The following is a 130,107-nucleotide window of genomic DNA, read 5'->3' on the forward strand; positions in this document are numbered from 1 at the left end:
CCCTAATGAGCCGCATCAGCAAAAGCCCAGCACAATGACATCCACTTGCGCAATGGGGCTTTCCCTCCTCTTCTCCCCCATGCACCCCCATGACCCCCAGAATTGGCTCTGGGGGGATTGAGAGAACCCCCAAAACAGCACACAGAGGCTGGAGAAGGGGGGAATCATTCCATATGACAAGCTCCAGTGACTGCAGAGATGAAACATTTGTCAGAGCACAATTCCACCCGATATATTGTGCTTCTGCATAATAAAGCTTCCTTCTTCAACACAAAATACTTGGAAAAGAGAGTAGGTGCTTTCATAGGAAGATACATATTCCAGATATGCTCAAAAACACGAACACTTCTAACACATGCCAAAATGTTTTCTTCCATTGTAGAAACCAGCTGTGAAAGTATCAGTATGAAACAGTCTTTTTTAAAAAAATCCATTTATCATCTGAATTTTGCGATGTTGCTTTATCAGCCTGTTTGCCAAGCTTACTTGTGTATGAATGGCTTGCTGCTCCAAGGTTAGCTCCAATATTCGTTCTGTTTTAATATTATTATTTTTCACTTGTTGAAACGGTTAAAATTCACTTGTTGAAATTGCATTTCCAGTCCTCAATTTTTTATTTTAAAAAATGGAGAAAGTAAGTGGACAGTGATAAGAAAAGGGTATGTCTGCTGACACAGATTCAAGAAGATTAGATACTTTTATGCATTCAATTTCGATTTGAGGGAAATAATAGCTCAATCACACTTAGGGGGAAAGGAAGGCGTTCCAATGAGGAAATCCTATATGGTCAATTCTGCTCTGGATAATGTGAAAAAGATGAGAGCTGAAAATACTAAAGATTATATCTTCCGACGACATCAACATGGCGAATGAAAAGCTATAAGACATGGGATGGCAGGCTGGATCTCACCAGCAAGCTCTACCAAGCATAGATATTCTAGACACAAAATGTGCAGTTCAGAAACTTCTCATGTCCAGTCAGAAAAATGTAGAGATGGGAAAGAAGGCACATTATTATGTATGTGTTTATTGATTTTTATTTATTTATTGCAGTTATACCCCACATTTTTCCTCCAAAGAGCTCTAGGTCGCATGCACTGTTCTGCCCCTCCTCATTTAATTCCCGCCACAAACCTGTGAGGTAAGGACAGGCTGAGGGGCAGCAAATGATCCACAACCACCCAGTGAGCTGAATGGGCAATTGGGGTTTGAAACCTGGTTTCCTAGGTCCTAGTCCAGCGCTCTAACCAGGATAAAATGGAGATAAGGTGCCATCTACATGGTTCTCCCTAAACTTTCTGGGATATAAATGTAATCGGTTTATTTACTAATGCAGCCTTAAAAACAGTTTAAAACAAATTGCAATCACAACCACAGTGGGTTCAAGAAATTTATATCTCAAGTGTCAAAGGTAAAGAGGTGCATCTTTAACATATAACCCAAGCTGTACAATGAAGATGTCAAAGTTGTGACATAATAGGTACAGAGTAAAAGACCCCAGCAAAGCTTTGAGCTTCATAACCTCAACAACTTCAAACTGCTGACTGAGGGGGTTTTTCAGTCTTTTTAAAAAAAAGTTCGGTTGTTGCTACTTGAAAGTGTTAGCATACTGTTAAATATGAAATTCACTCCATTAACTCAGTTTATAAAATATGCAGTACACTGTGGCTTTGAATAACTGGGAAACCTACGACGGCCTTCAAGAGTTCTAGCTTACAGATCATTCAGGTTTCAAGTCTGAGGGGTTGCATGGGTGTACAACATCTACATAGCTATTTAATAATAACAATAATAATAATTTCCTAGCTAGGTTTCCAGTGGAGCAAGTGCTGCCAGCAGTTTAAAAAGCCAATATTTCAGTTAAAGCAAAGCAAAGCAAAATGTTACCTACTATAAATACAATCTCAACTGAGAAATTTCCAGCATTTAAACAGCCTCCTACACAGTGTTCGCTGACCCGCAGTGGGTCTCCAGGGTTTCATACACGAGTCTTTTCCAGCCCTACCTAAGGATGCCAAGAATTGAACCCAAGACCTCAGGTGCTCTGCTACTGAGCTTCCCCTAAGCCATAGCCCTTTCCCTACTCTAACAACATCTGGAGACCATCACGTGTGCTACCTCTGCTCAATGACATAATGAGAATTTGAGCAAAACATGTAACTTAATGAAGCTCATTATACACACCACCAGTGTTTTCTCATGCAAACATCTGCATTGTTATTCTAGAGCATGATTTTATTTGGGTATCTGCTACCTTTAGTAGTTCACTGCCTAAGGAATGCAAGTTGGGGAAATAAACAGGGTGAGGAGACCAAATGGGGGCAAGAAGAGAGGGCAAGCAGAGGTGATGAGACAAACATTCAGCGTCTAGTTTCATTATAACTGTCTGAGGTGTCTGCCTGCTCCATAAATAGAAGAAAGCAGACCTCTCATTTCATTTCATTCATGTGGTTTAAGAGACAACAGGCCTCACCAGCTGCAACACAAGATATCACACACACACACACCATGAAACAGGATTCTTTTATCTCCCTCTTAGGAAATGAAAATATGGACAAGTTTGCTTTTCGAGGGTGCAGAAAGCCACAGAAATGTGAAAGGCACTTACATAAATAATACTCACATTTATTTCCCGCCATGTCTATATTTACTTTTACTTGCCACTTTCAGTAGCATAAAACGGAGCATTTCTAGTTTGTCACAAACGGGCCTTTTATTAAAGGCCAGGGTTGAAATACCTTTGTAACAATTCTTCCTATCAATAAACAAGCAAGCTTTGCACTATACAATCCAGACTTTGTCACATCTAGGGTTAGCAAGCTCGTAACCTCATGTTTGGGCCAGATGGTTTGCATTAGAATGGGCACCTTAGGAATAAACACTGCTCTCTGCCTGGAAACTCATTTGATCCATCTTGCCAGACAATGTACAGAAAGAGCAATGGCATGTAGGCTGCTCAGGAAAATTAAATTTGCTAAGACTTAAAGGGCCTTCTTTGTCCTTCGGTTAAAGCTATTGTTTTCTTGTTGGGCCAGTCCAATTAATCTGTGGCTATATCCAGCACTCACTATGCAGATTGACAATGGCAAAAACTGAGTATCCCAACACACGCTGGGTAAAAGTATGTTAAAAACTGCACCACTGATTGAAATGCCCTGAGAAATAGCTACAAATCATGAGCACTCTTATAGCTGCTGGCTGAACTTCTGTCATTAGGCAGATTCCTGACTAATTCCCCAGGATATTTGGTTGATGGCCGATCAATGGGTTGGGATTTGGTCCTCTGAGAACCTGAGATTCCTCTTTGGTGTTTTAAATGGGACATGCAGTACTGTTGCCTAAACATTTGAGTCCCCCTCTTCATAACCACACCTGATTTGTAAAAATAAAATGCTTTACCTTTTTTTATTATTATTCTGTCCACTAATGAACTTTGACTTGAGCCTGAAAACGATTTGATAGTCAATGCAGTCATGCCAGAATAGGTGTTATATGTTTGGACTATCCTGTCCCAGTCAACAATCTGGCTGCCATAGTCTGCACCAGCTGCAGTTTGGAAACTTCACATGTATAACAGATTGCAGAAATCCAGCCTAGAGGTTCCCAGAGCATAGACAACGGAGGTTAGTCTGTTCACGGATATTCTGCCTTTCATCCATGAATCTCAAGGCACCATTCATGTGGTTTCAAGACCGCCTTCCATCTAGGCACCAGCCAGACACAGGCAGTGTAACTTCATCAAAGTTCCTGGGATAAGGTCTCTAACATATAGAACAACTTATCAAATAGATCACCATTGTTTTATGGGCTCATCCCACCCTCCTGTCAGTTTCCACCAAGAACATCCAGCAAGGATATGGAGAAGTTCCATGTGATAATGATCCACATAGCGACCAACTCCCATTGTACTCTGACTGCATACACTCTTATCGTTTACATGGCATCCAGCATCTATCCTGTTGTTTCTTATAAAATACTGCATTTTGATGCCTTTCCCCCCAAACCAGCTTCAATATTAATTGAGAAAAAGAACGACCTAGCTGCGATTTAAGCTGGTAATGTGTACACAGTCTCAGTGTAGAGCACTTGGCAGAAGGAGGCTGGTTTGAGAAGCATCTGTCATGGCAATAACAACATGGGTCAGTCTAGGGGGAGAGAAAAGCCATTCAGTCTACTTAACACAAGCCAAAAGTCAATCTAGGGGAGAGAAACCATCTAATCTACTTAACACGGGCCTCTGGTTTGAGAACATTAGGAAAACGGACACTTTCTCCTTGCAGAAACTGCCTGCATTACCCAGTGAATGTATTGCCCATTTCTACTGAACATGTGCAAACAACATGAAAAAGTCAGAAGACAGAGTGAAAGAATCACAAATCGCAGACCGCATGAGCATGAGCATGGAGCTCTCTCCCCCGCGCCTCCTGCTCCTTGCTTTTCTCTGGAGTTCCTGCAGTTTCATATGAGTGAATACATGACAGCTAGATTTGACAAGTACCTATGCACTGTGTGAAATGAATATCTGCTTCAAACAGAACAGGAAGAGGACGAATAACTTCCCAGGGGTCTGACAATATTCACTCTATTTTGAAAGGTTAAATTACAAAATACACTAGGATTTCTACCTTAGGGCCAGTGCTGATTTAATACAGCTATTCTGCTAACCATGGTTAAGGGTTCAGGACTGGGTGGTATTGGGCTTTCTCTTCCCCCAGTATCTCCTCTCTCAAACCGATCTTTTCCCTGCTTTCTCTCACCAGCTTTAACTACAGTTTGAGTTTACATTGGCAGCAACCTTAGTCTTAGCTAATGCACACAGCATGGGGGGGGGGGCAGACAGGGTTTGAAGCTAGTAACAACATTAACATTAACCATGGTTCAGATCAGTACATAACCATGGTGAAGGTGTCAGGGGGAATACAAGCCAAATGAGATGTTCTAGGGAGAACTTCTACAGCCTAGTCGCATATACTTAAGCACAGTTCAGTGTTCAGTTTTTGTTGAATATATATCTGCTGCTATTAATGCATTTCCTTGTCATAGGCCTCTGTATAAAAGGTATTACTGATGGCAACTTCCACTCGGATGGTACAGAATACATATTTGGGGGGACGGACGGACATAGCATCAGTTCCTTATTGTTTTCTATATCCATTGGCTATTTTTGATGATGTCTTGAGTCCAAACAAGCATTGGGTTGGATATGTGTCTATTTCACTCGGAGAGGACACTCTCCTGGATGTGTTGGTATATGACTAGGGGTGGCACATAGTTTGTTGTGTGCACAGCCTTATTCATTTTTACATATTTTGACGTTTGTTGTATGCACATAGTAGGTTGAGTCAGGTCATATAATGGAATCACAGTTTGGGCATGTCTTCGGAATCTTCAGAACCTACTGAGAAGCCACAGTACTCCAACAACATGTAAACAGTAGCTGTTTATATTAGACTTCAGTCCCATTCATTGTAGTGGAACTTTCTTCCATACAAGTGGCATAGATCTGTCAACTATTAGCATTTCCATATGTCATTTTCAGTGCAGCTCAAATATAGCAACTCTGATTTGTGTCTTATTTGCCTGTGACTCTGATTGAGACTCAAAAGAAGACAGCTGGCATTGCACAAGTACAGCAGAAGGTTATAGCCATGGAGACTTGTGTTTTAAATTTGTAACACAAGAGTGGGGATTTTTACAGAGAGGAAGAAACATATTGAGGCCTTTCATGTTCTTTGAATTCGCTCAGCTTGGAAGTCAGATAAATTGTGCAATCCCATTGTGTTTATAATTGAGGCTAGTCATTAGTCAAAGCTAAATAAGCCTGAATCTACATCTGTGCTGCATCACATATCTATCTTTATTCCAAAGTTATCCAAGTAAACAAATCAATAGAAGGTACTGGTATGCTGAATTTCCCTCTCTGAATTTAAAGAACATATCTTGTTAAATGTGTATATTATATAGTACACTTGTGACTTAAATTACATTCCTTTATATATCTTTTTCTTACCAGTCTCATTCACCATCCCCACCCCACCAGAACATACAAGGTTCTATATATGAATCTTGTAAATATCTACTGGTTTCAGGTAGCCATCCCTGGTACATAAAAGCCCTGTTTTCTTGTGAGGATGAAACTATTTCAGTCATTACTAAAGCTTACTGGGGCTCCCTTGTAGTTAATCATACAGCACAAAGGAGCATAAACATCCCTGAGGAGCACATGAGTAGGTGGTGTAACTTCTCAAAGACTAGACAGGGTAAATAGAAATGTTGGCTGATAAACTGAAAACAGAAAAGCAAGGCTTTCAGAGTGAAAGGGACCTGAAGAAATAGGCAAAGTAGGTCAACAGATAAACAAGATCCCCCTTTTCCCTTTCCCAAATATTATGGGCACTCCCAATATTGAAGGGAATCCAGATCATTTACAATTCTGAAATTTTCCACGGATGCCCTCCCTTTTTAACATTTCTTTGCTGGGTTCACAACTAGGCCACAAGTCAGGTTTCAAAAAACGTTTCTGTGGTTTGGAAATTAAACCAAGAAAACTTGTCCTCCAAAGAACCCTGAAGAGACACTGTGCATCATCTTTGAGCAGTTTTGCACTCAAATTTACTGTAGTCACTATTTAATTTAACTATTTAATTTTTCACCATGCAAAGATTTACACATGTAGACAAGTTACTATATGTTGCTGTAATAACATGCAACTACATACCATGATAATATGAAAACTACCTTGGTCCCTTTTTGCTAAGTCAAGCAGAGTGGTAGAAGGCATGCAAAAGATTTTCATTTCATTTCTCAACATCTCCAGGTAGGGCTGGGACAGACTCCTATCGAGACCAGCTGCTGGTCCCTGCAAACAATGATAGTACAATAGTCTGACACGGTATAAGACAGTGCCAGTTCCCTATGTTTCTATCCCTAATTAATTTTAAATCCAGGAGTTTGTCCTTTAGCCTTTGCAAAATGGTGCAGTCAATGGCAGCAAGTAGATTAGCAAATAAATGGATGGGAAGGACAATTCCAACTCTGTTATTTTCAATTGCACAATACAAGATGAGGATGCTTCTCCATCTCATTTCTGAAACAATTCTGCCTTTGTAACCACTAAACACTGTGGTGATCACCAGACAAATGGAATTTTCTGAGATATTAACTGCATTCATTTAGCTGTATTAACTTAACAATGAGCAATGAAGGCTGGTGGTGCAGTCCTTTCTGAAACTTGATAGACCTAGTAGTTAGACTGGTGAAAGAAACAGCTGCATCTCTTTGGCAATATTAAGAACTCTCCACAATACTTCAGAGAGCCTGTTTAACTGCATCAACTATCCAACTGCATCAAGTACCCATTTAAAGGATCATTTAATAAGCAGTGCAATTATCTGCATTTCACATCAATTCACACACACACACACACACACACCTGACATCTTGATAGAATTGTCAGTTTTTTTAAAAGTCTGAGTTCATCATCCCATTGCACAGATTAGTTTCAGGCCCACCTGTTTAGCCATGAGCCATATGTACCATGCATACCAATGCAGACTTCCTTGTGGTCCTCACTAGCTGGATGAGGAATCATGCAATCTTTGTCCATTCATGATTCCCCAGCCTGATTTGGCAGCCAGGCCTGAGAGTTCAGAGCTGCATCAAGCAATCAATGCTAGGCTGATCAGCTGTTCAGGGTGAAAAACAACAGATGAATGAAATGCCCCTGATCCCCTTAAATTTCTAATCCACATGATTGATGATTGTTCGACCGGGGATATGCACTCATGACCTCACTTCCTGTGGATAGGGCCAGTGGCTACAAATGGCAAATGTTCTTCATTGCTTCTTATTAAAAGCACATCCTCTCCTGCAACTTATCATTCTAGGACTACAGTCCTTTCCAAATATATTGTCACATTCTCCTTTCTTCTGGAAGCCCTGGAATGTCGCACCACTCAGAAATTGGGATGGTGTGCAACACTGTTTTCAATATGGGCAAGAGTCTCCACTATTTCTATCCTTGGTCATCCATCCCTTCTGACTCTGCTGTAGGAAAACCTTGCTGCACTCTCTAAAACATCTGTGGCCACAGTCAGTGATACATATATTGTAGTGGGAATTATGATAGCCAAAGGACATAATCTTGGGTCCTGTTTCCAAGCTAGTGAGAACATTTATTGACTTCCTTACATCCCTTAAAGTTATGAGTGATAATCAATATGGTTAGAAATCCAATCTGAGCAAATATAATGAGCTGTGAATGGAATAATATTCTTCTTCACGAGCTTTATGATATTGTGCTGCTCAGTCGATTCTCCTGCCTTAAAATACCCACTTCCTAGATCCACTTATCATGGGGTTTTTGTTGCTAAATTACATGGGCTGCACATCACCCATGATGTACGCCTGTATTTTTCAACCCATTGGAATTTAAAGCACATGTAAGTAGTGACTGGATCTGCTCAGGCCCCTACTCAAGGTGTAATACACTAGAACAACTCACTAGAAATTTATGTTCTACAGCCCCAATTTAGTATATTGTCTATTTAAATATAGCTTAATGCAAACACAGGTTGTTGTTGTTTTGTTTTGTTTTGTTTTTAAGTTGTTTTATGCTCTGGAAAGGTGTGAACTATTAAGAGCAGGTTATAAAGAGAAGCTGAGGGTGGCCTACTTGGCCCTTCTTCCCATCTCCTGTTTTATCTTCACAACGATCCTGTGAGGTAGTTTAGGCTAAAGTCACCTAGTAAGATTCAAAGCTGAACTAGATTTGATCTTCCTAGTCATGGTCCATCATTTCTAACCAGTGTGCCTACTTTATGGGAAAACTTTCATCTTCGTACTCATGTATCTATGAAAAAAACCCTGCACAAAGGGTTCCTCGCTGGCCTCTTCTTTATATTCTTCTATTTGTTCTATTGATTTCCATTCTAATATTTTAAAAAAGCTCAAAGTGAAAACGGTTGAGACAGGATACATAACTGTGAGGAATCATACTGGGGATGTATTTTTAGCCCATTGTGGCTTCTTCTGATCTATGAACTTCATGATTAACACAGGAATAAAAGGCATGTTCAGAGTCCTGTTGATACCCAGCATGCACTGTGATCACAGAAACATAGGAAACTGCTTTTTACCTTTAGTCCATCAGGATCATCGTCTATACTAACCACCAACAGCTCTCAAGAGTTTCAGACAGGTGTCTTATCCCAGCCCTACCTGAAGATGCCAAGGAGTGAATCTGGACTCTTTTGCGCACAAAACATTTTCCCATCCAGTGCACTCTTGTCCTTCCCCTCACTCCTCTTCTCCTCTCAGGATATGGCACATTGTAGACAAGATAATATGGGTTAATATCCCCATAAGGTAGTGAGGTTCAGCAGATCCTGCTGTTCTTCATTTAACATTCTGCTATCCTATGACTATGTTTCTGTATGGATTATGGGATGTCCGAGATATACTGGAAATGATCCCTCAGCGTTTTACTCATAATTATTAGGTTATTAAGTAAATGAGGCGTGCATTCATTTCAGAATAGCATGGAAGAAATGCTCTGCTTGCGAGCTTGTGCTGTAGATGATAACAGCCAAAGAACTCTGCATTTGCCATATGCTATTGCAGCCAAAATCCTAGAGGGCAATAGGAAGCAGCAGGCTCATCTGAATGGCCACTGGTTTCAGCAGCAGTGAAAAGAACAAAGCTGAGAAACATTACATTCGGTTTTAGCTCCATGAGCATCATGGGTTTAGAAGGGGAGCTGATATAATACCTCCAGGGTACCAAGTGAAACTGAACGAGCATCACATTTCAAACACCCAGAGCAAACTGGGGCAGTGGATCAGGAATCAAAATTCTTATGTGTAATGTAACTTCAGACGTTTTCATCAATGGCCTCAGGAATTTGTGTAGTTGCACCACTACAGCCAACCATCTCGTTGTTACAAAATACGTTTTTAAAACCTAGTAGTGGCATAGTGCAGCTATGACATTAGAAGCTTAAGAAGCCACCTTATCTAAATACACAGCTGATTGGATATGCTCTGGTTTAATGACAAAATTAAATGAATATGACTCATAAAGGCTTGTTAGATAGAGCTGGTGGGAAAATATTCACTCAGGGTTTGCTGTATGATAATTTTTTCAGACTGTGATCGAATCATGAAATCCTTAAAAGAACACCTGGAGTGTGAAAGGTTTAAGTCTAATAGCTTTGTAAAATCTTGCCCAGCAGGCAAGGATAATAGCTTAATGTTATTTGCATTTAAGACCAGAGATTTGGGATTCTCTGCAATAAAACAGTAACAGTAAAGAATCTTTTTAAGAATAGGAAGAATGCTGTAATAAACGGTATCTTTTTTTATAAACATTAGTGTGATTTTATAATGTGCTTTGTGTGAAGTTTTAATTTTTTAGCACTGACAACAAAAATAATGTGTAGCAGAATTTTGCTAGCATTTCATAACCATGCTATATCACATAATGCATAACAAAAAAACACATTTCTAAAATACAGTATACATATTCCTTTCATAACAAGTTCTATACACCGAAATGTTTTTAAGTTCAATACAACTAAAAAATAGCATTTAACATATGAATCAGTAAAGTTGTCTTTGCAGTATTTAATACAAAGTTCCAGTTAACTTTGACACTATCCTAACTCTCTCTTTTCTTCTTGAATCATAGAATCATAGAGTTGGAAGAGACCACAAGGGCCATCGAGTCCAAGGTCCAAGGGCCATCGAGTCCAAGCAGGAAACACCATCAGAGCACTCCTGACATATGGTTGTCAAGCCTCTGCTTAAAGACCTCCAAAGAAGGAGACTCCACCACACTCCTTGGCAGTAAATTCCACTGTCGGTTCTTTGGTTCTTGGTTCTTTGGTAATGAGTTACTTTGGCAATAATTGCAAAATACTGTATTTTATCCAGTGACTTTTTCAGTGCATGTTAGTTTTGAGAGCACCCAAGTTTTTGTATGCTTCTGTTTTCTTGGCTATATTAAAAGCTGACATCCCAAACACAGCTGTAACCTGCTAGAGAGGTCTATCTTTCTGAGATAAGCCTTGTTGTAGATGGCAATGCTTTAGATGATTTTATATATCATTTAAAATAAATCCATAATATACTTAGTAAGACACTATTCATCAGTATTAGGGAAATACCAAAGGTAGTTTTCAAAATCTGACTTTGTAATAAGTACTGAAGGGGACACATGAAACTTCCACAAAAGAGACCCTAAGTCTCTAGACTTGTTCCATTAGGCCCAAATAGTATCAACAGTAATATTAAATTATATTCTTCCATACTTTAATGCAAATAATGCATCTCTTTTGCTGCATCTACACCACCACATGTCAGTTTTTCTAATCAAACTCTACTTGATTTCCTGTTGGAAAATGCAGTCATGATTTTGAAACGTTTAAGCCCTGACTACAGTGGCTCATTAGCTGCACATCATCCATTCAGGAAAAGCTCTGATGAACAACAATGATCCATTCAGTTCCACGGTTGCTCCTACATAATAATAAAAAGCACTGTGCTATAAAATATTAACAAACGTGGCCTTATGAAAGCAATAGGATTGTACTTAGTCAAATGCCCTTCTGCTAATGGCACCATTGCAATAATGCTGCAGTAAAAGCAATCTGAGAGAAACTTCCCAAGATGTTTTTGGAATGTGGCAAAGAACAGGAAGTACAAGCCTCACATTTTGCCTTTGAAAAGTAGGCACAACTGAAAGCAATGCTGAGTAGCTTTGGATAGATAAAACCAGTTTTATCCTTCCAAATAGTTTTAGAGTTTTTCAATGCACATCCAGTAAACCCTCAATCTGGGATGCTTGGTAAAAAAGGTAAAGGTAAAGGTACCCCTGCCCGTATGGGCCAGTCTTGACAGACTCTAGGGTTGTGCGCTCATCCCACTCTATAGGCCGGGAGCCAGCGCTGTCCGCAGACACTTCCGGGTCACGTGGCCAGCGTGACAAGCTGCATCTGGCGAGCCAGCGCAGCACACGGAATGCTGTTTACCTTCCCGCTGGTAAGTGGTCCCTATTTATCTACTTGCACCCAGGGGTGCTTTCAAACTGCTAGGTTGGCAGGTGCTGGGACCGAACGACAGGAGCGCACCCCGCCGCGGGGATTCAAACCGCCGACCATGCGATCGGCAAGTCCTAGGCGCTGAGGTTTTACCCACAGCGCCACCCGCGTCCCTTGGTAGTCCCTAGTAAAGGTAAAGGTAAAGGGACCCCTGACTATTAGGTTCAGTCGTGACCGACTCTGGGGTTGTGGTGCTCATCTCGCTTTACTGGCTGAGGGAGCTGCCGTACAGCTTCCGGGTCATGTGGCCAGCATGACTAAGCTGCTTCTGGCAAACCAGAGCAGCGCACGGAAACGCCATTTACCTTCCCGCCGGAGCAGTACCTATTTAGCTACTTGCACTTTGACATGCTTTCGAACTGCTAGGTTGGCAGGAGCAGGGACCGAACAACGGGAGCTCACCCCGTTGTGTGGATTTGAACCGCCGACCTTCTGATCGGCAAGTCCTAGGCTCTGTGGTTTAACCCACAGCGCCACCCGCGTTCTGCACAGAGCAGCAATATCTCCTAACAGAACAAATATCAGCCAGGGGAAGGGTGTTATCTGAAAATGACATGAGGAAAGGGTTAAAGTCACACACACACCCAAATCTAAAGTAGTCTTCCTTCCTTCTGGCAGCTGTTTACTTAAATGTGAAGGGTCAGCAGATCCAGTCAAAAGATCCCCATCATCTTATCTAGGTTCTGATATGTGACACACAGCTGTATTGTACAAGTGGGGTTTGTTTGTTTTCCATAAGCCTGTCAAGTATTTAGAGCCATAGCAAACATGATAGAATATGAACACAAAAACAGATGACGTTTGGCACCGATGGGAACCTTTTCCTAAGGCTTCCAGCCCTGCACAGCAGCCAACTCCATGTTGATCTTGGTGGAGGAGTTGAAGTGACAAGTCTGCCCTTCCCACGTGCTGCCTTAACAATGAGAACTGAGCTTCCTGCCCCTCTAATTCATTAAGGAAAACCAGATACATAGCTGCCTGCTACATATTAAGCAGTGTCTAGGCAAGTTCTAAGAAAGAATGCATTTTAATTTGCCAAGGATAGCACATGAATAAGTCCAACTGTTTTATTACCAATTTTATTGCTAACCATAGCATCTCATTAGGGTTGGCATTCTTTGCTATGGTTGATTTTGCCTTTAAAAGAATCCAGAAGAAGAGCCTTGCTGGATCAAGCCATCTAGTCCAGCGTCCTGTTCTCACAGTGGCCAACCAGATGCCCATGGAAAGCCCACAGGCAAAACATGGGCACAAGAGCACTCTAGCCACGGGCATTCAGAGGCACACTGGCTCTATTACTGGTAGTCATACTCAGCCATTATGACCTTGACAATCTCCTCCTCCATGAATTTTTCTAACCCCCTTTTAAAGCTAGCCAACTTAGTAACCATCACTTTGTCTTGTGGTAGTGAATTACATTTTGTCTCTCCTGGATCTTCAAGTATTCGACTTCAATGATTGACCTTGGGTTCTAGTATTATGAGACGGGAAAACCTCTCTCTATCCCAGGGATAGAGAGATGGCCCTCCAGATGTTGCTGGACCAGAACTTCCATCATCCCTGAACATTGACCATCATAGCTGTCAACCGTCCCTTATTTGGCGGGACAGTCCCTTATGCCAGCGCTGTGTCCCGCTGCTGTCCCTTATTGATGATGTCCCTTAAATTTCCCGGGTTTCAAAGGAAGCAACTCCTCTCCCTCCCTCCCTCCCTGCCGGCCAGGGAGGAGGGAGGCTCCAACTGTGTTGCTTGGCTGCGTTGCTCACCCAATAAGGAGTCTAAGAACGACTGGGGGGTGGAGCTTGTATGCCTTGTGCCTGGCCGCCTTGCCTGGGGACTTGCCTTTGCTCAGCGCCTCCCAGCGGAGAGGTGACGGTGGTTTTCCTTGCTGTATCCCCTTTGCCGGGTTGCTGCGCTGTGGGAACCACCGCTTGAGGCTTCGTTTGGCTGCTGGCTGGGATTTCTGCCTTTGGCTCGGAGGGGCTCAGAAGCTGAACATACCTGTGCCTGGAAAATCCCTTATTTTGGCTGCTGATCCCTTATTTTCGGGGCTGCTGGTCCCTTATTTTCAAATCTGTAAAGTTGACAGCTATGTTGACCATGCTTGCTGATGGAAGTTGTAGTTAAGGAACATCTGAAGAGTCAAAGGTTCTCCACCCCTGCTTTCTCCACACCAAGAAGTTTAATGTCCCTTCTTACTCATATTTTTTCTAAGCTAAAAAGTCCCAAATGTTGCAACCTCTCCTTGTAGAAAAGCAGTTCCAAACCCTTTGATCATTTTGGCTATTTCTGAACCTTTTCCAGCTCTACAATATTGGCGGGGGGGGGGCAGTAAAGTGACCAGAACTGTATGCAATATTCCAAGTATTGACAGCTTCGTTTTCAATCCCTTTTCTCCTCAAGACAGAATTTGTCTTTTTTTACAGCTGCCACATGTGGAGTCAAAATTTCACTGAGCTATCCATCACAACCGCAAAATCTCATTCCTGGTCAGTCAATGCTAGTTCAAACACCATTCGCAAATATGTGAAGTTACCAAAAAAATTGCCTCCGTGTGCAGGTGGCATGATCAGAAAGGTATTCTGATCACATCTTTTGAAAGCCTATTTGCAAGCAGAGAAAACCCTGTCAATGGTCACATTCACACCATACATTTAAAGTGTTAACATGCCATTTTCAACAGTCTTGACCTCTCCCAAAGAATTTTGGGAGCTGTAATTTGTTAAGGATGCTAAGAGTTGTTACAGGAGCCTATAATCCCCCTTACAGAGCTACAATTCTCAGTATTTTTTGCGAAGACAGATTTATTGTTAAATCAGTCTGATAATTGTAGCTTGGGAGGATATAGGGGTCTTCTCTGAAATTTCTTTCCTCAGTCAGCTTTTAAATGTATAGAAGGGTAGGGGATGTCCATAACCTTACATCTCTTGCAAACAAACCTTACTTCAACAGTCTGCAGTTGCCTAAAGAAAACAGTTATAAAAAGGTAAAAACCTTACAGATGTCTTTTTAAGACTTGTTTTGCAGCCCTTGAGATGCATAAAAATAAATCTTCCTCTTCCAAATCTTTCTGCCTAGAGAGAGAGAGATGATTTTACCCCCTACCAGCTGGATCACAGGCAAGTAATACATGCTGCCTATAAAGTCCTGCAAGAACAACCACTTGAACGCCACCAGCAAAACAGCATTCCCAGATTAAAATGCAATAAAAGAGAAATATGTGATAATGAAACCTCAAAAGCTCGCCACAAGATGCTTACCAAAACGTTATCCTTCTGAAGGATTCCAGCCTCTTGTCTTCTTTTTCTTTTTTACACCAGATGGTCAAGGGACTCGATGTCTCAGTTTATATAATGTTCAAACTTTGCTATCATGAGGCCTGTCTCAGATTCAATTTTCACCTAAGCTAGTTCTTTTCGATGTTATGAAAAACGCAATAACTAATATGTCTGTGGGAGTTTTGCTATCACCATAGGCTTTGCAGGGAGAAAACAAAAATGTGCCTGTTCTGAGGGTTTATTTGGGGACCACAGAAAACATTTGCTAGGAACATTTTAACATATGTCATGTCTTTATTTTATGCCTCAGAAATATCAGCTCATCCTTTTATCCTTATTTCCACAAGCATTGTTTTCAAATTAACACTTCCATTGGACGTATCAACTGAAAGTGTAAGTATTTAAAGATTATTGTTTCCATTGTTCTGAGAAAAGTCTATCATTTTCATTAGGGGCTTTCCTCTTTAAACTAATGGTTTTCTATTCAAGAGTAAGGCATAACATATTTCAGGCATAGGCAAACTCGGTCCTCCAGATATTTTTGGACTACAATTCCCATCATCACTGACCACTAGGGATGATGGGAGTTGTAGTCCCAAAACATCTGGAGGGCAGAGTTTGCCTATGCCTGACATATTTCTATTTTTGAGGAGGGGTGTTTGTTTTGATTGGCCACTTCCTCTGTACAGTATTAGCCATTAAACAGCCTCAGCCCAGTATACCTGAAGGAGCGTCTCCACCCGTATCGTTCAGCCCGGACACTGAGGTCCAGCGCCGAGGGCCTTCTGGCGGTTCCCTTACTGCAAGAAGTGAGGTTACAGGGAACCAGGCAGAGCGCCTTCTTGGTGGTGGCGCCCGCCCTGTGGAACGCCCTCCCAACAGAAGTCAAGGAAATAAACAACTATCTGACTTTTAGAAGACATCTGAAGGCAGCCCTGTTTAGGGAAGTTTTTAATGTTTTATTGTGCTTTTAATATCCTATTGAAAGTCACCCAGAGTGGCTGGGGAGGCCCAGCCAGATGGGTGGGGTATAAGGAATAAATTATCATCATCCTCATACATTTTGAAATAGTCTCCTATGTGCTCTGAAGCCCCACACTTTAAGCTCTCTGCAGTACCTGAAGTACCACTTTAGCTAATGGGACCTTCCACTGCCGTCCAGTGATTTCTTTTCTCATCCTGAAGCAAAGTTCTTAACCCAAGGTACTATTTCTGGGTTAGCGGAGTCTGTAACCTGAAGCGCCTCTAACCTGAAGCATCTGTAACCCGAGGTACCACTGTACTGTAAGCTAGTTTCTACACATACTCATATATCCCTCTCCACCCTGGCATGACTAGAGTCATGACCAGGGTTCAAGGACACATTCCAGCAAAGGCAAAAACACTCAAGGGAAATGTGCAGCAATGCCAGTGAGTGCATGGTCTAGGGAGAAAGTGTAGCCTGAAAAAAATCCCAAGAGCCAGACAGAGAGGACCACATTTGGCCCGTGGGTCTGAGGTTCCCCATCTCTGGCATAGTCACTTGGAGATCTAGGGAAGAGCTACAAAGCTAGAAGCCTGCATGTACCGCTCTTCATGCTACTATGAACATGTGTGGAACATTTTGCTACAATGTGGGTTTTTTAATGTTTATGTTTATTAAACATCATAGAAAATAATAAAATGGTCAACAAAATTAACAGCAAACACGCATGCCTTCCCCGGGTAATTAATGTACGTCTCTTCTGAACAAAATGGTCAAATGGACCAATGTTCACATTCTTTATGCTCTTGTCCTAACAGGTCAGCCCAAATTTACCATGTGTTAACAATAAAGGCCTCTCAGCCACCTCATACAGTAAAATAAGGTAAGTGCAGCCTCCTGTCCTTCAAAAAATTTATTTGATATCAAGACTTTAGCTGCTGCCCATGACATAGTTGGGCTAGGACCTGGGAGAGCAGGGTTCAAATCATCACAATTTTTAGTTACTGTATTTACTCAAATCTCATGCTCACCTTTTGGGGTCAAATTACATTGCAAAAATTAAGGTGCGCATTAGATTCAATGGTGCATTAGACTCGAGTAAATACGATATACTTCACCCATCTGGTGGTTGCCCCAGCCACTTTAGGTACCTTCCTACACACATAAAAATAATCATAAAACATCAAACATGAATAGTAACCATCAGATCCTATATTAAAAACTCACAATAACTTTAAAATAAACAACTTATATCAAATAAAGCAATATTCAATTATTCATTAGAATCCCATAGTAAACAATAGAATTAAACATCAGCGAATAATAAATGTTTACACTTACCAGTTACAATAAAGAATTACTAATCTGTAATCAATGAAATAACAGCAAACCACAATGCATGAAATACCACAAAACATACAAAACCATGTAAAAGGGTCAAATTGAGAAACAGGATCAAATGGAGAATCCCCACTCGGCCATGAAGCTCACTGGGTGACCTTGGGCCAGTCATCACCTCTTAGCCTAACCTACCTCACAGGGTTGTTGTGAGGTTAAAATGGGGAGAAGGAGAACCACGTACATCACCTTAATGTCCTTGGAAGATAAATGTAATTAATAAGCAAATAAACAAATATTTCCTAATATTTGGAATGTCTTCTTCTTCGATACTGGCCAAAGTACCACTATTTGGATGCATTTTCACAAGAGGACAATAAATAATCATCTGGCTACCTTTCCCCCCTCCAAGAGAGCAGGATGTACTGGGAGCAGTGAATGTTAGTCATGTGTGATATTGAGGATCTCTCTGTCCTGACATAACGAGACATCAGATGGTGGTTCTGATGCAGCTATACAAATTGGACAACAAAATTCAATATCAGATATAAAACACGCCAGTAACATATCTAATTTCACGTAAACTGGAGCAGTAAACAAGGGTCATTGGGCAGTTTTCTAGATGCAGTGCTTCATTTCTGTAAACTACTTTATTTACTTGTGTTTAGTCTACACGATGTTCCAATTTAATGAAGGATCTGGCATAAATCATAGTTAAAGACATGCCAAAGATATCAAAGATTTATTTTTATTTTTTATTGGCTGGCAGGTAGACCATGAATCCCATGCTAACTCAAGAACTTTTGCTACTGCTGCAGTAAATAGTACATTTGAACCAGATTGTTGTCCTGCCTGTTTATGTGCCGTGAATAAACAGGGCCTTCCTCTGAACGTCTTCCATTACCAGTTTCTGCTTAATACCAAACTTTCAGTGACCATATTATAATCCTTGCAGACCTCATAATTACTACATAGCACAGTAGCAGTAAACAATCTCATTGTATTTACTTCATCACTCTTACAAAAGATTCTTAAACTACATCTGCCAAAATCATTGCCACAAATAGAAGTTTTCTTTCCAAACCTCAAATCCACCTTTCCCTCCACCCGTAACATAGACAACCCCTTTCCACTGTTGCTCTATGTTGGTCTTTTTCTCCTCCTTTCACTCTTACTCTCTCTCTCTCTTTCTACATCTTTTTCTTTCATCGCCATCGTTCAGCTTTCTAACATCTCCTCCCCATATTTCTGAAATGATATCTAAATCAAATAAAGGAGAAAATGGTGGCTCTAACACTAGTTTTGACCCACCAGTTGAAGGCCAAGGTATGTATAATAGAGAAAAGCCATTGGGTTGAACATTTAATTCACTGGTGGATATATAGATAGAGAATATTGTAGAATCCAGAACTATATTCTGGGATCCATAACAGCTTGCTGTAAATTGGTAATGGTAATAATCCTGCATTACATTTGCCTCAAAGCAGCTGTAGACACTATAAGGGAAAATGTAACATATAGAATCACTATAAGGCTCATATAAATCAATTTAAGGTCCAACAGGCATAATTCTTTATAAATATGTCAACTGATAAATCCTGTTGCTTACCATAGCCAAGTAACTTTTGCACATGTATATTCCGCTTCCATGTATGTTTTAAATTGAATCCATCATGGCTAACTTGTAAATGAACTGGGTTAAGCCAGTTTTCAATACAGTAGGGCAAAAACATTAATATAGAATTCCAGTTTCAGAAATGTGCATTAGTCCTATAAGTATGTTATGAATTTTAGCCTTTGAAGTAGCCTTGGCACCCAACTGTCAGTAATCCATCAGCGAGCCATAAAAATGCCATAGGTCTGCAGATCTGTTGTAAAATGAGATAGGAACATCTGTCTGTTCTCACTTTATTATTCCTACACTGTGAAATATGACACAATATATGAACAGTTTTGAATTTTATAGATACGAAAAAGACAAAGTAAGCAATCAAACTGATCAAGATGTGGTTAGGAATTGTAAAAAGAAAGGAAAAAGAATTGGTACACGATGTACAAAGTCAACACCTGCTTTTACAGTGAGAGATGGCCAGTTTGATTTCAAATCACAGAGACAGGCAGGCATGTTTCAGCCCTTCTGTAAATAAGGGTTTAATTGGAGCCACAGTGAGAGCCTAGATGGGATGCAACATTAAAGCCAGTAGCTTTAATTCTAGACGAAGGGTGGAAATGGGAGGTGAAATTGAATGGAATAAACTAATGGAAAGAAATGATGCAAAGAATAAAAGACTAACATTCAAGTAGGCCCTGAGGTCATGGGATTCATTAGGCATCACAGACCCTAGGGGAGAAAGTGAAGAATATGGATGTACAATGAGATGAAGAAAGTAATCATAGATACAGAAAAGAGAGATAAAATATAAAAGCAGGATGAGCTCACAGAATTCTGTTAGAATACTCTGGCAAATTACAGGAGAAGCAATGGCAAAGGACGAAGTGAAATTTTTAGCAGAAGATGAGCAGTAAAAAACTGTTCTGAGTGCAAAAAAAGAGGAAAGGTCAAGAGATAAAGTACAATGAGAGCTGATATAAGAGCAATAATTTATTGACAATAGCTTCAGACTTGGCTAATGGGGAAAAGGAAGAAAGGAAGGAATGGATTGTCCTTCTCAGCACTCAAGAAAAAAGTATGCAGGAAAGATGCCAATATCCATTGCACATTCTTTTTAAAGGACAAAGAAAAAATATATATGGCAGAAAATTATTATTACTCCAATAGCACATGAAGAAATTAAACAATTGCAAATGTCCAGATTTAGACCACTCCAGACTGTGAAAGGAAGGTCATAACAAAGCACAAGGCTCCACAGACTATAAAATTATTATCATATCGTTTATTCATGAAAACCTAGTGAAGAAAACCTAGTGCTCATCTTTCAGATTTCAGTGAGTTGTGGATTACAGCTAGTCTACTATCCTTTCCCCGCCCCCTCAGTTTAAGGAACGGAGCTGGTGATATTTGATCACCTGTGAAGAACATCAAGACTGAAGATTCCACTGTCGGAAAATGTGAATCATTAAATGTGAAACTAAAACAACAAATTAGCTTTGCTGGGAGGGGGTGTCACAGAAATTCTGGGTCTTTGAGAATGTTCTAGCACTCTGATATATTGTCGCAACACCTCCATTTTGTCCCTACACCTTCATATTGTCTTTCTTTAGCTGCCAAGCTGGCAATGGCTAGTAGCAAAGAGCAATAGTGCTTGGCTATCCAACTCACTATCCACATTCCACTGAAATGAAGATCAGAGATAGTCCAAGCTCACACGGTTCCCAGATGTCCCAATCACCCCTTCACCACAGGGCAATCAGGACAAGACCTAGACACTCATAAATGGACAGTAGTGAGAGCCCTGTGTGCCTTTGCAACTTTCCCATCTAGTTCCTGCTCAACCAAGAAGCCCCCTGCAACCCTTTCTCAGAACCATCTCTGGTACCTCCAGCCCTTTTGATTCTCATGGAACTTATTATTCCTATTATTAGCATCCTAGCCTTTTGTTTTCTTCAAAGTATAGTTGTCTTTGGAATCTGGTGTTTGGTCTGCTCTCAGATGTGGTAAAGCAGGCAGACACTCTGCCTGGCCAATTCTTCGAACTCCCATCTTTGAGAAACGTCATGATATGTTCTTGGCCAGTTGGAACCCTTCCTTTGCTTGGGAATACCTGCTCTCCTGATCAGCATCCTGAATGAACGGCTTTATTCTAACCTGTCACCCATGTGGAGATCCTATTTCTAAGAGCAAATGATGTACTTTAGGACTAACAGCAGAGCTGCTCTCTGAAGTGTATTCTGGTTGCAAAGGGATTTTTTTAAAAAAAATGTTTTTCTTTTAAATAGATCACAGATGAACCATCATCATTTTAAATATTTGTAGGCTGGGGGGGGGGGGGGAATGACCATGTAAATCATCTTGCAGTCAAAACTAAGAGAAAGCACAGTAATACAAAATTATAAAACTTCATCATATTAGATGATAACAGTTTGAGCTATGCAGTGGTAAATTATGAACCTTTCCCTATTTAAAAGGTAAATATTTGGGAGAAAGGTCAGTGTCTCCGGAAAAAAATGATTCTTTTTCAATCAGCCATGCATTTATAGATTCCCTAAATACTCTTTTGCTTAGCATGGGAAACATTTTGATGTTCCTAGGAAGACAAACAAATATTAAGAAGGAATTGCCAAGATGATCTTCAAAGAAAGAAGCTATTTACATGAGCTATTTTAAAGTAACAAACAAATGTTGCCTATCATTTGTGCACAGATATTATCTTACTTCTGCAGTTTGAACTCAAGCATATTTTTAAAAAGTCTGCTTTCACTCTAAGCCAATAATATACCACATCAACAATGCACATTTCACTCTTCTCTGAACTGCTATCATCTACCAGCATTAAGTGCATATATTTTCCATGCTTCTTACAATCACTAAATCAAAGATACTGGGCTGATTAAAATGCTTTTCTAAGTAATTTTTTCCCCAATCTGGATCTTACTTGCTTACCCCAATCATAAAAAATGTTATCATCTAACAGCACCAGGTACTTATTTTCCTTAGTTGTTATTATTTATCACTAAATCAAAGATACTTGGCTGATTAAAATACTTTTCTAAGTTTTATTTCAAACTGAAACATATTTACCAACTCTAGTCTTAAACAAGAATCTTTGTTCTGCATTTTGTGGAGACAAACATTTCTGCAATATTATGCTGCCATCACCTATATAATTGTGAAATGGCCTCAGTCATCAGGAAAAACCATTTTGGACCACTTGGCAAGCTCCATCACAGTCATTTGCTAAGCCATTATACCAGGACCAAAACCAGGAGAAACTCATATCCAATATTCAGCTCCACAACTTTCCCTTCCACCCCTCTCCACAGAGCACAAAATGCCCAGGCATAAATAACCAAGGAAGGAATAGTGAGGGTGTCCTTTTCTTAATATAGAATGCTGTAAGTCAGGCATGGAAAGTGGATTGCATATTTATTGCTGAAATAGATCCCCATCATTTTAAAGATGACCAAAAAAATCAAACATAGATGTAGATGACAGGTTACTAACCCCCACTTTGGGGGGCCGCAGCTTATATGGGAAAGAAAGAAGTTCAGAAGATCTACTGTGTTGTCCCAATACAGTACCCTATACACACATCCCAACTTGAGTCACACACTGTGGTTGTGGGACTCCTGTGGCCCTCTAGGTGTCATTGACTACAATGTCCATCATCCCTGACCATTGACCATGTTTTCTGAGGCTGATGGGAGCTGGAGTCCAACAACAACTGGAAGCCCATGTGTATTAAATTGCTGCTGAGCCATATAATTTTTGTTCTTTGGATTAGTTAAAAGGCAATATAAGAAAAGAACAAGAGCGATGCTCCTTGGAAACTAGAGCTGATCAAAATTGGCTCCCCAATTTCTCTACCTGATTTGCAGGTAGCAAGTAGCAAAATGGAGGAATGTCTACAGAAATATAGATGCAGAATTTTTGAACAGTGTGTCTTTTCTGAGTTCAGCTGAACTAATAATGAATGAAACTATATTGAATGAAACTATGTTGTTAGCTCTTACTGGAGGGTGAAGGATAAAATGGGCAGGAGTGTCTTACCCATAGAGGCTAGTGGTGCAGGGTGCCAGGGCCCCAAGTTCTGGAGGGTGCCAGGGAAGAGATGGAGGCTGGACGCAGCACCTCCTGGCATCAGCTCGCCACCCTCACCAGCCTCCACCATGCCACACCGAAGCAGCGCTGCGCCCGGAGCCTCCGTCTGCCATGGCCACCACGGCATGAAGTGGCCAGCTGAGCTGGGAGGCACCGCATCCAGCCTCTGCCTCTTCCTCACCGGAGAAACTGCCCTCCAGCCGCTCCCTGCCGGCAGCACCATCCTCCCTAAAAAAACTCTGGGAAATGTGGGGGGGTGCCGGAGAGAGCTTTGCACCACGGCGCCGGATATGCTTAAGACGGCCCTGAAAATGGGTTGAGAGAGGAGGAAAAAGTAGAGGCCGATGCCCATTGCTTCCTTTGGCAATATTAAAATAATTTTAAATAATAAAGCTGGATCTACCACTGTGTCCTCTTTGCAAGCTGTCAGATTGCTGGAGGAGATGTTGTTAAATAAGCTCCAGGGGGGGTGAAATTCTCCAACTGTTCAGGAGAGCCCAAAAAAAGAAAATTATCGCAAAGGTTATCATAAAATTATTTTCTAAGGAATTTCACCCCAGGTCTAGTACTAATGAGAATATAACTCAGGTGGCAAGCCTAGATAGATGTGAAGCTAGGTGGTGAACTGAGCTCTCACAGAGATAGCTGCTGTGGTACAAGCAGCTTTTGAATTTCGGAAGCAAGAATAGCAGGTTAAACAAATAAAGAAAAAAGCACCCAGCCTGCCTGAGGTCTCAGCTTTATTTATAAAATGTCAACCAAAGGACCGCAAACTGGTGGGATTTCAAGCTACTCTCTCTTCATGCCACTTCACAGTCAGTAAATTCTAGACAAACAGTATCAAACCAGACAAAACAAGCCAGAAGCAGGACAGGGAAGCTTGGCTGTCTCCAGGGCATCCTGTCCTGGCTTCTGGGCAGCGAACCTCCTCTCACCTTTACAAATGAAGCATTTCATAGATATTTAAAAAAACAAAGAACAAGACTCTTTTCCCCTTGGTGCTGCATGAAGCTCAAAACACTTAAGCTTGAATTGGAGCACATGTTCCAGAAAGTGATAGCCAGCCTTCATTTCTAAAACCCAAACAACCAGTTTTCCCTTTCAAGTTCTCAGCCTCCAGTATGTTTACTCTTACCTCTCCTCCCCACTTACACACAAACACACCATGGAATTTGTTTATCTCTGCCTGGGATAACTGTTCTCTGCTTGCTTCCACATGCCATCGCTGTTCTCTTTCTGCAAGGGTGTCTCTTTGCCCATAAAGTAGCCAAGGCTTGCAGATAGGGATCTGGGAAGTCGGGACACCCAGTTGCATAGCATCCCAACTGGATGAAGTCCCTGTTGAGAATTAACTGCTTATCCATAGGGGTTTCTTTTCAGACACCTACACTCAACATGCAACTGTCGCGGATGGAGCTACTCTGGGCATGGGATATCATGAGTGGGCCCAGTCAGTGGAGAGTAGACATGCATCGGAAAAACCCTGCTGGATCAAACCAATGGTACCATCTAGTCCAGCATCTTGTTTCCTACTCTGGAAAACCATGTGCATTTCAAACAGGAAGGCAGCAGTACTTCCCCATGGTTGTTCTAAAGCAGGGGTCAGCAAACTTTTTCAGCAGAGAGACCTTGTGGGGGGGGGGGAGGACTATATTTTGAAAAAAAAGAATGAATGAATTCCTATGTCCCACAAATAACCCAGAGATGCATTTTAAATAAAAGGGTACATTCTACTCATGTAAAAACACGCTGATTCCTGGACTGTCCGCAGGCCGGATTTAGAAGGCGATTGGGACAGATCCAGCCCCCGGGCCTTAGTTTGCCTACCCATGTTCTAAAGCAGCTGGACCTGGTGGCTGCATAGAGTCATCGTGACTAGCCACCATTTCCATAGACTTTTCCTCCATGGATTAGCCTGTCCCCCTGTTGAAGTCATCCAAGTGGGCAGCTGTCATTGCATCATGTGCTTGTGATTTCCATCATTTAACTACACACTGCATGAAGGACTTCCTTTTGCCTGTCCTGAATCTCCCATCATTCAGCATCATTGGATGATCCCAGTTCTAGTATTATGAGGTAGAGGAGTTTATGCCTCACCATGCATAATTGTGTAGTAAAAATCTTATCATGCACACAGACAACCACCCTTTTCTGAAACTAAACATAGCCTGTCATAGTCTTTCATTGTATGACGGGTGCTCCTTCTCAGTTATACACAGGATTCCAAATGTGGCCGCATAACGGACTGTCGTATTTTCCAATCCTTTCAAAATAATCTCTGGCATAGAATTTACCCTTCAGGAAAACTTTGGAATTTCAACCTTAAGCTTTGCAGAGCCTTCCTTATAAACAACAATAGCTTATTTTCCCAGAATGGCTGCTGAAGAGTCTCTGTTGCCTCTTATGATTGAATTGATGGTGCATCTTGAATGTACATCTTCATAAATTAACAGACTTTAAATCAGTTCCACTTATTAGGCATGCATTCTAACTGGAAGAAATGTGATTGCAGATAGAAAATAAGAGTAAAACAAACAATGGAAGGGATAATGGCATCCATGTGGAGAGCTATGGAAAGAGTACTAAACTAGCCAGCATTTTATCAGACCACTTCTTATCTGCGCTACACACCGTGTTATGATTCAGCATGATGGCAGCAAGCAATGACATTGCAACTGAAAAGTGTACACAATCCTGAAAAATTCGTAAGTCTCAAGCTATGTTGCTACTACCCTGCCACCTGTCGAGGTTGAAATCCTATGCACACTTACGAGAGAGTACAGTCCATTGAATATAGTGGGACTTACATCCAAGGAAACATACACAACGTTGCATTGCACATCTCAAACAGGCATCAGTCACATTGTACATTGTACAGGATGCATTACAGTTTGATGAGCAGTAGCCTTTAGAGCAGCTGTGAAGGATCAGCAAGGTGAAAACTTCCTAAAGATGGAAGGGAACAAAGAAAGCCCAGGAAATGCAGGTCATGATAGCCTAATTGGCCTTTTCCTACTAGAGTGTTTTGACTGTTTTTATTTTAGAATTCTTGTACTATTAATTAATCTGATCATCACCCACTCTGAGCTGTCCAAGGGTAAGACCTGCTAACTACTAGGACTATAAACCATATGTCCTATTTCTTTTCCCAGCAGTCTTACAATGCGTGCCATACTTAACATCACATGTGGCAGCACTTATGTAAAATTGCATGTTTAAAAAATAGTTCAGCAAGCTACAACAACAATACTAACCTAAAATGCACTGAGATGAGGATGACCCCTTTTGCTTCAGGAAATCGCTGGCACAGTCCCAAAGCTTTGTAAGCAAAAGCCTGAGGTTTTACTGGTGTTTTCACACCCTTCCAGCACTGGACACAATCCAGCCCAAGTCAAGCACTTTGTGTCCGCTGAGTTCACTGGGAGAGAGTTAAGCACACATTTAACTCTTCCCTTAAAAGCAGAACCAAAAAGAATATGCCTAAATTAGGCTGGATTTTGGCCTTTGATTCTTTCAAGGCATCACAAGACCTAAGGATTCTTGTGCTGTCAGGCCAGTCCATGGCTTGTTTGTATAAAATGTATGTGATAAAGATGAAGGGAAAACATGCTCATCTTAGCAACCACCAACATTATATCAAAATGAAAGCTAAATGCAAGCTAATTACCCCTATGGGCTCAGCACCTGTTTTATGAGGCTTTGATCCTACATTTGTAATATTACTAATTTCTCTTTCTGATACTTTGACAACATGTTTGCTTAATCTGTAGATGCTATTCATTCTCAAATACAGTGGTACCTCGGGTTAAGTACTTAATTCGTTCTGGAGGTCCGTTCTTAACCTGAAACTGTTCTTAACCTGAAGCACCACTTTAGCTAATGGGGCCTCCTGCTGCCACCGCGCTGCCGCTGCACGATTTCTGTTCTCATCCTGAAGCAAAGTTCTTAACCCGAGGTACTATTTCTGGATTAGCGGAGTCTGTAACCTGAAGCGTATGTAACCTGAACCGTATGTAACCCGAGGTACCACTGTATAGGTAAATGATGACCTCATTACATACGTCCCATGATTTACTAAACAATTCTTTTAGCTGTTTATCTTTGCTAAAGCAGCAGCTGCGGAATCAGGGTTCTCAAGCCACAAGTAGTCCTTGTCAAGAAATCCCTTAGAAATCTCCTTGGTCCTTTACCTGGTTTCTTGGCTCTTATGCTGCCCAGTGCAGATTTAGTTCAAAGTGAACACCTGGGCTTAGAAACACCCTGCAAAGCCAGAGAAGGGCTTACAGGAGTTCAGATTTGCAGGAATTCCAAAGGAAGATGCCCAAACCTCCAGAGTGATCAGGTCTAATGATTTATCAAAGAAGGGTATAAACTTACAGCAAAGGTCCGAAGGCTTCCTCCTCTACCTGGCTCACAGCATTCCGTGGGGCAGACTCCACAGCAAGGAGATGGCTTGTCCACACCCAAGTAAAGAAGCACACAATCTCTACAGCACCAGGCAGGCTATGTCACATGGGAACACAGGTGGCTGGCATTAACCATTACCTCCTCCTCTAGCTAGGCCTATGAGCTTAGTGCTACACTTATTAGCTCAGTGCTACAGCTGCTACCAATTAGGTAGGGGTCACATACCTAATTTTAGTTTTGTCTCCTTCTGAATACATGGGGCATGCATAGGCAAACTTGGCCCTCCAGATGTTTTGGGACTACAACTCCCATCACCCCTAGCTAACAGGACCAGTGGTCAGGGATGATGGGAATTGTAGTCTCAAAACATCTGGAGGGCCAAGTTTGCCTATGCCTGACTTGGGGTAATACCACATGTGCAACTCAGCAATGCAGACTCTTGTGCCAGCCCTGAAGAGCTGCTTCCAATCCGTGTAGACAATACTGAGCTAGGTGGACTAGTAGTCTTCATACAGCTTATCAACTTCTTATGTTCTGTGGAACAAGTCTCTAGTTTCAAAAAGCACACTTGCAGCACCATTTCAAGCAGTCTCCAGTGGCCATATCATCAAAAGCCTTCTTAAGATTGACTGCAAGCATCTTCTACAGATGCAACCCATGTTTTGTTTATGCCCCTGGCTCCCTTCCGAACACATAGAAAATGTCATAGAAAAGGCACAACGTAATGCAGTATTCAGCTTGGTGTGCCAGGAGCTTGCTACAGTGTCCTGGCCCTCCCCAGCAAAGAATGGGACACTTCTGATAGTTAACTCTTTATTGACACAAAAAACACTTGCAGCAGCTTCCATGGTGCTCCGGATACACACGCACGCACGCACGCACGCACACACACACACACACACACTTCTAGCCTCTAAGCATCTTTCCACAAATCTAGGCCCTGGGGAGCAGTTGCAGCAACAAGGAGACAACCCCTCCCATCCTTGCAAGTTTATATACCCACTCCTGATGGTTTACTTGCCCATAACCTGAGACCTTTCCTGCACAGAATTCGCCGTTGTTCTTCCTGCTTCAAGCCCCTCCTTATTCTAGGAGACAGTGGGGTGGAGGAAGGTGGGGAGACTACTGACCCATATGTTGACTAAACAGCCTCTTTTCTTCTGCCACATCTGGTGTGCTTTTCTCCATCTCGGACTGCCCTGAGTATCCCTCCTTCCCTGGCTCCTGCCTTGCAGGAAACATCAGACCCCATAAATCACTGGTCCCCTCTCCCGGGTCATTCTTCTGGTCCCCTGCCTCTGGCCCACACTCTTCAGAGTCCTGCGAATCCCTGGCATACAGTGACTCATCCAGGAGATTTTTTAATTTATTTTTTACACTCAGTATCAAATTAACTTTTACATAAAACAGGATTGCTCTTTTTGATTAAGCAGGACCCCATATGATCAATGAGAGGTCAGGGAGTCTCTAGTTAAAAATGCTGATTAGCTTTAATTTTAAACTTGGATTGAACCAATGTTGAACCAGAAAATAACAACAACCAATTAATTAGGTTGCAGATGGAACAAACTGTGTCTTGGTTTTTTGGCTTCTTTTTCTCTGTTAATGGAAAGTGATAATCACCGTGCTTGATAATGTTAAAGAGATTTGAATGAATGCGCTGTTACTTTCATGGGTTTATTCCAGTTGCAACTTGTATGGTGGTAAATGAGAAGGCTCTCTTAATGAAATAATTAGAGTACAGTTTCTAAAATGGCAGAGCAATTGAGATCAGAATTAAAATAATCCTGTCAATTATGAACATTCTGTAATTTTGATAACTTAAAGGCATGTGATTTTTTAAAAAACACAAGCAAACTTTGGTATTAATCACAACAAAAAAGTTGATCTTCCTTAAGATGTCTCAGTTTAAGCAAGAATGAGAAAGACACAGATAGAGGAAGCTAGGTTTTGGGCTCTATGAGAATCTTAGGGTGCTGGATGTATCCCTATAGATTTGCATACTCTCCAACATTTCTACAATGAAAATAGGGACATCCCATTCTATAATGATACTTTTACTATTTATACCCTACACATCTTACGGGGTTGACCCAGACACTCTGAACAGCTTCCAACATATATAAGAATGTAATAAAACATTCAAAAAAAAACCTTCCCAATACAGGATTGCCTTCAGATGGCTCATGGGTTGGATAGCTCCATACCCTCCAACATTTCTCCAATGAAAATAGGGACACTGAAAGGAAAGGTGGGGCATTCCATGATCAAATCAGAAACCAGGATGGCTTCTCTAAATCAGGGACATCCCTGGAAAATAGGGACACTTGGAGGGTGTGGATTTGATGAAGGAGCAGTGGCTGTGTCTCCCCCTACATTCTTCCTGTATACCATAAATATGGTAATTATTGAAAACACCATGAAAACTGGTGATTTCCTGCCCAAGGGAATCAAATGTGCAGAAGCACTGTGCCCCTTGACATTTTCACTGCTCAAAGAAATAGGTTGTTATGAGCTTAAGGTTTCTTGATTACGAAAGAATGGACAGCTAATATGTAGCAATGTATTTTAATAAAAGAACTCTACTGTTCATTGATTGCTAGGAAATCTCTTCACTGATGCAGTTAGAGAGGGGCATGTCCTTCAGCAATCTTACTTTTTAAATAATTCAGTTTTGCAGTTTGAATATAGAGAGAAATGAAGTGTTAAAGATGTTTAGCAAAGGTTAACAAGAGTCTAGGGCAAGGTTTCCCAAACTTGAGCCTCCAGCTGATGTTCGACTATAACTCCCATAATCCCTAGCTAGCAGGAACAGTGCTCAGGGATGATGGGAATTGTAGTCCAAAAGCTACTGGAGACCCAAGGTTGGGAAACCCTGGCCTAGAGCACTGGCTAAAACAGTGGCTCTCTGAAAATGTGATTTAGGATCAGCTATTTTGCTGCCTATTTTCAAGAGCCTATTTACTTCTATGCATTGCTTGTATATGTGTAATTACAATAAATGTTACAAAGACACCACAAACCTCCAGTATTTTCCCACACAGAAACTGAACTCTGCAGCATAGCCCCTGGATGTCTCACCACTGGGGAAAGCGGGTGGCAGCATGTTAGCACTGGTGTGAGATACACTGATTCTTTGAAGAGAACTGCAAGCTGCCAAATGATCAAAGATTAAGCAAATACTAGCACTCCTGAAAATAAGACTGTCAAGATAGCAGTTTCCAAGACAAACCAAAGCAATTCTGGAGATGCTAAATACCTCCCATACACAGAACGGGAACAAGCCTGAAGTCCCACTGTGAGGAGGTGAGAACCTCATTTGATCAACAGTTACAAAGGGTCAAAGCTGACTCATAGGCCCAGCTGCAAAGCACCCAGTTGGGGGTGGTTGAAGAGGTGGGTGAGCAGCTGGCGAGCTTGGAGTGTGGATTATTGAGGTCAATTGCTAAGAATAAACAAACTGTCTCTGCCCTGGAGCTGGTCAGCATAAATAAGGATGAAAAGCAGGAGGAACAGCCTCAGGAACTGGAAAACTGCTGGGAGAAGACTGTGCCAAAGGAAAAGCAGAAAGGACACCGGTTAGAAGCCTGGAGGCACAGTCAAAGAGAAACTCAGTTTAGAAGCTCCGCCTTGTGTTCCCATGAAAGCGGATGGAATACGACTGGCACTTTCCTTTAACAGAATGGAAGGCAACATCTCAAGATGATGGTCAACCAGATTCTACCCCAAAACCCAGAGACAGTCCCTATGAAAATGTCCCTATTTTCATGGGAGAAACGTTGGAGGGTATGGAGTTATCCAACCCCTGAGCCGTCTGAAGGCAATCCGGTATAGGAAAGTTGGGGTTTTTTTAATGTTTAATTTTTTAATGTTTTTCTATATGTTGGAAGCTGCCTAGAGTGCTGGTGCAACCCAATAAGATGTGTGGGCTATAAATAGTAAAATTATTATGATGGAATGGGACATACAGTGCTTTTTTCCGGGGGGGGGGGACGCAGGGTTCGCATACCCCTAAACAATTTGTGAATCAAAGTTTGGCATCATTGAGGGGCAGTATTTCAATATGAGTAGGAAAATGAGAGTAGCCCTAAATATTTTTTAGGGGGAAAAAACACTGGGGACATCCCTATTTCATTGGAGGAAGTTTGGGGCAGTGGCGGAGGAAGCCGCCCGGGTGCCTGGGGCAGGGCAAGCCAGCCATAGGAGCAGGGTGCACCACAGGGCCTGCCTCCTCCCACTCAGCAGCCCTGGGGAGGAGGCAGCAGGCAGACCTTATGGGCAGTGCGGAGCCTACGCATGCCCAAGCCACCGCATCTCTCCCTGGAGAGACGTGTGGCTCAGACACGCTGCAGGCCCCATGGTGAGTGCCACCCGGCATTTTGTCACCCCCCTCAGTGGTGACACTTGGGGCAGTCTGCACCCACCACACCCCCTTCCTTCGCCCCTGTGTTGGAGGGCATGCAGAGACTGCTGATAGATGAATAGCGGTTATCAAAATGAACCTGAACCCAGATAAAATGTCACTGTTGAGGGTCCAAGAAGTCTTTGAAAGATGTGGTTGCTTGTTCTAAACTGTGTGACACAACCCAGTGAAAAGAACACCTTCATACGAGGTATCACTTCTGTTGCAATGGAATTCACTTTTATTTTATTTTTTTAAATAATATTTATTACTTTTCCTAAAAATTTAAACACTAAAAAAACACACAATACAATACATTAAACTAACCAAACAAAACAAAAACAATAAAATACATCAAACAATTTCATTATCCCATCTTTCATTCACTTATTTCCACGACCTCCTCACACCTCCCTTTTTGTATTCCACTTCTGTTAATTATTTCAGCAATTCATTTCCATCTTCCTCTATTTTCTATCCTATAATTATCTCAACTCATTCTAACCTTATTTTTTCCTTTAATACTCTATTAATCTATTTATACTTAATTCCTTATAACATTTCTGCTAAAGCCATGTAACTTCATTCCAACATTTTTCTAACATTCATTGACACTTTTAATGACCTGCCATTAATGACCTGCCATTTGGTCTATTCTAACTTTCTAATATTTTTCTTCTGCTTTTTATTTCGAACCACTCTGCTCAACAGTATGAATTAGACAGCCACCTTTATGTGTACTTCTGTCCTATGTACAGCTACTTTAAGGGCACAGGCTTTGGTTGCAAAAGCAGGCTTGTGCCTCAGCTACCTCTTTTTATAGGAAATGAATCAGGGCCAGAAATGCACAGATAATGTTTATAAGCCAATTTTACACAGATATTATTGAATTAACTGTTCCATGAAGCAGCATTCTATGACAAACCGTTCTGCATGCTGGATTTCTCAGGTACATTTCCTTCAGTGTGGGCTAAAATAATGATGTCTCTCAGACATTGTTACTTGAATGCTAACAGCTCTTCCCCCCCCCCCCAGCCCCCGCCGCCTTGAAATCATTTTTACATTCTTCTCAAGGAAAATGTGAGATGCACCACTGAAATAAAGGCATTTGCCCATTCAGAACCACTCAGTGACATTACCACTCATACGTGCATTCCAAGAATCTCTTCTTCAGGGCTTTAATGAGGCATTGCCGAATATGCTGTATGTTTACAAAAGGCCTAACAGATAATGACTTTAAAAAATGCAGAAGTGCAGCTGCCAGCGCAAACGGCCATAACACCAATTATCTCAGCAGCGCTTAGTCATTATGTTGATTCAAAGGCAAAACTGATCCAGTGGGTGGTTTTCTTCTCTTGTGGGGGAAATGGGTGAGTTCCTCTCTCCTTATTCCCCAGATTCTTTGTATTTCCTATTAGATCTTTCCCCAGTTGGATACACTATTAATTCCCGGGCAAGTTCTCAGAGGAGGCTTTAGACAGATAAAAACAGACAATAGGGATATAAAAACAAATATGGTCTCCCTCCAATATTTAGCGGGGTAATGATCACATGCATTATGCTAGGGGCATGCTAACTTCCAATAACACAAACCATATGGGTATCACTCTCTGCATGAAGTTCTTTCTGCTAAGCAGCTTTCATGCAGTTCAGTGGGGGGGAACATTCTGTTCAAACTTCCTAGGAGTCACTTCAAACAAAAGATTTATCATGTGCCTTGGCACCCATATCGCCATAGGCATGAAAATATTAGCAGTCAAATGGAATTTGTGCAGCCCCTAATGACCATAGATATGCAAGTGTTTCCCAGAACTGTGCTTTCTTGAGCACCAAGTAGGAAATCTATGCTTTCAAACACCTGTTAATAGCCATGATCCAAAAAAAAAAACCTCCAAAAAGTATGATAAAGTGTATGACAGATGATTATGAAAACCTATTTTGGGGTATCTCTGATAAATTATTATATAGGGACAGGCTAATCCAGTTTTTGCTTTTTTTCTAAAAACAAAAACCTGAAAATTGAAATATGTATTTTGGGAATTATTTTCTAAAAACATACACATTTTTTAACCTATTTTCTCTCCACTTATGCATTTCTAAATATCTTTTATCCTAAAGTATGAATATTGTAACACATTTTTGGTCTTTTTTGGAGCCAAAAACCGCATCACAAAATTCAAAATAGTGCAAAATCTAAAAGGAAATGATGTTCCATTCCACAAACTATAGCATAATCCTAAAGACGTCTGCTCATAAGTAAGCCCTATGTAAGAAGTGTTAGGACTGCAGTGTGGCTCAGGTCAGTTCATACTGGAATCTGCAAAAATGGAATCCCTCAGGTATGCTCATTACGATACAACTAGAAGTATTCTGAAATGAGTTATAGAACAAATTTATTGTGCAGTTGTACTTTTGTATTTTTCAATGCATAAAAAGATATTTCATCACAAATATATTTTTGTATAGAACAGATTGATTTTGTAATTCAGTTCCAGGACGACTTCCAGCTGTACAGCAATTTATCAGAGAGATATCCTAAATTAGTGCCTGTAGTATTTTAATTTATCAAAGAAATGTGTAAACACATACACCATCTATCACTTGTCCGTTTTTCGTCAACAAAGTAAAAATGAAAAAAACATAATTCCTTCGGTCTGGAATTCCATGTCAGAATCTGTCTCACATATCTCAGAAGTAAATAGGAAGCCTCTTACACCAGGAATAGATCAGCTGATTCATCTGCCGATGGCCACAGCATCTATTGCTACCTGTCAAACATATGTCACAGCTGGAAGACATTAGATAGATGAAAAGCACAGATATGTTTAGAGTCCTATGACGGAGAGACATTCATACTGAAAGGAAATGGAATAGTGACATGAGTTTAAACTCTCCCCAGGATAGCAAGTAACACTTCCAAAGGAAAAAAAAGAAAACCAGTGGTATACATTTACCAGAGATATATGTTTGCATTACAAGTTAAATAGCAGCACTTAAAAAAATAAATCTGGCCTAGAGGGTCGTTTCAATGAGAAAAATGCTCTCGCAAGTAGACATTCTGTGTTTTCTAAGGCATGAAATCGGTGCAGTGTTAAGAAAAACTGTGTGCTTGAACTGTGAAAACACTGAGCACTGCTTCAGCAGAGGTTATGGATGTATTTAATTCCAAAGTCCCTGGGTGGCAGAGCTGCAATAATGAATGCTGCGGCTGGACAAGTAATATCAATAATTAATGGTCAGTTTGCTAATTCTCATGAAAATGGGCAAAGCACATTTTTATTCATGGTGCAGATGTTCTCACCCTCGAAAACCTGCAGGATTTCAAAAGGATGCTTTCAATGAATAGGGACACAGGAACCTGCCTTTTATCAAGGCAGACTATTGGTCCACCTAGCTCCGTGCTCCCTACACCAGGGATGTGGGACCTGCAGTCCTCCAGATATTGTTGGACTACAGCTCCCATCATCCCTGAGCATTGGCCATCCTGCAGTCCAACAAGATCTAGAGGGCCACATGTTCTCCACCTCTTATCTCTACTAACTGTCAGAAGCTTTCTAGGGTTTCAGACAGGGTTTTTTCCCCAGCCATACATAGAGGTGATGGAGATGGTGAACATACGATGGAGTCTGATTAACATGGCAAGCTAGTTGCCACATACAGCAATCACAACATGGTGACAATATTAAATAGCTTTCGTGTGGTGGCTTTGAGGCTTTGAGAAGACCTTCCTTAATTTCCTGGGGTTCACTGCTGTTAGAGAAGGGATCTTGGATTAAATCATTTTCAACCCAAGGATCACATTCTATCGAGGGCATTTTGCCAGTGCTGGGCAGGATCAGGAGGCAAAAGTGGCATGGCCAGAGGCTAAAGGGCGTGTGATTCATATTTTTACAATACACTACATTCCAGCTTGGCAGAGGTATCTACACACACAAACACACATCTCTCTCTCCTTGATCCTGACAAGCAAGCGACATTATCCCAGATCAGTAACATCTTCTATGTTACTGTAACCTATTCTCTGAGGTCTAGCTCCAAGGGATTTCTGGCGATTCCCTCACTGCGAGAAGTGAAGTTACAGGGAACCAGGCAGAGGGTATTTTCAGCAGTAGCACCTGCCCTGTGGAATGCCCTCCCATCAAAGATGTCAAAGAGGTAAACAATTATACAGCCTTCTGTAGACATCTGAAGGCAGCCCTGTATCGGGATGCTTTTAATGTGTGATGCTTGGTTGTGTTTCCACTCTGTTGCATAGTGACTGGGGCAACTCAGTCAGATAAATGGGGTACAAAAAAACATATTATTATTATTATTATTATTATTATTATTATTATTATTCTAGCCAGGCAAAATTAGAGCAGATTTGGTGAGGGGTGTGGCCTGGGTAAAGGCCTGAGGGCATGATGGAGAGGCTTAAAGAGCTGCATTTGGCCCCCAGACCTGACATCCCCCACCCTAGCTAAAATAGTAACCTAATGTATTTATTTTAAACATTAAACATTAATGCCAGTGTTACTTCAGTTTAGACTATGGACAACTGAGCACTGGTGAATTACAGTATAGACCAGGGGTTCACCAACTGTGGCTGCTGACCCCAAGTGGTCCGCAAGCTTCATTCAAGTAGTCCACTGTGAAGACTAGCAGGAGCAGCACCCTAAATACTCATTGATTTAAATTGCATTTTTATTGGTTCTTTTATTTCTTATGTTGTATTTTATTATTTATTGTTGTATTTTATGTTGCATTTGATGGCATTCGAATTGTAATAGAATATAGGAAATGAAAGAAACAAAGAAAATGCCATTAAAAGCTCACAGCATCTAGCACAGCACATTACAAATGCCACAACAGGCAGAAAAATCATTAAGTGGTCCACCAAGACTCTCAGCAATTTTCAAGTGGTCTTTGGGGGAAGGAACCTTGGGAATCACTGCTTCAGAGCAAGCTGAAATTGTATATACTAGAAGAATTTGTTTTAATGTATATGACTTTTTTTAAAAAGGCGGAGGGACTACTTTCATTAAAAAACAACACACCTTTTCATTTCTATGGTTACTCAGCTTTTCCTTTCTGGTGTACACCGAGACTAGCTAATAGTAAGGACAAAAACAATGCAATAGTGGAGATAATGGAATAAGCACTTTGTGGCTACATTGTCAACAAAGAGTTCACTTAAAATACTTTTGTTCTGGTTTTGCTGGAAGCAATAACTCAAAGGAGTTGACGGTACAGTGAAATGGAAGGAAATGCAATACTACAATCATTTTAGAAGCTACTACAAATTAAAGTCATAGTCAGAGTTCCAATTTAAAAAGAAATGAATCATACCAGGGAACAGGAAAAGCATAAAAACCTTTGAGGAACATAGGAAGTTGCTTTATACCGCATTGAACCATTGATGCCCTTTGCTCAGTATTTTCTGCACTGACTGGTAATGGTTTTCCGGGGTTTCAGATGGGGACACTGCCACTCTCACCTGGAGATGCTGGTGATACAACCTAGGACATTTTGCATGTAAAGTGCTTTACTACTGAGAGATGGCCCTTTCCTTTTTCCCAACCTTTGTGTTGTTGGGCATTCAAAGGGAGAGTAACAGTATTTCTTAGGAGATTTTTCCACAGGCAGGGTGAGCTCACCTGTGCTTTGAAGAACACAATTTCCTGTGCAGAGGACTTGAGTTCACTCTGCTTGGATGAGCGAAGGGTCTCTACAGAAGATCAAATGACCACACAGAGGTTGGGAGCTAGGTCAGTGGAGTCTGATGCTGACACTCCTTCCTGCATTCATTTCACCTGATAAGCCATCTGCTAAGGATTATGATGCTCTGCCAGTCCTGCACATCAAGTCACTGGTACGTTTAAAAGTTTGCAACCCTATGTACACAAGTCCAAGATGATAACAGAAAGGTCCATGCTTCTACTCCTTATTGGTGCCACCTCTTATGGTGTAGAGCAGGGGTAGGGAACCATTTTTGGCTCTGTGGACTAGATCCATATGAGGATCAGCCTTGCGGGGCAAATTTGAGAGATGGGTTGCATGGCATTTTAGACACAATAGACAGGTAGATTGCTTCACTTACACTTGGGCAAGCTGCAAGGAGTGTTGCCAGCCCTATGCTTTGCAAGCTTCTCCACGCTACTCCTTTAAGCTCCCAGTGTCAGAGGTTTCAAGGGGCAGCACAGGGAGGCTTGCGAAGAGTAGGACTGGGAGGGAGAAGCATTTTCTATTGAATGAAATTCACTTCCCACTCTTTGAACAAGTGCACTCCTATTGCCCAATAGTTAGGAGTCTGCTTTTCTCCAGCAAAGGAACAATGTGGAGACCACTTTAAGCTCCTGATTGTTCTTTTGAATCCCTACCCTACCTACCCCACACTTGACAACATGTATGATATCAGGTGTTGGGCAGGTAGCCATGGCTTTCCCAAAATGGCTTATTGGGCCAGGTTTGGCCCATGGGCAGAGGTTCCCTAAACCAGGTGTAGAGATATGTGTAGCAGGTTCTTCAGTCCATCTCTCAATAGGCAGGAAGGTCATATTGCTGAGCCGAATCACTAAAAAAAAAATTCCAACTGACTGTTAACACTTTATTATTTTGAAAATGGTATGGTTAGAATTGATTTCCACCCTTGCCTTCTTCCTCTCTTTTGACATTTCTGCTGAAACACCATTCTCCCTAAGTGGTTTTCTCATGCAAGCATCATTAGCTGAAATGTTGATAGAGGAGTTTATCCAAAGTATGGAACTGAACTAATGTCCAAACACTGCTTTCTGCTCTTTGCATCCTCTTAAGCTCCCCCACAACCATCACTGGCACATCAGCTGCCGGTAAAATAGAATCAGATCAATACCACAATGGATAATAGCAGCTTGATGGAAATCAAAAGGGTACTAAACTTTCAAAAGGTCTTCATCCATTTATGCAGTCCCCTGCAGAGGTTGCTAAAGTATTTTCTTCCGAACTGCATTCCACAACCTCTGGCTAGCTTTACTGTGGCATTATTAGATGAACCCATAGGCAACAATACGTAAACTAGGTAGAAATGAAATATTGTTTATTGTTATACCACTTATTGCCAGAATAGGCTTCTAAGCAGTTTACAAATATAAGAACCTTCACTAAAATATAAACTTCCATAATTAAGATACACAATCCCAATAAAACATATAAACATCCATACCTAAAGTATGCAACAAACAATCCCTTTTAAAAAAAAACACACCACAGGGGTTGGGTAAAGGGAATGTCTGTATAAACAGGTGTGTCTATAATATCTAAACAGTAAACGCCACATTTTGTATGGCAGTATAATTCTCCCCATCTGGCTATGGCACCCAACATGATTTGAGACCTTTTTTCAATACACCCAGGTCCTATAATCAAAAATAGTGTTAGCTTTGTCCACAAAGATACCTGGATGACATTTTATGAGTGACACTTTCCTCAGACCTATCCTGAGGGAAGGTGTGTAGTGCATAGAATGAATGGATGGATGACTGAATGAATGAATGAATGAGGGATGCTAGTGCTTTGTATATTGAATGAACATATTTAAGAAAAGGAAGAAGGAAGACATTTCATGGCTTATTAGAGGTACCTCGCAAGACGAATGCCTCGCAAGACAGAAAACTCGCAAAATGAAAGGGTTTTTCTTTTTTTGAGTTGCTTCGCAAGACGATTTTCCCTATGGGCTTGCTTCGCAAGACGGAAACGTCTTGCAAGTTTGTTTCCTTTTTCTTAAAACCGTTAATACAGTTGCGACTTGACTTCGAGGAGCAACTCATAGCACGCGGTGTGGTAGCCTTTTTTGAGGTTTTTGAAGACTTTGGTGATTTTTGAAGCTTTTCCAAAACTTTTCCGACACCGTGCTTCGCAAGACGAAAAAAACCGCAAGACGAAAAAACTCGCGGAACGAATTAATTTCATCTTGCGAGGCACCACTGTATCAACCTCCTCTCCCCGCCCACTACAGTCCCTGTAAAAGTCTCCCAATATGCTTATTATTAATTTTTTGAAGATTCAACTAACCAGCCTCATCAACAGGGACACTGCAAGGACTTCCACTTGTGCAATGGAGTCCCCCCCCCCCATGTACCTCCACAGACACACACACCCAAAAAAATTGGCTCTATGGATGTCAGAGAACACCCAAAACAGGGTGCAGAGAGAGAGGAGGGGGGCTCATTCCACCTGGCAAGCTGAAATGTTTCAGCAGAGGGAACAATTAAGAGTGTGATGCAGTATTCCACACTACGTATTTAACATAGAGCATACTTTGACTCTAACATGATGACATTTGCCATCTACGAGCATTCAGTTCTTGGGGCAAGGGCGTCAAAAAACAACACTGATCTTTGTAGTGATCCTAAGTGCTCTAAAGCTCCCTTCACATCAGTTGCATTAAGGGAGACCTATGCTATTAGGATGAAATAGGTCCATGATGCTGGTTCTGAGCCTAACATCTAACACTGAGTGTAGATGTCTGAGTAGGGTAGGTCTGTTTCCAACTCACACTGAGCTTAACACACAAAGATTTTCATGCCTATAGAAATTTATCTCTATTAGCCTGTCCAACTTGTTGCCTTCCAGGTTTTTTAGACTCCATTTCCCATCATCCTAAACTAACATGGCCCATGATCAGGGATTATGGAAGTTGTAATCCAACCGTAACTGCAGGCCAAGAAGGCTGCTCTAGATGGTGTCTGAGTGGGGTGGGGGTGCAGGTTTTTTGCTACTTATTTTATAGATGCTAGACTTGCCATACATCAGCAAAATTCCTGACATGTCCTGTTTTCCTTGGGTGTGAAAATCGTGTCAACAATTTGGGTTTGTTCCCCAAAAAAGCCCAACAATTTTTGGTGGGTTTCTTTAAAAAAAAAAAATTGTGGGTGTCAGAAATTATACTTTTTGAAATATGGCAACCCTGTAGATGTAATGTCGGGGGGGGGGGACACATGAATTATCAGTGCCTATTTAAATCCGCAATTGTTCGAACAACAAGGTTGTCATCACCTGCATCCTGCTTTCGGCTATTTTCATTTACATTTACATATGCATATTTAATTATCGCCTTTGAACTTCATTTGGGTGTGAAGTTCTCAGTTCAGAATGAAGCTTTCTCTTTTCCTTTACAAAAGCTTAGCTCCATTCTGCCATGACCTGCACCTTTTAAAATACATATTGATCCTAAATTATACTATTTAAAAGCTTGACTTAATGTACTTTTTACACCCTGAGTAACGGCCAGTGTTCAAATCCTTTTATAAATAAAAAATATCACTTTATCTGCAGTTTTGGTTTCCCCTTTAATGATCAAGGGTGAGGGGAGAAATAATAAATTCGGGCTGAAATCCTATATACGCTTTACCTGGAAGTACATCTCATTGAATTCAGTGGGACTTACTTCTCAGTAGACATGCATAAGATTGTGTTGCTAAAAGGCAAGCTGAAAAATTTAATCCTATTAGGTTTTTAAAGTAAGCTCAGGGCAGTAAATTATCCTAACCCTTGAGCAAATCCTGTTCCATAAATTTTGAGTAGGCTCTTCATCTCTCTCTCCTCACTCTCGTCTTCCCATGAACAGCAACGTAAAGGAAGATGATGTGTGTAGGAATGTTCTGCCTCAACGTTACCTTTTGAGGAGTTTTTGTGCTGTGTTTCAGACAGCCACAGATTGGACGGAAGAAAGTATGCAGTCCCTAGCAAAGAAGCCAAAGGAAAGCTAAGAGTTTGTTCAGTGCATTCCATCCTGTGTTGAATTTCCCTCATCACACTTTTTAAATAAATACTGAGAACATGCTCACTCCCTTTCTGAAATCTGTAAAAAGATGATCCTGAAGGTTAGTAAAGCATGCCATCCCATGTCCAGGTAGCTGCATTGCCTTAAGAAATGTTCTGCAGCAGAATGCATGCTTAGGAATCCTTGTTCCCTTTTGTATTTCTCCATTGACCAAGACAGTAGTATTAGAACATTGTTCATGTAACTCAACCTGACATGTCAGTCTGTCAGCACATTATGGCATCAAGCAGTTCCCTTGGTGTCCCACCCAATAATATTGTTCATATCTCATTAACTGTAAGGAGAAAATGCTACATAGAAAATTAACCCAGTGGGCTTTTACAGTTTTTTCCCACTTTAAAAAATTAATGAATTAAGGATAGATGTCACTCCCACTCCTCCTTGCTTATGGGATTAGTCTCACCCAAGTGGCAGAAATGGCTTACCACATATGAATGATTCAGGCAGCTGTTGACTGCCAGGCTCACTTTTTTCCGTTGTTTGGCTTGGCTGCTGTAAGAGACTCCCGTCAGTTGCATACATTTGGAGTCAGGAATCTGGAAGGGAAGATGGAAGGTGTAAATACAACCTATGAATTTGTATATTTGGCTGTTTTAACGTGCCCCACTGCCACAGATTCTATAATATACATCCTCCCTGCATGGAGCTATTTATACTTTTCCTTTCTTAATGGAATCAATTCACTGCAGAGAGTCCTAACCACCAGGCTCTTGGAAGAAGCCAGTAGAAAATTCAGAATTGCGAGGAAACCTGAACCAGAAAGCACCAGCAAGGGTCAGAAAATGGTATGTGGAGCTCACATTTGAAAGCCCTAAAGTTAAATCCTAGCTTTAATGCTTTACCTAGGTAGACTACCACATTTCAGATTCAGTTTCTGCCCTCCCTTCTGGCCTCCTGAAATGGCAATAATGTTAAGTTGAATGAGGTAACAGCAGTAGCAACATCCAGGTGCTAACTGGAAATAAATTCCATGCAATGTCAAAGGACATTAGGGCCAACAAACTAACAACATTTATGTAGGTCAATATGAACACACTCTGGCTTCATCCATGAGGAATGTTTATCAAAAGATGAGTATACTATTTACTATGAGCATGTTCACCATGAGTATGTCTAATCCATATAGCCATAAATAAATAACAAGAAAAGAACTTGTCAAAGCTCTACAACTGTCTATGACAGACCTATTCTGCCAAAGACGATTGGGTAGCTATGCCCTCCAGGCCTTTAAAAAATAATAATCCCTGTGATTCTCACATGTTTTTCACATCCATAATAATTTTATTCTGCTGTGACTATAAGTGAGGGTTGCATGAAATTGCAATCAGACATTGTATCAGATGACCTGATGTGTTAATCAACACTAAAGGTACACCACAGGGAGCAAAAACAATAAATTTTAGTTCAGAGACAAGTGTTCCTATTGTTCCTTTGCAGCAATTAAAAATGAAAACAATGGGAGATATTTTAGGGGGGGAAACACAAAGAAGATTAATGCAGAGATAGCTTCTTTGTTCCCTGTGTGTTGCATATTGTGGGTAATGTAGATTTTTCTTCATCTGAAGCACAAATGAACTTGTTGAGTTCTTTTTATTTATTTTCACACCATTCATATTTAGTGTAAACTTCCATATATTGTGTGGTCCTCCAGAAACTGTTGGACTGCAAGTCCCATCGGACCCAGTAAACACAGCCAAAGGGCAGGGATGGTGGGAGTTTTACTTCAGGAGAAGCAGGTTCCCCTGCCTAGCAATTAAAATCTATGGAGAGGGCATTGTGGCTATACTCCAAACAGTACTTGATGGGACAGTGAGCCATGTGGGACCTTCATGGTGGTGGCACCCTCCTGGTGCCGCTCAAGCTGTATCAGGAGTCTTCCATGCTTCAGTTCTGTAGGTTGCCCAAGATGCATGTTGTCTTTTGGGCCTTTGAATCATTGTGAAAGTGCAAAGAGTTTGATTTAATGCACAGCCTATCAGATGTATTTTCTTACAGCTGTTGGTTTTAATGTTTCTGATACGTTGGTTTTAGTTTTGTGAATTTTGTATCTTATATTAAATGTTTTACGAACCACTCTGGCTTGTCGTTTAGAAAAGCGGTATAAAAATTGAAACAATAAACCAATCAATTTTTAAAACTTGGAGTGTAAACCCTGAAAAAGAGAGTTAAGATGCTCATTTTCTACAGAGTGAGAAAAACTATTTGCAGAGTAAAAGGAATAGCCAGGTCAGAAACGAACAAGAAGTGCCTGTCAGCTCAGTTTCCAGAGAGGTTAGGAATCAAAGACCTTTCTCCTTGCCAGAAATTCCAAAGGCTGGAGAAACTTCATTGATCTGAATGGATCAGCAAGAAACAGCTCTGCACAAAGCAGAAACTGTTCAGTTTTTGAGAAGCAAACTTCTCTTGGGCTGTGTAGACTTTCTCTTTCATGGGTTTGAAGGGAAAACTGTCAGTGAGAAATGTATATTTCCCCCCCAAACTGATTTACACAACTCTCACAGATAAGCAAACTTCCACAAGAAACTGCCAGTGGCTTTTGATATTCATACAGAGGCAACACTTGAGCTACTTGCTCTGGATTCTGCAGGTGGGACTTCTCCTGGCAAACTATGCAGAGGTGCCCCCAGCCTTCTTCCTGCAGAGTAGGAAAATGGTGTGTGCAACACATGCCATTGCGGTGACAGTTAGCATAAAGCTTTGGGTTGAATAGACCTGGAATAAACACATGCAACTAGTTCTTCTGCCTCAGCCTGGTCAACCAAACAATACAGCAGAGATGGGAAACCTGTGATCCTGCAAATGTTGTTGGATTCCAACTCCTATCACCCGCAGCCAGTATGACCAATGGTCAGGGGCGATGAAGAGAGTTGCAGTCCAGCAACGTGTGAGAGGCCACATTTTTCCCATCTCAGCAATATAGCCCATTTGTTTCACTCTTGCTTAGCCTCCAGATTAAAGCCATCACCTCCCAATCTCAGACCATCCAGGCCAATGGATGTGGCCTTGCTCAACTCCTCCATACTCAGGAACATCCCTCCTAAGCAGCCTACACTGGTACCTGAAGCTGCAGAATAGGGAAATGATTGTTAATCAACAGATCCCCACCCCTTGTCAAGGAGCTATAAAGCCAGCCAGTCTTCATAACGGTGTAGCACATTGGTGAGGCAACAGCTCACTGTTGGGTAGTTCTGGCTAGTCTTGGCTACAGGGAGCTGTCCAAGGTCTTTCCCAGGGGTCTTCTGCTTTGCCCTAATAACCCTTACTTAGACTTGACAGTTGGACTCACCTTACTCAGACCCTGGTCTTCAAGACCTAACAGTGCTTCTTACTTTGTGAGTGCCTTGGACTCTGTCTGGCCACTGCACAATTTGGGACCCCAACCTGAGAGAGAACAGGACAGGGGTGGTTTTTTTAAGGATAGGCTCCCTCTATGATTTCCTATAAAATGTTTCTGCTATTTATGAGATTTATTACCCATTCTTCACAATATAGTCCCAAGGCAAGTTATATTAATTTTGAAATACAGTATTAAAATCAGTTAAAAACAAACTGCAGTCAATAGAGGGGGGGCATCCTAAACAATATATCTCAAGTGCCAAAGAGCCACATTCATCCTTGGACTGTCCTCCCCCAAGGCATGCCAGTGGTGAACAGCTCTCTCTCTCTCTCTCTCTCTCTCTCTCTCTCTCTCTCTCTCACACACACACACACACACACACACACAAAATCACCTCCCTCCACTGGTTTGAATAGAGCAGATAAGGAAAGGTTATCCCCTCAAATGATTGATTTCTCCATGCATCAAATAATTGACCCAATGTTGAAATAGGAGGCATCAGGGTTCCGGCCTTCCATCATCTCAGTCCTGTGTCTACTTTTAAACAATTTTCTTTGCTACTGTTGCCTAGATTGGTGGGGGTCTTGGGAGCAACCTGGGATGGAAAAAAATTGATTTCTTTCCCCATTGGACTCAGTGAAAAGTCCAAACCTTAAAGAAATGTCACTGATACCACAAGGGAAAGAGAACTCTGTTGGTTCCTGTTTCTCTCTGTTTTTCATTTTTCCATTCTTTTCCAATTTTTGTATGCTATTTTCACTGATATATGCACTGTATGCACATCTCTACCTAAATATGTGTCTTTGTGTATACATTATTTCACTGGAGAACTGCATCACAAAGTTTGGAGAAGTGCAAATTTCAGATTCTTTTAGCAAGTGTGATTGAGTAGGTTCACATAAAAATATAACTGAACCCCATTTCTCCTTCATCCCTAGTTATTTTTTATTATTTTTATTTTCATTTATGACAAACATTTCAAACAGAATCATCTTTACATATTTCAGCTTCCCCTTTTTCTGCGGTTCCTTATATTTAGTTTTTTTTTCTGCATATCCCAATTTAAATCTATTTTATATTTTATTTCCATCCTTTTCATAGATGTTTTCAATACTGCACGTTTTTACATTAATCCTGCAAATGACTTAATTTGTTTACAATGAATTTGTAAATATTCAATAAATGATTTCCATTCCCCCTTAAAGACTTTGTTATCTTGATTTCTTATTCTTCTGGTAAGTTTTGCCATTTCTGCATATTCCATTAGTTTGAAGAATGGCTACAGAAACTAACAGAAACCTCCATCCCTAGTTATCACCAAAATAATATCTCTGCAAAATTCACCAAAATTCTCATTTGCCATATTTTAGTCAAACTTATTTGTAATATTCGGAATGCAATGCAGTATAGTTAGTAGCAAATTAGTAAATGTATTGTTGCATAAAATCTCTGCTACTATTTGCAAACATTTGACAGATTGGTATTGACAGTAGTGCATTTTAAAGTGTTATACATTCTCTGCCACATTGACTAGAATACGCACTCTGAATATATATGAGGCAGCTAGTGGGAGATGACAATACTATAACACCGAGGCAGGTGCATACTCTTTAGAACAGCTGTAATGAACCTCTAGCACTCCAGATGTTGCTGAACTAAAACTCCCATCACCCTTAGCCATAGACCATGCTTCCTGGAGCTGAATGGAGTTGTAGTTCAGCAACAGCTGGAGAGCCAAATGAGCCAGAGTCCATCCAGTTATCAACTGAGAAAGGAAGGAGCAGCATTCTAGGACTGTCAGTGCTGCTACAGCTTCTTCTCAGCCAGCTGCATTGGCAATAAAATGACATAAGGGTGGAACTGCAGAGCCACTCTCCTGACACCAGCTGGATGTGCTTGGTAGAGTGATTTTCAAATGCAGCAACAGGGATTGAGAGTGTGTAAGGAGAGAGAAATATATGCTTACATAATATTTTTGTATGGGATCTTATGGTTATGGGGTTCAATCTTTGTTGTACGGTGTGTTTTGTTGTTTCTATGACTTGTAAACTGTGCTGTGTGTAGCAATGTAGAAAGAGTTACATCAAATAAGAATGAAATTTAAAAAATGAAATATGGAGTGATGGCAAGGAGGAGAAGAAGAATGGGAAGAGCTATCAACAAAAGGGTTGGTGTTTCAGGAAAGTGCAAACAACAAAGCAGCAGGAGTAACAACCTTAATTGCAATGATGGAAAACTCAGGAGGAATCTGACTAGGCACAGGCAAGAGTCCATTTAAAAGCATCTCTGGTGCACCGATGGCAGCCAAGCAATTTATGCACCACCACCACTCTGTCTGGGTAGCACCAACCAATAATATTTTTCCATATGGTCAACAACCTGTTAGAATCTGGGAGAAAACGTACCCAAACAGAGTGGTCTGCTTTTAAAAATGAATAAATCCCAGCAGGTATTCAAAGAATAAATGAGACGGTGTTTCGAGCTGGCCTGGGAATTCATTTTTCTCCTCTTATCTGCAGTGTTTCATATTTTTTCAAACAGTTTCATTTTAATTATTTAGTAAACAAGTTGTGGGACTGTAGTTATGTGATACTGCTTCAGTTTACTTTTAAAAGTTTCAAGCCATCTGAAGATACACAGTATGTGTGTGTATGCTGTGTTTCAGGTAGGGAAATAAAACGTAATAAATAACTAAATATAAATAAAAATCAATATGTGTTGCCTTATAATGAGCTGCAGATAAAATTTGTTCTCTTCCGACCCTATAAGAAAAATGCTTTACATGATATTCAGAGGAACACCCCTAGGTGGAGAAGGAACGACATCCCATCGCAAGGTGTTCAGTGCCCAGATGAAACTCATGACATCACTCCTGCAACCTGCCTGGAGTACAAAACAGGGACATCCTTTCTCCCTTTCAATGCAAAATTGCTCACTTGACATTTACATGCAATCTGCCTCTGAGAACTTATCTTTGTGCCCCTGAGATAGTCCGAGCTAGGGACATGGATAAACTCTCCGCTAGTAAAGGTTTAAATTAGAAGCAGTTAAGAATCAGGCTCCGTGGGATTTATTTCCTCCCATTCTGCTGGCAATTTGGCAGAACAAAATAGCGCTGCTATTTCACACCTCAGAGAGGGGAAAAAATGTTTGTCAGCTGTCAGAAATGGTTTGTGCTAATGCACCTCCAATCTAGCTAAGAAGACAGCAGTAAGAAAAGAAGTGTCTAGGAAGCTTGCCTTTAATGAACCCTAAAGAGATTTGTTGATCAAAAATAGTGCAAACTCCAAAGGTTTCAGGCTTGGGCCTATAGGCATACCTGACCAAAGCCTCAATGATGGTGCCACTAGAGAGGAGGAGACCACATGTCATGAATAGCTAACTCACTTCAGAAGCTATTGGCTAACTTGTTTACTTAGTTTTGAGGTCACTCTGGATGAAGCATAGCCCTAGCAGAAAGTATAGCCCCTTCTACCCACTCTTGCTATAAAATATTTGCATCTGTCATGGGATCTGGGATGGGGGGAGGGAGGATGAGCTCAGAACTTGCATTTGTCCATTTGGACACCAATTACATCAGACAGAAATGTCTTCCCTTCCCTTCTATGATCTCTTCTCTCATCCAGGGCTGAGCCAACACATTTTGCTGCCTAAGAAGGACAAGATGGCACCTCATGCCCCTCCTCCCACATTCCATGTCTAGAAGCTGACCAGACAGACAGTTGAATCCTACTTCAACACTGGTGACAGGTGGGGACTTAGGGGGGGGAGAGATTATTCAGTTCACATTTAAAGGCAACCTTCCGTAATTTGCACTTAGTGAAACAATACACAAGCCATCCTTCATAGTTTGTACTTCTCTGAATTTTGCGGTGCAGTCCTTCAGTCAAGTAACATATAGAAAATTAAATATACTGGAGTGAAGTGTGCATTAAAAAACTTATTTGTAAGAACAGCATACAGAAATGCAAACTACTGAGGTAAATTGGGGGGGGGTGTATTGGAAGGAATCTGCACTAACTTGCTGGTGAATTTTCGTGAGGACTTAAAAAGAAAAAGAAACACCAACCAAAATGTGGAGAACTGAATTTAAGATTAGGGGAAATGAGAAAGTAAGAGAAAGCAAAACTGGCCTATGTGTCCATCCCTAATGAAAGGACAATATCATCGACTGCAATGAAGAGCAGCAGGTTAGCTTAGAGGACACAGAGCAGGCCCCATGGCATGTCCATGGCCTTCAGCACCTTGCTGCCATGCCCCCAACAGCTGCTGCCTGACACAGCTGCTTCACTCAGCCTAATGGTAGGGCTGGCCCTGCCAATCTTTTGCTTAATTCAACCTTAGTGACAGCATTATGGCTCATATCTTTCACCTCTATTCCATTCACCCCTCAGAGTCTGTTCTCCTGTCTCTGCTTCACTATACTGTTTTCTTCCATACTTCTACTTCACCAGCTGGGTTTTAATGCTGCCCTCCCAATCCCTCATCTCTTCTGGTGGTGGTATTGGTGCATATCAGCTTCCAGGTACACCTGCAGGCTCCCAGCCATTGCTGCTTTGATATCTTGGAACCACAGCCAGCCCTGTCTGGCTCCTGCTTCAGAAGGATGCAGTGGAAGTCCTCCACTGAAGTGTGTCAATTGTTGGAGAGAGAAAAGCACCGGCAGTTCGGGACTTCCGGTCGGCGCCATCGGTTAATGGCGGATTTCCCTCCGAGCTCCGGAGGGGGTCTGCTTTACAAGTTCGGGTCCTGTCGCTACGGCGAAGCGAGGACCCTCAAAAATTACAGGCGCGGAAGCCTGTGAACAAGGAGGCTCGGTGGGCACCATCGCGCCCCCCCGAAATCGCAAGGGAGCCTTTTTAAAGGCTCCGGAATGGCAGCGGGGGGAGAAGCGGTGCTGAGAGCCGCTACCCAGCTTGTGAAGCGAAGCCGCATCGCCATAGCCGGAGAGCGCCGATTCCTTCCTGAAAATTGGATTATAAAGTAAAACCTGTGAGTAAGACTGAGACCTAATTGGGATTTACAAATATCTTTTTGAAATTTGGCTGAAAACGGGATCGGCTTAAAGTAAGGAAGTCAGCCTTTCCCGGACTGCATAAGGATAAAGCAAAGAAGGATTAAAAGCTGCAACCATTGAGAGATCGCAAAGAGCTAAGAGAACCAGACATAAACTGTGAATTTTCCCCCTTTTGGTAGGCAGGAGCAAAAGGGGGAGGAATTTGTGACTAGAACCTGCCAGAAAAAGATTTTAAAACTTTTTACCGCTGTGTCAAACACCCCTGAAACGGACTGCCGGGGCAAAGGAACCTGGAGAGAGAGAACTGTCAGTGAGCTGTCACTTGGATTGTTACATTGTTTTAAACTACTCAGCTCAGGAGAGATATTAAATTACTGGTTTGTTGAACTCTGAAAATATAAGAACTGTTACAATTGACTATTGGGAAACCTCAGGGGAATTTTTGACTGTAGGACATTTTGTTTAGTTTTGGAAACTTTCTTCCCCTAGAGGGCATTTTGATAACTGTTGCAAATTGGGCTGTAACTACTAAGGCAGTGGAAATTTCCCTTGAAAAACAACTAACAGCTGCGAGAGTGACCTTGGCTAGGCATGAGTGGTGCACCAGAAGAGACAACAACCAGGTCTGGGAGACAATACAAAGCAAAATCTTCACAGCGGAGAGTTTCAGTCCCAGGCATCCCAGTGGCACCAGCTGCAACTGGTCAGACAAGAACAATTTTGAATTTGTATAAAGACAATTATGAAAAATGTTGGTCGGAAATTTAAAAAGATCTAGAAATATGGTCAAATTTGAAATTGTCAATGTTAGGCCGAATTGCAGTTATTAAGATGAATGTATTGCCTAGAATGCTATTTTTGTTCCAAACATTACAAATTCTTGACAAGATAGACTGTTTCAAGAGGTGGCAGAAGGATATTTCGAAATTTGTCTGGCAGGGCAAAAAGCCCAGAATAAAATTTAAAATACTGACGGATGCAAAAGAAAGAGGGGGGTTTGCCCTGCCGGACTTAAAACTGTATTATGAAGCAGCAGCATTTTGCTGGCTGAAAGAATGGATGCTCCTCGAGAATACAGATATCTTGGACTTAGAAGGTTTTAACAATACATTTGGTTGGCATGCATATTTATGGTATGATAAAATTAAGGTGCATAGGGCCTTCAAAAATCATATTGTCAGAAAAGCATTATATAACGTCTGGATAAGATATAAAGATTTGTTGGAAAGTAAAACCCCTAGATGTCACCTTTGGAGGTTACGGCGCTGAAAAAGCTTAATATGGAAGCCGAATGGCTAAAGTATTGGGAAATTTTGGAACAAGATGGAGATAAGTTGAAGTTACAGAGTTATGAGAAATTGAAACCCAAAGTTCGAGATTGGCTCCATTATTATCAAATAATGGAGGTGTATAAACAAGACAGGAAAATTGGCTTCCAGGTGGAGAAATCAAAATTAGAAATTGAACTGTTAGAACCCAATACTAAGAATTTGTCAAGAATGTATAATCTGCTGCTGAAATGGAATACACAAGATGAAACAGTTAAATCAGCTATGATTAAGTGGGCACAGGACATTGGTCATAACATTATGTTTGCTGACTGGGAATGGTTGTGGAACACCGGTATAAAATTTACGGCATGTAATGCCTTAAAGGAAAATATTATGAAAATGATCTATAGGTGGTACATGACCCCAGTCAAGCTAGCAAAAATTTATCATTTGCCTGATAATAAGTGTTGGAAGTGTAAAGAAACTGAAGGTACTTTTTATCATCTTTGGTGGACGTGCCCGAAGATTAAGGCTTTCTGGGAAATGATATATAATGAAATGAAAAAAGTACTTAAATGTACTTTCCCGAAGAAACCAGAAGCCTTTCTCTTGGGCATTGCCGGCCAATTGGTGTTAAAGAAAGATAGAACTTTTTTTATGTATGCTACGACAGCAGCAAGAATACTTATCGCAAAGTATTGGAAGACAGAAGAACTACCCACCTTGGAAGAGTGGCCGATGAAGGTGATAGACTATATGACATTGGCTGAGATGACTGGCAGAATCCGTGAGCAGGGGAAAGAGACGGCGGAAGAAGATTGGAAGAAATTTAAAATTTATCTTAAGAACTATTATAAAATCGAGGAATGTTAAAATGTCGAGGTTTGGAGAAAGAAAAGGAGATTACAGCGACATAAGATTAAGTTGAAGAAAAGAATAAGAAAAAATATATTTGACAAAATTATTTAGAATTTGCTGAAATAATTTTGGAAATTGGGATGTAGGAAGGGGAGGTTTGGGGGAGTCCGAGAAGAGAGGGATATGAAAAAAAGGTTATGAAATTATACATGTTTGTATGTCTTTTTATTTGTTTGTATTGTTTAAAACTTTTCTGTAAAATCAATTAAAAAAAAAAATTTAAAAAAAAAAGAAAAGCACCGGTAGTTCATTTGTGCATTAAATGTTCTTATATGCATTCAGCATTGTCTGTTTTGATCCTGATTTGAGGAATTTTTTCTCCAAAGTTTTACATCAGCAGCCAAGGAGAACGTGGATCACATCGTTATTTTATACATGCTTGCCAATTTTCTGGTTCCAGAATAGGAAAAGGACATCTGCAAAGCTGCAAATTAAGAATTTTGAACAGTTTTAGATGATTCTTTGGGGAAGAGAGGCAGACTTATAATAATACTTGATAACAGATGTTGACCTTAACGTATTTTGGAGCAGTGATTGACCAAAGAAATGTCTCGAGGGTAATCATTTATGCCAGCGTTAACCAAATGATTGATTTAGGCAATGATGTGTTAAAAAGTAAAAAGAGAGAGAGAGAGAGAGAGAGATTCTAACACAATAGAGTTGTATAATAAATGCCTGTGATGTATTTTTATAATTTAGCCATGGTGAATTTAGACTTCAAGGTAAAACAATTTGGAAATAGACAGCCAGTGTAGTGAGCAATGGTTGGGAATGTGGAATCCATGGCAAGGGGTCTGACCAACCTCTCGTTGCATGCCACTACCTGAATGAGGCAAAGTGGTGTAATGGTTTGAGTGCTGGATTGAATTGTATTCTTGACTGCCTTCTTAATTTGTTCTTAGGTGTTTTGTTTCTTTTCAAACTTATTGTTGTGTCGTTTGCATTTTCTAAATGCCTTTGGACTATTTTCTGAGATCGCCTAGCCCATGTGTGATCTCTGATTGAGTCCTTATCTACCGCAATCTGTCATATGTGCAATTTTTGCTCAGAGTGGTTGCTCAGAAATTCACCTAATTAAAAAGTGCTATCCATCTGTAGAAGCAAATATGAAATGACAGTGCTTCAAAACAAATCTACCTTTTAAAAAAAAACACCTCCCTCTCACAGCCAAGTAATAACATCTCTCTCGTTTTTTACCTGGAGTATGCAAGAGTGCTATTCAGACCAGATTCACGCTTGCCTTAATAGTAGCAATTTTTTTTTATTTATTTTCTGCATGTGCATTTTAAAAACCTAATTTCGGTGCTTTTTTCAATAGATGCAGTCTGAAATAATCCTTGGAAATCGGCGATCTCATTCGAAGCACGTTTTAGTTAAAAGTAAATTTCCCTGGAATTGATAGTACTTGCAGTCATATAAAATGGGAAAAGGATTGGGCCAGAAGGTCCGGTGGCACCTTAGAGACCAATTTAATTGTGGCAGCAGCTCCTATGGACAACAGCCTACTTCACAGCTTTAATTGACAGGAGTGGTTGAAGCAAACTGTTGGTCAATAAAGTGAAAATTGAATATGACAAGCATGGAAATGCACACATCCTGGGATACCAAAGAAGAACACAATATATAATCTACATTGACTGATATGCAATTTTAGGATTACTAAGCATCAATACAGTATAAATGGAGAAGGCAACTGCTGTTTGCAATAAACAGCTACTCCTCTAGGAAGGAGCAAACTTTTGAGAAGGATCAGAGGAAAATGGTATGAATACTTGTAATAGCCCTCTTCATATGCTTTAGCATTCAGAACTGCTCTGTCACATTCACAAAGCAGCTAATAAGAAATTGACTGTTTAGACACTGCGCTAGGAGCAGGAGAGGACCTTTCTTGAATAACGATTCTTCTACCACTTGCCAGGCTTGTACAGGGCACAGCAGTGGGCAACAAGGTTGGGAGGCACAGTCGTTTTAGCAGGTATGCCAGATTGGTTCTGGTAGGGTGGCACAGGCACACCAGCATGGCCAAATCAGTGCTCCTGCCAATGTCCCAGCACTGCCATGACTTTGCCACCTGCCTCAACCCCAAACTGTCCTGGCAAGCTGTAGCAATGCCAGTGCTGGAAGGCTGGCTCTGCGCGAGTGCCACAAGATGCCAATCATTATTTCCCCAAACCATGAGCCCAGCCAGACAAACCTCTATAGCTAGGCAAGCTTTGCTTCCTGGTACTCCACCCTGGGATTATATGATGAAGGATAGGCTAGGAATTGCCAAACAAATGCAATTTAAAAAAAACAGTACTTTGAATAACATGTACGTATTTGTCGCATTTGTGCACTGAAGTGCCTCAAAGCAACTTATGCAGTAAAAATAAAACAATAGAGACATTAAAATCAGATAAAAACAGGAATGGACGGAAACAACATATTTAAAAGGAACAAGTCCTACCCAAGGAGCGCAACAAAAGCCTAACTACCCTCCTCATTAAAAACCATAAGCCTGGGTAAAGGAGGACATTTTTGCCTGGTGCCAGAAACAGATAGCAATGGTGCCAGGCATGGTCTGGAAATAACTCTGGAAATTGTGCTTGGAAAGAGACCAGTAGCGATTGGAGCTGTCATAACATGGCAATCACCTGCTCCCTGCAACTGGCCCTAGTGAATAGTCTGTCTGCAGCATTCTGAACCTTTGTCACACTCAGGGATCACATCTGGCAGCAGCAACAGTACACAAAGCTGTGGAAAAGCTTTTCTTTCCTTTAGTGTGCAGTTAGACAGGAAAAGTGGAGTTGGAATTTGTCCAGGTCAAAAGCTGATAATGTCCACTTTGAAAAACGTAGGGAGGGGGAATGAGCCACATTAGAGATGTGTGTTTATGGAGCACTTAAATGATGGTCAGTGTTAGGGACACCATGTCAAATGGCTAAATTGTGCTCACAGTCCATATTTAAAGTGTCCAAACCATATTAAAACCCCTTCTTCATTTTGGCCAGAATCTCCTCTTCTTCACCTTTCTCTTCAGGCAGGTAATGCTTCATTACATCCCTTAAAGTAGTCCTGATTTTACACCTGTTCGTTGCGGAACTAAGGGAGGTTCATAAATGAATCGCTGCTTATGAGAACTACTGGCTCCTATAGGGAAATGTCCCCTAGTTCAGGATGTAAGCAAGCAGCAAAACACACTTTTCTTTTTTTAGAATAAGGTGTCTGATGGAAAATTTGTGCCATTGGAAAATTGGCTTTGAAAAAAACTCTGGTGGACTTTCAAGCTAGAAGGGTCAAGTAGGGGGTGATGGGAAAGACTGAAACCCTGGAGAGCTGTTGCCAGCCAGGGCAGGCAGTCCTTGTCTTATCTAGACCCATCACTCAGATGGGTACATCTGAGTTCCCATGGCTATGGTTATGTAACCATAATACTAATGATTTACAACTGAAGATAAATTAGCAGGAACTCATGGTGGAAAACAAAGTCAATATTCTACAACTGGATATTCAAGTCCCAGCTTTCCAGTCTTACTTTTGACTAATACGTCTTGGTATTACCCACCAAGCCTCTTTTATTAGCATCTTAGGTTACCATAAACAAAAACACAGCATTCAATTTTCTCAAAGGTTAACATTTCACCTCTTCCAGCTCTGACTAAAGGGAGGTTTTGCTGGGAATGGCTTTGAACTTTCCAAAGATGGGAGAAATGGGGAGTACAAAATAAGTTGTGCTTCCTCTTCTCACGCTTGTTTAGATAAGTATATCTGAAGCATCTGTCAATACACATTCTTAAGACTCTAGTGCTCCTGAGGAGGAAACAACACCAGAATTTGCCTTTCAGGAGGGAATGGCTAACCTGTGGCCTGCAGAGTTTATTTGTGCACCTAAATCACTCCACCCCAATAATTTGGCAATATGGTATTCCTTTGTTCCCCTTTTGTGAGGCTGTAAGGTGGCCCACCAGCCTGCCACAAAATGGTTGCCTCTGCCTCAATTTACTCTGCACTTGGCTTACTCTGCAAAGGCAGCTCTTCTCTCCTTAGTATGATGCCACTGCAGGAAGGTCCTAGGCCTCAGTTTCCTGAGTCCCAAGACAATTCCACTTCCTTCCCCAACACTGTAATGAGAAGCAAAATTGCTGAGCATCCCCTGTCCTCTGGTGCTTAGCTAGCTTTCAGTATCCCTGGTTTGCAGGTACACTACTGTATGGTAAGTGTGTATGAAATTATGCATGCTTTATAGGTGGCGAGTGTGCATGTGTGTGTGTGTGTGTGTGTGTGTGTACATGTTTAGTCACCACTCCTGCTATTGACACGTGTCCCTCAGAGGAGTGACTGACTATCAATGCAGCCCTCAAAACAAAAAAGTTTAGGCAGCCCTACTTTGAGAAGATGAATGGAATAATCTTTGGTCCTTCTGAACAACCAAGGAAATGAAGGAAATGCTGCTCATTTGCGCTTTGCCCCCAAGCTTATTCAGAATGTTCAGAGTTGCCCCTAATATTCTCTTATATTGGAGAAACCAACGTGGCCCAGTGAACAGATGGCTTAGGTGGACCAGGGGGACAATCAAGTAGAGATTTGACTATTCATCAGAGTTATTTGATAGGTTTGACCAAGCCATTCTCTTGCGGCCTTTGTTCGCCATGTGTAAAATTGCGGCTATTAAACCACAGTGCACTTGAGAGAAATTGAAAGCAGTCTGTGCACCAAATATGAAATATTGCAGGAACTGTAAAGCAGTGGGTACATTAAAGAAATTATAAACAATGAATAGTAGCTGAATTTTATGATGGTCAGCAGCCACTCCAGTAGAGTGTACATTACAAGATTTGTGTTGAAAATGCAAATGGCACAAAGTGTAGCTTATGCCAGGGGGATGTTATCAATATGTATGATTTTAGTTCACCCATTTAAGATTGGTAGAGCTCCCAGCTTCAATCCTTAGCACCTGCACTTTGAAAAGATCTCCAGTATAGCAGAGTTGGACAGGTCTATGTCCACTATCAAAGAAGACAGTACTGGGCTAGATGACTAGGTGACAGTACTGGGTGAGTCAGAGGCCACATCTGCACCTTACATTTAAAGCACTCTCCTACCATTTTAACAGTGGTGGCTTCTCCCATATAGTCATGGGAACTGTAATTTGTTACAGGTGGTAAGAGCCCTCACAGAGCTACCATTTCCACATTGGTTTAACAACCAATCCTTCTTCTCAAGGAAGAAGGTCTGCTTCAGATATCTCAGTAGGTCTTCTTTCTGTCCACCTCCAATTTACAAAACCTCCACTGTGTTGTTTGTATAACTGGGTAGTATCATTTTGGTTGTTGCCATGGGAGCCATAAATACTTTCCAATCTACTTCAGATCACCCAGAAATCTATCAGTTGATCTTCTTTCTGTGCATCCCCAAAACCAACCCTCCACAGTCTTTGTCTTCTTTCACAGTTGGCACAGGTGGTTCCACATCGCCTTCCCCCCAGCAGCATTCATTCAGTCATTGGGGAGCAGTCGAAAGAAGCAAAACTAAATCTTTTCCAAAGCCCCATTCCCTGCCCATCTGCATGGGGAGAGGCAGAGCAGGTCAATAGCAGCTGGTGTGCTTCCTTCATGAGGTGCAGCAACAAAGGCCCAGCAAACACTAGCAAGAGAATCAAATACTTTATTGAGTACATACTATACCAAATGTTACACAAAGAAATCAGCCTCAGACATTGAGCTATTTTTCCTGGCATACAGTTGGAAGGAAAAAAATACACTAATATTTTATAAGCAGCCAATGCAGAGAAGGAAATATTCATTTTCCCTTCTATGCTTGTTTTGCCTACAATTCACCCACTGTATGTCTTGGTGGAGGTGGATGAGATTAATCTCTGCAAGAAGTGGAAAATAAATTGCCTTTCCGAATTAGCATGAACTGTTCATTTTTTCCTCTAGTCCACTTGCAGGATGGTGGGGTGGGGGAGAAAATGTTACATTTAGAGCTGTACATGACTTTTGTGCAAACAAATATGCCCATTCTGTGAACCAGCTCTACCTCTCTTTTAAATCAGAACCAGTGAAGGCGGTGAAGGTCCTGTGTGAGTGTCTGGAGGCGGTTGGAGGATGGATGGCGGCTAACAGATTGAGGTTGAATCCTGACAAGACAGAAGTACTGTTTTTGGGGGACAGGAGGCGGGCAGGTGTGGAGGATTCCCTGGTCCTCAATGGGGTAACTGTGCCCCTGAAGGACCAGGTGCGCAGCCTGGGAGTCATTTTGGACTCACAGCTGTCCATGGAGGCACAGGTCAAATCTGTATCCAGGGCAGCTGTTTACCAGCTCCATCTGGTACGTAGGCTGAGACCCTATCTGCCTGCAGACTGTCTCGCCAGAGTGGTGCATGCTCTGGTTATCTCCTGCTTGGACTACTGCAATGCGCTCTACGTGGGGCTACCTTTGAAGGTGACCTGGAAACTACAACTAATCCAGAATGCGGCAGCTAGACTGGTGACTGGGAGCGGCCGCCGAGACCATATAACACCAGTCTTGAAAGACCTACATTGGCTCCCAGTACGTTTCCGAGCACAATTCAAAGTGTTGGTGCTGACCTTTAAAGCCCTAAACGGCCTCGGTCCAGTATATCTGAAGGAGCGTCTCCACCCCCATCGTTCTGCCCGGACACTGAGGTCCAGCCCCGAGGGCCTTCTGGCGGTTCCCTCACTGCGAGAGGCCAAGTTACAGGGAACCAGGCAGAGGGCCTTCTCGGTAGTGGCGCCCACCCTGTGGAACGCCCTCCCATCAGATGTCACAACTACCTGACATTCAGAAGACATCTGAAGGCAGCCCTGTTCAGGGAAGTTTTTAATATGTGACATTTTAGTGTATTTTTCATCTTTGTTGGAAGCTGCCCAGAGTGGCTGGGGAAACCCAGCCAGATGGGCGGGGTACAAATAATAAATAATAATAATTATTATTATTATTATTATTATTATTACTAAGCAAGATATGGTGGGAGTAGGCCACTTCTGTTTCATCATGCGTTCGTGTGCAGAGCAAGAGATGGTGGAGTGGGGTGGGTTCTAACTTTTACATTCAGGGTTCTGTGGCCAAGGGTTTTTGAATCCTCTCCCGCCTTAGCTCTCCTGACTCTTGTCACTTCAGGTGCATTCTAGTTTTGAAACCCTTTGCTCGCTCTAACACTAGAAGCTGAGAGAAAAGTGTGAAAATTTAAGCATTATTTATTCCTTTATTTATTTTTCTTCATTAAAGTAATTATTTTCCGCCCTCTCATAAAACAGCAGGGCAGTGTGCAGTAATATAAAAATATTAAAAACAATTCAAAATGATCATTAAAATTACTGGCTACTCTAGGGACATTTTAGACAACTGCATAAGCCTGTTGGCGGGGGGGGGGGTGGAGAGTCTATACTTGAAAGTCGATAGCAAGGCTGCCTGCCAAATCTCTGCTGGAAGAATGTTCTTCAACATGGTGAGGCAGCATGCATTGTTTGGTTGAAGGATTGGATAAAATTAGAAAGAGAAGAAATCCTCGGTTTAGGACATGATAACAAATTTGGCTGGAATGCATATTTATGCTATGAGAAAGATAAAAAACATAAAGGGTTTCATAATAATATAATAAGGAAAGCATTGATAAAGGTATGGAATAAATACAAAGATTTCTTAGAACCTAAAATACCATGTTGGTTGTCTCCAGTTGAGGCAATAGCAATGAAACCGTTGAATAAAAAAGGAAACTGGCCAACATATAGAGATTTGTTAATAGAAGAAGAGAAAGGTTTGAAATTAAAAAGTTATGAAAATTTGAAAGTTGGTTCCATCACAGACAAATTATTGAGCAGTTTAAAGAAGATAACAAAAGGGAGTTCAGCTACACCATCTCAAACTTCCAAAAGGAAATTGTGGAGGGAAACACCAAATTACTGAAGAAAGTCGCCATAAGACCTTCAGGTATAAGGCAACATAGAAAGTTAATAATAAATAATAATTTAAAGCAGGGGATTCACGGGGTAAAAGAACTTAAAACCAAAGAATTGCCAGTGTGATACAATGCAGGGGCTGTCATGATCCATTTCACAATGTCCATATTGAGTAAACACTTTGCACAATGCTTTTGGAGCAGAAGGAATTAAGCTTGCTACACAAATCTAAAGCAAATGTAGCCCTTTTAAACTGCATGTTTCATGAATGACAGGTCATGAAGCTGTTCAGAGCTCTCTCTTGTCTGGACCATCTGGGATAGGGTTTCCATCCAGAAATAATTTTTACAGGCCAGGATTTCACGTTCTTGTTTGGTTGCCAGAACTGTGGAACTAAAAAGGCCATTAAAAATCCAGCTGTATACGTATTTACTGCCATAATGCACGCGTGTGTACTAAGGAGTCGCTTGGGAACAGCTGCCTTTGCAAAATAGTACACTTTTGCAAGTGCAGTAACTGCTATCATAGGTGCAGTGCATTGCCATGGGAGATGTGCCATTTTAGTGACATGCACAGATGAGTGTGCATGTGCAAATGACAGCTTCATGAGTTGGAGTTCTGAAGGGGGTTGCAGAAGAGGACCAAAAAGGTTGTGGGAGACAGGTGAAGACATCCCTGGCTCAACTCTGATGTGAAGAACAGTGTGCAAAGGTGGCGTGGAATGCAGCAGGGGAAAATGACATTGCTGCATTTTAAGGTTACAGTCATATTAACAGCTTAAACAGTTGAATAATCTCTAGCCAGGTGGAGGAACATTCTCTTCACTAAGGAAAGGAACTGTTCATATTAAAGGACACTTTGCCTTAGGTCATGCTTCCTCAACCTCGGCCCTCCAGATGTTTTTGGTCTACAACTCCCATGATCCCTAGGTAGCAAGACCAGTGATCAGGGATGATGGGAATTGTAGTCTCAAAACATCTGGAGGGCCGAGGTTGAGGAAACCTGTCTTAGTGTTGAGGAAACCTGTCTTAACAGGGAGAAATGTAAAGTATTGCACTTGGGCAAAAAAAAATGAGAGGCACAAATACAAGATGGGTGACACCTGGCTTCAGAGCAGTACATGTGAAAAGGATCTAGGAGTCTTGGTTGACCACAAACTTGACATGAGCCAACAGTGTGACGCGGCAGATAAAAAAGCCAATGCAATTCTGGGCTGCATCAATAGGAGTATAGCATCTAGATCAAGGGAAGTAATAGTGCCACTGTATTCTGCTCTGGTCAGACCTCACCTGGAGTACTGTGTCCAGTTCTGGGCACCACAGTTCAAGAAGGACACTGACAAACTGGAACGTGTCCAGAGGAGGGCAACCAAAATGGTCAAAGGCCTGGAAATGATGCCTTATGAGGAACGGCTAAGGGAGCTGGGCATGTTTAGCCTGGAGAAGAGGAGGTTAAGGGGTGATATGATAGCCATGTTCAAATATATAAAAGGATGTCACATAGAGGAGGGAGAAAGGTTGTTTTCTGCTGCTCCAGAGAAGCGGACACGGAGCAATGGATCCAAACTACAAGAAAGAAGATTCCACCTAAACATTAGGAAGAACTTCCTGACAGTAAGAGCTGTTCGACAGTGGAATTTGCTGCCAAGGAGTGTGGTGGAGTCTCCTTCTTTGGAGGTCTTTAAGCAGAGTCTTGACAACCATATGTCAGGAGTGCTCTGATGGTGTTTCCCGCTTGGCAGGGGGTTGGACTCGATGGCCCTTGTGGTCTCTTCCAACTCTATGATTCTATGATTCTAGGTAGTTCCAGGCTTGTCTACTGTACTTTGAAAGGAACTCTGCATCTGCTACAAGGCACTCAGTCTACAGTGCCAGGGTTTTTTAAAACAGAAAGGTGACAAATCATAACCTAGGAACATTTTCATGTTGCAGTGAGGAAAATACAATTCATTTCCAAGTTCTCAAAAACTCATTCTGATTCATGTTCACTTCATGATCTGATTGCCAAATATTAATTGAAGGGCATTCTGCATTATCTCAAGATTAGCTTTAGCGTGATTTTAAAATTTACTCTTATCAACCTCATTCTTTACGTTAATCAAACTAAAACCCAGCCGAACTGGCTAATAGGGTCACCCAAAATAACAGCAGAGACATCTGGCAGTATCAACTGATTCACAGTTCACTGTTCTCTTTAGCTACATGGTAACACGGGTGATGTTCATTGCATTCAAATGAGGCAGCCTTACTGTCATCAAATATTCTTCTCACAGCACCATCTTGCTGGCCAACAGTTTATGCATTCATTAGAAAAATCTGCTGTATCCAGTTTTCTTGATGCACTAAAAACAGAAGTGCAGAATGAATGTTTTTGCTAAGTCAGATACAAACCTTGCTGTTTCTAACGAGCAACTTCAGTAAGCAGTAAACTCTAAACAGCTTCCACCTTATCCTCATACTTATATCAAAAGCAACATTACTGACCGACTGGTTTTCAAGCAGCCTGACTGGGTATTTTTTCTCACTTGGCTAGCTATGCGTGTGTGTGTTATTTTTGTAATATACGTTCAAGTCAATTTCAGTATTAGGAAAGGAGCAATTTAGATTTGTACACATTTACATGGCTCAGCAGTACAGTACATGCAAAAAGTCCCAGGTACAATCTCCAGTATCTCAAGGTGGGGTTGGAAAAGGCTCCCATCTAAGGCACTGGAGGACTGCTACCAATCAGTGCACTGAGCTAGACAGACCAATGACCTGGCTTGGAATAAGGCTTCTTATTCCAATGCACCATGTGGAATGATCAATAGCTAGGGAAAGAGGTATCACCGAACAACCCTGTCCATATTTAAGCTGCACCCCCCCCCCATCTTATCTATTGGTCAAAATAACAGAGCTTGCTAGGGAGATACCTGTCCCACTGGAAAGCAGCAGGGCACAGAATTTGGCACTGGGTTTAGGGTAAAGGTAAAGTGACCCCTGACCATTAGGTCCAGTCGTGGCCGACTCTGGGGTTGCAGTGCTCATCTCACTTTATTGGCCAAGGGAGCCAGCATACAGCTTCCGGGTCATGTGGCCAGCATGACTAAGCCGCTTCTGGCGAACCAGAGCAGCGCACAGAAACACCGTTTACCTTCCCGCCAGAGCGGTACCTATTTATCTACTTGCACTTTAACGTGCTTTCGAACTGCTAGGTTGGCAGGAGCTGGGACTGAGCAACAGGAGCTCACCCCGTCGCAGGGATTCGAACCAGCGACCTTCTGATCGGCAAGCCCTAGGCTCTGTGGTTTAACCCACAGCGCCACCTGTGTCCCTTGGCACTGGGTTTAAACAGCCCAATATGCAAGTCTTATTGAAAAGGATATGGAAGAAGCATGGGGGAATCATAGGAAAACAAAAAAGTTAATGGCATCATGTAGATAGCCCCAGAAAGTAAGTGAATGGAGTGCAGCAATTTCAAAGTAGTATGGAAGCACCCTAGGATCATGCAGAACCTAAAGCAGCCACCAAGGGCTCAAGTACTTGTAAAATGGATGTATTGAATCAAATCTGAAATTGTTTAAATGACATTTTCCATTTATGATATATGAGCTTAAATATGCCTAGGTTTAATGAGACTTAATACCAGATTATATTAAAACCCCTTGAAAAGATATACCGGGAAGTATGTAGTGGAATCCTTTACTTGCCTATATTTCTTCTGCAAAGGAAATATCTGCTTGCCATCATACTTAAAGGACTAGATGCTGCTTTTCTCTTAATTGTATACATCAGTTCTCTGGAATAGGCAGCCAATTATTGTAAACTATGTGTCAACAGCAAGTAGGTGACTAATTGTGGCCAGCTGAGGTTCATCTCAATCTCAGTCATCCAGACACACTGCTTAATTTGTTTGTGTGAAAATAATTGCTCATCTAGCAAACCTTGCCTCGTTTAGCTAATTCAGAAGAGTACTTCCCCTGAAATTATTTCCAAACACAGCCAATGTTATGATGGATAAGAGCTGTTTGTCACAAACCTTGTAGGGTGGTGAATGTTCATTATAGATATACACAAACCATACTGTACTAGCCTAGACCTTTCTAATTTCTTCTCAGATATATTTCTTCTGCCTCCTAGGTTCCCTCCAAATAGATGGGTTCTCATTTTCTTAAAATATGCCTCTTCTAAAACTCAGCTGTTGGTTTGAAAAGCTGTGTACACATGACATTGGCCATGATCCATAGATATCCTGAATCTGTCTGGTAGTTTTAATGCATTTTTCTCAAGAGGAGGAAGCTGACAGTGTCAGCCCCTGGGCTAGTTGTAAGTAAGAAGGCAGGGCAGGTGGGGGACTGACTGAAGGCAAACCGAGTGCCCTACTTGCCCCCAATGAACCAGCCTTGACTGCTGTGATGTGAATGACACTGGTTGCCAATTGAGTAACTTTAGTTGCATGGACTCAGAGTCTATTTCAGGGTACAGGCAAATTATGGACATCCATCCAGCTCCAAGACAGCAAATGGAGAGCTACCTTCCCTGTACCACCCTTCCGAAGATCTCTGATTCTTAGCCACCTTCACTCACTATGAAGAAGTTGCTAATGTAGGCATCAGGTCCCACCAAAAGGTGGCAGTTCAGCCAGGAGGTGGACTGACATAAAGCTGTTGCTACTAGGCAACACTGGTTCATACTGAGCATGTGTGTGAATTTCCTCCATAGTTTAACATTCACTGGGGGAAATGCCATTTTAGAAAAAACTACAAGCAGGTTGCACTACCACTAAATAATGGCAAATAATAGGTGTTCCCCTTGACCTATCACAACAAACCATCTCCCAAAATGCTCAGTACAAATGGAGGAATCTTCACAGAAAGTCCAACCTAAGCAAAGCTTATGGAAATAAAACACAAAATACGTGTGAAAATGCCAGCGTAACTCATCCAATGTTTAACTCATTTGATATAAGCCATTTATTAACCTTTCTACCCCAGATTTGGCCTGGACGTGCCAAGTTTCAAATCAATCTGTAGGGCTATTCTTGAACTATGAGCTTTAGAACCTACTGCCCCTGATTTCCCGTTATGTTGGCAGAATGCAGTTCAACCAGCTCACCCTTAACATAGAGCATTAAGATAGATCTTCCACATTTATTCTTCTGAGAAATGTTACAGCTTCAGAAGCCAATAAGATCAAGAATGTCAACCAAAAAATCCAGCAAAGAAAGTTGTGAAATTTATAAGGCAGAAATAAAGAACTGGATCATCCATATTTCTTTAGAACAGAGGGGCAAAACCTGTGCCCTCCAGATGTTCTTGGGCATCCTTGGTCATTTGCCATGCTGGCTAGAGCTGATGGAATGTGGAGTCGAAGAACATGTGGAGGGCACAGATTCCCCATCCCTGCTCTATTAGTAACAGCATTTGGGGCATTCTAGATTAGAAAAAGGGACGCGGGTGGAGCTGTGGGTTAAACCACAGAGCCTAGGACTTGCTGATCAGAAGGTCGCGGTTTGAATCCCCGCGACAGGGTGAGCTCCCGTTGCTCAGTCCCTGCTCCTGCCCACCTAGTAGTTCGAAAGCATGTCAAAGTGCAAGTAGATAAATAGGTACCGCTCCGGCGGGAAGGTAAATGGTGTTTCCGTGCGCTGCTCTGGTTCGCCAGAAGCGGCTTAGTCATGCTGGCCACATGACCCGGAAGCTGTACGCCGGCTCCCTCGGCCAATAAAGCGAGATGAGCACCGCAACCCCAGAGTCGGCCACGACTGGACCTAATGGTCAGGGCTCCTTTTACCTTTACCTAGATTAGAAAAATGGGGAACATGATAGTGGTTTGGTGTGGAGAAAGTGGATAGGGAGTGTCTCTTATATTTCTAGAATCTAGAGCCACGCAATGAATGTCGGGAGATTCAAGACAAACAACAGAAATTGTTTCTTCATGCACCACATAACTGAACTATGGAATTCACACCCATGATCTGCAGTGATGACCATCAACTTGGATGACTGTAGAAGAGGATTAGACAAATTCATAGAGAGTACACCTATTTCTACATCCAAAGTCAGAGGCAATATGCACGGAATACCAGTTGCTGAGAATCACAAGCAAGGAGAGCGCTTTTGCACTCAAGTCCTGTTTGGGGCTTCCCAATGGCTTCCCATGGGCATCTCATTGACCACTGTAAGAACAGGATGCTGGTGTAGCTGGGTCTTTGGTCTGATCCAGCAAGTCTCTTCTCATGATCTCTAGAGAATGAAAAATTTCTCATTTTGTTTCCTGTCAAAATGCCTCAGTTGTTGTTCAGTTTATTCTGGGGACGTCGTTCATTTGCTTTTGTCATCCATATATTTATTTTCTTCCGTTTAGCCAACACTATTCCGGACATCTTAGACAGTTATCTCACTTAAATGTAGTAGGGAAAAACATGGTACAGTTACTGTAGTGGAAGAATAAATAGAACATATGCCATGACATCTCAAAGAAGTAATGCATTATAGCTGACACACTAAGTAGTCTGCATATGTTAGTATGATTAATTGTAGTATCCCTGCAGTGAAACTGGGTGTGTATCTCTCATTAGTTAATGTTGTTGATTTATATATGCACTGTAAACCCACACATAAAGGAAGCTGGCTTTGCTGCACAACAGAGTTGCGTGAAACCAAGAAGCTTTGGTTTTGGCATCTCCTTTTCCATGGAATGTTACAGTTTAATAACAGAAAAGTGTAATCTAAATATGTTTAATTTGCATTAATACACCCCTGAAATCTTGAGATTTGTTCTTTGTTGGCTTTTTTTCCCCATCAAAAGATTGAGCCTGCCTTTCTGAAGAGGAAACATGCAAAGTGGGTTGAATAAATAATAAAAGCAAAAGACACTCATCAGTGGAATATCAAAAACATAAGAAGAGCCTGCTGGATGAGGCCAATGGCCTATCTAGTCCAGCATCCTGTTCTTTCAGTGGCCAGCCAGTTCCCTGTGGGAAACCCACAAGCAGGATCTGAGCAGTTCTCATCCTGTGGTTTCCAGCAACTGGTTTTCAGAAGCATTACTGCATCCATCTGCAGAAGAAGAGCGCATCCATCATGACTAGTAGCCATCAATGGTCATCTTCTCCATGAATTTGCCCAGTCCTCTTTTAAAACCATCTAGATTGCTGGCCATCGCTGCCTCCTGTGGGAGCAAGTTCCATAGTTCCAACTATGAGCTGTATGGAGATGAGTAGCATGCCCCATTTGGGGGCCTTATGCTGCCATATGTGGCCAAAATACTGGCGGATGTAACATGTGCTTCGCCATACTTTCAGCAAGTGCACCAAGGGCCTCCATGGCGGCAGAATCCCTCTGCCCCCACAGCCTGGTGGAGGTACACCTCTGCTGTATCCTCAACTGCACCAGAGCACAGATTGGGACTTGCAAGACTCTTGCCTTCGCTGCAGCTGACCAACATGGCTACCCCTCTGGGAACTATTAAATGCAAAAGACGACATTATCTTCATAAGTGTTGTGCCTGTATTTTGCACCTGTTCCTGAGTGCCAAATGTAGTGAAAGAAGCAGTCTCTATATACGAAGCACAGGTTTCCATTAAAGCTGAGGGTTCCAAATCCACCACTGGCTATTAGCCAAACTTGTCAGAGTATACATCCCTGGATGTCTTATTACAGGAAGCCAGAAGTGAATGATTATTGACAGCTTAAATCCATAATAGCCCAGTGGTTCGGTGCAGACTACTCAAAAAAGCCTCTGTTACCTCTAGAGACAGGATACAGGAATAGATATAAAATGGGTCTGACATGGAAGGACCCGTTTTATGTTTCACATTAGGAGTCGACAGGTTCCTTCCTCCATATTCACAATTTGTGCCACCATTTGGATTAGTATGGATTTTATGCAAGTGCAAATTTTCAGAGAGGTGAATGTAATTGCTCATCACACTTTCAGATTAGCCCTGGTACTTTAAAAGAAGAAAAATTAAAGAATGAACCTTTCTACCACTACTGAGTTGCCCTGTTTTGTCCAAACTGGATGTGTTTTATGACTCACATTTCAAATTTAAAGCAAGCCAAATGTGTCCCATATATGAAAGTATCTTGCATATGGGATTGCTTTGGATTCATATTGGGAACATTGGGTGTTGGGAAACCAGATAAGCGATACAGCCTCACCTCTTCCTGCCCCCGCAGGTTCCCCATGCCTGCTTTTGAGGAGGAAGGTGAGAGATGGATGCAGAGATAACTGCTCTAGCTGAATTGTGGAATTTCTTGGGTTGTTTTTCCTTTGGACCATGCTTAATGTATTTTGGTGTTACTTACGAAAGAAGCATGCTGGACAGAGGTGACATGAAGTAGGCGGATCTCACTGGAACCAATGACATTATGAGCTCAATTGACTTGAAGTTTAAAATTACAGCCATTATGACCAATGTCACTGCTAGCTTCCTGAGCAGCTGTTTCCCGTCTTATTTATGAGCCAATGTCAAATAAATTAAGGAGTGATGATCAAGAGAGAAACTCCCAACATGTTTGCATTTTATTTTCCAAAATAACATGACGAGAAGAACAGCATGTTCCTGTTGCCCAGTTGAGTCTTCTCCATGATTTCATACTGCACAGGAACAGTGAAAAATTGTGTTTATGGTCCCTTGTGACAACTAAATGGGGGTTTTAATGATTTAATTTCCTTGGCTTTTTGTTTTTGTTTTTCTTTTTTATTCCTCCAGCACAGATGAAAGGAAAATGATGCCTTAAACATTAACGAGGGAAAGATTGTGTTGCGTTTGCATGCTGAAGGGCCGCAATAGCCTACCCACTTTTCTGCCATTAGCAACCAGGACTATCATGAAGCTGATAATGATGCGAAACATTCTTGCCATCAGAACTCTAGATAGGACATTTGCTAACCAGAGAAATGCCATTAACACTCTGTGCTACCTGTGTTTTTTTAATATGTAAGGAATTGCAGTGAATACATGGCATAAATAAGTAAAAAATGGAGCATAGGTCACGGCCTTCTACCAGATCAGACATGTTAGTCCATGTATAGTAGTAATAGTTGCAGTATTTTTAAAAAACAATTCTCCTTCACCAGCAAGTCCCAGTGTGGGTATAATAATTTAGAATTTAGAATTCAAACAGATTGCATTCACAGGAACAGGCTGGGCCTTGAAAGCACACATATCAGGTGTCAAAGGCCGGGGTAAAGAAGTGTGACTTCAACATTCACCGAAAGTAAAGATGCCAGACCCACTTCTGTTTGCTACCCTGGACTCCTTGGCAAGGAAGGGTGGGATATAAACTCAGCAAATAAATAAATAATATTGCCCAGGATTGCCTTCCCTCACTAGCAGTAGCAGTGAAGTTCTTTGGCACAGAAAGATCTCTCCCAACCCCTGCATCTTTTTTGTGACCCTCCGCAACTCCCATCAACCCTTACCTTTGGCCACACTGCTAGCTGTGGGTTGTGGGAGTTGGAGTCCAACCACACATGGAGGACACTGGGTTGGTTAACCCTGAATTAGTCGGTCTGTGGGTGCCCTGAATGGGAATAGGACTGAAGAGTCAAGCACGGTTTGGAGGGCCACAGCTTCCTCCATCCTTGGTCTAAAGTATTTATGCTTTCATTACATCCACCCAAGCAACAATGGGCACAGACTCTGTACAGCAGCAGATTGAAAACAGAAGGGTGCTTAGCATGAGGCCAAAATGCCACACATACTAATGACAGACAGGCTTGAATTTTCCAGAGATGCCTGGTGATGTTAGAATGCACATGTGTGGATAAAATGTTCAGCCTGGTGTGGGTGGTATCTCTTCTCCCCACACAAAAAGGGACCCTGCAGCACTAGTAAGATGCACAATATATTTGTCTGTTCCAAAGCAGATTCACATTAGTCCACCTTCTGAACTAAAATTTAAGCCAGAATGTGGTCTGCTTTGAATCTACACCGACACCAAATTCCATGAGATGCTCCAAAGCCTGACCTTGTTTCTCTTTTAAAAACAAATACTAGCCTCCAGGAGCAGCTGGAAAGCAGGAGCTCCAGGACTGATGACCAGACATAGAATCATGATGATATGTCTATCCCAGGGACTTTAATGAAGTGCATGTTGCTTATACAATGATCATCTCCTGCTACCTGGAAGTGATTGGGCCAGGCATGCAGCATCGGGCACCATGGCTAAGCTGGCTAAAGCACCTGTCTAGTAAACAGGAGATCCTGGGTTCGACTCCCAGTGGTGCCTCAGGTATTTAGTATTTTGCCCCCTGTCCATATGAGTGTGGCTCAGCAGAGCTCACAGAGCATATTTTGCTGCTCACTGAAGCAAGAAGATAAAAACTCCAACAGGCCAAGATGGACATTTGATGTTACTCACTTTCTTTGTGGAGGAAAACCAGAAGTTTTACCCATCCCAGCAAAAATTAAAAATGCAGTGCATGGTCTTTGGGATTTGAACCTGGGATCTGCCACATCCTAAGCAAGAATCATACATCTAGACCAACAAGGAAGTCAGGAGATTCCTCTGCATTTAGGGTCATCATGTTGCCCTTGTTCAAGAGAACTTGCCACCAGGCTTTCCTGGCAAAAAGGAGCAGATGTTACAGATGTGCTGCTTTATCCCTGTCTTCAGGTAGCAAGTGGACCAGGCTTGCAGTGGGGGGCACTATAAGTAAGCTGGCTGAACCTTTCACATCCTGAGCCAGAGTCATGCCTCTAGATCAGCCTTTCTCAACCTGTGGGTCCCCAGATGTTGTTGAACTACAGTTCCCATCACCCCTAGCTAGCAAAGCCAGAGCTCAGGGATGATGGGAGTTGTAGTCCAACAGCATCTGGGGACCCACAGGTTGAGAACCACTGCTAGATCAACAAGCCAGATATGGATCCGTTCTGCATTTCAAACAGTTGCGACACCCACATTCAAAAAGGAACTTGCCACAAACCTACTTGGCAGCACCACTGCAATGCTATCTGCCATTAGCAAATAAGCCAGGCTTCAGTATTATAGCCATGCTGGCTAAGGTGCCTACTTAGTAGACAGAAGATTCTAGGTGTGATTGCAGCTGGTGCCTTAGAAACCATCCCTTTTGGGCCTAGCAGTAGAGTGCAGCTCATTGTGGCTAACGAAGGATATTTTACAATTCCCTGAAGTGGGAAAAGAAATCCATAAAACTGTGTTGCCATGATGTGCTAACCCTTGTGATGCCATGGGTGCTAACCCAGCAGGTGGGTGCAGCCGGGTGGGGTTTCCTGAGGGCCTTTTGCCACTCTCTGTGGTGAGAAAAGAAATCCATAAAAGTTGTGAGTTCCTGCCATGATTCGGGTTCGAACCGAGGTTGCTGCGGCCACAACGCAGAGTACTAACCACTATACGATCACGGCTGGGGTGGAACAGATGCCTTCAAGAAGCTTCAGAAAACAAGGAAAGATGGCTGAAGGATAAGTCTATTGTGTCTTGGCCAGAGCCTGTGTGGAACAGTGAGTAGAAAAGAAGCTGAACAGGCATCATAGCTTAGCTGGCTAAAGCACCTGCCTTGTAAACAGGAGGTCTTGAGTTCAACTCCCAGTAGTGCCTCTGGCTTCCTCTTTTGAAGCAGACCCAGGAAACTCCCATTTTCTTGTAAGGTTCCCTGTGTCTCTGAAAAGACCATATGGGTCCTGCGTCAGAGGTGAATTTAGGGGAGTGTGACTGTTTCACCCGCACAGGTTGCTATTGTTCAGGAATGGTGAACAATGGAAGGTAAGAGGCGGGGAGTGTCAAATTTAGGCATCACAAAGGGTGATGCTGAATTTTAAAGCCCAAAGTCTGCCACTGCCTATGTGCAGTGAAAAATGAGTATCTGGCCATTTGCTGTAACTGATGCACAACCAGTTTGGGGGAGGGGGGCTTTCAGTTTTGCAGGATTGAGTACTGCAGCTATGGTGGCTGAAGTCTGAGTCTGGGTTTGTTCCCTACGTGTGGCCCTGGCCCTTGAGGTGCATCTCAATCGGGTTTGCAGAAGGCCTTTTCCAACTTCCTGTGGTGGGAAAAGAAATCCACAAAAGTTGCTTGTTCCTGCCATGACTCGGATTCGAACCGAGGTTACTGCAGTCCCGGTGCAGAGTACAACCACTGTACGATCATGGCTGGGCTGGCATGACCCTCTTCAAGCAGCTGGGTCTTCTGAAAGCAGATAGCTGAAATGTCAGTCTGTAAGTTGCTTGCTCAAAGCTTGTGGCAAGCAGGGATCGAAAGAGCTGCTGAGCAGGACCCAATAGCTTAGCTGGCTAAAGCACCTGCCTGGTAAGCAGGAGACCCTGGGTTTGAGTCCCAGTGGTGCCTCTGTTTCTTTGTTTTGAGGCAGAACGCAGTGCTTTCCTTTGGTGGCCAGTGGTGTTCAGTGCAACCACTCTATGGCTGCAGAAGGCCCACGGAGATGCCTGCTTGCGTGCTGTGGAAAAGAAACATCCCACGCATTTGTGCTCACACCCCTGAAGAAGACTTGAGAGCCTACATATTGGATGAGGGGCAGGTGAGTTTGTTCATCGTATAAGGGAGAAGCAAGCCACTCACATCTCCTGGGTATGTCATCACACCTGTTTCCTAACCAAGGACTGCATTACTCTCTCCCCCCCCCCCCCAGGTAAGCCTTAGGTATGTGGGGGAGGAGAAGTACACTGTGTTCACCTTAGTGTACCTGCTCATCCCTGTGGACAACCCAGAACACCTGCCCCCTGCCAGCCTGTGGCTGTAGGTGATGACTCTTGTATGCATGCAACCTTGAAGTTCCTCAGGGTTACATAATATGACCTTAATGTGTTCTCTTGCCCCACTGCAAACACCAATGCAACCAAAGAGCCCAAATTCAAGAATAAACCATTGCCAATTAGATTAAATCCAATGTTTCAACATACAAGCTAATGTCAATTAAGCCAAATGAACCCAATCACCTAAAAACTAATAAAATAATAATAATAATAATAATAATAATAATAATAATAATAATAATAATAATTTATTATTTATACCCCACCCATCTGGCTGAGTTGTTTCCCCAGCCACTCTGGGGAATCCAGCCAATCCAGCCAATCCATGGAAATATTTCCAATCAGATGAGATCCAACAGAGAAAGAAGCAACACATGATCTGAAGCATGAAGTAGGCAAAAAGGGGAGATTATTCCAAACCCAAAATTCTTCAAGAAAAGACAGCCGCACTGCAGAAGGATAGTGGATGGGTGCTACAGAGTAGAAACAAGAAAAGCAGTGGTCAGATTCGCCTTAACTGGCCAAAGTCTATTCCCTGAGGCAGGAAAAAGAAATCCACAAAAGTTGCAAGTTCCTGCCGTGACTCGGATTCGAACCGAGGTTGCTGCGGCCACAACGCAGAGTACTAACCACTATACGATCACGGCTGGGATGGCACAACTGCCTTCAAACAGCTTCTAGAAGGCAGAGCAAGATGACAGATCAGCCTATTGCATCTTGCTTAGAGCCTGTGTGGAGTAGGAAATAGAACTGCTAACCAGGCAGAATAGCTTAGTTGGCTAAAGCACCTTCCTTGTGAGCAGGAGATCCTGGGTTCGACTCCCAGTGGAGCCACCGGCTTCCTCTTTTGAAGCAGGAGCAGAGTGCTCCCATTTTCTTGCAAGGCATACCCATCAACCCCTCCCATGCTCACGGAAACAGCACACTGTTCCTTTTCACACTGAAAACTATAAATCCACCTGCCTGCTGTGATTTGGATTTAAATCAATATTCATGCATCCTCTGGAATATCCTCGCCAGGTCTTGGTCGGCAGGATAGGAGAGAACATCTCTGTCAGTATGGAGAGGCAATAGCAGCTGCCATAGACCAGCTGGCCAAAAGATTTCTCTGGGTGACTTTGTAAGGAACAGTAGACCTGTAGCCACACCTTGAAATATTTGGATCTAAATGAATGGTCGGACTCCACCCCCAGCCACTGCTGCTGAAAACAGCACATCTTTGATTTTGAGCTCAAGACCTTTCATATCCAGAGCCAGAATCATACATTTAGATCAGCAAACCAGAGAGGGGACTGTTCTGCATTTCAATCAGTTGTGATACCCACATTGCCACAAACCTGCATGGCAACACCACGTTGCTCCTGTCTTGTATTCACAAATCAGCCAGATTTACAGGGTTGTATATACTGTAGCTAAACCAAATGAAATTCAATACTGGATTTCATTCTCACTGTAACATCCAGCAGTTGCCTTTTTGGCCCTGGCAGTGTTGCTGCAGCTCAATGTGGCTCACAGGGAGCCTTTGTGCCACTCCCCGAGAGGGGAAAATAAAATTTCAAAATGTGAGAGTTCCTGCCGTGACTCGGGTTCGAACCGAGGTTGCTGCGGCCACAACGCAGAGTACTAACCACTGTACGATCACGGCTGGGCTGGCATGACTGCCTTCAGGCAGCTTCTAAAAACAAGGCAAGATGCCTCAAGGTTAGGTCCATTGTGTCTTGGCCACAGCCTATGTGGAACAGGGAGCAGAAGTGGAGCTGAACAGGCACCATAGCTTAGCTGGCTAAAGCACCTGCCTCGTAAGCAGGAGATCCTGGGTTCGACTCCCAGTGGTGCCTCTGGCTTCCTCTTTCGAGGCAGGAGCAGACTGCTCCTATTTTCTTGGAGGCATAGCCACCAATCCCTGCCTTTGCTCAAGGAGAACATTTTCATCTGAAGAATGTTGGAAAGTATGTGGTGTTGCAAGTTTGAGGGGGAGCCTCAAGTGTTTTTTGCGGGTAAAACTTTTGGGAAGGAAGAGGGAATGAATGAATGAAAGGGAACCACTTCTCTCTCTCCCATACCCACCCACCCACTCCCCTTCCCATCCAGAAGTGCCCCTATTTTTAAAAAGAACAAGAACACTCTAAACTTTATTTTCATCAAATTCTTAAAATTAACTCCTCTTAGGATCCAAGCCATTGTCCTCAGAACATTTAAATTCACAGTCAACTTATACTCCTCCTCTCTCTCTCTCTCTATATATATATAAAGCACCAAATTGTGATGAGTAATTAATCATTTCAAGCCTGCCCTCTTCTAAAATAACTAGGTGTAAGCTAAACTTTTGCCAGGTTCAGCTTTTATGTTGTTTTCAGCAAAAAATAAATTTGCATTATCAACTAGTATACAAAATACAATTAGAATAATTTTCATTCCCCCCCCCCTTTTTTTTAACATCACTTTTTATCAGCGCTCACTCCCTATACAACTAAATTTCTATCTTTTCTTGCCTTCTGAAGGAAGGATTGCTGACTTTAAAGAAAACTCCAGCCTGGCCTGATCTTTCAGCTTGATATGCAACTAGGCAATTCATGCGCGCAGACAGGCCCACACAGTCATTCAAGGGACTGTGCTCCTAATACTTCTCTGGACTGAGCAAATGAGTCCTAATTAGGGATGAGAGAGAAATTTGATTCAGTTTTGCATTTAAAGGTAAAACTGGCAAATTTGCACTTTCTGAAATAGAAACACAGCCATTCTTTGAAATTCACATTTCTCTGAATTTTGCAATGCAGTTCTCCAGGCAAATAATATGTATATATTAAAGTGTGCATAAGTGTGCATATATTGGTGAAAATAAATCATTCGGGGGGGGGAAGCTTTGCAGAAATGTGTACATTGGGAGAAATTCACAGTAAAATGCTGATGACTTTTCTGTGCACTTAAAAAAATGAAAGATGTAAACTGATGTGGAAATGTAGATATGTGAACTTATGGTTAGAAAAATGAGAAACAGAGAGAACCCAAAATTGACAGGTCTGCGCATCCCTAGTCCTAATATAAGATATGTTGGCCACAGTAATCATGAAGCACCTGTTTCAAAAGTTAAGCAAGAACAATGCAGGGCCCATGGGTACTACCACTGCCTACAGAGAATGAATCCATCCATAGGGAAAAGAGTGGGAGGAGACTTTGGTCTTGCATTTGCGGTGGGGAAGGAGGGGAGTACTGAGCCAATGAGCTAGGCTTGCTGAGTCTCTCAGTGTTCCCTATTACAGAAACAACATAGTTTTGTTTTGTTTTGACTTTTCAGAGAAAAGCCACATGAAAAGTGTGGCTTTTTTCTCTCCTAAAAAGTTATAAATAGGAGGAACTTGGAACACTGGCCAGCATGTTGTTGTTTTTTCAAAAGTCAAATGGACAAAGTTCAGGTTGGGGAAATGCCTCGTCTTTATTCTGATGCTAGGAACTTGTATAATCTGATTTGCTTGCAGGGTGTTTACATGTCTCCCCCTTAAATCATTCACAGAGCTGGCTCTATGATGAGGCAGACTGAGGCAGCTGCCTCAGGTGGCAGAAGCTGAAGGGAGGGGAGGTGACAGAGCTGTGAGTGCCTTCCCTGTATCCCCTACCATAGCCTGCTGCCCTCAAGTATAGTGGAAGATACTTTCCTTTCACCAGTACTGGGGTAAGATTCAACTGCCAGTCCAATTGGCTTCTGTATGTGTCTTAGGGGAGGGCACCAGCTGGCCCTTCACCTCAGGTAGCATAATGTCTTGAGCTGTCCCTGATCATTCATTCACGCCACACTTTTCATTATTATTTTTTAATGATATTTATTGAAAATTTTAGAATTACAAAAGAAAACAAAAAAGAAAAAGAGAGAGAAAAAACAAAGAAAAAACAAACCACAATCAAACAATAAAAATTAATAGAAATCAAAATCAAAAAATAGCACAACACGATTAAAAGACAAAAATATACCACAAACATTTAAAAACAAATCCAACATTCTTAAATCCTTAACTGTCATTACCTTCTTTCTTTGACCTCCTCCTCCCCCCTTTTTTTTTGTATCCTAGTTGTTAATTGTCGCAGCAAATCCTTTCCATATTTCATAATATTCTGTCATTACATTACCTTAATCTATTTTAATCTTATCTTACTATAAAAAACCTTAAAGCTTAAAACTTAGATCTTATTTTTACCAATTTCTCATAACCATAATATTCTTACATAATTCTTTAAACATTTTTGCTAAAGCCAAATAATTTCGTTCCAACATTTTTCTAACATTCATCAATTTTATAAAACAGTCCTAATAAAAAAATTAAAAACAATCCAATCTTCATCCAGCGTCTCTTCCTCCTGGTCCCGGGTTTTGTCAGTCCTTTCTATCCCATCAATCTAGCGCATTAACCTGGTAATCTTATGTCCGAGGCCCTTAAGTCCCTTCCATGTCCCTTCCGCGGCTCTTCTTCATATTTATAGCTGTATTTTCCTTTGTCTCCTGCTCCTTTCACTCGTGGGAACTCCAGCTTGACAATGTTTTTGACCCTTCTTGACAAATCAGCCCCTTTTCCATAGTCCACACTAAACTCCATGTGGTATTTAAGAACATGTTTCAAAGTCCCTCAAAAATTAAGAGCCCCCACAACCCCAAACATCTCACGGCCCATTGCCAGACTTGAAAAGTCCAAACATCCCTGCATAGGGGGGTCTATCCAACCCCCCATTTCCAAACCAAACCAAACTTTATCTTTCCAAATCTGGCTTTTTCCAAGTTCATTTGTCAAATCCAAGAACTCATGTTCCTGCTGGGCCACAGCTCCCTCCATCTCTGGCGCCCAAGATTCAGCAACATCCTCTTCCCTCATCTGTTCTGTCAGGGCACACTCCTGATTTGATTCCTGGGTGGGCTCTATATAATTTCCCACTGCCTGTCCAAAATTTCTGATCGCATCAGTCATCAAGTCCGTCTTCTCATGTAGCTGTTCCAGTAGGGCACTTGTTTTACAGAAAGCACACAGCAGAGCTTCTGAATACATTGTCCTGCAAGGTCAGAAGTCTATTCCCACGATCGTAATCTGTAGCAGCTGCAAGCTCCCCGATTCAGAATTGGTTACAGTTTCACAGGCTCCCTCTAGGCGAAAAACTTCTATTTGTTCTTTTCTTTTAAAGACAGATCTAACAACAAAGTTTCCTTTTTCAGATATTTTGTCAATATTTGTTCCTTTAAAGTGCGAAAGGGAACAATGGAATCACTATGTTTCTCTTCTTTTAGCTATCTGCCAAAAACGTTTGTCTCTGGTCAATGAGCTTCAAAAAACTTCAGTCCTGACACCCCGCTCCAGGATCAAGACGGTGGAAAGTTACTTTGCTTTACACTCACTTCTGCAGGTTTAAACAGTCCAAAAAACAAAATCCCCCCTCTTCTCCTGCTTCCGAAGGGGGTTCAACAATTTTAGATGATGAAATTTAATCCTTTACAAGCGATTTTCTGAACTCTAGTTTGCCATGTCTTTGCTTTAATCTATCTACAAAGAAACAGAAGGCTGACTTCCTGTTTAGACCTTCCCGTTTCAGTGCCAAATTGAAATAAACTTTTAAGTCCAATTTTCCTTTCTACTCGCAAATCCTTATTTAGAGTCCAATTGTCCGAAATTTAAGTACTCACGGGTGATTGTTTTAAAAGCCAAATTGTCCCAGGAAAAAGGCAGCGCTCTCCGGCAACGGCTGTGCGGCTTCGCTCCACGGAAGAAGCAATTGACTCTCAGCACCGTGCCACTTCCCCCTCTTCGCTCCGGAGCCCGTTAGTGGGTTCCTTTGCGGGTTGGGGGGGCGCTAAAGGTGCCCGCCGAGTCCCATGGTCACAGGCTTCATCCGCCTGTGATTTTTGAAAGGGTCCCCGCTTCACCGTAGCGGAAAAGACCCATTTCCCGTGGAGCTGGTCCCTCCAGATCAGAGGGAGTCCGCCATTACCGATGGCGCCACCCCGGAAGTCCATTCACGCCACACTTTTCAATGCATTTCCCCATCGCTTTTCTAACAACAAAATGCCTGTCTCTTGTAAAAGTGGATTTGTTATGCTCTAGGGCACCAGAGAGATTTAATCCACTTTAATTGCATAAAACTAAATTTCCTGGTATGCTCTTGAATCCGACCCACAAAATACTGACAGTCCAAGGGTGGCCAACAGCTACTTATTAGAAGAACAGGCCTTATTTTTCTGCATAAGAAAACCTGCACTGACTTTTCTCCTTTGGCCCAGCTCTGCCTAAGCAAATCTGACTTATTTTTAAAAATGCTCTCTGTTTGTAAGTCATCAGTTTCTATATCCTGTGGTGATACTTAACCACACTGTGGATTTTTTCCATTGCCAGTGACAATTATAGGAGCCCAAAGCCAAGTGGTGAAAAATGTTTTCGACTGCCCTTGCATCTGGCTCCCTGGCAGCCACTTCTGCCGTCGACTGCAGAGCTAGCCCAGCGCCTCTGTTGCGTTTAAACTATTCAGATTAATTTTTCCCTGGGATACTATTATTTGCCTTGCCTTTCAACTGCTTTTAGAGGCTTTTTCTCATTTGTTAATAGGATGGCATTTCACAGGAGTTTCGTTTACAAAACAATATCTCAGTGATCAAAAAAGGACTGGGGGCGCTTTCTCCCTATGCAAATATGAAAAGGCAGAAGCTTTCCCCATCGCCTGTATGAAATGCATTTTTGGATTACTTTCTAATATTAGGCCATCTTATCTGAATTAGGTGTCTCAGAGATGTACTCCCTCAAGAAACAATCTTAAATTGCCTCCCTGTGAGTTATTGAGAGATACACAGAACTAAGATGCATAACACCTTGATTTGTTTAAATTACAAGGAGGGGGGAGGAGCAGTCAGAAGGACCCCAATAAAAGATTCCAACCAAATGTTTTAAAAATGGTGTTATACCATCATCAGAAAGTGTCCCATCTTTCCTTTCTGAAGACAGCATCAAGCATAGTGTTACAGTGCTATTGTGGGAGAGGACAGCTGATTCTGATTGTTTTGTTTCTATTGTAATTATAATTATTTTATTATTTCTGTCCCCAAGGCCACACGGTAAATGACCACCTTCGAACAAAAGCACTTCAGAGGGAGACTGCAAAGTGAAACCTTTGAATCGCATTCCATCAAGAGGTTCAGTGCTGGCAGGTGCAGATTAAATTGGCACGATGGAATTCTATCAAACTTCATGCGTTAACTGGGTTACCAATTCCAGGCTATCTGTGATATCAGCACAATTTTGCTGTTGCTGTTGTTAAATAGCCACTGTTAATAAGGCAATTATCACCATCTGTACACACCCACATCTCAGGATGACATTTTGCGCATCTGATGAAGTGGACTGTAGTCCAGAAAAGCTTATGCCATAATGATGATGTTAGTCTTTAAGGGGACACAAGCCTCTTTGTTATGATTTTATGAAGAAGGTACTGCAAGCTTTTGAACTTCCATGCCAAGGGGGGATGGTAGGATAGAAGGAGGGAGGGAGGGAGGGAGGGAGGGAGGGAGGGAGGAGGAGAGGGGGGGGGTTGGTGGGCTTCATTTCTGAGCAGAGGTGCTGCAGTATCTGCTCAGCGCCTGTCCTAACCTAAGCACATAGGCTATGCTGTTGGTTATGATTGCTACTATCTGCCCTGCTTGATCTGGCATATGGCCTTTTTAAAGTACAAAATATTAGAGGTTACTGCCCACACACTTCTGATGTGCTTTTCTGCTTGTGTGGTGGCACCTCAGTAAAACCACTTCTTACTGTTTGTAGCAGAGTTTTCCCCATAAGCAGAGGACAAGAACACAAAACTCCACTGGAAGACACATAGCACTGTCAGCCTGCAAGTCAGTCCTCCTGTAATTAATCTAAATGCCTCGCTGATTATTTTTGTCTGTTTTACAGTTACTTCTCAAGTTTTCAATACACTGCCTGGGGCTAGTGTAAGTTGTCCCCCATTCCAGCTTTTATCCTTTTTGCTCTCTCTGACATCAGAGGAGCACAATCTCAAGGAAGACGTTTATTGGGTCAGATCTCCCTCTCCTTTATCTCCACCATCTCTCCTCCATGCCCCGGAATGGCCTCCCAGGGACTACCATACTGTGGCCCAAATATTATGTGGAGTGAGCGGAGGAAGAGAAATCAGGCAGCTACTTCAAGTGACAGCAACACGTTGGCCATGAGCTTCCAATTAAGCTCCAGTGGCAGTCCAATGCATACATGTGACGGACATATAAATTGCATCAATCTTTTAAAGTGGCAATCCTATATTTAGTTGAGTGGGAGTAAGTACCATTGAACTCAACAGGACTTACATTTCAGAAGATTATATATAGGATTGTTCTGGAAGAGCGAAAGAGCTCAGCTGCAGTTGAGTAGCAAGTTAATTGTTTTGGCTGAAAAGAAGAAAAATTGAGCCCTTTTTCCATAGGCAGACTAATCCTCTCATTACTGAGTAAGAACAGAATGAGTGTGGGTGTACAAGGGATCAAACAAGGGAGGAGAAAGCTCTATCAGCTTTACAGCACCGTGCTGAATGAGATAACTAGTTACTAAAGCAACAAAGGCTTTGCTTGGTTTTTAAAAACACATTTAAAAAAATAAAAAGATACAGGATTCTAGTAAACAAAGTTCTACTCAGAGTAGACTCACTGAAATTAATGAACCAAGTTAGCTGTGTCTACTCTGAGTAGGGCTAGTGTTGAATGCCAACCATGCCTTGCATTTTCTTTCTTACAAATAAAAAATGTCCATTAATACAAATTCGCACAGCAGTCATTGCGTCCTTGTGACTATGGGTTAGTCCATTCTGGTGTTTAATGTGGATAGCAAGCTTCCTATAGCACCATGTTTTCTCAAACAAGGATACCTGAAAAGGATATCCTGACCGGTGGGGGGGAGGCAGAGTGCAGGAAGGCAGTGATTTGGAGAACATTATACGAATAACAAAAAATAATAATGGTGGTCCAGGAATCTTACTATTCACACTGAAGATCAGCATGGATAAGGTCCTACAGCTTAAAAAAAAGGTGGTCTGATTGCGGGAGGAAATAATACCTGAGTCCCTGAACCATAGGTTTGTGCTGATGTGGAGATGCAGCCTTAAAGTGCTATGGAAGTATGAAACAAAGCAACAGGAACTATCAAAGGCAAGCCATTGTATTTGAAAAGCTTGATTGCTGGGTGATCATATTTATGCAACATTCCACAGCCCTGAAATTTCCCTTTCAGAGGCATTTCAAATTACAGCAATAGGAGAGAGGCTCTGCTCAGTAACAATTACGCTTTGGAAAGCAAAAGAAAAGAAATCATTTACAAGGGTGCCAGCACAAAAACTGCACCCTTCAGGTGAGGTTGGGGTGACTGAGGGCCTTTGAAGAGCTATGCCTCTCAGCCAAATAGATTGAAAAGTATTGATGAGAAAGGCAAAACCCAGAAAAAGGCTGCATTTGAAGACATTTGCTCTGCCTCTTCCTATTGAATGCCACATTAATCTCTCTCTGGTGTGTGTGGGGGGGGTGTATTTAAAAAACCAATTTTCTTACCATTTTGCTTTTAGGAAGGTTCAAGGAACAAGGAGGAACATACAACACAGTACGGTACATGTATCCCAAAGCAAACATTTATAATCCTGCCCTCCCCTTAAAAATACATGTAGCTATGGATTTTATTCCATCAGAAGGCTGCTTCACTACAGGAAGCAGTGGAGGAGACGACAGCCTCCACCTAATAATGCAGCCTGTGAAATCATGTGCACAACAGACCAGCACCCCATCGTCTGCACATACAGTCAATATCTGGAGGAGAAAAAGTGTATATACACAAAATCATATACCTCTAGATAGCATGGGGACTATGTTGGGCAAATGATATTTTTCACTGCAAACAGGAACAACATGTTGTTTCTGTGAGCATGGGAGGGGTTGATGGGCATGCCTTGTAAGAAAATGGGAGCACTCTGCTCCTGCTTCAAAAGAGGAAGCCGGTGGCTCCACTAGGAGTCGAACCCAGGATCTCCTGCTCACAAGAAAGGTGCTTTAGCCAACTAAGCTATTCTGCCTGGTTAGCAGTTCTATTTCCTACTCCACACAGGCTCTAAGCAAGATGCAATAGGCTGATCTGTCATCTTGCTCTGCCTTCTAGAAGCTGTTTGAAGGCAGTTGTGCCATCCCAGCCGTGATCGTATAGTGGTTAGTACTCTGCGTTGTGGCCGCAGCAACCTCGGTTCGAATCCGAGTCACGGCAGGAACTTGCAACTTTTGTGGATTTCTTTTTCCTGCCTCAGGGAATAGACTTTGGCCAGTTAAGGCGAATCTGACCACTGCTTTTCTTGTTTCTACTCTGTAGCACCCATCCACTATCCTTCTGCAGTGCGGCTGTCTTTTCTTGAAGAATTTTGGGTTTGGAATAATCTCCCCTTTTTGCCTACTTCATGCTTCAGATCATGTGTTGCTTCTTTCTCTGTTGGATCTCATCTGATTGGAAATATTTCCATGGATTGGCTGGATTGGCTGGATTCCCCAGAGTGGCTGGGGAAACAACTCAGCCAGATGGGTGGGGTATAAATAATAAATTATTATTATTATTATTATTATTATTATTATTATTATTATTTTATTAGTTTTTAGGTGATTGGGTTCATTTGGCTTAATTGACATTAGCTTGTATGTTGAAACATTGGATTTAATCTAATTGGCAATGGTTTATTCTTGAATTTGGGCTCTTTGGTTGCATTGGTGTTTGCAGTGGGGCAAGAGAACACATTAAGGTCATATTATGTAACCCTGAGGAACTTCAAGGTTGCATGCATACAAGAGTCATCACCTACAGCCACAGGCTGGCAGGGGGCAGGTGTTCTGGGTTGTCCACAGGGATGAGCAGGTACACTAAGGTGAACACAGTGTACTTCTCCTCCCCCACATACCTAAGGCTTACCTGGGGGGGGGGGAGTAATGCAGTCCTTGGTTAGGAAACAGGTGTGATGACATACCCAGGAGATGTGAGTGGCTTGCTTCTCCCTTATACGATGAACAAACTCACCTGCCCTTCATCCAATATGTAGGCTCTCAAGTCTTCTTCAGGGGTGTGAGCACAAATGCGTGGGATGTTTCTTTTCCACAGCACGCAAGCAGGCATCTCCGTGGGCCTTCTGCAGCCATAGGGTGGCTGTACTGAACACCACTGGCCACCAAAGGAAAGCACTGCGTTCTGCCTCAAAACAAAGAAACAGAGGCACCACTGGGACTCAAACCCAGGGTCTCCTGCTTACCAGGCAGGTGCTTTAGCCAGCTAAGCTATTGGGTCCTGCTCAGCAGCTCTTTCGATCCCTGCTTGCCACAAGCTTTGAGCAAGCAACTTACAGACTGACATTTCAGCTATCTGCTTTCAGAAGACCCAGCTGCTTGAAGAGGGTCATGCCAGCCCAGCCATGATCGTACAGTGGTTAGTACTCTGCACCGGGACTGCAGTAACCTCGGTTCGAATCCGAGTCATGGCAGGAACAAGCAACTTTTGTGGATTTCTTTTCCCACCACAGGAAGTTGGAAAAGGCCTTCTGCAAACCCGATTGAGATGCACCTCAAGGGCCAGGGCCACACGTAGGGAACAAACCCAGACTCAGACTTCAGCCACCATAGCTGCAGTACTTAATCCTGCAAAACTGTCTAACAAGAGAAAGGAGTGAAGTGGTACATTAGTAGTGTGTTCTCCCTTCTGCCAGGCAGGTTCGTGGCAAGTCCCTTTGGATGTGGGTGGCACAACCATTTGAAATGCAGAATAGACCCCCAGTTGGAATGATTCTACCTTGGGATCTCAGAGAAGCTCTCATCACAACTGGCTGCTCATTTAGATTTAATATTTGTTGGGATGGCTGCAGCTCTAATATTCCTTCACAAAGTCGCCCGGGGAAACTTTTTGTCCAGCTAGCCTATGGCAACACAACCAGCTGCTATTCCCTCTCTGCAAGAATGAAAGTTCCCCCCACCCCACAAAACCTGGCTGTGCATCAGTGTGGTGTTTGCCCTCCTGTGTGTGTGACATCATACTGGGATCATAGGGAAAGGGTTAACTAATTGTAAAATGACTAACCAATGGGAACCCAGGGGGCAGAGTTAACTGGGTATAAGTTTTAAGCACAAAGGTTTTTAGGGAGTTATAGTTATTGAGGAGACAGTCTGGAGTTAAAAGAGACAAAGAAGATAAGTCTGTGGGTTGGGCTAGTCTGGTGTGAGAGAGTGAGAGAATTTGTTAAGAGGAGTCAGTCAAACAGTTGAGATAATCAGTCAGAAGGTATTAGGAAGGTATAGGCCGGTAAAGAAACTAAAGTTAAGATACTGACAGGAATATTATCTGAGAAACCATAAACTTGTTAATGTTTGTAAAATAAACCTTTTTTCCCCTTTCTTTTTCTTTTTTGGTTCACTTTTAACAACTGACTGGACTCGGTGTTTTACCAGAGAGTAACTGGTTGGTGGCAGCGGGGAAGCAAGCACAGTGGTGGCACAGGGATCAATAGAACGTTAAATGTCCGGGGACCCTGTGTGATTGCCACAATCAGTCACAGCAAATGGCAAGATTTACCTTTTTCACTGCACACAGGACCCACGGGGCATTTCAGTGTCACAGGGAGGAGGTGGTGGGCATACCTTACAATAATATAGGAACACCCTGGCCCTGCTTCAAAAGAGGAAGCCAGAGGCACCACTGGGAGTCGAACCCAGGATCTCCTGCTTACAAGGCAGGTGCTTTAGCCAGCTAAGCTATGGTGCCTGTTCAGCTCCTGTCTTACTCTCTGCTCCACATAAGCTCCGTCCAAGACACAATGGACTTATCCTTCAGACATCTTGCCTTGCTATTAGAAGCCGCTTAAAGGCAGTTGTGCCATCCCAGCCGTGATCTTATAGTGGTTTGTACTCTGCGTTGTGGCCGCAGCAACCTCGGTTCGAACCCGAGTCACGGCAGGAACTCCCAACTTTTATGAATTTCTTTTCTCACCACAGAGTGGCAAAAGGCCCTCAAGAAACCCCACCTGGCTGCACCCACCTGCTGGGCCCAAAAGGAACTTCCTGACTACCTTGTTAGTCTAGATGTATGACTCTTGCTTAAGATGTGAAAGGTCCCACCCAGGTTCAAATCCCAAGCTAAGCCTTTACGTTGCATTTTTTAAAATTTATGCTGTGATGGGTAAAACTTCTGATTTTCCTTCAAAAAGGAAGTGAGTAACATCAAATGTCCATCTTGGCCTGTTGGAGGTTTTCTCTTATTCCTTCAGTGAGCAGCAAAATATGCTCTGTGAGCTCTGCTGAACCACACTCATATGGACAGGGGGCAAAATACTAAATACCTGAGGCACCACTGGGAGTCGAACCCAGGATCTCCTGTTTACTAGACAGGCGCTTTAGCCAGCTTAGCCATGGTGCCTGATGTTGCATGCCTGGCCCACTCACTTCCAGGTAGCTGGAGATGAGCAGTGTGTAAGCATCATGCACTTCCTTAAAGTCTCTGGGACGGGCATGGCGTCATGATCCTATGTCTGGTCATCACTCCCAGGTCTCCTGCTTTCCAGATGCCCCTGGAGGCTAGTACTTGTTTTTTAAAGAGGAGCATTGTCAGGTTTGGGACCCACCAAATTCCAAAACAGAGTTTATTGTGCACCTTATGGGTGCTTCAGGGTCACGTTTCAGATGTGTGTGGGAAGGAGGAAGAAGATATACCACCCACATCTGGCAGAATCCATCCTATCTCCATATACATGCTTTCTAAGATCAACATGCAAGTTTGGAAAATTCAAGCACAAGAGATATGCCACATCCTCCCCCTCTTCCTCCTGCTATGCAGCAGCGATTAAATTGTTGGTAGGTCAAGCACTACATGTTTGGAAAATTAATGCTTTACCTACAAGTAGCAAATCCATACCTTCATCAGACCCTGGAGAAAAGCATCTGGTTGGCCACTGTAGGAACCAGATGCCTCTCTCCTGGCAGCTGATGAGGTTATGGATTTTATACTTGTAGGCAGTAGTGGAGGGTGGGGTGACAGTACTTACTTGACCTCCCAACAATTTCATCACTGCCCTAACCAGGAGGCAGAGTGGAATGGTGTGGCAGGTCTCTTGTGCATTGATTTGGTATGATCTTTATTTGGTAGGCATCCTTCCTGATATATAGATTTGTTCAGGCATCCATCATAATGAATAAACTCAACATGGGATTTTCTATTTGCAGGAGTGCTTAAGCTGTTTGACTTCACCTATGGTCAATTTTCATATTTGTAAATAAACCCAAATACTGCAAAAACAAAACAAAATTCTAAAACCCAACATCATAATTATCCAGTCTTTTCTGCTTCCAAAGGAAACCAAGCCCAGGGAAAAGCTGCTCCTGAAACTTCTCAGCACTCAGTGGGGAACACATCACTATGTATTTCTTGTGGCGCACAGCTCTGCCCAAGAGCACAGTTTGGGAATTACTGAAAAGAAGGGTTGGAAGTGTAGGGAATCTTTTGACTTCACAATGTTCTGACTTTACAGAGGTAGTAGGGTGGGTGTTTTTTCCTAATTCTGTTTATATACACTGAAATGCTCCAGGGACGGAAGATGCACTGCTTGGATTTACCAGGGTGGTGCAAACCTGCAAGGAGTTTGGCTGCAGCTCAGAGAAGCTCCAGAGTGCTGCTGCTCAATGAAGCAAGTGGAAACATGATCAGAGCAGACTTGGGTCTAGAATACCATAGGGGTGGTAATGCTTAATTTATAAATCTTCCAGCTTGATGTAAGTAGCAGTGCATCCTCAGAAAGAAAAGTGGCTCTTACCATATTGACCTAAGAGATCAAATAGCCAGGATTTCCTGCTTCCGGTGCACCAGGAATGGAGTTTCTCCCAATACCGCAGGAGAGAGGCAGAGGGGGATAATCAGATAATGATAAGGTTGGAAGAGGAACCAGTGTCTCATCTGTGAGGACAGGCAAAGGCACTGGGTGCACAGAGCACTCCGGCTGTCACGACCCACACCCACACCCCAATCCCGTTCCTGGAAGCACAGGTCATCCTGTTAATTGGACTTTGATTGGAGTAAACTACAGGCATGTGCCAGAGACGATGAGATAAGAAACTGCAAAAACAACTCAGCTACAAGGATGTGAAAGGTTTGGATTGAGAGCAGATTTCATTTGGTGAAAGAGATGATGCGGGGAGGGGAGCCCACGGTTTGCTTACTTAAGGTTTTTCTCTACATTTTGATATGGCAACCCCCGCCCCACTCCGGAATGCAAGATTTAAAAATATCTGCACAAGTGAGGATGGAGGGAATTGGAATATAATATGGAATTTAACAAAACTGGAACTTTGTGTGTGAGAGAAAGGAACTGATAGGGAAGGGGGTAAAAAATGCTATGCTTTTAAAATATAGAGCAAAATCCTCCCTAACCTCAATTATCCACAAAGGAATGAGAGATAAAGATAAATGACCATAACTGAGCGGCAGGGAGGAAAGGGGTCTACCAGCTGTGAGAATAGAAGTTTTTGGATTAACTATCTGCAGTCTGGATTCAGACTGTTCTTCCTAGGCTGGAAAAATGGCAAAGACGGTTTTTCCAGGAAGCCAAATCATGGGACGAAACAATGCAGTAACTTTTGGAAACTGTGAGAAAAAGCTTCTTCCGATACATGACGGGAACCATCAACAGTTGCAGGAATAAAGGATAAAAAACTATGTATCAGGCATCCCCAACTTGCAATCCTTCACTTCAGATGTTTTGGCCTACAACTCCCATGACCCCTAGTTAACAGGACCAGTGGTCAGGGATGATGGGAATTGTAGTCCAAAACATCTGGAGGGCCGAAGGTTGGGGATGCCTGCTATATATGGACGGGGGAACTTCATGGGGGAAATTGTCACACGTAGGAAAGAATAAGGATTACAGCTAAAGTTCCTCACTTGAAACTTTATAAATTACCTGTTATACCAACACAAATTGAAATCACAAGATTGTAGCTGTTATATAAGGGATTATTATATCTGAATGGAATGGAATGGAAATGATTAAAACTTTGGAATGCATAAAAAATGTAGAATAATGAACTTATCAACTATAGCATACGGAGCCAGTTTAATTAAATTGTATAATTTGACATTTTAATAATTGGCATTAATAATTGCATTAATTGGATAAAATTGGTATTGTTATAATGAGGCTATTATTGGCACGATGCTGGAAAAGCAATAAAAAAAATCTATTTTAAAAAAAAGATATCAAGCAGCCCTTTATTTCTTCTGGTCTCTTGTGCAATTTTTTTTGTATGATCCTTGGGTCCAATGCCAAAAGAAATACATCCTTCCTGGTATATCTCTTTGTTAAGGCATCCGTCTTAATGATTAAACTCAACATGAAAAACCACATCTTCCATTATTTCCATCCACACAGATAAAAATTAGCTTCAACTCTGGACCAAAAGGGGGGGGACCCAACAACAACAACAACAACAGACAAATCTTACTGTGGATCACAACTGAGTTTTTGAGAACCTTTACTTTTGTAGCTGCTTGAACAAACAGAGCAGCTTCCAATCCCAAGCAGTGCACTGAGTAAAGGTGAAAATTCTTGGAATAAGATGTTTGCACTTGGCCTGAATGTCAGGAAATTATTTGGTCACATCCTGCTGGGTTTCTCATAGCAGGCCCCAAGGGTTGAAGAAAACTGTGGTTATAGACCGTTCCTCTTTAAGATGGTGATGATGGGGGTGCTGAACAAGCATTGATTGTTGTTGCTTCCTGCCTCTCGAAATTATATCTTACTGCAGAGTTATTGCAGATGAATTATGTATGAGGCTGAAATCACTTTTCCAAAGTACCTGCAGCCTCTAGCAGAGCTGCAAAACAGACCAAGGTCCATCTTCAGTGTATGTGGTTATAGCATTCTGCATGGCGTTATTCCATTGAAAATGAATGTGCTTAAATCATAACTGCTGCTATCAAGTATTTGTATCTAGATCAATCTTATCTCTGCCCTTTCATTGGTTGGGGCCTGCTGAGCAGAGTGTCCACTTCTAACAACTAGGTGAGAAGAAATCTACTGTTAGCACTATTTGGTTTCCATTTAGCTGAATCAGTCTGTCTCTATATCCTATCCGAGACCATAAGGGACTCAGTTTGCTCAGACCTAATGGTTTATTGATCTGCTGCATGGCATATATGCCTTGTAATAAATAAGAAAAGGGGCAAAGGGTCCTTCATTTTAAATGCAAGACATGGCACTCCTTTAAAGTGTTTCTTTTGCCATCTGTATTAATTCACTGAAATTAGTCATTACCTGATTTCACGTCCCATTGATCCCAAGCGCAGACAGAACTCTCGGAGCTGAAAAGAATTTGGGAATAGCCCTGCCATTAGTATGGATAGAAGAGTTCTGTTTCGTTGCTTTATCAGCGAAAGGGTTCCTATCAAGCTCTTCTCAACACGGCTTAGGTATTTGTGGTTTTTTGTGTATGCTTGAGACTGCCCTGTTCCAGGTCTGTTTAATGAGGAAATGTCACCAGCAATACCAAATGCCTAGGATCAAAGATGGTGCAAAACGTCTACAAGTAGCTCCCTGAGAAAAGGGAATTACGATGGCCATATAATACCCAATCAGAGCCAAATAATGAGTCACACTGCTTGGGAATATTATCATTCTATTCATGAACATGAAGAATGGACATTGATGCTATGCTAGCATGGAGCCATTTTATGTGCTGGGGAGGGGACTTTTCTTGTGGTAAGTTTGCTTTCCAGTGCCATTCTCCCCTGTAGGTACCATAACCATGACTAATAACAGTCCCAGAGCATGCAGTGTCTTCCAGAAAATGAAAAGCACTTGCTCCTCTTTCCATCACTTTGTTATGCAAAGTTCATTTATTCGAAAAGGTAGTGTCCAGTCCTGGTTTATTCCTTTTCTGGAACTCATTGCATAGCCTTGAAGGTACTATTTTTCTGTGCTGCTTGCTGCACACAGCCATATATTGCCCAGTGAGGGCATTAAGACCAATGAATTGGCTTGTGGTGATACAGAGGCAGACATTTTCATTGGTGACTCTGGTGTTGTGGAATGTACTTCCTCCTGAAATATGAGAGGTCCCAAGTGTCCTGGCATTCCACCAGCTGTGTAAACACACATGTTTACAGAGACATTTCCTTGATCTCTTCACTTGAGTCTCCTGTTTTAATTGCTGTTTTGTTTCAAGCATCCTGTCTCAACTGTTCTTCTCTTCCTCATGATTCCCAGCTATATCTTGTCATTTGAACTCTCCCTCGTTCTGGCCATCTCCTCCTCTCTGTCTGCTGTCGGCTCTCCTCACTTCTCCGCCATCCCCAGTGCTGCCTGCACATCCAGTCAGAACTTAAATGCCTTTTGGATAGGTAGCAACTCTACCCCCTTACTGTTTCCAACTGAATGCCAACATTCAGTTAAAAATGAAAACACCTAAAGCCTTCATCAAAAGGACATTAGGCCGCTGGAAACAGCCACTTGTGTGAGTGGCTGAGGATGGGTGGGGGAATCCACTTGATTCCTTTATCATAAGAACACAATAAGAGCCCTTCAGGATCAGGACAAAGGCCCATCTAGTCCAGCATCCTATTCTCACAATGGCCATCCAAATGCCTTTGAGAAGCCTGCAAGCCACCAACAGCCAACACCTGTAATATTCTCAATTGCTTACCAGTAGCAGAACTCATTCAGCCCCACTGGTGGATCTCAAAACTCTGAAGGTGGCCAATCCACCATGATTCTTCGGATCAGGCATACACTGTTCTTCCCCTGCCAGTTCCCTTGTACTGTAATGGATGGTGAACCCTTGTGTAGCTTATCACAGAAAATTAAGTCTGCTTAGTACTTTAATTGGCATGTCAATACACTTCAAGAATGCCTTGCCTAAAATGTGGCATGATCCTCTCCAGAATTTTTCCCAGTAGTTCAGCAGTCCCAGTAACTACCAGGGGTCCCTGCATCTGTAATTAAGAAAGCAAAAGAGAGCTATGTGCTATATAGCCAGTGTAATGTGTAGTTTGGTCCTAAGCAACCTGTTGCTCTCTGCAGGTTGAGCTGTCAGGAAGCCCTGTTTCATACCCTATGGGCTACAACCGAACAGGATAAATGTCAAAAAATATTAACTACATCTTTCTAAAGACTCTTCTCTGTTTTCTAATGAGACATCAAGGACAAAAAGATTTATTTCCAAGAAAACAGTAGCAATGAAAACTGACAATCAGTGAAGTGCCATGAAGTGGTAACCAAACAAAGTATTAAGGGAAATCCTTTGAAAGGCAGGATCCTAGCACAGCCCGGAGTAGATTTCCAATAAACAAACAAACCAAACCATGGGCATGGCATGAACCAAACAGATTATTGCTCTTTTATCATCCTTTGAACTAAATCCTGCTTGGCATTCTCACCACTAAAGTCAGAGGAAATAACCATACAAATCAATTTAGTGGGATTCAAACCTCCTGGCCAGATTCTAACCTCATCAACATTACTTTATATTGTGGCAAAACCTCCATTTATTTCAGTGTATGCATTTCCAGTTTCTGCAAAGCCAAGTTTGTGGCAGCTTTGTTGACATGAATTTTTTCCCTTGTGCTTGGCACTTCAGTCCTAAATACATAGACTTGGAAAGTAAACCCAAGAAAGTTTCAAATACATGTATTTATGATCTAAACTTAGCAGCTCTGTTCTATATAGTTGTTTTATTTCTTCTGGCATTAATAGCAAAAATTGTATGACAATATTGGCAAGTAAGAGCTCATCCTGACTTTCAGCTGCCCCAACCCCAATAGATGGCAGGAGAGAATCAAATATTTGTAGAACAGAACAGGCACATTGTCAAACAAAATCAAATACTGGAAGTCAAATATAATTGCCTGCCAAATTCTATCAGACACCAAATATCAGGTGTCAAATGGCATAAGCTGTCAGATATTGAATATTTTCTAAGTTCTAACAGAAGTTGTCAAATACAAAATATAACTGCATATTAGTCAATACTGTCTAACATAAAGTTTCCAATATCAAATATTGAAATCAAATACCAAATTTTCCTGGATATCAAATACTTATGCTGAATGTCAAATATTCAATGATCATTTTGAGCAGAATGGATGAAGACAGATTCGGTGGTATCAGGTTTATTGCCTGTAAGCAGGAGGATCATCTGGCTGCTATGACTATCTATCCTCAGTGGCCTATTTACCATAGTAAATTTGCACACCAGAATGGTATTTGATAGTAAACCCCAAGTATAGTAAACACCTCAGAAGCAGACTCCTTCCTTCTAAACCCTGAACAATTACCAATGTGTCTCAGAATTTGCCTTCATCTCGCACCACTTTCACACGCCAAAAAACATTCACAGCATGACAGCTTCCTGTAATCCTCAGCGCACACACATATCCCTAGATAGTCCAGAACAGTTTTAACAAAATATTTCTCTGAAGGTATACTCAAGCAACTTACTGAAGAAGGCTAAGGAGCTTGTTTACACACAGCATACTTGAAGGACTAAGTACAACACAATCTTAAGCATGCTTACTCAGTAGGAAGTCCTGCTGAGCTCCTTAACAGGGTCCTTACCCCTACTAAGGCTGCTGTCATGGTCTGGTTCACGGGCGATCAAAGTCCCGGCTGGGGACATCGGGACCGGGGGCAAGATGGCGGGGTGGGAGCAGGAACAGGAGTCCAGAAGCCAGGAGTCAGGAAGCCAAGGGTCTGAGAGTCAGGAAGCAAGGAGTCACGGAGTCAAGGGTCCGAGGATCAAGAAGCAAGGAGTCACAAAGTCAGGGGTCCAAAGATCAAGAAGTAAGAAGTCACAAAGTCAGGGGTCCAAGGATCAAGAATCAAGGAGCCAAACACAGCAAGGCAGGGAACGTGTTGCTGTGGCAAAGAGACGAAGGGAAATGCTGACCTTATATCCCTTCCTGGCTCTTGCCACCAGGTGCTGTGAGTTACTAATCAGCCTCACCTGTGAGGCCGTGCCTTACCTCTTCAGAACAAACTTAGGAAGGCCCCAGTCCTGCAAAGTCCTACTGGTCACAGGGCCTGGCTCCTACTCGCACTCCTGACAGCTGCTGCCAAACTGTCACTATTTTGTGGGTAGGATTCAATACCATACCAGTAAATTCAAGTTGTGCAGTTAAAGTGAATTGGGCACTGGTAAATGTGGGATAACACCTGTTTGATGTGATGACCTATGACCCTGCTACAAATAAATGTGAATGCATGCTCAGTGAACAGTAGACCTTCCTGCAGATTTTGTGCAAACATGTCAGAAAGAATGCATAATGAGCAGGTCATCTGGAAGTGAGTTTTGTGTTCTTAGGGTTGCAGTCTCTGTTGCTCCTGGCTGCTTGTGATTATACTACCAGGGTTATTAGCTGCAAATTTCTTAAAGGCTGGTCACTGAAGAAATGCAATTCCTGGTGATTGTGGTCTCATCATTTTCTGTCTCTGGTCCTATGTTGTGTGTTTCCTGTACTTAGGAAAGCCCACTGCAGAAACATTTTTAATAGCACTGGATCTTATTTGCGATTTGATGCCCCCCAGGAAACTTAGAACTTGGCATATCCTGCCCTTGCTGCAATTCCTGGATTAATAGTCAGGGCAAAGGGCAAACTTTGAGTATTTCCACATGCCCCAAAAGCTTCTGCCTTTATAGCAACGAATTGCCTTGAACAGAAGGTACACGAGCATTTGAAGTAGAGCAACCAGCTGCTTTGCTTTCCCAACTATCTTTGGGTGCCCCACAGGTTTTTAAGAAGATTCCTCTCATTGCCCCCCTCCTCTGCATTGACATCTCACCATACTGAAAGAAGTCACATGTCAAATGCTAGCTAGATTAACCAAATTCACTAATTTTTCAGAAAGTAGCATGGTTGCAAGAAGTCTTAAGAAAATTAGTTTTAGTTTACTGTTTAGTTTTCCTATTTACTCACAATGGTTTAGGGAAACCAATGAAGTATAGATTGATTTCAGTAAGCAAAGCTCTCAGTCGGAAGAGTGCTTCATTAATTCAGCTGTGGTCAATAGCCTCTTGACCCACCAATAAAGCATTAAATATAATCTGGATTCCTTAGACTTCTAGTCAAACACTTGAGTCTTTGAATGGGTTTACCATGATGATGTGCAGAGTGACCTTCCGTGATTTGACCTTGGCTAAATCTATATTGCAGGAGTTATTTTCATTGATGCATTCATGATTCATGGGTGAAAGATAGCCATATTATCACTAATGATCAATCAGCATTTTCCTCCCTTAAGTCTTATTCTAAGAGTTGGCAGGCACTTAAAAGAATATGAACACTACAGTGGTACCTCAGGTTAAGAACTTAATTCGTTCCGGAGGTCCGTTCTTAACCTGAAACTGTTCTTAACCTGAAGCACCACTTTAGCTAATGGGGCCTCCTTCTGCCGCAGCGCCACCACTGCACGATTTCTGTTCTCATCCTGAAGCAAAGTTCTTAACTCGAGGTACTATTTCTGGGTTAGCAGAGCCTGTAACCTGAAGCGTCTGTAACCTGAAATGTCTGTAACCCGAGGTACCACTGTATTTTGTTTCTTCTTATAATTGCGATTTGATTTACCATCCGCTTTTAGCATTATTTTTCTTTACCATCTCTAATGCACAATTCAACCAACAGCGATATAATGGGAACCATGAAATGGATCAGAATTTAATGGAACCACATTGCCCTTGCACATTTTCCATGGTCAGAAGAAGTGCTCATCATTAGAGAGCTGGTGTGGTTAACTGACTAGAGAGTTGGACTCAGACCAGGAAGAACCGGGTTTAGATTGCATGAATCTCACTCATGGGCTGTGAGATACTTCATAGGGTTGTTGAGAGATAAAATAACTACCGTGAGTTCATTTGAAGGAAGGGTAGGATGGGAATGTGATAGATAAATTTACCACGTCAAGAAAATGGAAAAGAAATTGTCATGTAAGAATGCAGTTGAAATTTTGTGTCCAGACTTCAGTGTTCTGGTCAGAACTCTTCATATACTGTTCTCAACAACCACAACTTTCAATATCAGATCAATTAAGGGTGAAATCAACTACATTCTTCAAAGCAGATATTGAAGTAGCCATTGCTTTGAGTAACAGGCATACAACCAACTCTTAAGTTGTTCCCATTTCAATCTAAAATTGAACAATTCTAATTACACTGGGGATTTGGAAATCTAATTTTTGCGTTACATCCAGCCTCATATAACCAACATGCTTATGGCTAATTAATGCATGAAGGGGTTAAGACCATAAAGTAAGCTGTCCTGCCAGGCTTAGCTAGGTCAGTCCACCTCACCTTGGGAGGAAGGGTTATCCAGCCTTTGTTCTACCCATTCCATCATGTGAACCCTACCAGTAAGGAGGTCTAAGCTGGATGCTCCATCTTTGTGTTTCTATACAACAAAGCCATATTTGTGTTTCTATACAAATAGTTTAGGAATATTTACCATTTTGGAACCTAAGCTATACTGCCTGTCTTTTATTGCTGCTGAATGGGAAAGCACATGACTCTGACCATTGAAGAGTTTGTAAATAAACCATTTTTAACTTACCAAACGTATGGTCTTTTTCTATGCTAAGGGAAGTGGGAACTTTAAAAGCAGCTTAGAATTGGATGTTTTAAAGGTATAACAGTCTGTATTTCCAAGCTTTACTTCGCTGCATGTTTTGTGTTTTTAAATATCTGCTGGGGTTCTCTCACCAAAGAGTACTTGCCCTGAACCTGGATCTAGGCATCCAGGGAATTCTTCTTTTTTATTTTACCATATCTATTTTTCCTTTAGCCAAATGAAACCATCAGATTTTGACTTGGTGGGAGGAAATATCTTAAGCATTACTTTATTGGTCTGGTAGTCTTAAATCACTGTATTGGTCTGGCAGTCTTTGAGGAGTATTCAGTGACTCAGACATAATCCATTCAGGGCCAAACTAGACATCATAAACAGATGCATGTAACATTCCCCACAACCTTTTAATAAATAAAAATAAAATAAAGACCAACCTCAATGTACTGAGGCTGGACACAGAGGAATGACAAGAGGAGAGGATCCTTAACCTTCTCTCTGCCTGCCTACCAGCCAGCCGGCCAGCCATTTTTTGCCTCTCAACATCTTCCCCAAGGTGCTTCCTCACCAGGCCCAGCGTTAGCACTCAGCATACAGGAGCAATCCACATTTTCCTAGAACACATCTCAATAGAAACGTGGACCAGCCAGTCTGTATTTACCAATATGAAAAGTTGTATTGTGAAATCATCATACAGTTGCCTAGTTTAGGATAGATTTGGATGCACACTTACTACATTTGAGTCATGTTTTCTTTCTATGTGAGCATACCTGCATGGATTTGTGCGTACTGCCTGTCACCAATAATACAACACCACAAAATACATTGAAGATCATTTTGGGTGGCATGTTTTGGGTGCCCAGTAACACATACTGATGCTCATGGATATCCAAGCCAATGCATATCATGGCATAATGTAGCAAACAGAAGAGAACAGCAGCTTATGCGTGATAAGTGCTGTTCTATTCATGGATGGGATAAGAGCTGCAGGCCAGGCTTGAAAATCCTCTCCATCAGCAAGAGATTGAAAAAACTAACAGCTGGGGAAAGATACAGAGAGCGGTTGAGAAAGAGCAGTTCACTCTTACTAATGAAATTTGCCTGTCATCGAACCCTTCAGGCTATTGCAAAAAAGATACAGGAACCTCACAAAGGACCAACTGTACCACCTCAGGACTTCCCTCCAGATGCCTTCAAAGAAACAATGGCAACTTCCTCCAGAGTTGTATAATCCTTGCTGCATCTCCTATCAACCGCAAACAAGAAGTGACACTGTTGTCAGTCTTCAAGTGCGCTAAAACTACCCATTGGTGGCCACCACCACTGAGCAGTGGCATGTTAGGATGGGTAAAAACATGTCCCTGCCACACGCATTTGGATCCCATATTAAGTACATAGGTGATGCAATTAAGTACTTGGTGGTTCCCAGATATCCTCAAGAGCTGAAGTTGACTATCCACATGGGCAAAATAAAGCCATGTTCAATAAATCCTTCAAAATAAAGTGAAAGGACTAAGTAGTCTATATGAGAGGCACAGATAGGATAACTATTTTTCCCCTCTAGACAACCAAAACATTAAGTATCCCTTTAATACAATGCATGGAAAACTTATTATTTCTAGATCCAGCTTCCTATGCATAGTTTGGTTGGGCCCTGTATAATTATATGAGTGGAAACATGCTGTTAATAACACCAAAGGATATATTATAAAGAGGTTGGGATAATATGCGTAATCACTGTGGTTTGCACCTTGTTAGATTCTGGAGAAGGAAAATGTTACATTCTCTTTTTTTAATAATAAAAAAGCAAGGATACAGTCTTGTAATAATAATGCAAAAGGAAGGTGAAAAATGAGGTAAGGCAGCTTTGGTTATGCATAACAAAGACCTTCATTTTCACAGCCATTATGAAAACAAGCTTTTCAAAGGTACTCGGGTGCCATACAGCAAGTCTCAATCGTATGTGCTTACTCTGTTATTAAATTTAGCCTCGGGGTCCCTGGTTATAAATGAGAGATCTTTATGGCTTCAGTTTGATGTATTTAGCACTAGAGTCACTGTAGTAGAAACCAAGCTGAAATGACAGTTTCCCTATAGAATCATAGAATCATAGAGTTGGAAGAGACCACAAGGGCCATCGAGTCCAACCCCCTGCCAAGCAGGAAACACCATCAGAGCACTCCTGACATATGGTTGTCAAGCCTCTGCTTAAAGACCTCCAAAGAAGGAGACTCCACCACACTCCTTGGCAGCAAATTCCACTGTCGAACAGCTCTTACTGTCAGGAAGTTCTTCCTAATGTTTAGGTGGAATCTTCTTTCTTGTAGTTTGGATCCATTGCTCCGTGTCCGCTTCTCTGGAGCAGCAGAAAACAACCTTTCTCCCTCCTCTATGTGACATCCTTTTATATATTTGAACATGGCTATCATATCACCCCTTAACCTCCTCTTCTCCAGGCTAAACATGCCCAGCTCCCTTAGCCGTTCCTCATAAGGCATCGTTTCCAGGCCTTTGACCATTTTGGTTGCCCTCCTCTGGACACGTTCCAGTTTCAGTGTCCTTCTTGAACTGTGGTGCCCAGAACTGGACACAGTACTCCAGGTGAGGTCTGACCAGAGCAGAATACAGTGGCACTATTACTTCCCTTGATCTAGATGCTATACTCCTATTGATGCAGCCCAGAATTGCATTGGCTTTTTTAGCTGCCGCGTCACACTGTTGGCTCATGTCAAGTTTGTGGTCAACCAAGACTCCTAGATCCTTTTCACATGTACTGCTCTCAAGCCAGATGTCACCCATCTTGTATTTGTGCCTCTCATTTTTTTTGCCCAAGTGCAATACTTTACATTTCTCCCTGTTAAAATTCATCTTGTTTGTTTTTGCCCAGTTTTCTAATCTGTCAAGGTCATTTTGAAGTGTGATCCTGTCCTCTGGGGTGTTAGCCACCCCTCCCAGTTTGGTGTCATCTGCAAATTTGATCAGGATGTCCTTGAGTCCATCATCCAAGTCGTTGATAAAGATGTTGAATAAGACCGGGCCCAAGACAGAACCCTGTGGCACCCCACTAGTCACTCTTCTCCAGGATGAAGAGGAACCATTGATGAGCACCCTTTGGGTTCGGTCAGTCAGCCAGTTACAAATCCACTGAGTGGTAGCATAGTCAAGACCGCATTTTACCAGCTTCTTTACAAGAATATCATGGGGCACCTTGTCAAATGTCTTGCTGAAATCAAGGTAGGCTACATCCACTGCGTTCCCTTCATCTACCAGGCTTGTAATTCTGTCAAAAAAACAAGATCAGGTTAGTCTGACATGACTTATTTTTCAGAAATCCATGCTGACTATTGGTGATCACAGCATTTCTTTCTAGGTGCTCACAGGCTGTTTGCTTAATGATCTGCTCCAGAATCTTCCCTGGTATTGATGTCAGACTGACTGGGCGGTAATTATTTGGGTCCTCTCTTTTCCCCTTTCTGAAAATAGGGACAACATTTGCCCTCCTCCAATCTGCCGGGACTTCGCCTGTTCTCCAGGAATTCTCAAAGATGACTGCCAGTGGTTCTGAGATCACATCTGCCAGTTCTTTTAATACTCTTGGATGCAGTTCATCTGGCCCTGGAGACTTGAATACATCTAAACTAGCCAAGTATTCTTGTACTATCTCCTTAGTTATTCTGGGCTGTGTTTCCTCTGCTGAATCATTTGCTCCAAATTCTTCAGGTCGGGCATTGTTTTCTTTATCGGAGAAGACTGAGGCAAAGAAGGCATTGAGGAGTTCAGCCCTTTCTGTGTCCCCTGTTTGCATTTTACCATCTTCTCCTCTGAGTGACCCCACTGTTTCTTTGTTCTTCCTTTTGCTACGAACATACCCATAAAAGCCTTTTTTGTTGCTTTTAACCTCTCTAGCAAGCCTGAGTTCATTCTGTGCTTTAGCTTCTCTGACTTTGTGTCTATACGTGCTAGCTATTTGTTTAAATTCCTCTTTGGTGGTTTCCCCCCTTTTCCATTTTTTGTACACATCCTTTTTTAATCTTAACTCAGTTAAAAGTTCTTTAGATAGCCACCCTGGCTTCTTTAGGCACCATCCATGTTTCCGTCTCATGGGTATTGCCTGACGTTGTGCTTTTACTGTCTCCCTCTTAACAAACTCCCAGCCATCATGAACTCCCTTTCCTTTTAGTATTACTATCCATGGGATCTCACCCAGCACTTCCCTAAGTTTTATGAAGTCAGCTTTCTTAAAGTCAAGAAATTGAGTCCTAGTATGCTTGGCTGCTCCTTTCCGCTGTATAGTAAACTTCAGAAGAGCATGATCACTCACACCTAATGATCCTTCCACTTCTACCCCACTAACCAGCATCAACATTGGTTAGGACCGGATCTAAAATGGCTGTTCCTCTTGTTGCTTCTCCCACTTTCTGGACAATGAAGTTGTCTGCAAGGCCAGTGAGGAATCTGTTTGACCTTATGCTCTTGGCTGAGTTTGACATCCAACAAATATCTGAGCAATTGAAGTCCCCCATTACTACTATCTCCCTTCCTTTTGCATGCTTGGCCATCTGTTCCAGGAAGGCATCATCTATGTCCTCCGTTTGGCTTGGGGATCTATAGTAAACTCCCACAATGAGGTCACTGTTGTTCTTCTCTCCCTTAATTTTGACCCAAATGCTCCCAGTAGCCGGACTGTGCCTGCTTTTGAGAGGTTGCCACAATATTTGGGGAGGGGGAATCAACAGACACTGTGGAGATTCATTGGCAGGAGGATTGTCCTGTCAGTTCCTAAACAGCTACCAGGGCAATCCGGATAATTTTTTACTAGAATTCCCATTATCCCTGACTATTGGCCTTGGTAGCTGGGGCTGATGGGAGTTGTAGTCTAAAGAAGATGAGATGGGGCAAATGCGTGTCCTAAAAATGCTGTACAGGTTACTCCAGAGCACACAAATTATATGGCTGAAACAATGCTATTTTTCTAGGAAAAGAGGAGCTGAAACTCACCATGAACACCTTCTTTGTTCTCTTATAATGGCAATGGCGCCCACCTGGTTCCACCCACTAGAGTTTTGGTGAGTTCCAGCTGGAAAAAAGCCCTGGGAGCAAAAGGCTCAGGCTACCATTTGGCGAGCAAGGGAGAAGAACTTAGCACCCAAAAGCTTTGTATTCACATGCCAAAAGAAGTTCATGGAGTAGTCTCAGTAATACAGTAGAACCTTGATTTTCGAGCATCTCAGAAGCCAAACGATTCGGAACCTGAGCACCGAAAACCCAGAAGTGAATGCTTCCGTTTTCAAACGTGCCTCGGATGTTGAATGGCTGACTGTCAATTGCACCTCAGTTGTCAAACTTTTCGGATTTCGAACGGTCTTCCAGAACGGATTACGTTCGACAACCAAGGTTCCACTGTATCAGATGCCCTAAATGAGAAGGCTGAGAGTGCATGCTTGAACCTTAAAGCTAGGCGGAAGGTCAATCTTGGGATTGCAGTTTCAGAAAACCAAGCAAATGTGCTTTAAAGCTCCATACTGATCAAAATCTCAGTCTGGGTTAAAGGGGCTGCACTTAAATCACTCCACAAATTGCACTACAATGCAGTGCAGTTGCCTAGAATTAAAACAACTTGCTTTGTCTAGCCCAGGCATAGGCAAACTCAGCCCTCCAGATGTTTTGGGACTACAACTCCCATCATCCCTGACCACTGGTCCTGTTAGTGAGGGATGATGTGAGTTGTAGTCCCAAAACATCTGGAGGGCCGAGTTTGCCTATGCCTGGTCTAGCCTGCTGGAGAAGGTATAAAGAAAAGGGTGCTCAACAAAATTGTCTTTTGGCCTAAGCAGGTCATTCAGTGCACCCCTGTAGTGTTGGAGATAATATCACAGGTTGTTGGGGATATGTTGTTTCAGCAGCCCATGGTGGCATCTCCTCTAAATTCCATGGAAGATCAATGTGGCAGCACCAGTTCATACCAGGAGATACCTAGCAAGAATATAATGGGGAACCTCTCTGTATATGAACAACAGTGAGACATTTGTTTAGTCTCCTGCAATTCCACCCCATCTCTGTCTGGCTCACTTGTATATAATGAGACGCACCACTCCAACTCAACAGGCATGCTCAAACTGGGTTTCCACAAGTCCAAACATTAACACTGCATGCCACTGAGAATGTTCCCTACTGCAGCCAAGTAGGAAGCATGCCAGATTTCATCGCAAGGGTGCATATTCACCTGTCATCAATTACAGGGTTTGCACAAAACTTTCTGCTAATCCATTGGTGGGTGAATGCCATTTTGGTACATAAAGTGTTCAAATTCTTCTGAAGCAAACTATGGGTCATTGTCACTGATGACTTTGCAAATATCATATGAAGGGGACTCTTGACAAATTTAGATATATAGCAGAGTCTTTGTTTAATTTATTTTTCACAGCACATTAGCAGCTCTCTTGCGGCACACTGCTGTGCTCCTGCAGCACACAGTTTGGGAATTTTCTGACCTAGGTAGTAGGCTGCTTTTAGTATCCTGCCAAAAATAAGTCTGAATTTTTGAACAGATGTGGCATTGCCAGGAACAGCTGAGTGGGTAGAGGGGCTTTTTATTTTCCTATATGAAAGGGCCAAGGGTCACAACAATCATCCAAGCATTGTATTGTATCTGTAAAATAAATAGATTTCAATGCCATGTGTGGTAACATGTTTTTTTCCGTCAATACATAACAGGCTCTAGAAAAGGAACGGGGGGGGGGGGGGACCTTTGCTAAAACACAAAAGGATACATTCTATTGCATTTTGCCAGGATACAAAAGAAATACAAAAACCAAAACACTTGTCAATATTTAGAAAGTTTCAAGGTTATGTTTTCTTCCTGCAGCTTTGTTTTTCCTAAGATAACTGATGTGAATACAAGCAGTCAAGACAACTAAGGAAGAATTTTAAAAAACAACAAACTGGATTGTGGGAAAGTACAAGACGGGATGGAAATGTCAAGATGCACTGTTTATTCAAACCAATGGTGACCTTCACTTCAAGGCTATTTCTTGGAGCTTCAAAGAAAAACACCATTGGAGGATTGCAATACCTGCCAATTTTTTTAAAAATCCAAGATTTTGGGTTCTGGCCTGGGACTTTGAAGTCTCCACCTCTACCAGGACCTTCTAGCATGAAGCAGAAGTAAAGCCAAGAAAAGCATCCTATATTTAATTTACATTTTTTTTCTGGACCTTTAACTGTGTGCTAAAAGTGGCCATTTCCTCACATTCCAGTCAATGCAGTGACAGGGGCTGAGATTGCAACCACTGGCACTGCCCCCATACATTCAGCATAAAATGAGAACGGGCTGCATGAACAATCAACTAACTGAATAAGTGCAAGGTTTGTACTCATGAGACGAAACCTTGATATAAGATAGTGCCAACATGAAATCTGCCCCTCTCCATCCCCGCTTACAGCTTCCCAAAAGGTTTTACTACGCCACATCTTGTAAAGCAGGGTGCTTTGAGGGTGGTATAGCAAATGTCTAAGAAATTCGTAAGAAACTTCTTGTTGAAACATCTTCAGCAAACAGAAAGAATTTTTGCAACCCTAATCATGGCGCCTTGATGATTTCGGGGGAGGGAGTTGCTGCATGGGTGGGGAGAGTTGCCCGTGACTGTTCCTCTGGTTTGCAAATGTGCCCTCAGGTCCAAAAAGGTTGGCAACCCCTGCTTTAGTATTGTGTCCACTCACTGCGATCTATGAGGCTTTTCATGTGACACCATTCCTTCTCTGCAGGGATGTGAGAATCCATCATCCTCCCTTATACAATGCATTGTTGTACACCCATTTGTGTGTTCATTACATAACTGTGTTGCAAAATCTGAAGCAGTGCAGATTTTGCAGAATGTTTGTTTTGTTGCATATTGTTTTGGAAAGTGTAAATTAATACAAACTGAATCAAATTTCTCACCCAAACCTATTTCTCTACCACATTTTCTGTGTTCTCAGACAGCCTCCTCACACCGACTTGAAGAAAGCAGCAAGGCTCTCTGCATAAGTTCTTTCCTTTCCTTCCATCCACATTTCCTGGGGACTAGGCCAAAAGAATGCCTGTGGGATATACAGTCCTGCATGGAGAGTCTAGTCACTCACTACAAGATGATGTGACAAGGATTTCCCAGCCCCCAGGAAACACAGCGAGGAAGGAAGAATGGATATCCTTGCCACTTGCTCTCAGGAAACAACACTTTGTTTAAACTGAAAAGGGGCAAAAGAACCCCCAGCCGCATCATATTGCATTATGGTATGCCCCCCGCAGTCCCCCAAATCTCTGAGGAATTTGCTGTGCCTCCCAACTCAGCTTCAGGCATTTCACACACACTTCCCAACTGTAGAGAGCCAGTGTGATGTAGTGGTTAAGAGCGGTGGACTCGTAATCTGGTGAACCGGGTTCACGTCTCCGCTCCTCCACATGCAGCTACTGGGTGACCTTGGGCCAGTCACACTTCTCTGAAGTCTCTCAGCCTCACTCACCTCACAGAGTGTTTGTTGTGGGGGAGGAAGGGAAAGGAGAATGTTAGCCGCTTTGAGACTCCTTCGGGTAGTGATAAAGCGGGATATCAAATCCACACTCTTCTTCTGTAAGCTCTGCTGAGATATCAGCACACAAACGTCTTTAATGATTAGGCCATGTGGGGTACAAATCCGTAAGCAGAACTTGAAATGTACTGACCCTAGGCCTTCAGCTACAAGTCATCTAGGTAGAAGTAGGGAAAATGGAGAGAAGGGAGATCCAGTTTCTCCAAATGGAGTTCATAAGTAAACAAACTTCAGAAATAGAGCTTTTTACCTGCTGATAATCCATCTGCAACACCTGGGTGCATGCCTATTGTTTTAATCAGGCTTTGCAGAGATTAGAGTTGAAAGCATAGTTTTCAAAAGTGTGTTACACTCCTCTTGCCCTCTTTTCATCTTATCTCTTTTCCATCTCCTTAATTTTATCTTGCTAACCAATTTCTCTTCCCCCACCTTGTCCCCTGCTTTTATTTTAATTAAATTCTTCCTAAGACTTGTAGCTTAACCAAGATTTATATTAAGGAGACAGCCTGCTCAACAGGCAGGTTTCTTCGCCCTTAGCTTTCAGAGTCACATTTATCATTCAATTTTTGACCATCTGTGCATGTTCTTTTTCTACTGTGGGTTTGGGTTTTTTTTTTACTTAAAATAACAGAGAAGCAAAGGGCAAAAACAACAAAAGCACAAGAAATTAAACCTAAGGCTTGTGAAACAGATTGGGAAAAGGCACGGTACAGTAGGGCATGAATTCACCTACATAAACAAGCTTTTGCCGTAGCTTCTCCTAAGGAAAACACTAAATTAAATGCCCTTTCCAGAGTTAGCACGTATGGATCAGGGAAGTAGGGATCACTGCCCAGTAATACATAGGTTCAGTTGAATGTCTGAATATACATTGGTCCGTGGCAGGCCCTACTACCATCTTCTCACCTCTACACACTCTGTGCTTTTTCTTTGGAAGTGTGGTACAATCTGGAAAAGACATACAGTAATTGCATGCAGCTCTCTAAGAGGGAGTATTCAGCACAAAGCCGACATCCTCATGGATCCTTGGGGAAGCTTAAGCTGTTCCAAGTTTGTACATGCAAATGTACCAACAAAAAATAGTTGGATTTATCAGCGGGTGCTACCAATTCACTTTGTATGAATAAATTTTGTTAGTAGTTATTCCTGCTTTGTAGAGTTTCCTGTTAACTTGTTCTACAAGTTTAGGGTGGGTAGCACAATTTATACAGACTTTATTTCATGCCAACTTGTGAAATCCTTTGGGCTCACCAGGTGATCTTCAAAACTGAGTTGAGAATTGAACCCAAGTCTCATCACCAAACCCAACCTTCTACTCAGTGCCGGAATTATGTGTAAGCTAAACAAACTATAGCTTAGAGCCCCACTCTCTTGGGGGCCCAAAAAAATTTAAAGGAAAAAAACTGGATGTACATTTCCAAAATATAAGATAAAAAACAAATAAAATAAAACCTACATACAGCAACAGTGTATTGTGTTGTGTAGGCTCCCGTTTGTTATGTGCAACTCACTTTAGATACCTATTAGGTCCATAAATTACCATATGGCATATATTCAACACAAAAAACAGTGACAATTTGTTGTTGACAAAGGACAGCTGGACTTATAAAGGGCTACATTACCTTCAATAGCTTAGGGCCTCATCAAACCTAAATCCGGCCCTGTTTCTACTCCCTGCACGGTTACAACAAAGAAAATCATTTTTAATTTTTTTAAACATAAAAACTTTTAAAAGGTGAGCTATAAAAGCAAATTACTTGTTAGTAAACTAAAGGTTAGATGAGCTATTAGTAGGGCTATTGTATCAAATTTGTGTTTGTTTTTCAGAATAACTTGAAGCATAATTGGTATTAAGGACTGGGAGATGCTGCAGCAGCCATTATCTACCTATAGGATCAATATGAGATAAATATGGGACATAATATTGTTTCAGTTTGCATTTTAATATGGCCCTAGCGTAGTTTGCATGTCCCAAACCAGCACACAAACTGAAATGCAGCTACTCTTCAAAATCTGCACTTTTCCAACCATCTAAACTCTTGTGAACACAATGCTGGATAGTAGGTGTAGAACACTCACCTTTTTTGTATCTATCCTTTCTCCACTGGAAAAGGAAAATCTGAGCCTCCGTATCTGGAAAAACATATGGTGACATTTTCCCATCACTATAGCAAAGCATAGGCTCTTCTTAAAACCCTTCCCTTCAGAATCCTAAGATCCCACAGTGTTCTGTGTCTAGAACAGCTGAAGAGACAAGTTACCTCAGCATCATATGCTGCCTGGGGCCTAATGTGTTACATCTGAAACACGGCTACGTGAAACCTGGATGGGCCTAACCTCAAGAAGATTCTGGGCCTCTTTCTCGATTGTTGCTTTCTCTTTTTTTCTGTTATTGTTCAAATGGAAGTCTCTAGTCCTTTTACTTGCTGATTAATAAGAGGAAGTGTGCAGGCAGTATTCTACTCAGTTGTTCAATAAGAAGCAAACTTGCTAATGTTTAGCCTGCCAGTTCTCTCCACTCTTGAATTCAGTTTAACTGGAAGGCGCTTGTATTAAACCTGTGTTTATATGTGTAGCTACGCCTTAGGCACATGCTCAAACCTCAAGCAGACAACAACACACACACACACACACACCACTCTTTGTTATTGTCCAGTAATGACATCACCTCTCCTAACGTGTTACACCTGCACACCTCAACAGTTACAGATTCCTGGCAACCGATACTTCTGAGGAGAAAGTGTTGGGCTCCCAGAAGCACTGTAGATTTTCAAGAGCTGCGGGCTTTCCCCCTCTTGAACTGTGTTGTTTTCCTTTCTTGCTAACTTCCCTGAAAATATGCATCTGGGAAGGTACAGGCCTCCAATCAGCACTTGGAGGCAACATATCTGCCCCATGCTTTGGTCTTCTTTTTGCACACTCTCTCTGGTGGGCAGCAGAATGCACGGCACTAAGAGTTGTCAAGCAGCAAAACTAATGCTGCTTTTTGGTTTCGACTCACAAGATAACAGAGAAATGGCCGAAGTAGAGGAATTGGTATGGCTGTTGTTTTTTAAATTCATGGAAAGAAACCAATCTGTAATGAAAAGAAAGCTGCGGTATTCAGTAAGTGTTAGATGAGCTCTTGTGTACTTCATTGCCATTTTACCTCTTGTGTGGCCTCTGCAGTTCTCATTTTTGACTTTATAGAGAAAATGCTCTGCGCAAGCAAATTCCACCCTTTGCGGCTGGTCCTGTCGCCATTTGAGCACAACACGCAGAATAGGTTAAATCAAAGTTCTATACAATAGCAAGGCAATCAATAACAGTGTTTGAAAGCTTAAACTCTAAATTTTATTCAGCAGTACAGCCCTGGTATTATCCAGTTTGTGAGATGAGAGAATGCCGTATAAATAACAGTATATAGCCCTGAAAAGTCCACAGTAAACACATAATAGAATTTGCTTTCAGTGTTCTGCCACCATTCATAAATCACTCCGGCCAAACTCCCGCCGTTTATGGCAGGACTCATATCCCTAAAGTGAATTACGGTCTCATCTCCAGTATGCAACCAGCTATTGTCCCAAATATATCAGAGGTGAAAAGCAACATTGGAGGGATGCTGTGTATGCACATGTTTTCAGAAGATGTTCAGCGGATCACTAGGATAGAGACTTGAAGGGATATTGCTGTGTGTTGGCAAGAGTCTCAATCTAATGAAGAGACAGTGAAATAATGTCTTAAATCTACAAGAGTTAGGACGAGCAACAAGCGAGTTCTGCTTGTTTCACAGTTTTCAACGTTCATTTTATCCTGGAGCATGGCTCAGGAAAACAGAAGAAAAATAGTTTGATTTCTGGTTAAACTAGAGAATATTCTTTTTTCAATTCACATATCTACATCTATTGGGCAAGAACACAGCTTAAGAATGGTTTTGGGTTTTTAAAATACTTTTACCTTGTCTGGTCAAATTTACTTCATTTACTAAGGCCATGGCTACCAGTAAGCCGGGCACTGTATTATCAAATCTGGTGTTTTTGGAAACAATCCAGGTTTCTTAGACAGCGTTTGGACATATACAACTCCCTTGTGAGAGTTCTGTCTGCACCTATTCTACATATTCTGCCTTTAACCAATTTCCACACCTCTTCCCCTCTCCCGATTATAATTTGAGAATTCTTAACAGTTGTAAATGTGGTTCTCTTGTGCTAGGTGTGAAGTACTGGCTTTACTGTACAGTGGTACCTCGGGTTACATACGCTTCAGGTTACATACACTTCAGGTTACAGACTCCACTAACCCAGAAATAGTACCTCGGGTTAAGAACTTTGCTTCAGAATGAGAACAGAAATTCTGCTTCGGCAGCAGCAGGAGGCCCCATTAGCTAAAGTGGTGCTTCAGGTTAAGAACAGTTTCAGGTTAAGAACGGACCTCCAGAATGAATTAAGTACTTAACCCGAGGTACCACTGTATATTCAAGTCAAAGGTTTCACTACAATTTTTATGTCATACACAGAGAGCTGGTGCAACCCTGTAGCTAACTGTGATTTCCCCCCTTCTCTGTTGATGTCCATCCTAGTGCACAGCACATAAAGGTGTTCAAACTATATGAGAAAGGGAATAGTTGGATCTGTAATGAAAAGGAAGGCGGTTTTATGTGGTGGGATTGTGTAACAGCAGTAACATTTTGGAAGTTGGCAATGACTTTGCATAAATATTCCAAATAAATGTGCCACGTGAGATTGTCTCTTCCACCCAACTATTAAAGATGCAGGAATTCTGTCCTCTTTTACATCTGTCCACCTTAGCCAGCACAGCCATTTATTGAATTAGGTGATAATAGGGCTGCCATTCATCTGGATTTTCCCAGACATTACTGGGATTTCAAAGGCGGGATTGGCGTCCGGGGCGGGGGGTCCGAAAGGCAGCGCTTTGTCCTGCATCTTAGGCAAGCCAATAGAAAAAAATGTGGTTTTTCATTTTCAACAATTTCATTAGTTTCCTTTAAAAAAAGTTCAACAGCTTTTGTAGTGTCCTGGTTTTTACGTTTTGAAATATGGCAACCCTAAAATGTATGCACGCTTTCCTGGGAAAAGGCCCTACTGAATTCACCTTCAATCTGGGGTGCACCAAACCTTGCACCACCCCAGGACATCAGCCACTTTCCATTGTTGGGAAGAAAACGTAATAAGCGTGTCATGGCTTGTATTCAAACCACGTTTACTGCAGCCAAGGCACAGTATGATAACAAGTGGGGCCAGAAAGAAAGGTGCAGGCTATGGGTCCTTTGGAGAATGGGTAGCCTTGCTGCCAGTTAGTTTAGGTTAGCTGCCGTTTCTGAACAATTGCTCTTTCCAAATGAATAGCATCCTTTGAGTTTGTAAAATCCTCCACAGCTTATCTTTTCCTCTAGGGCATTCTTCTCTAAGAAAAGAAAGAACAAATGTCAGAACAGAGTTTTAATGGGAAGAACTCAGACAGGTAACTTGAAAAATAACCCACTGTGGTGTATTTAGTATTATATGAGTTTTCCAGCTACAGTTGTCCAAACCATCCTGTTTACTCCAATTTAACCCATCTCTGAGCCTTTCTGAAATAGGCTTTATCTTTACCGCCAACACTTTTGTAGGAGTAATGCGAGAGCCTGGCTTCTGACCCCTCCCGTGTCATCTCTTCCTTGGTCAAGATTTAGACTGCCAACTCTCTGGAGCTGTTGACTTATGTTACTCGCTAAATCACCATGTTCAGTGATGGTATTACACAAATAAAAACCGTTAATACTATCCCATCCCCAACACAGCAGATGAGGCAGGAAAGGACAGCTTCTTGAATAATCTCCTCAGGTCGGTTGTCATCCTGCTGTTCTTATTCAGTACTTTCTTTAAAAAAAAAAAAGTTTGGATGTGTGCTTCAGTACAGGTTTCACACAGTGAAATACCTTACAGCCTCATACAGCTGCTTTAAAACATTTCTTTTTAAGTGTGGTTACAGATCTTTTTACACTTTCCACCATATATTTAACCTATTTGTGGTCTCTGATGAGTTCTGATCACTGAGAACTTTGTTGGCCCGAGAGATTTTACTACCTGAAGCAGAGGCCCAATGGGACCTATCCCTTTGTCTCACTGAGATCACAGCTGATTATGCTTTGATAGATTTGTAGAGCTAGAAGGGACTCTGAGAGAATCTCAACTAAAGCATCCATGGCAGATGGCCACCCATCTCGTCTTAAAAACATCCAATGAAGGAGAGTCCACCACCTTCCGAGGGAGTCTGTTCCACTGTCAAACAACTCTTACCGTCAAAAAGGTCCACTGTCACCTGGTTTTTGCTGCTTCTCTATCTTAAGCCACTCAAAGAGTGTTGCTGTTCTCTCAGTTTCAACTCTGGCGCACCTCACTCACAAGCCCTCCTCTAGGAAACACAGATCTCAGCTTCTGACACCAGTGTTGAACGGCACCCACAATATCTGAGCAGTACAAGATTCAAGGGGGGTTCCAGGCGTGCTTACCCAGAGTCTGTGTTTCCTTTTGGGAATCAGGCACAGCAGAGACTGTGGTGTCTTTATGACAGATGGTTTACTTGCACATATATACAACCTGTGCCCACGACGGAGGGATTCACAGCAACAACACTCCAAGAAGGCCTTGCTTTTCCCACAGCTGCAGCTTTGAGTTCAAGAAAACACAGGGATCAGCCATTGTGCTCTGACCCTCTCTCCAGCTTGCTGGCTGCTGTATTATTCCTGCCTTCATCTGTCCCACCCCCCAGAGGGCCACCATTTTCTTCACACTGCTGTATGACAGGGTTGACTCTAGACAAGAAAGATCTGGATAACTACTGGCTTTTGGAGAGCAGCCATTGCTTCTTCACCCTAGTAAGCCTTGCTGCAACCTGAAATATTTTTGGCACAAGGCACAGCTGAACCTAATGTTAGTCTGCATAACATTTCCACCAACTGCTTCCATTTTAAGGCTGCTACAAACTGTGAGCTTGAGCTCTCCCTCATACCAAGCAACGTTTTTTTCCTCTCTCCTGTCAACAATAGCATTGACGCAGAGAATATAAAATCCTAATAACCCCTTTTTTACTTCCCACTGACCTGTATCAAATTGTTCAGGGCCTTTCAAATCACCCCAGAAATCTATTTTTGCTTGCCAGCAGCTTGTCTCAGAAAAACTCCCCCACAGTTTTGCTCAGAAGATGGAACCCACTGGGCAGATGGAGCTGCAATATATTTCCCCCCCTTCTTCTTGGAAGATTTTTATTTTGCATTAGTGTTACATTTGCAGATAATCTGTGTTGTTCATTATAGAACAGGATTGTTGTTTTTCCAAGATTGTATTTAGCATTTCTGCCAACCTAAGGAACATATGTAAAAAAAAAACAACCAAGTACAGTGGTGCCTTGGTTTACAAACTAAATCCATTCTGGAAGCCTGTTCTTAAACTAAAGCCGTTCTCAAACTGAGGCGCACTTTCCCTAATGAGGCCTCCCACCACCAGTGCTCTTCCACCATTCAGCTTCCATTCTTTGTTGTTGTTTAGTCGTGTCCGACTCTTCGTGACCCCATGGACCAGAGCACACCAGGGACTCCTGTCTTCCACTGCCTCCCGCAGTTTGGTCAGACTCATGCTGGTAGCTTCCAGAACACTGTCCAACCATCTGGTCCTCTGTCATCCCCTTCTCCTTGTGCCCTCCATCTTTCCCAACATCAGGGTCTTTTCCAGGGAGTCTTCTCTTCTCATTAGGTGGCCAAAGTATTGGAGCCTCAGCTTCAGGAGCTGTCCTTCCAGTGAGCACTCAGGGCTGTCTAGGTTTGTCATCGCTTTTCACCCAAGAAGCAGGCGTCTTTTAATTTCGTGGCTGCCGTCACCATCTGCAGTGATCATGGAGCCCAAGAAAGTGAAATCTTGAGGTAATGTTCACTAGCCGGAACACTACTTCTGGTTTTGCGGAGTTCGTATACTGAATAGTTCATAAACACAGCTGTTCTTAAACCGAGGGACCATTGTACTATTCCATTGCTTGTACGGTTATTGTTGGTCAATTAATGTAAACATTTGAGAGACTAAAAATGACTATAAATAAAGAGCTGATAAGCACATCAATATTGAAACACTGAAAATGAAATATTATTTTCTGTTATTATTTTCCCAATTTGGGAGGAAATAAAAGTAAACAGTAAAAATAGCTATTGATTAATTGCAGGCCGTAGTGTTGAAAAATTATTTTTGAATGCATTTTGGAAAGATCTAGCAAAAGAAAATAACAGTACGAGAGAAGTTTGTTTTCCTACTGATGGCCTATGACCATCCTCTCTACCTTGGATTTCAATTTATATGCTCATCTAGTGCAGTTAAAATGTGGAATTGCTTTTTCTACCCCTGCCTCCATGCAAATCCCTTAGCTTATATGCAAGCAAAGGGAAATGTTTAAATATTCTCAGATATATTTTTGGGAACAGATGTTTGAATTGCTTTCATGCAGAAATAATTGCAAGATTGTGTCTGGGGAACAGAGCAATATGGACTACTAAAGGACATCCATGTTGTCAGGATGTGCTTTCAATGTTAATTGTCTGTTTTAGAATTTGGTGATTTGCAAATAAGAAGCAATCGTAGGCTCTTAATATTCTGCAATAACAGTTTCAAACACTGCCTTGGGCACACAGTCTTTCTAGAAATAACTTGGGGTAGTGTCTTATATGAGGGGGGAAATACTACTTATCTATGGGTCAGGGCGCTGAGTTTAGGGCAACCTAATGTGGAGGGCAGGCCACTACAGATGGAATATGAGCTTAAATATCTCTCAGAGGCGCTGCTGCCTGTCCATTGCTGGAGCATGCCAGGGTACTGACTGGAGGGAGGTGGATGGCCGTCAAAGCAGTGGTGGCAGCAGAGAAAGTTCATTTGGTGGCTGCCACAAGCAGAGCTAGGCCTGACCTGGTTTGGAGGGAGTGTTTGTGACGGAAAAGTTTGTTTTTGCTGAGCAGGTTGGTTCACCAAGTGTTTTCTTTTTCTTTTTCCCTGCCAGCAAACAGTTAACGAACGGCAGCTTATGATTGGCCAGGGTTCCAGAAGGGGGAGTTGAAAAGGAGAGGATTTTAAAAGACAGTTGAGTAGGTTGGGCTTGAGATTGAGAGATAGGGAGAGAAAGGAGAGAGAGTTGGTTCTGGGTAGAAACATCCGCTCTGGGGAATATATCAAAAGCTAGAGAAATAAGTCTCTGAGCTTAGTGTGAAGGACAGTGTGGGATGTCCTGTATGAGTAATTAGGCCAGGAATTAACTGGGAGGCTGAGGCTGAGCCAGGAGGGAAGAGATTCTTCTACAAAAAGAGAAGACTCCCAAACCAGTTAAGAGGGGTGTGGAGATCCCTTGGGTCTGTTACTTGGAGTACCTCAGGAGTAGGGTCGTCTAAGGGGTGTGGAACTGACAGGAAGTACCACCTTGTTTAAGAACCAAAGTATTAAGCAGCAACAGCTGTGCACCAACGGAGAAAGCACTGAAGTGAAATAACATTATAATCTGAAGTATCCTATGTTTTACCCACTTGTGTCATAAACTTCCTTTGTTAAATAAAATATTTATTGTTTATTTGATCAAATCCTGCCTGAGACTCCAAATTACAGTGTTACCTCACTTTAAGAACAGTCCTGTTTATGAACGATTTGATTTACGAACTCTGCAATACTACAAGTAGTGTCCTGTTTTGCAAACTTTACCTCGGTCTAAGAATGTAATCTGAACAGTGGAAGGGCACCGGCGGCGGGAGGCCTCATTAGGGAAACCGTGCCTCAGTTTAAGAACGGTTTCGGTTTAAGAATGGACTTCCGGAATGGATTAAGTTCATAAACTGAGGTACCACTGTATTACGTTTTCCCTCACACAAGTCCCCCACAAGATAATCTGAGGTAGTTTGTGGAAATTCATGGAATTGGTGTTCTGTGAGGTGGGTGCACTATATTGAAGTGAGAGTGGGCCCAACGCCGCCAGGGGGAAAAGTGACTTTGCGCTGTTGCATGTTCACAGAGGAGACCATCATTACCGCCATGTCAAGGGCTCCAAAGGTTTGGCCCTGGACAGAGCCTGGTTGTGGAATTTACAGTTTGTGCATCACAATGGCTAAAGGGCACAAAGCAAGTAGTACAAATTTAGCATGCATCATGTTTGTAAGCCCATCTTAGAATTTGAAGGTGCTGAATACCTATTTAAAACATGGGGACTTAGCTATTTTACGCTCTTCTGGATCAACTTTGACCAGCTGGAAAGCTCAGCCAGCAAGAGGGAAGACATCTCACATTTTAAAAAACAAGCCAGGACCTGAAATGTGTCCCATGGCAGATCAAAAAGGCATGTAGCTCATGTAGAGAAATAAATATTGCTTAAGGACAGAGAATTTTCAGTACTAGAATCCTATACATTTTTGATGGGTTCAAAGGAGGCTCATTTAAGAGCCAGTGAGCCTATTGCAGCTTGGTGGAAAATATTCTCTCTAGGGAAGGTACTGGCAGCCTGGGCAATTGGGCCAGACTATGGGAATTTTTCCAGACAGGCCAGACACATATTTGTCCAAGGGAGCAAGCACCCTTTCTTCATAGTAATGTCCTTTTTACAGAATTAATGTCTCCATGTGGAGCTGAAGTGAAAGCTATAAATGCCTTGTATAAAGGTTTGTTAGTTTCTTTCCCTCTTCTTTCCCCCAACACCACAAAAACCAATCTAGCACTACACAAAAGAGAAAAGATGGCAAAACTAACAGCTGCCTTCTTATGGAAGCCACTTGAAATTACCTCAGGGCAGCAGCTTCACACATCAGCCTGTCCCATGACCACACTGCAAGAAGAAGAAAGGCGAGGCAATTTTATATGCAATTTTGGCAGCAACCATATCAACAAGTGGCAGCCCAGAGAAGTGACTAAGAAAAATGGAAATGGCAGGGAAACATTTCAAGCTGCTAATTTTCTGGCCAAAGGATGAAAAGAACTGGAGATTGAATCACAAGTTACACCCCTCAACTGCATAGCTGATCTCACCTACATTTGTAAGCACTGAGCAATTGTCATCCCAGTGAAGGAAATTCTGAGGCTGCTTGCATACAGTGGGAGTAAAAATTTTAATGCAAATCACAAACTTGTGTGGGTGTGATCTGGGCTGGAGCTGGGAACAAAGTGTTAAAGCCCCTACCCCTCTATCAGGAACCTGATCTCAATCTTGAGAATGGGGTGGGAATCATGATTGCAGTTTCCTCTTTTTTGTCATTCATGGAATTGAGCTTTTTCAAAAGCATGTAAGTAGAATCCCTGTGGGTTAAACCACAGAGCCTAGGACTTGCCGATCAGAAGGTCAGCTGTTCGAATCCCCGTGACGGGGTGAGCTCCCGTTGCTTGGTCCCTGCTCCTGCCAACCTAGCAGTTCGAAAGCACATCAAAGTGCAAGTAGATAAATAGGTAAGGTAAACGGCGTTTCTGTGCGCTGCTCTGGTTCGCCAGAAGCGACTTAGTCATGCTGGCCACATGACCCGGAAGCTGTATGCCGGCTCCCTCGGCCAATAAAGCGAGATGAGCGCTGCAACCCCAGAGTCGGCCACGACTGGACCTAATGGTCAGGGGTCCCTTTACCTTTATCTTAGAATCCCTTCACAGGACATAGACTTTCCCTCCCTCCCTCTCACACTTACACACATGAAAACAAGCTGTGGGACACAAGAAAGATTCCCCAACAAAACAAGTGGTCATAAAGCACAACTTGCATGTGCAAAAAAAAAAAGTCCTTTCAGAAAATTGTATTTGTATTGTGTGAGGTGCAAAATGTCTCTGATTCCACATTACTCATGGCTATAAATTGTAAAGAGGATATTCTTGGAAAAGTCAATTCTGCAGACAGTCTGCCTAATAACCTTTTTCAGTTAATCTACATACAGTCATACAAAATTATGCTTTTAATGTATTTTTTGTGTTAGCTTTGTCCATTAAAAGGAAAACATCCTCAGCATGGATACTATCTTCATAAATCTGGTGATCTCAGTGATGCAAATATAATCGCTGAAAAATTGACTAGCTTCACTGGAATGCTTAGCTGGGGCGACATTAATCTTGTTTTCATTTCTGTGCTCGTGAAGGTTAACTTGAGAGTGCAGGGAGCATAAGCCTTTATTTTACTCCCAGCTTCTACTGCATGCAAATGCAGACACTCTTGCACGAAGAGGGAAAAGTCATTTTAACCTTGTTAGGCCATAGGGGAAGGAGCTGTCCTTTGTTGACATGAGAGTGAGGGGTTGAGAAGTGCATTTATTCATATCGCAGTTTTTCAGATCTATGCATGTTTGCCAGATGTTACTGATCCGGTCAATGTAGGAAGAACATTTTGCTACTGATCTCGGTGAGAAAACATCTGTTTCTGCTGTGCAGATAGGTAGTTATCTATAGTAACACTTTGGTCATGGCAGGAAAACCACAACAATGTGAATGCTGCTGCCAGGTCAGCCATGTCCTAGAACTCACTGGGAATAGAGGCCGGACCTCTTTCCAAAACATGTTGATCCTTTCACGATGCTTGGTAACAGCTAGACAGGCAAGGAGTGGGCCAACATCATTCATCATGCTGTTTCTCTGTTTTGTTGTTGATACCTCTTAGGGGTTCTGTTGTGGAAACTTGGTCATAATGAAAGGCGTGGTAGAACTCAAGTACAATTTTTGCTGGGGGGGGGCGCAGGAAGACCGTATCTATAAGCAAATCAAAAATTACCCTTTAAAACACAGTCCTCTGTATGTCTGCTCAGGGGGAAAGTGTCTTACTCCTATGCAAATGTACACAGGATTGCAGCCTACTGCTAGGCAGAGGAACACTCTTTCTTAGGGATGGATCAATCTGTCGGATTTGGCTTCTTCTGTCCCTTTCAAGTCTTGTGTTCTGTTTGCCACATTTCCACATCAGTTTATGAACACTTTTTTTAAAACAAGCCTTCACAAAAATATATTCAACCGTCTTGGGAACATTTCTCCTACTGTATACAATTTTGCATGCGACCTTCCCCAACAATGCATCTTATTTTCACTAATCTGTACCAATTTGTACACATATTTCCCCCAATATATGAATTCTTATGTCCTTTTTTGTTGGAAAACAGCATCGCAAGGTGCAGAATGGTGCAAATTCCGAAGGAAGCTGCATTTGGAATGTGAAGCAGCTGGTAATTACTGATCTAGGCTGCAATTTTACTCGAAAGTAGCCAAAATGCATTAGGTGTATAGTTATGATTTTTGTTTCCACCACTCTATATGAAAACTGCACATTCTGAAGACGTTTAAATGCAATCATCTGTGGAACAAAATTTATCTTAATTGCCTTAGACTGAATTCATAAGCATGGTACTCATTTGACTAAAATGCAGATCGGGTAGGCATGTGACATATATCCTTTGGCAAAACACAAGCACTACAGAGTTTCAGAAATGTTTGCCTCAAACACTATATTTTCATCAGTGTACAAAAAAGAACACCCCTATTGGGCAAATTTCTGATATTTCCCAGGCTTGCTTTTGAAATATATAGTAATTTATCTTCAGTGTTTTGAGCACAGCAGGAACATCATCTGAGGAAATGCTTAAAAATGGACATTATGCCTAGGGGCCCTACAGAATATTGGGCTCTGATATACGTCTGAGCTCCTAAAAATAAAAAAAATATAAAACTCTCCAGATTTCATTATTTGAATGCATTATACAGATTAGACAGACCTACATATTATTGCAGTTGTAAAATTGATTTAAAGTGACAGAAGCAGAAGAGGGTTGTAGAGATAGGAAATACTGAGTTATGGATAGGGCCCACACGGAGTTAAGAATTCTCTAAACCAGTCTTCGCTCAAACTAGTGCCCTTCCAGAGGTTTTGGATTACTGTACTGCTTGCATCAGCCCTCAGCTGATGGAAATTGCAGTCTAAAATTTTTGGAGGTGCACCAGCTTCGGGCAAGTTGCTGTACACAGCCACAGAAGCTTTAGTCAAATGCATTTGAATATGAGCGAAGGGAATAGTTCTAAAAACAAAGTGTATTCCTTGCTTCAGATGATACACACGTCAAGAGAACGCCTCACCTCCCGAGAGACATTTCTCCTATACTGAAGAATGGTGGCCGTCTCTCAAAATGGTGGTCGGCACCTGCCATTTTTATAGGAACGAATATGTCAGCTGATTAGATGTCACTTTTGATTATTAAAATAGGCATAACTAATTAAATCACTGAATCAAATTAAATCAGCTAAGAGAGTAATCCCATGTTCACCTGGCAGGGTCTGGAAAACCTCTGGAACCACTTCACCAGCAGAGATGGAGCACTATTGGAGCGCCCCTGCTAAGATGGCAGAAAGCTCTGCTGGTGTAGATGTTCTACCAGAAGAGATGGGGAACCAGGTGTCTCAGGTGTGCGTAGATAGGGATGCCCCTTCATTACCCCAACCACTTAGAGATTTTATTATAATCAAGTGCTATATACATTTTGTTAAAGATAGATAAATGAAACTTACTTAGAGAATCAGCCTAACTTCATGCCAGCCCTGGAGCTGGTATAATAAATTTACAGTGAAAAATGTAGGAGGTGTGGGCTTTTATCCTAGTCACAGTGAAACAGGAGGGCACAGGGTGTGGTCACTGCTCTGCCACGTAATCTCTCCTCTCCCTGTCCAGGTCAGGTGGTTTACAACACATGCAAAAGCTTGAGTTATAGAGAACCTCTTAAAACCACTGGGTAGGGTAATGAGACCTTTCTTGAGCAACAAGTCTTTACCTCACTTACATGGAAGCAAGCTCTACTGGAACCCATGGAGAAAATTGCTTCAAACTGAGTCCCTTAAACACCTTAATCCTAACAATATATGTTTTATGAACTCTTAGGGCAGAAAGCTGGCAAAGAATCCGTGTTCTGACAGATCTGATACTCTTTTTTGCTCCTCCTTTAAAGAAGTGATTTCAGTTTCAGCCAGAGGCTGTCACAGAAATGACAAGAGGATAACCGAGCACAGCAGCTGGCTAAAATTAGAACCCAGTTTGCTGTCTAACACATGTGGAGGAAGGAAATATCAAATGATGTGATGTTATTCCCATGATGTGCCATGTATTTTTCAGCTAGTCAAGAAACAGCAGGTTCTATGCTGACCTTCTAGCCAATAGATTCAGAGAAAGAATGAACCAGGAAAGTCTAAGACCTGTCTTATAGACCAATGTGACATCAGATGGAATCCAGGTTGCATGCAACTTGCTTAGTGAATTTTTAAATTTGTTTAGAGGATTTTTCTTTTTAAAAAAACCTAAATGAAATACAAACACAAAAGGAGTCTTCTAAGCAGCGGCTTCAGTCTCTACTCGGAGTTTGGAAAGTGTTCTGAGACATACTGAACTTATTTGGAAAAGGATGAACCAGGAAACTATGGTTACCAGTTCTTGAATTAGCCTTCATCTTTAAGCAACTTCAAATTGTGGCTTGCTCCAAACCTAGGTACCATAAGTTTCCCGGCTTGGATTCTTAGGAGATTGTGGTCAGTTTAAGATTTCTTAGTTTAAATCACAGCACAAGGGAAAGGGAATGGGCTGCATGCAAGGACAAAAGCCTCATTCATGCTGAATCCACGCATCTCCCTGACCTAAATCTGATGTTTTATCCACAGAACAAAACAGCTTTTTGGGTTCTTCAGTATCCGTATGTGGATCAAATCTCAACTACTGTACAGAAGAAGAAAAATGAGACTTTCTTGTGCTTCTGTAAGAGTCACCCTGTAGTAAAACAGACTGTTTCTTGTATTGAACTTTCAGGTATACAGTACATAGATGGTTTCTTACGTTGAGCTTTCATATATATAACAATCTTCTGTTTGTGTTTAAATAATTGGTTGTTGTGTTTAGTGTGGGGGCCTATTAGCCCTAAACCTAGATAAAGAACAAGACAGGTTTAGCTGCAGAAGACTGGTAGATCTTGGTTCTCATTTAACAAGATATAGAAGCTTAAAAGATGAGCAGAGGTCTCCTACCTAAAGTAGTTCTGCTACATAATAAAAAATGGGCATGTAGCACCACCTTCTGGCTGCTTGTTCAAAAACACAGAGCAAATAATTAAGGACTGAAAAAGAAAACAGCCAAAGGTTGTGGTGTACTTAACCTTTGTTCCAAACAGGACTGCTGATCATAGTCAACAAGAGAATGTTTGTTTTCTTACACATATCTCAAGCTGTTAAAAAAATTGTTGTAATGGGCAGCTGCTCAGGAGTCTCAAACAGCCTTCCCCAACCTCTTTCTGTCCAGATGTTTTGGACTACTTCCATCACCCCTCTCAATTTCTGCTAATTGCTGGACCTGGTGGCAGTTGTAGTCCAAACATCTGGAGGGCACCACGCTGGAGAAGTCTGATCTAAGACAAAATATTGCTGGTAAAGAAAAAAAGAGTACACCATTTCCCAATATTATATTCTAATGTATGTAAAGGCCAACATTATTTTGGGGATCATTTTGTACAATAAGGCTTATCATGCCATCTTCCTATCATTAGCAGCAAAGAATTTCTATGTATGAGAATATATAAAATTAATGCGTATCGTTCTTGAATACTATAAGTTTAGAACAGTTTCTTATTAACAACTCTTCCCAATAAGCTCAAGGTAGACTCCTACCAGGGACTTCTTCTGCATCTCACTAGAGAAGAAAACATCTACCCTGTTTAGCCTGTGTTGCCTTTTCAAGTCATGCTGCAGGCAAACCTTCTGGGGGAATCTTACAGCAGAAGAGAGTTTCACAAAAAGGACAGGCATGGATCATGCTTATAAGGCAAACTATTAAACTAGAACCTACATTAAAAAGAAAATTTTCAACCTTTTCCTCGGAAGCAGAAAGCTGTTTCAAGAAGCCAGTTCTATGCACATCCAGCTAAATCTCTAACAAAGAAGAAATAACTTTTCTCTCAAGGGGCATTCCCGTGGCAACAGAATGTTAACCTGTTTCTTGCATTCTCACCTGCTCTTTACCTTTCCCAGTGAGCAGACCAATCCATCCTGCCAAAGGCAGCCATCTTCCTCAACAGCATGTGTTGACAATTCTGTAGTACTAGGAACGTATCAGTACTATTTGGGTTCACCGTATCACTGTAGATCAGGGGTCGGGGCACTGACAATAGAATCGTATTGTTTCTTGTTCAAACTGTGAATGCCCCCCACCCTCTTCCAGAGTTCCACCTGGCTGACAAATTCCTAGCAGGACGCAAAACCAAAAAAAAAAAGGGGGGTCCTCACTGATGGGCCAGCAGAACTGCCCGAACCTGTTGCCTCAGCAACACCACAGGACTGGATCAGCTGTTGGCCAAGAGGTGCAGAGCCATTGCTCAGGTGACAAGTTACCCTCACAACAGGTGCCCAATTGCCCTGCAAGACAGAGGAAGAGAGCACTTCCCGCCATGAGGTGTTTAAAGTACAGCAGCGGGTAGCCAAGGATTCATGCCTGACAGCACTTGAAGCCATGGAACAGTTAGGCTGAAAAAGAGGCATAGGACAATATAAAACTCTGCACTTCTGGAGCTCAAGCTGCAGGAAGGGTGGTGAGAGTCCTGACCCTGTATGGGAGCAGAGTACACACTTCCACAAGGGCTTCACAAAGTGGCCACATGTAAACAGCCCCGGCATGGACAGCTCCCCTGCAGGAACAGCAGGGACAGAGACAAGTGGTCAGCAGCTGTGCATGAGAAACACCAGTCTTGCAGCTTAAATCTGGATTAAACTAGAGAGATGGTGACCCAAATTCAACCACTGGCTAGAGGGATATTCCACTAGTCAAGGGCAAGAATAACTGTTGGAAGGGATTTCATATTGCACAACAGATGTGCTAGCAGTAGCTGGTTGTGTAATCAGTTGTGCAACAATAAATATAGGAGCTACAGTCATCCGTTGCACAACCAGCCACAGGAAGCATGGTAGCTTCCTGCCTTCTGTTGCACAAGCCATTCCGTGAGTACAACTAGTACACCGCTTAGGGAATTTAACCTACCGTAGTGCGGCACTGAATTCCTCCCAGTATTTTCAAACTATGAGCTAGCTGGAAGTGAAGAAAGCCTCTCTGGGAATCTGACATCTTGTGCAGGAGTACTTGCATACTTCCACATTTCTCTGCCTCTACAGTTGCAGATGCAAAGCATCACAAGGGCAACACAAGACTCCAGTCCTTTCTTATCCAAGAAGAAGCTAAACCTGACAGTGAACATCACACTATTGCACACAGCAGGGGCAGTGCAGTTTCAAAACTACACCTTCTCTATTTTGATCAATAGTAGCTTGTTAGAGAAAAGTGTCTGGAATGGCCAAGTTGGGAACGATCACTGTAATTAGCTTGATTGTAAAAGATGAGCATGTATTGTTCTTCACTGCAGGAAATGACTAGCCAAGAAAAAGGTTAATGGAGAAGTCTTCACGCACATACACTATAAAAGCAATGCTTTTAAAAACCTTAAAAGCAGTAATGTCTCACTTAAAGTTTCCATTTTGATGATGAAATTGCATCTCTCTCAACAGAGACATGCTACGCTACACTAGTTATTATTAACAAAACAACTCTATCCCAATTGAAAAACAACAACAGTATCAATATTAGAACAATTTTTACCTTTACATTCAAATTTTTTTTAACTGCAATGTTGGGTAGGTGACAAGTACTAGATTCAGCATCCAATGCCAGTTTGCCATTAGTTTTAAAATGCAATGAATATGCTTGTTATAGCAACAAAACACTGACCAGTAAGATATCCATTTGAGCTACCTTTATGAACCAATACAGATTTCAAAAAGGTGAGAGATTCTACTGTTCTTGATCCTCTGAAGCTAGGATTTCCAGTCAGGATACAATCATTAGCACCAACAGCAAGATTTCAGTCCTCCATAAAGGGGCAAATGGCAAAAGAAAAAGTTTGAAATGTCGGGGGGGTTTTAAATAGCTTCTTAAGATGTTAGCATTTGGTACAACAGTTTCATATAATTTATATTTTGGCTGACATGTAAAAGGAGACATAGCCAAAGTCACAATAAATCAAAAACAATTTTAGTCATTTGCTTTTTCCCCCCCAGGTCCATTATTTCTAAAAAAATTAAAACTGATTTTAAAAGGCTTTTGTTTTTCAACCCAGCGGGAACAGTTGGATGAAAAATATTGAACTTGAAAGGGGGGCGGGGTTCAAGAATATTTCTTTCGTAGTAGCGTTATGGAATCAAAGTTGAAGGCAGACATTGAACACTGTGCCTTTAGAAAGATAAAATGGTTTTGTGGATAATTTCAATGCATTCTCTGATCTCATCCTCCTTGATCACCAGCGGGGGAGCCAGTCGGATGATATCACCATGTGTTGGTTTGGCCAGCAGTCCATTGTCACGGAGTCGCAGACACACTTTCCAGGCATCGTAGTCTTTAAAAGAAATCCAAAATACAGAATCAAATATTTGCTTTACAACCAACTGAAGTAAGCATTACAAGGAGCTCAAGGTGGCAGAGGTGTTTCTCCTCCTTCCCATTTCCTCATCACAACAATTCTGTGAGGCAGGTTAGGCTGACAGATGGCGACTGGTCAGCGGCGTAGCGTGAGTTGTCAGCACCCGGGGCAAGGCAAGTAATTTGCGCCCCCTAACCCGGGGCAAGGCAAGTAATTTGCGCCCCCTAACCCGGGGCAAGGCAAGTAATTTGCGCCCCCCCAACCCCTAACCTGCCGATCTGAGTCGAGTTGCTGCTGGCGCTGCCGCCCAAACCACGCCGCTTGCCCGGAGGAGGAGGGGGGCAGAGAGGCGAGGAAAATGCAACATGGCCCAGCAGCTGCAGCAGCAGCAGCAGCGGAGGCGGGGCTGTGAGGAGGGGCTGCCTGGCACGTCCTCCGCGGCCCTGACGCGCGGGGCTGAGAGCCGCTGCCTGCCAGACGCCTTCAGCCCGGGCGCGCGCACAGCTCGTCGGTTCCACGAGACATGGGGCTCTGCTACAGCCTGCGCCCGAGGCTCTTCGGCGACTCCGGAGGCAGCGAGCGCGCCCCCCCAGATGTTGCGCCCGGCCCCCCTGGCACCCCCCACGCTACGCCACTGCGACTGGTCCATGGTCACCCAGTTTGCTTTTATGACCAAGTGGGGATTTAAACCCCGATCTTCAAGGTCCTAGTCCAACACTCTAAGCCACACTACATGAAGGAGATAGGTTGTGGTTTCATTTCCAGACAGGAAAGAAATTTGTTCAAAGTCTGTTTAGAAATGGCAGCTTGGACAAATATTTCAGCTTTGGCCACAAGAGACCAGGTGTGCTCCCACTTTTTACACAGTACATAAACTTGATTGAACTTACATTTTTTTTCCAGAAAAAAAGCATGTCAAGCAGTCTGGGCTACTACCTATTTACCCCAGGCAGGAGGACTTCAGACTTTTAGAACTTTATGTTGCGATTGAAACTGTCTAAACCCTATTCCTAGAGCATCCTCAGTTTCAGGTATTTTGGGTCAAAGTTCCCTATTCTCCTTTTGTGTGTATTTTCAAATACTGCCTTTTTTATTCAAAAAAGTAAAAAAGGAGAACAGGATATATACCCCCAAATTATATACCTTTACTCAAACAGCAGCAGCACCTAATTCATTCTGAATGGATATGATATTATGCTATTGCCTCCAAACTGGAACTTGCACAATTCTCTTGCAAAAGTGAAAATTGCCTTGAATCATGTTGAAGTCTTGTTAGCGCAGTGTAAAAACAGCCTTACCTTTTGTTTCACGAATAACAATAGCATTTAATAATCCTTTTCCTCTGACACAAGCCACAATATCTGACGGAGTCTTCATAAGCTCATTCCTCAATAAGTTGCCCATGATTTCTGAATTCTTAACTAACTTTTCTTCTTCAATTACCTAAAGCAGTTTGAAACAAAGGTAAGAAAACTGAATGATGGAGGAAGAATCATAAAAACGTAAACATAAGGTTCACTTTGACTCTCATCACAAGACTAACCATAATTATAATTTATAATTACTTATAATTATATTTACTAACAATACACAGTTAACTATAAAATTACAAGTCATAATATGGTACAGATGTAAAAAGAAGTCTTCAATTATGAAGACGTGAACAAACATACAAAACAAAGCAGATACATGGATATTTGGCTACTTTTATTATTAGACAAGTTGAGGGAAATGACTGTGAACATGCAGTTTTCAAGTTATTTAAATACTGCACAGTTTTAGCATAGTCATGCATAGCATTCGTAGACCTTAAACTGATATTTACGTACCTCGAGTGCTGCTATGGCCACCCGGCAAGCCAATGGGTTCCCTCCATATGTAGAACCATGTTCTCCAGGTTTAATGGAGAGCATGATTTCATCATCACATAGTACCGCTGAAACCTAAGAACATAAATTCTGCACTGAGACAACATTTACCAAAAACTTAAGAACATTTTTCCTTTGTCCTGCTTCACAACACCACAGAGGTTCCACTAAATTACATGTCTGTAATGTTTTGGCATCATTATGCATTTAAGACTGTAATTCTGAAAGTTGGGGCTGTGTTGGTTTGTTGCTTTGTTTTTATTGATATGTAAAGCAGCTCAGGGAGTGTTTACAGCTAAAGAGTGGGGCAAAAATGCTTTAAACAAACAAACAAACAAATCACTTTGCTGCCTCCCCCCTACGGTTACAGCTGCTGCACAGAGTCTAAGGCAATATTCCTATTTATTTCCCATTGCTTTATGAAGTATGCATTCCTCAGTAAATGCTTTGCAGAATGAACTGCAAGTAGGTACAATTGCCTGTTTACTGTGTTCAGCATTTATTTACCATTTTTAAACTTCTGAGTCAGCTCAAAAAGAGTTGCAAAATGCTGGATGTGGTACTCAGGCTACTCAGCAGGAAAAGAAATTCTCCGTTTCAAAGCTGTTTTCACCAGACAGTCATGTAAGTGGTCTAGAGAACTTAAATGGCCTGATCCTTCAAGACATTTTACTGGATGTGAGAGCCACCGATCTGAACAGACCTTTTTTCCAAATATATACTTAAGATTCCAAACTAAGCAATACTTGTTCAAAAACAAGAGAGTTGTTAAACTACCCAAATGTACAGCTAGTTTCATAATACCATATCACACTTCAAAATGCTTGCTTTGTGCCTAGTTCCCCCGGACTTAGTTAGAAACGTGGAGCAATGTGATGGAGAAATTTCCCTTCCTGAATATGATTATTTACTGTTGTTCTTGCCCAGCTAAATGTATTAACAATGGAGCAATTTCAAGTATTAGAGTACAGTACAGTGGACGCTCGGGTTGCAAACGTGATCCATGTGGGAAGCACGTTCACAACCCACATGTGCGCACGAGCAGGCCGCTATTTGGCATTTCTGCGCATGCGTAAAGCGTGATTTAGCGCTTCTGCACATGCACAAGCACTGAAAACCAGAAGTAACCAGTTCCGGTGCTTCCGGGTTTGGCGCGGTGCACAACCCAAAATCGTGCAACCCGAAGTGTCTGTAACCCGAGGTATGACTGTACCTCAGCTCAGTACTTCTAGGTTGTTACAGGTCTGACCTTGGAAATTCAGAACTGCAGGACCACAATTGATTTGGTCAGCATGCAATCTGCATTACACCCACAGGTTCAGTCCCTGGCATCTCCAGAAGGGACTAGGAAAAAACCCCTTCTGAAACCCTGGATGGTCACTGCCATTCAATGTAGTCAGTACTGAGCTAGATGGATCAATAGTATATCTCAATATAAGGAAGCTTCCTATGTCCCCATTTGCTGAACACTGTCATATTGTAAGAACATGAATCCTGGAAGATAGTCCTAACTGACTCCACTTCATCAATGCTCCTTTCATTAAGCCAGTTTTGTATCTTAAACCTGTTGAAATCTCCAAAAAGCAGTTCAGAACCAGTTGTTTCTCATTCAATATTACTTACGGGATAAACACCTCCAGACAGGGCCTTTCCGAGCAGGATCATATCTGGTCTAACATTTTCATGATCGACAGCCAGCATTTTCCCAGTCCTTGCCAACCCAGTCTGAATTTCATCAGCGATAAAGAGAACCTGTTTTATTTTAAAAGGAGCACATATTCAAGAAGTATTTCCTTGACAAGGAAAGTTCACCCCAAACATCCCTAGCAACTCTCGTCCAAACTACAGAAACTGGTATAATTAAACAACTAGCTCCAATGTTTAACCTCTGCTCAGCATACTGCTGTATCACACCACATCTAGATCGCATAACTTTAAAAATTCTAGGCTACATTTGTGCCCACAAGATTCTTTGTGGTAGTAAAATTTCACAAGCCAAGAATGCTTAACAGCATTTCACTTAACAGCCCCTTTAGAACTTTTCATATGAGAGGCCTGAATATCACTTGCATAGTATTATCAGAGTCTCATCATGCACTGGAAAGCATAAAAGAAAATAGCTTCAATCCAGAGAGCCCCTTTAGACTTGCATAGAGAGGGACTTGATGAATTGTCATTCAATGAGCATTTAGTTTGTTTTGTTCTCCTTTAAAAGAGAAGATTCTCCAAAGCCAAACTCCAAATGAAGATCTTGCAATATGGCCTAATCTACATTTACTCTGTCTGATCTATTATGTGGTAAAGTCCAAATGATGTATATGTTTGGAAGCAGGAAGGTCATTATAATCATTCCACAGGGTGAAATTTGCCACTGCTGTACCCCAAGATAAACCAAAATGTTCTATAGAAACAGCCCTATCAGACTGAAAAGCAAAGACAATTTATGAGTTGCCCAGGAGTGGGATAAAGTCCATTTAAAAGGTACACAAAGTATATTACAATAACCTTGTCGTCTACTTAAGATAGACACAGAACTGATAAGATAGTAGAGTTGAGCAACAGCTCACTTTGGGGGGAAGTGTTTTACCAGGTCAAAACCGACATCATTGGTGAGAAAAACACTGATTTCTTTATAATGATAAAAAAAAGCTATACCACTTACTACTGGACCTTTGGAAGATTCAACTAACTAAATATTAGATTGTGTTAACCAGCAGTGTAAAAAAAAATGTTTTTTGAAACATATAACAGCATTATACGATTGTTATCTTTGGTCTAAACAAGGCCTGTTGTATTAGTTAAAAGACTTGGCCACTTTCCACAGCTTGAATGTTGTGTTCTTAGCACAGTGACTTACTTACATTATGCTTTGTGCAAAGCTCTCGCACACCTGTGAGGTAACCTTTATCAGGAACAACGACACCAGCTTCCCCTTGAATTGGTTCCACCATGAAAGCTGCTACATTTGGATCTTGAAGTGCACGCTAAGGACAAGTATATTGCAATGAAGAAAGACAGTTACTGAATGCTGTTATGGAGAGATGCAGAACAAGATTTATAACATTCCTTCTCCTAACTTCTGAGTAAGTCTTCACAGAATGGAAGATTGCAACACACCTCAAGAGCTGGCAAGTCATTGTATGGAATTATTTCAAACCCTGGCATAAATGGTCCAAACCCATCATAACTGGAAGGATCTGTAGAACTTGAGACAGCAGACATCGTTCTTCCCCAGAAGTTGCCAGCTGGGAGGAGGGGTGGGGGGAAAGAATGAACAAAATATATAATGTTCAGTTACGTTATGCAGCCTAGTCAATTCAACAATCCGAAGATGTCGAAAGACACCACACCTTTCTAAAAAGTAGAGATGCTAAAGATGTATCACAGTTGTGTTTAGATCAAGGATGGGTAACCTGCGGTCCTCTAGATGTTGCTGAACTACAACTCCCATCATCCCACCCAAGATGG

At 42.1% G+C, this 130,107-nt stretch overlaps 2 protein-coding genes and 1 long non-coding RNA gene across 4 annotated transcripts in view; all 3 read right to left on the reverse strand.

The window, feature by feature from the left end:
• Nucleotides 1-41,750: 41,750 nt before the first annotated feature.
• Nucleotides 41,751-108,565, reverse strand: LOC308477617 (uncharacterized protein; the record flags this gene model as incomplete). The annotated part of the gene is made up of 4 exons (XM_081006347.1): nucleotides 108,491-108,565; nucleotides 107,422-107,475; nucleotides 42,430-42,540; nucleotides 41,751-41,903 (listed from the first exon to the last, which is right to left on the reverse strand). Exons 1-4 carry the CDS (start codon nucleotides 108,515-108,517, stop codon nucleotides 41,751-41,753), a joined length of 345 nt encoding a protein of 114 aa, XP_080862473.1. The 5' UTR covers nucleotides 108,518-108,565.
• Nucleotides 108,566-111,880: 3,315 nt separating this feature from the next.
• Nucleotides 111,881-116,616, reverse strand: LOC308477105. Its single transcript, XR_013986387.1, has 2 exons — nucleotides 116,115-116,616; nucleotides 111,881-111,989 (listed from the first exon to the last, which is right to left on the reverse strand). It is a non-coding gene; the product is annotated as an uncharacterized lncRNA (long non-coding RNA).
• A 7,477-nt stretch (nucleotides 116,617-124,093) lies between these two features.
• OAT (ornithine aminotransferase) overlaps nucleotides 124,094-130,107 on the reverse strand; it is a 15,856-nt gene continuing 9,842 nt past the window's right edge. For both annotated transcript variants that reach the window (XM_081007596.1, XM_081007597.1), the window contains exons 5-10: nucleotides 129,757-129,884; nucleotides 129,501-129,623; nucleotides 128,263-128,391; nucleotides 126,601-126,714; nucleotides 126,070-126,214; nucleotides 124,094-124,747 (exon numbers count right to left, since the gene is read on the reverse strand). In XM_081007596.1, the coding sequence (XP_080863722.1) occupies nucleotides 124,587-124,747; nucleotides 126,070-126,214; nucleotides 126,601-126,714; nucleotides 128,263-128,391; nucleotides 129,501-129,623; nucleotides 129,757-129,884 (800 nt within the window). In that variant the 3' untranslated portion in view covers nucleotides 124,094-124,586. The remainder of the gene's footprint in view (nucleotides 124,748-126,069; nucleotides 126,215-126,600; nucleotides 126,715-128,262; nucleotides 128,392-129,500; nucleotides 129,624-129,756; nucleotides 129,885-130,107) is intronic.

The sequence above is a fragment of the Podarcis pityusensis genome, assembly GCF_964106645.2.
Source record: "Podarcis pityusensis genome assembly, chromosome: 5".
NCBI classification, from domain to species: Eukaryota; Metazoa; Chordata; class Lepidosauria; order Squamata; family Lacertidae; genus Podarcis; species Podarcis pityusensis.